This window comes from Mytilus galloprovincialis, chromosome 10, assembly GCF_965363235.1.
Source record: "Mytilus galloprovincialis chromosome 10, xbMytGall1.hap1.1, whole genome shotgun sequence".
NCBI lineage: Eukaryota > Metazoa > Mollusca > Bivalvia > Mytilida > Mytilidae > Mytilus > Mytilus galloprovincialis.
This window is the reverse complement of record NC_134847.1, coordinates 61,528,089-61,645,886: the sequence shown is the minus strand read 5'-3', so window position 1 is coordinate 61,645,886 and position 117,798 is coordinate 61,528,089. Positions and strand designations below refer to the sequence as shown.

At 31.5% G+C, this 117,798-nt stretch overlaps 1 long non-coding RNA gene across 2 annotated transcripts; it reads right to left on the bottom strand.

The window, feature by feature from the left end:
• Positions 1 to 13,551: 13,551 nt before the first annotated feature.
• LOC143048056 (uncharacterized) lies at positions 13,552 to 91,988 on the bottom strand. Of its 2 annotated transcripts, XR_012969729.1 has the most exons (6): positions 91,433 to 91,988; positions 75,984 to 76,048; positions 64,546 to 64,622; positions 37,362 to 37,490; positions 17,953 to 18,111; positions 13,552 to 13,872 (listed from the first exon to the last, which is right to left on the bottom strand). It is a non-coding gene; the product is annotated as an uncharacterized LOC143048056 (long non-coding RNA). The 2 variants fall into 2 exon arrangements; XR_012969728.1 differs by lacking the exon at positions 75,984 to 76,048 and having other exon boundaries at positions 91,433 to 91,983.
• Between the last annotated feature and the right edge of the window lie 25,810 nt (positions 91,989 to 117,798).

Genomic DNA, 117,798 nt, shown 5'->3' with positions numbered 1-117,798 from the left:
ACTAACTGTCCTTCTTATCGCTTATTTTCGTCTTAATTGTAATAAATCACATTTCATGACTAGCTTATATAAATGCATAATGAAAGCATTTAAAACTGCAGACAACTGCAGATATTCAGACAACACATCTGTTTTTCTATAAATAACTCAGATGTTTTCATTTGGTTTTTATATATATATAATGCACCTCGACTAACTATAACAAGGTCGTAAACCACATTGACAGGTGTCCGTTTTTTATCTCAACTTTAGAATAACTTTGGTGATTGAGATTATAACACAATGTTGACTGCTGTACCCCTATGTTTTACATATCTAAAACTGTTTGTTTTGTTCACGCATCGTTGTCAATATAATGGACTTTGATTCGATTGTCATACAAGTGAGAGGTTTAGCTAGCTATAAAACCAGGTTCAATCGACAATGTTCTACATAAGAAAATGCCTGTACCAAGTCAGGAATATGACAGTTGTAATCCATTTATTTGATGTCTTTAAGCTTTTGATTTTGTCATTTGATTAGTGACTTTCCGTTTTGAATTTTCCTCAGAGTTCAGTATTTTTGTGATTTTACTTTTTCTTTAATCTTCGTACTAAAAAGTAGTGGCGAACTTGAATATTGTGTATCTTTCCTTCTTGATACATGTGTTATATTTTCCCCTTGATAATGATCTTATAATAAGTCGTTTTGGTTGCAAATTGTTGAATTGCATTACATTCCTACTTTTACTGAGAGGTCAAATACTATTTCAATAGTTCTATAAATTTGTCGTTTGTTGGATACATGCTAAATTAATGACAAATTGTTAACAGTTCACAATACATTTGACGTAACTCACTTCTATAGTGCTAAAAAGTTAAAATAGTTTGTTTTTTCCTGTTATATATGTAATTGATCACACTGTGATAACACTGAATCAAAACAATTGTCGTCATAATCATGATCTATTTGTCTATGTTACGATAGATTTTGGCGTAAATTTCAAAACCCGAATTTCAGGTATTTTATCACATAAATGCTTTAAATGATAGCGTAAGTTTTTTTTATCAAAAAGTTTCAAAAAGTAAAATCACATAAATAATAAACTCCGAGGAAAATTAAAAAAAGAGAGTCCCTCGTCAAATTTGAATTTGAGAGAAAATAAATGCTTTTCTTTATAAACGTGTTGTATATCCGTCATATTAAAAATATCATGTCCATGATACTAATAAAGTGAAGGTTGGTACCTTTTAAAAAGTTTAAACCCGTTGAAGAGGTTTGTTTTTATAAATCTAATCAGTATTGGCAAATATGTACGACATTTAGAGAGGAGATATATATATGATTTTTGAGTTTCTACCACTGAAGTTTGCCAATTATTTATATGTGACCTTTTGGAATCACAGCGATGAGATGTGACCTTTTGGAATCACAGCGATGAGATTTGACCTTTTGGAATCACAGCAATGAGATGTGACCTTTTGGAATCACAGCGATGAGATGTGACTTTTTGGAATCACAGCGATGAGATGTGACCTATTGGAATCACAGCGATGAGATGTGACCTTTTGGAATCACAGCAATGAGATGTGACCTTTTGGAATCACAGCAATGAGATGTGACCTTTTGGAATCACAGCGATGAGATGGGACCTTTTGGAATCACAGCAATGAGATGTGACCTTTTGGAATCACAGCGATGAGATGGGACCTTTTGGAATCACAGCGATGAGATGTGACCTTTTGGAATCACAGCGATGAGATGTGACCTTTTGGAATAACAGCGATGAGATGAATCCTTTTTATGGAGTGAAAGCTAATACTCATGTTATCTTGATTTCCTTACAGAATTTCCTTAGCAATCCACCATATAAGTAACAGTAGTTTACCGATGTATAAATCTCAAAAATCGACTGAGAAATAAATCAAAATAAAAAAAAAAAAAAAAAAAACAACAACAAACTGAGGAAATCACATGAACTTTAAAAGAAGCGAAACTGATTTCGTTTCTTGATATGTAGAAATCACTTGCCATTCGAATCAACACTCAGCCAAAATGTCAAAAAACTGGAAATAAGATAATATCGATAAAAATTATATATCAGACAACTTTTCTGAAATCATAAGATGCCAATACATATCACTAGCCAGCTGCGATACATATTTATCGTGTTGTTCTCCCTCATAACTCTATTTAAGCAGTTTTGGTGTGAGGAGCATAAACATCTAATAAAGTCCGTTTAGCTTAAACATTGTTGAGCGCTACGTATCAATTGAAATATGAAAGCGCTATATGATGGATTAGAGGATAATGTACTGCTGAAAAATGGAAAGTTGACAATTAGAATGTGGAAATTATTACGCTTGTAAAAAGATTATAGTTTGAAATCGACCACCGTTGTCAACGTAGAGGACAAGATGCGAAACAGACGTTCTCCATAATACTGTATTCTTAATTAGTGCACAGGGATATATGAGATTCAGGCAATCTCTACAATTTGGATAATTGAGTAACCATTCCGAAATTACAAACCAAGATAAAGTTGGGAGTATCTCATTATCATGTACTCCATACGGAGAAAGTTACTGGTGATTTACTTACATTTGACGATACCTCTTTATTTTCTAAGCAGATATATTGATGAATTGTCCTTCTGATCTTTCCTTTTTTTTTTATCAAATTGACTTATTTCGTGATACTGATAATGCATATTGATTTGGCAGTCAGTTCACACGTTTGAATAGTTTTCCAGTTTTCATTTTTCAATTTGGAGCCTGTATATCTTGCTACGCGGTGTAGACCTGATACTCCGTACCACCAACACCAACGCAGTCGGAGTAAAATGAAGGATAAAAGACAAACAGACTCCGGTCTTTAAAATAGGTTTTTCCAGTCCGCAATATCCAGACAGGATAGCCGGACGTGAAACATCCACATATCATCATCAACGATGTTCATTGTTGAAGGTCGTACTGTGACCGATAATTTCTCACCGTCTACATCATTTGCACTCATATAATTACTTTTATAACCGTTTTTAAAGATATTGAGTGCTTTGTAGTTTCCTCTACAATATATCTCCCTTTTCCAGTTGTATTCCGAATTTCATCATATACCTGCTATTGCAAGATCTATCTATTGTGTTCATAGGTATATTGATTTAGTCCTGAACATGCATGAACTATTTGCCACTTGACGTATAACAAACATTCCAACACTGACTCAATCAATAAATCAATCAATCGATTTAAAAAAACAACTTTTAAAAAGTTTCTTTTCAAAAGATTAAATTCATTAACAACATCTATGCGTGTTTTTGACATACGAGACAAAACATTGGTTTGAGCTTTCTTCTATTCCAAGATTTCTGTATGTTGACTGCTTGGTTCATTTTGGTATGTTGTGTCGGCCGACTGCTGTCTCTTTGTCGTTTATTTGACGTCTTATCTATTCATATCCCTCTCATTAAATAGCAGTTTCCTGTTTCATTTTTGCATTTGTGTAGTACAGGGGAGATTTTCAAGTAGTCCTTTACGATGTCGTCGTCACCAATTTTTCAGCAACAATATGATTATGTTTTGTTTTTTCAAAACCTTATTCTATAAGCGTACTGTATGGTTGCATGGCTTCTTCAATTCATATCAACCCCTACATATTTCGAAAGAAGAAATACTGGTGATGCTTATACTGTTGAAAAACCAATGAACATTTTTGGAAAATAATTTCTTGTCCGGACCTCATGACCAACAGATGTCTGCCAGTTTTAATGCATATGCCAAGCAAGCATATAAAAATTTCGAATTTCAAACTACTTCTAAAAAATTTCGAACCAGTTATAATGTCATTTTGAACCAAGTTTGTAAATAAACTCCTCATTGACACTAGGATTAAATGTTATACGCCAGGCTCGTGTTACGTCTACATCGACTCATCGGTGACGCTCGAATCAAAACAGTTAAGTTTATTATATATTGTTAATTAATTTGCAATTTGACTTTAAAACTAGCCCAGTAGTCAACATTTCGGTGTTGAAATGAATATCAATAATGTGGTCATCTTTACAAATTTCCTGTTTACATAATTTTGATTTTTTCGAAATCTAAGGATTTTCATATCCAAACATAGATTAACTTAGCCGTATTTGGCACAACTTTTTGGAAATTTTGGACCCTCAATGCTCTTCAACTTTGAAATTGTTTGGCTTTATAAATATTTTGATATGAGCGTCACTGATGAGTCTTATGTAGACGAAACACGCGTCTGGCGTACTAAATTATAATCCTGGTACCTTTGATAACTATTATATCTTTTTTTCAGTTGTCCTTTCTATATATGGTTGCCATCTGAAAACGAAAAGATAAGATTTAACATAGACATAATCTTTGGATAGTTTGTGTGTGTATACCAGGGTCTCGTTTAACTTCATTTGATTTTAAAGATTTTTCTTTGGAACGGAGACACGTCTGATACATGTAAGGACAGATATGTTTACTTTGTAAGGATAAACTTTAAAATTGAGAATGGAAATAGGGAATGTGTCAAAGAGGCAACAACCCGACCATAGAGCAGACAACAGCCGAAGGCCACCAATGGGTCTTCAATGCAGCGAGAAACTATCGCACCGAGAGGAGTCCTTCAACTGGCCCTGAAACACAAGAAACTGAAATTAAAAATCTTACAAGACTAACAAAGGCCAGAGGCTCCTGACTTGGGACAGGCGCAAAGATGCGGCGGTGTTAAACATGTTTTTTTAGAACTCAACCCCCCTATACATCTAGCCAATGTAGAAAAAACAAACATACACCTATACGCACATTAAAGGTCAGTTCAAGTTATAGTTTGTCTCTATCATTGTTGTTTACGCGAACCAACAGTGTGTATTCCAATGTGTGTCATTATATTAATCAATGTGCTTATTCTAGAATATAAAAACACAAACATAATAAAAAGATATTTGATCTTTATCTTCACAAGACCACTTTTGGGAGAAGTTTCTTACATTTTTTTTTATATTCATTTCATATTGCTAATAAAATGTTCATACCATTCGTCTTTATATTATTAAATAATTCAATCAAAATTTCAATCGTTTTTTAGGACTTTTCAATCATGAGCATCAATACAGATATCCTTTTAAAAAGGAAAACAATCTCTTCAACGATATATTTCTTGTTAAAGATAATTTAAGATGTGCTACCATTCATTGTGAGAAGCATTGTTGTTTTGGTTCTCTACAGCCTCAGGGGAATTGCATTAGATGAGAATAATGAAAAGAAATAAACAATTCTCCTGACAGAGGGAATGTCTCCGGTCTCTCATTTTTTGTTCCTTTATTTGATCATTTCTAATAACGGGAAGACCAATCGATCAGTCGAACAAAACCCGGTGCTAAGAAATGGCGGTAAATAAAAGTAAAAGCAGACGTCTTGGCGTGGTTATGGCTAATTGTCCGATATGTTACATGTCTTTATTTGTAACTTATGATGAAACATGGCTTTCCCTTTTGTAATAATGGACAAAATCGTAATTAATTGAAACTATGTTAAATTATTGGTCTATACTATATAGCTAAGAGGTTAATGAACAATACATTGCTCACGTCTAGAAAGATCATAGCACTATTTGTTTGGAAATATGTGTCCTGTCCTTATTGCACGGACATGGAAAACTAAGTGTTAAAAAAATCTCATCTATTTACTACTTACTTTTGCAGCAGACAGTTAGAAAAAATAATTACAAAAAGTCGAACATTAACGTCTACTTGTCTTTAACATTAACAATTGAAAATTTATAAAGAATTTATTAAATTGATAAGTTTTCGTTTGCACAAACATTTTTTATTTTCTTGATTGTATACTTAGTGTCTGAAAGGATATAGCATTTCCCAGATGGTTTTTTATGATTATTAGAGAGAAAAACATTCATGGTTTTGTAACAAGGTCATAAAACAACCTTAGCGATGCAATGACTATCAGTATCACCATGTCTGTTTGTTTTTTTTTTTGTTTTGTTATGTGTATGTGTGTGTGTGTGTGAGGGGGGGGGGGGGCTATTAAAAACAACTTTGGCGAATATATATACATAATCTTATTTCGTGATTGAAATCCTGGAAAAAAGTTGATTTCAATCTTCCATGAAATGTATATTATTTGTTATTGTTTTAATTTTCTTCTATGAACATTTGGTGGATTTCATATTTTAAAGATATTGTAAGAGTTCTTCCACTTATTAAATTATCACAAAGACGCAATGATCTTTATGTTAAACTCTACCTTTCTTGACGAATTTGAGCTGAAAGAATTCGTATGCGTTAACAACTACTTATATAGCTAGAAAGGCAAAGAAGTATGCGTGCATTAGTTTCATAAAATGCATGATGTGGTTCTAGTCTGAAATACAAGGTGACCGCCAAATATAGTTTATCCCAGATACTTGTGAGGAATACTTTTACACATCTTAAAATAAAAAAAACTGCCCTAAAAATAATGTTGTAGAATGCATATATCTGACGTTGATGGAGGATTGATAAATGTGATTGACTGATTGTTTCTTTCCATTAGTTTCATATATGTCATGCATCTAGTTAAAGCAAAAAAAAATATACAAATTGGAATGTTCTGTAAAGTAGGTCGGATCGACCTGATTTATAATGGGATTTGCCATGTCAATTTAAAGTTTTTTTTTAATTTTTGAGAAACCTATGAAAAACAACTATAAAAAGATGATATTGTTACGCATAGATGATACCCTTATATTTTATTCGGTATTTTTATTTTGAATCGTGATGATGTTGGTACTAATCTGATACCCCAAGAGAAGCTTTTCCTTTCGTAGAATATTATATCAAATATTCATCATCAAATGTTTAAAATTTCATATATATTAATTTTGTCCAAATTGTCAATTAATTTCCTTATTAGACTGTCCCACGAGCTTCGACTTTTATATCATCACGACACCTTTCAATAAAAACCCGTGTATAAAAAAAGTTAACACTTAAATTATAAATAGTAGAAAAATCATGAAACCTGCGAAGTTTATAAGGTATGGCATAATTAATTGAGCTTATAGTTATATTTTCAGTAAACATATATTTTATGTATGACCTTCGAGAATTAGTATGCTATCTTAATAATGGCTAATGTGACCGTTGTAACTTAAGTGCCATCAAAATCTATAGTAAGCACAGTCACAAGGGGAAATTCTTAACTGTTAATTTGTCATAATGTTTCATATTATTTTTTGAATATTAGAGTATCCTTAATTTCCATATTGATCTATTAAATATTTATTCTATATAACATGTCTTGCAAGTTAGCTGCTTTATTATTATTCTATAATATGAAGATGGGGTAGTTTTTTTTAAATGTTGTCTGAACTTCAGTATATAATATTTATTTATTTATGCTTATTATCATATATATATATATATGGCTAATGTCATGCACCCATGCTTTACTTTCATGTGTATTGTTTTTATTGTGCTGTTGCTTGTCATTGGTCCTTTTCTCTGCGACCTTGGTGTGGTTTGTTTTCCTTCGGGATTTGATTGCTACCTACAACTTTCATATCCCTATCTTTACTGTTTAAAATCACATGAAATTATGTTTAATTTGACTATTTCTAAATAAAATGCAGTTTTGTATTAGATTTTATAATAATGTACTTTTTTCAATGAATTATCGATCATCTTTATTTTAAATTATTAATTTGAAATACTCACACACGAAGCATGAATTTCTAAAATCTGCGTTAAACTTGTGTTTTCCTTATCATGGTTGACTGAGTGATCATATTTAGTTTAATTTGAAGAATTGCTGCGTTCTAAAAAAAAAGGTCACACAAGGTCAAGAGACAGACACCTATTGTGATTCCATGTTTCTAGTAAGAAAAGAAATCTCTTTTGGAAGAAAAAAAAAACGTATTCCCACTAATTGTCTTAAATGTTTGTGTTAAAGGTGTCATACCACCAATTAAAAGTCCCTTTCTGTTCAACCAAATTTTGCAATTTTCACAGCTTTCTAAATATTTTACCTTAAGTTTAACTTCCTAGAAACTAGGTATATCCTGAATTGTACAGGTGTCACCTTTCTGCATGCCAATTTTCAACATACATTCAAAATCATATAAGAAAGAAAAGAGCTCCTGAAAGGAGATACCACTAAAAATAACCCCTGGTTTTCTGGAAATCTTAAATTAGTATACCATGGAGCGCATCAATCCTCAATTTTAAATGCAAACTCCTAGACAGGTAAAATTTGGCTCAAAATGGTCTTAATATATTTCTCTTTCAACAAAAGTTTCATTTCTGCAAATTTGTCGGTTAGTTTAGGTGAACAATGACATCAAATGCACTTTTTTTTGTCCGAGTAGGCCTTCTTTCACATACGTTCTAAATTTGAGGGAGTAATTGGTGGTATGACACCTAAAAAGACTAAAGTCTTCCTTTATGCTCATTCGTGGATACAGTTTCAATGTTTGCACCGTATATTGTTGTCTCCGTAGGATGCTTTATGCAAGCAAACTAAGATACATGCCGAAGCCATGTAATATAATTTCAATCTTATTATTATATTCAATAAGAAAGGCAGGCAAAGTCCTTTTTCTTCTGCTTGCCTATTATCTAGCAAATCCCAAATCTTAGCATATATCAGAATCGTTAAAATAAACCGTTATATAGAACATAAATTCAGTGTTTCTCAACATGATTCATTATCGTCAAACCACTGAACAATTTAAACATCAGTAAATAAATAAACATTTATTAAGTTCGTTTTCCCATAAAAAAGAAGGTCTGTTTAATTTGGCCTCAGTTTCGTTCGCTCTTAATAATACGAGTTGTCAACCGGAGTTGGACATGTATGACTAATTGAGGTAGAACTGCTATTCTCTCCGGTGTTTGTTATGTTGAATATTTATTTTAATGTGTTATATTTTACGTGTCTAGATGGGTTTTTCTTGGGTTGTTTTTTATTTTTGGGTTGCTCTCGCATTTACGTTTACCCTACAACTTGTTTCATTCATTATATGGCGATTCTATGTTTTTTTTTATCCAATTTTTTTTATAAAAGTGAATTTAGTTATTTTACAGTTTTACTTATTTCAGTTTTTGAATTCGATACTAATGATATCTGTTAGTTGATTCTGTCCCTATCATGTGACTATTTTCAAAAATGGATGCTAGTGATTCTGTTGAGTATTCCCGGACTTCAAAATGTTCATGAATCACGTGAATCGATGAACGCAAGGAAATGTGAAAGTATAAGTATGTGCGATGAAAAACTCATTTGCAAGCATGATACATCTCTTCATTTGTATCTGTGATATTGTAGATGATTTCATCAAAGGACGATGAAACTTTCAATACTATCTTTAAACGATCGTTTCCTGGTTTTGAATATTTCTTGCATTATATTTTTGAATATATAGTTGACAGATGTTCAAATAATGTATGGTGCACCACAATTGAAAATATTATGAGCAAGAATGTTTTCAGTCATAACTATTGCTCGCTATTTATACCCATATGCATATCTATATGTATAAGAATGGGAATTTTGTTACTTGCCCCTTGAATGAGAAAAACACACATCTGTATCTTCAGGTTTAGTACACAACGTAATTGATGTGACAAAAATGTCTGTACAAAGTCAGAAATATGACGTTGGTTTCCATTCGTTTCTCTGGTTGATAGTGTCTAACGTTTGACGTTGTCATTTTTATTTGGAAACCACATATTTGAACATACCTGGGAGTGCGGTATTTTTTTTGTATACTTCTTTCTCTGAATGAGTTTACATGCTGAAGTATATATGGTTTTTTTTAGTATCTAAAAAGTGTTTTTAGTAAGTGTAAACAGTAACGGGGGTTCAATTCAAATTGATAATTATAATACATTCTACAAGCCTCTGTGTCATGTTAAGGTGGTATGGGTGTCTAAATTAAAAATGATATAATTCGTTCATACTTTGCTAAAGTGTAGTTATTATTGATATATGTTCAAAAATATAATAAAATTGAAAGGTCACCGCGCATTTTCTCAAGCTACAGGTTGTGACAAAATGACACATTTTGTATGGATTATATAGGAAAAAAACATCATTATGTGAAAAAAGCTAAACTAAATGATAGAATTGTAAAATAAAATACGAGATGATAGTTTTTAGTCAATGCTTTGAGAATATAAAAAGATAAGATAGGTTCACCGTACGTTTTTGTCTGGCTAGAATACAAAATTGCAAAATTCCATGTAGATTCCTTCAGAAAATGCACTATTTCAGAGTTACCTCCCCTTAAAATGTCAATTTCAAAAAATTAAAACGCAAATAAAAATAAATAACACTCTTACCAATTTTAATATTAAAGAGTTATAATCATATACAATTGTCCTTTTAAACAAAAATTGATAATAGTTATCTGCATTCCTGCATCAAATTTTGCTAACTTAATTGAAAATCTGGACCTTAGGTTCTCTGTTTTTTACAATCCAAGATGGCGAAAGACACCCATACCACCTCAAATGTATAGATATTTGTCATTACTCTTTTTCTTCCTGGCGGTACTTTACAGATTTGTTGCTTATGGTGCCTATTTGGATATTTCTTCGTTTTATATATACCAGTTTTCCTCTGCCTTTCTTTTCAGATGATATTAAACATAGAGAACTTAAACACGCCCATTGATTCATATGTAATCAATTTTTAAAAAATCACTGAAAAAGAACAGCGTAAATTATAAAATGTCTAATTTAAACTTTATTTATTTGAATATTGAAATAATAACTTTATTTCAATTATAATCCAATACGACAGTTGGTTTTCAGAATAACAGATTCCCGAAGGATTTGTTTATTTATGGCTTCTTTTAATTTCTTTTAATTTTAATTAGAATTTATTGTTTTGATGCCTTCATTTTGCATAACATTGTACATACGGCATTTGACTTCTCCCATGACTGCCATAAAGGGCGATCAGTGATAGGAAATCTAATTATATCTGTCGATTCTACAGACTACAAACTATTTATGACATAGCCTATGATGGGAAAGAGCAAAACGTGATCCATTGCTTATAAATCTCGTTGTAGCATCGTGCAGTGTGTGATTAGAACGGTTAGTACTCCCATCAGGTTTAAGGCATTATAAAGCGTCAGATTTTAGATTGTTATTCATCAATAAAGCTATTGAAAAAGCATGAAACTTTATCATGTTGGGGATGTAATCCCCTCCGTTAGCGATTGTGATATGAAGAAAAAGTACACGAGAAAGATTAAATAGAATGAAGACTAAGCGAAGGATTCTTTTGTCGTACAACCAAATTAAACATTTAAGGAAATCACATTTCGAGCTCCATTTTGTAAGGAAGACTGATTTATTATTTCCAATATTGATGCTATCTTAGACTCAGTAAATCCAAAATTAAATGCCAAGTGTCCTTCCGATTTTATGAAACATACATTGTGTAAGCTCTTTTGCTAAAATAAGTTGATTTTTGTTACACTAAATAGATTAGATGTTGTACTCTTTAAGTAAATAAAATTAAACATTGAAATTAATCTAAAAAACAAGGATGAACGAGAAATTGTTTAGTTGTTACATGACCTCAGATATCTTTTGAATTTGTTTTTTATTCTGGAATCTTAAACTGCTGATTTTAACTCTGCCCGATGATGCAGCTGATGTGATTTATTTCACATAAAACTTTAGCAGTATTTGCTTTGTCAAGAAAAGTTGAATCATTGTCATTTGGAAATACAAGACGTTGTTCATTCTGCAAGTGTCTGTTAGAAGTTAGTATAATGTCGAACCTTCGGTTAAAAACGGAAAACAAGTACACTAAAGCTTGTTAGATTCCTGAACTAATGCAAAAGTTAATTGTACATAAGCAGTGACCAATATTAAGAAAGAATAGAGTATTAAACTCTCACACCGTAATAAATAACTTGGAATCGAATGACCAAAATAACAATAAAAATCACTACAAGACAAAAACAAATGTAAACATTTCAGACACATTCAATAGGACAAGTCGTGACAAAAAAATCTAGGCTTTCCAAATAAGAACTTTTGAATGTTTGGCATATTTTCCTGAAGAATCTTATTAATTATAGTTCTATAGAATAATAGCCCAAAACTCATAGAACTAATAACAAGTTATCATACTGGACTTATATTTTCCTAAAACTAAAAGTCGAATGTTCACACACATGCTACAATATTAAATTGCATTGAAAACTTCATTAGTTATTTTAAACAGTACTACTAGTATTACAATTCTAAAACAAAGCACACATGTACATAATATATTTTTGTTCCAGTTACAGATTCATAATCTCCACTGATAAACAACTAGATCAAGGCAAAGTCCAAATTTAGCAAGAAAAAATCAAGTGCAGCAGCATTCTCTTTATCCAGTATCATCCGTAAGTGATTATAGACAAAACATAGTTTTGATCAGAATGATGACCGATGTTAACAAATCGTTGATGTTTGTTTTATATCGCAACATGATGTACTTTTATTCTTGATTCCCCGTTCAAAAGACATCATAAAGCAGATATATCATATGAATTAAGGTTCAGGAAAACTAATATTCAAATCTTAGTCGTCCAAAGTGTAAATTTGAAACAGTGGAAACAGTAGTATACCGTTGTTCAAAAGTTATAAATCGATTGAGAGAAAAACAAATTCGGGTTATAAACTAAACCCGAAGGGAAACACATCAATTATAACAGAAAACAAAGGAACAACAGACACACTGAAAACAAAATAAACTCCAACATTTATAAAAATTTGATAACAACTGTTACATACCAGCTCCTTTGTTCTAACAGGGGTGATATGAGCCGCATCACCCCTACCAGATCACCCCAGTTTGAGTTTCTTTGTTATGCATGCCTTTGTTCTGTAACATTTTGGCGGGAATGTCAAATCCACTATAAAACATATTATTAATTATACGAACAAGACTATCTATCAAAATTCACGTAGAAAAAATCCAGTGTATATGCTGGGACTCGAACTCAAGACCTTTAGCATATCAAGCCACGACACATACCACTATACAAGGACGACTGGATACGAACTATCAGTAATTTAACATACTTAAAGGAAACAAGAAATTTTATAAGTGGAGCGAGTTGGCAGACCTTTATTCAGTGGGGTTAAACCATTTTCGTGAGTTGTCAGACTGATTGTTCAATTTGTTTTTTTCACTTTTTCAAAAGTGGGGCCATTTTTTTTTTTATAAAGTGGCGATATAATGTGGGCCGATTGGCCAGTAGGGCGAGTTGACATTGTTTGATATCTATTCATCGTGTTCGGGGGTCATAAAGGGTATACATCATATAGTAATATATAAAGTATATTATAATGGTTGTGTGGCGTTCTAAACTAGATTTTATGAATTGTAAATGGTTTTTCGTCTAATAAAAAAACAGCTGGGATCTACGGCCATCGGGGTGATCCTACACTGACACACCGCGTCCTCGTGGGATAACTGTTAACTATATTTCTGACTTGATACAGGGCTAAAGCTATACATGTTTTAAATCAACAAGTAAAAAAGAAAAAAATGTATAGCAATTTTTTTATTAATCATTCTGACATGGAATAAACAGGTGGTTATTATCTTCATGTTTTTGTAGATGTCCAAAAGATATTCTGCCAAAACTTATCTAAAACATTATCAGTCTTCTAAACATTTGATACAGTATTTGGTCACTTATGTCTGAACTAAGTAATCTTTTACCGGACTTGAAGATGATGTCCACATTTCATCATGTTTATATTTAGATTGTCATTCATCATTTGGTTCTGATGTACTCGAACATTGTGGTGCCAGTAACTTTGGAATGTTGTTGGAATGTTCTGTGTATCGTTCCCCTTTATACAGTCTATAAAGGAAAGGAAAACAACAACTGTACAAGAAAACATTTCATTGATAACAATTAGTACACTAATTTGAGTAATGTATAATGGTAAAACATTGGTGTTTTTTATTGTCGACAAAAGAGTCATTAAGAGCTCAAAGCAAGCCTGAAAGTAGCCACTATGGTATATAGATACAACATATAAGGACTAACATCTAAATTTTTGCAGCTGGTGAGTGGGATACGCACGAATATATATTTTTGATCAATGCGAGAAATCTATTTATTCTTCGAGATGGGGGCTGCTTGGATATTTATTTTTATGTAGCAATTATTTCTATCAATTTTTTAGATCAGCATATCTCCGGCTTTAAAAAAAAGTATTAGTTTTTTACGTAAATGCTTTGTGGAGTAACTTTGTTCTTCAAATTACTGTTCCATTCCCTCCTTTCTTAACTAAATAATCGTCCCCTAATGGTCATAGAAATATATACTGTGATATTATTCACAGTATGGAACTAGTAACGCATTATTGTGTTATGACGATAAACACTATATCCCCCAACTTACAGTTATGTCTGAGGAAACAATATATGAAGAAGGTGAGTAAACGTACTTATATTAATAATATGGCGTAGACAATGAGATATTTCTTGAATCAAAAGCATACTTTACATTATGACGCTCAGTATAACTATGGACTAGGAAATATGCCATTCACTATATGTAGTTCTTCTTACTCTAATACAGATTGTATGAAAGTCACATTTCAGTCGTGTTGAACATGTTCACCGAGTGTTTACCTTTTGTTTGCTTATCATCAGCAATATTTTTAAATTTATGTTGTTGGTTTTCTTTTAATTATTTACTGGAGAGAAAAAAATCTGTGAAACGCAACATTTGTATATGCAAAAGATAAAATCAAATATAATCTTCCATGACAATTAACTGCTAAAGAAGTGACAAAATATACACAAATTCTTAATTCAAGTGATAACAGAAAACAAAAAAAATATAGAAAAGACGAAGGCCGTACATTGACCTATAATGGTTTACTTTTTTTAAATTGTTACTTGGATGGAGAGTTGTCTCATTGGCACTCACACCACATCTTCCTATATCCAATTAAACGGAATGCATCATAATATTAAATCAATACGTTCGTTGGAGGTCTTACTTTTCGTTTTTCACATTGTAAATAAAACTTTTATAATCACAAATGTTCATATTATAAACATTGTTTTTTTCACTGACTCTAAAGAGAATAACAGAAACAGACTAATCCAATATAAGACTTTATATTCAGATGGATAAAGCTAAACAGACCAACAAGAACCGTCAGTACGGAAATCAATAACTAAATCTGGCCGTCATCTGAGAAGGATTATAGAGAACTGACAGATAGGGACACACAGTAATTGGTTATTTCCAAATCTGTCTTTATCAATCCACAAACCAATTGCCATGTCATGCCTTATATTTATCAAAACGCTACATTGAAGCCGTCACAGAAAATGTGAGGATAGACCATCACAAACTAACAGTTTTATACTAAATTGACAATGATATTCAAGTATTCAGAAATGTACATTAGAATAAAAATCTCTCAGAAATATTGCAGGAATAAAATAGGAGACATAAGGCAGACATATCATCCCTAACATCAATATTCTCCTATATATAAGTTAAGTAGATGCAAAAATTTAATAACGTAGCACAACAAAACCCGTCTTTCAATACATATACGATAACAGATCTCAACATGGGTTAAATAAGGTTGCTTTCAAGACTTGTCGTCGTTTTTCGTATTGTTTCTAATTGCCATACTTGTACTTGATTGTGATTTTGTCATTTATTCCTTCGATATTACGGCGTTAGTCGACTTTTTTGTACGATCTTTTAAGCGCCTTTTAATGTTGTTTTTTGTATCTGTGGGGTGTTGTTTCATTGGCGTTTACTATACATTTACTACTATCATGTTCGGTTCCTAACCACACAACTGAACATATTTTCGTTTTCAATATACATAGGATATATGTTAACAAGAATGAATAAAAGGGATGAACGTTGAAGACAGAAAATGAGACATAATTATACTTGTAGTAAGAATGATAATCCCTTTTTGCATGATTAAGTACGAGTGTTCTGTGCGGAATTACTGCAATATTTGTTTTTAATAACAAGCTAAAAAATCAGTACTTATTACATGTCGAGTTCTAATGCCGATCCCCGATTCTTAAATGAAACCAATTTTAATAAAAGATAATAATCTAAAGGATTTTATTTTCTTAAGAACATATTATGATTTTTACAATCACTCTCTTGCGTCTTCTGATGCGCAAGTAATCCTATATAAGCATGACCAAACCCTTACTCAAAGTTTCGTATTTGTTCTGTTGGCTATTTACCACACACATATTGCATGTCGTAGACTTCAAGCATGTTAGAAACATATCTGATTCCACGTGTTGTTAGAGATTCAATTTGATGCGCATCTGATATTTTGTTTGCCATCTTTTGTGGTAAAAATAATCAGCCAGAAGAAATAAATATTTTGGATTTGAAGAAGGTAAATAAATATCTTCACCTAATCAGATTTCTTTCTGTAATACAAAAAAAGGGCGCAGATGTTAGATAAACATTGATAAATATTTTTATAAAAATTATCCATTTCATTTTGTGAAACTGACCAGAAAGTATTTTTGTTTATTACATTGTAAGCAAGCAATACAAATCCGTGATCATAATTATTACAAATTTCATTTTTACACACGAAATGGTACGAAACCAATCAGATATTTAGCTTTTTTACAACATACACTATATTATCAAATTAAATATTGTGTATGCACGTGATAAATTGAATAACTTATCTGGTTAATCGCTACAAATAGTTTAAATAAAACGGAAAAGGGTTAAAATAAAAAAAAATCAAACACGAAAGTGTTTATAAAATATCCTGAAAATAAATGGAATAAAATATCCTACCGATTGCCACCCAAAAATGAGGACAAAACACATCTGGAGGCAATATACGATTATTAAAGATTTGAAACATATCTTTACAATTTGTCAAGCTCTTAATTATCTCATGTTTTAAAGAGATGTGAGACTAAATAATACTATAACTAGAGTGTTGTTTTTTATTTTCTAAAAAGCAAGTAACAAACATTGCATGAATAAAACACACAAATCTAACAGGTAAACTCTGCACAATAGGTCGAACAGATTGGAGTGGTTGAAGGCTTGACCGATAACTAAAATCAATGCAGTTGCCATATAGAGGCTTTAATGGCTGATCTATTGTTTATTTTGAAGTTGTTTTTAATTTAATGCAGGTAATTTGCCGCAGCCATTCTCTATATTTTGCAAATTTATTACCAAAAATATCATTGCAAAAAGTATACTGATTGTTTTATTTTTGACAAACTTCAAAAATCTTGTATTTTGATAACATATTGAACATGTTGAATTCTGAAGTTGTTTTCTCATTTATCAATTAGTTTGATCTTTTCTCTCACGAAACAAATCCGATCGGTGATTGGCGTTTCTTATTCCTTAAAACTTATAACGAAAAAATATGTCCAATTCTAAGATTTCAGAAGTACTGTTGTTTTATCACTTTTATTATTCTACAAACTTTTAATGAAATACAGAGCTTTCTGATACTGATAAACATTTTGTTTATTTTGTTTATTTGTCTTACTTATTTAGCAATACTGGGCTTTGTCAACAACTAGTGTTGCCTTTCCTAAATTATTTTGTGTTTTCACTGACAAATTTATACTGAATTAAAAGTTCTGAAGAGTTATTATTGATCTTTCTGTCAATTATCATCCGAGAAAATACGCTCACGGATCAACTGCTTTCATGATTTTATTTAAGAATTTCTGTTTGAATTTTCCAATCAATTTTGATTCCCATCGAAATTAACCTTTTGCGTACTAATTTTCTGTCGATACAAAGTCGTGCTGTGTTTCTTCACAGTGTCTTGAAGAAATTTACTTGGACAAGTGTAATGAAATGAACTGTTTGAAGATACATATTAATTTGTGAATTACAAATCTAGTAATGAAGTTTCACGCCTCATCATGTGTAATTTACCTCTAAGTGAGTCCTTCGTGTGACGATAAACTTAATTATTACTGTAATCATCTTTGTCGACGCCCCACTTACTAATATGGCCGCCGGAAACATAGAATCAACGTCAGTAGGGCTCTTCAATACAAATTGAGTTTACAAACATTGATTAGCCACAATGATCTGAAAAAGAAGTATCAAGAAAATAATAACATCCACTTAATTTGTTTTGTTAGTGTTCCTAACAGAAATATAAAAGAATAAACATACGATTCCGCTCTTAACTGCTTAAAAAATTGAGTTCAAAAGTCATTAATTGTTTCCAAAATTATAATTATCTTGTCAAGAGTTTTTTTTTTGCTATGTGATATTATCATGCCATAATTTGTTGAAAGAAAGTAATTTTCTCATGATAGTTATAGAATAAGAATAAAACTAGATCATGTTTTCCTTCTAATGTAATACAAAACAACATTGGTCACAGTTATCGTTTTGCATCAGTTTATGTTGTGGGAAATACACCCAATATATCAGCAAATAATTGGATAAAACGGTAACAAGCAATAAAAAAACTAGAATTAAAAAACCATGATAATATTTAAACGTGTCACAATCATAAGTAAAACATAAACAAGACAGTGCAACTGCAAATGACAACAACAGTTGACATCAGAATCTAAACGATTAATCACAACTTAAAAACGGGATGAATTCATGTGCTTCGGAAGGGTAAAATGGTATTCCATCATTAGTTACACTATCATGTTACTCCTGTCTTTAAATCTTTTAATAACTCACATCAGACATTGATACTTCAGACATTAAAGGAATGATCTCAACCTAAGGTATATTCAGAGAAGAAAGCATGGTAAGGTAGCTTTCTATATAGATATTAAAGGTGTGGTATGAGTGCCAATGAGATAACTCTCCATCCAAGTCGCAATTTGTAAAAGTAAATAAACTCATCATAGATATCAGGATTACATTTTGTATTTACGCCAGAAATGCGTTTCGTCTATAAAAGACTCATCAGTGACGCTCGAATCCCAAAAAGTAAAAAAGGCCAAATAAAGTACGAAGTTGAAGAGCATTGAGGACAAAAATTCCTAAAGTCTTTTTTCAAATACAGCTAAGGTAATCTATTTCTCAGGTAGAAAAGCCTTATTATTTCAAAAATTCAAAAGTTTTCAAAAGAGTTAATTTATAAATATGACCATATCAATGATAAACAAGTATAGGTCATAGTATGGTCGTCTTGAATTAAAAAAATATGAAGCATTATGAAATTTAATCATTAAAAAAATGTCCTTATAAATATTTAGTTTAACACTTATTTGAAACAAAGATGTTTGAATCTTCACGGGGTCAAATGATGGCTCTTATAAACATTAGAACTTATAAATAATTTAACTTTTCCCCATCACGTAAAACTGGAAAAGATTGAAAAACATATTTTGTCAAAACACACAATATACTAAAACAATGGATCACGGAACATACATGAATACCTCACACAAAACAACAACAACAACAGCAACACTGTAAACTACAAACCAAAAAAGGATCCCATATACCTTAGAAACATGGATAAATATAGGCAACAGTAGTATTCCAGTGTTCAAAAGTCACAAAACAAATCCGGGTTACAAACTAAAACCGAGGGAAGCAAATCAATTATAAAAGGAATACAAGGGGAAAAAATTACCACTGAAGTACAACAAAAACCAACGCCAACATACAAAGAAACGAATTATTCGATAACAACTGCCATATTCCTGACTTGGTACAGGACATTTTAAGAAAACAATGCTGTGTTGAACCTGGTTTTATGGGTAGCCAAAAATCCTGCTTTATGACAATGTTAAAAAATATTGCTATGATATATTCCTGTGCAAGCCATGTTATTTTTATGACTTATAAAAATCTTGCGATAAGATACTTTCGATGACGTCATAAATAACAAAGATGGCTATGACAAAAGGTACGTTTCGGTAGTAATATTTGTGATTAATTAACATTACATAATGGTCGATCAATTATGCATCAATCGTTTCTATATACGTATAGACATCCGTGGATTTCCAATGGTTTGATTTGAGAGTTCCTAATGGAAGGTAAATGCAGACATAAACTTCGGACACATGAGCTTAATAAAGTGTCAATAATTATAATGTAACCTTTCAAAATATGACTTTTATTTTTACTATCTAAACATTTGCTAAAATATCCTCCATATAAGCATTAATACCTCATAAAAAAAATCGCCATAGAAATGCAAGCCTGGAATATCGTTTCACCTTGGAGATAATTATCGTATATGCAGATGATGATATGGAAATTGAAAGTTTTTAAAAATGAGGAACTGGAGTCTTTCTGTCAAGGACATCGTCCAATTAGCGGAGGATGAAAGTGTAGGAGAATTCTAGCTTGTTTTCATTCTTCTTGAAAAGCTTCTATATGAAATCGGATTAACACGAATAAAGGAACAAATAGACAAACTTCGGTTGAATTAATCCGGAATGGCCTTCGACAATAAATATTATACCTAAACCCATGTGGCAATTAATGTGTAATATATCATTTCTCTACTAAAATATAGATTTGTAGAAATGGTTCTCTCAAGATGTATGGTACAAACATTTGAATCAATAACTCTTTCCTTTTTTTTGAATGGATACTGGTGAAATTAACCATGTAGACTAGATGAAATTACCTAATGCCCATGGGTGAAATGGAATGTTATAATGCATTACCATTTTTTTCTCATTTATTTTCATAGATGTTTAAAAAGGACTTTGCACTGGCAAAACTAACATCTTCGCAATAACCTTGTCGAAAGGATAGTATGTTGTCAACAAGTTATATGTTACTTTTAAAATCAGTTTTGTTGGAAGAAATGAAAATTTAATTTGTTACCCTATTTGTAGGTTTTCATGCTATTATTTTAAGCTGATCACCATCAAATTCATACAGTTACAGCTTATTTATTCAAACTATTTATAATGCTTACATCTGTGATATTTGTAAATATGATCTTAAATGAATTATTACATTAACCTGTATGTGTAGTAATTATCAAAATTTAAGGTTACTGCTATTTTTCGTCTTTGGTTAAGGAACAAATGGGTGCAGCATATCTTTCATTATAATTTATAGCTTTGTCTAATTTGTCTCGAACAATCCCATGACCTTTAGAAAACTATGGAAATTGTCGATCACCTTCCTCTACTAACATCAATCGAAATATTGATAAAGTGAAAGTATCAATTGTCACATTACTTCCTTCTACCTGTTTATTCCTGTATATTAATTGTTTTTTAGTTGTCATAACTAATTTTTAAAACATCAAATTTAAAAATTAAAAGACAAATTGGCGTCATTCATATGACACGTTGTCGTAGTGCATGTTCACATGCATCATACTATGCAGTTAGTTTTGTTAAGAAAGTTAATGTTCAGGTACTGCATCATTTACATTGTTTTGATAAATTCAAAATTAGAAGTATATTGAATTAAACATTGCCCGCCCATCAGTCTGAACTAAAATCCACATATGTTTCTACCTAGGAATGGATTACCTTGGTTGTATTTGACAAGACCCTTCTTGAATGTTTTATCCTCATTGCAAGTTAACTTCTAACTTGTTTTGGCCTTTTAATGTCTGTGCTTTGATTGTCAATGGGTCCTATGTGGTCGTAATGCGTTTGTAGCTTACACTATTATACAGTTTATATTTAAATTCTCAGATTCTTATTATTTTAAAAGTGGGAATTTATACTTGTGTTTGAATTATGATTTTTGTGAGTTGTAGTAGGTAAGTTATTATAAATATGTAACAGGAGGGTCGGGCGGCTATGCGTCACCAAACCCTGCTGACTACTAAAGTGTCTGATATTGCCACAACTACAGACTGACAGACTGACGACGGATGCGACAAGTGATGTACTTTTGTGTTATGTGCATTCAGACTGGTTCTTCCTTGTTGTACTGAGACGTATGATATTGGCAATGAGACTCTAATTTCAATCAGTTTTACATACTTTATTATCACAAATGTGAAACATAACAAGTGTAAAATCAAGTGCAACAGTTTACAGTATAAAAATAGATCTGAATAAATATTCAACAGTAATCTCAAAATGTAGTAGTAAACATAGGTAGTACTGGCAAGGACTACAACACTCACGACCCTAACGGATAATCAACCGCGAGAACACACTGTGGTAGTTAGCGAAAGTTAAATATTAAGCTACATTTTAAATGTTTCCTAAAGTTTTAAAGTGAAGTTAATAAACCTAAAATTGTTAGAAACTTGTTCTAAAGAGTGAACAGTCTACATTTTAGAGACTTATTATTGTAGAGACTTCATTTATTGGTCGGATTAATGATAAATCCAAGTGTAATAAACGAGTAGCGGATTAATGATAAATCCAAGTGGTCACATTACCTTTTAAACAGTAAAGTATTCGACAAATTACCAATGAGACACATTTACTATAAGAAGGAAAACATAATATTTCTCATATGCGGTCTAAAACTGTATTTCAGTCTCCAAAATATCATCAAATTCTATTCTAAAGATACAAATACTACTTAAATTTCTTACGTTAACAACTTATTTAACTAAATGACATACTTTATTTAGAAAATTATACACAACACACAAAATAATTCATCACCTTGTAAATCCGTCAAAATAAGGGGAAGTAATACTTGGTGTCATTCATAATAATTGAAAATCTACCCGTAACAAATAACCAATGAAAAACTTCGTATATTTAACTGCTAAAGTGAAAGGAAAATGTCAACAAAGAAGCATGGGAATTTTATCAAAAAGATCTAAAGAATTACTAGCGAACACAGGTAAAATTAAGCACCAAAATGTATGAAATTAAAAATCCAAATGTGTGCAATAACCACATCTGCCACATTCCTTCCCCCTCAGAACAAATTAGATTTTTGATTATAATTTGTTCTAAATGCATTAATTTAGAAATAAAAGCACTAGTAACACGTGTCAAAAATATAGTAATGCATGTAGACAAATAGTATCAAAGTATAACGATGTAATATATGTAAATTAAACAGTATCAAAATATTGCAATGTATGTAAAACAAAATAAATATATATAACAAAATAGTATAAACTTGCATAAATGCACCACCCCTTTTCACTGTCCTGAAAAGTTTATTAATGATCAAACTAAATTTCACCAACGTTTAACAACCTTAGCTTCTGTTAAGTTATTATTAAAATCCACATAGTGGCCTCTACACACTTGTAAATCTCCGGACGGTTGATCACGAACCGGTAAATTTTGTTCTCTAATAAAATCCTGTCTAGTGTGACGGGATTGCTTCCCTTAGAACATTTGGTAGATACTTAGTCAGCCGTAAGCGGTTGAGCTAAGGAAGTACTTCTTTAGCTCAGTCGGTATACGCGCTGCCTTGTAACACAGAGGTCCCGGGTTCGAGTCCCGGTGGAGACGAGCAATTTTGTAATGAAATTCGTGCTCTCCGGTTACATTGGCGCCCAACTAAATAACCCACGGTAGTTAGAGAGAATTCTAGCTAGGGTATGTTTGTGTGAGAGTCATAATGGTATGATGACTCTTGAGGTGGGGGAAGTGTGACGGGATTGCTTCCCTTAGAACATTTGGTAGATACTTAGTCAGCCGTAAGCGGTTGAGCTAAGGAAGTACTTCTTTAGCTCAGTCGGTATACGCGCTGCCTTGTAACACAGAGGTCCCGGGTTCGAGTCCCGGTGGAGACAAGCAATTTTGTAATGAAATTCGTGCTCTCCGGTTACAAATATACTGTGTTGACTTCGATAATTAGTAGTTATCTATTCCTCACAACAGTTTCAGTGTTCCTGATATTCTTCAAAATAATAATAGTTTTTGTATATTATTGATCATGATATGCTTAAGTTAGAAGCGTGTTTCCAACATTTCATATTTGAAGATTGTTTATTGAAAATGTTTAATATTTAGTCATTCAATGTTTACATACAAGTCTTGCTTTTAGTTGTTCTGAATAGCGTTACTGCTAACCAAACAGATACTTTGAAACAAAACCTGGAAAAAGATAGGGTAACAATAATAACTTTGAATGTATTTCACAATAACTGTATTTATTTTGATGGTGCAGTCAACCTTATCTAAAATGTAAACTGTCCTAGCTCGCCATGCTGGACTTTTAATCCGTTTTAAAGTCTTAAATTCTGTCTGGAAAATCTACTATTTAAAACAAAATAATTCTTCAAACAAAATCAACCTAATTAGATTTGCTCATAAAAAGCTATATATAAAGGCAACAGTAGTATACATCAATTGAGAGAAAAAAATCAGGATTACAAACTACAAACTATTTATACCTGTCAGTGGCATACGAGTTATATTTGTTTTCTAGGTTCGTGAGATCATTTTTTTTGTGTTTGATTTTGGCCTAAGTATTCATCTACGATTTAATACTTCTATCACTTGGTGTTCGAATAAGGCTCAATACGAGGGAAAGATTTTAAAAAAAATTAAAAAAAAAAACAAAACAAGACGACAACAGTTACAGAGGTTCAAGAGACAAGTTCATGTTACAATATAAAAACTGAGGGAACTCAAAAAGGAGCGAGCAATTTGCATCAAAAGATAGAACAAACTATTAACATAGTATAGAAGCTTTTTATCATTTTATCATTTCAAAAGTATGACAATGAAACGGATAGAAAAACATTTGAATGACGTCCTTCGACTACTGTGTGACAATGAAACTGGGAGCAAATCCGTTGGAATGACAGCTGTTTTCACTTTATGACAATGAAGCTAGGGGTAAAATCATGAGATGATTTCGTATCCGAGTTCATGTGATGTTACTTAGCTGATTATTCGTGTTGATGTCGGAAGAACACAAGTAGTTATTGTCAATATGTATGGACCATAAATCTCATAACTTTGAATTTTTATATTTCTAGTTGGAAATAAAATTCTCAAAATGTTTGCCACTGAACACTTTCTTCCAGCTTTTTTTTCAAATCGATCCAAATTTTCCTTTTTTCTTATTTCCTATATCGAACAGCAGTTCTATGAACATGTTATAGAAACAAAACTAAACCTCTTTAACAAATCGATTTTTTCTTATTGCAGTAAACGGCTAGTATGATCTACTAGGATGTCAAATTAAACAGTTTATCCAGCTTCATAAAGCATAGAAGAAACGAGGGAAATTTAATTATGATTGTCAGGTTTACTACAGAATTCCTAGGAAATTGTTTGTGAGTTGATTGTCCGTCATTTTAATTGCGATATCCTAAATTATAATTCACTTAGTGAATTGATTCGGAAGATGTCCAGAAGAAAATGGACACGTACAAAGATTAATGGTTATTTATACCTTTCAATGTTTGCATATTATTCTAACTAAAAGTTTTAACTATCATATATAATACATATATCGGTTATCGTACACTCACCTTTTTTTCATACATAAAACATGAAGAATTTGAATTTGTTAACGAACTGTTTACAAGATTTATAAACATTGATCATATAATTGTAACGTGTAGGAAGAGTCTTAAAATCTTTTCACTTAGTTTTCATTCATAATTAATCGCTCATTATTATTATTTTTGCGATAATTTTTTTAAAAATATAATATTTGGTTCATACGTTCTAAGAGTATATTCGACTTTCTTTTTACGAAGGTGGCCTTGCAATATAAACCAACGCTGTTCACATTGTTTTTACAAGCTTAAAAACAGAAAGATAAGCGAGTCTCGTCGAGCTTTTCGATTGTTTTGATACGAGAAAAATTTGTTTTACAGAATGGCATATTTTTTTTACGTTATACGAGCGAATAGCGTTCAGAAATTGATGGTGCTGTAATAGGTTTATACCCGAGGGATTAGTGTCCACCTCTGTGTCGGTTGACAGTTATTGTCAGTGAGATCAACTCCAACCTCTAGATTGATAGAGACAATTATTGACTGAGGTAGTAACATCCACCAATGTCATTGGTAATTGACGGTTAATTTTAGAGGTAGTAATGTCCACCAATGGATCAAATTCATTAAGGTAGATTCATGGTATGCCGCCATCTTGGATCGTACAATCACAGACTGTTTTTTATATGAATAAAAGTTGGTGACTCATAGTTAGAAAAATATGGTGCCCCATAGTTTTTATTACATTTTTGAAAAAAGCCTAGTAAAATCTTTATTTTGGAAAATTATAAGAATATTCTGTCTCAAAAAGTCTATACTTATGATCTACCTTAATAAAGGATGGCTGCTTTCAATGAGAGTAACGTCAGCCCCCTGATCGATGTCATAAAAGGATGGCGGCTGATATCCGGGTGTGTAGCGTTCACCAATATATTGATGTCATTGATGTCTAACAGGTAATGGAGTTGCGAAATTCACTCTCCGATGCCATTGATTGCGGATGGTTATATCCTAGGAAGTTATGTCATGAACTAGGTAAATTCAAGTGTTGCCAGTCAAATAATACCCGACGGAGTTTCGTCCATCACTGGATCTATGTTATTGATAACAGACGGTTGATAATCGATTTTGGACATAGTGTATAATAACAAAGAAACAGCTACATGTAAAATATAGTCTCGTAAATCAGTCAAACAACGGAATATAGGCTAAACTATTGAATAATTTTGCAATGGTTACTTAACCTTTTCCCGCTCTTAAAACCTGATTAATTTGACATATTAGATTTATATGAAATATCTGCAATTTCCAGCCAATATGTGCAGAAAATTGTGCACAGGAAAGCTTAAAGCATATGATCATAATATTTGTTGAGTATTATCCTTTAAAAATAAGTCCACACAGTTGGTCTACAGAACATATGTCTACAGCATTGAAAGACCATTAGTAAATTTAAGATTTAGGTAACATATCCGATTATTGCAGGTAAAAGTACAAATACTATGTTAAGATTTCAAAAAATGCTGATTTACAGTCTTTAAAAGGATATTAGTCTTTTAAGTCGTTGATTTGCCATGTTTCTAACTTTTAAATTGCATGTGTTGTCTATAATCTCGCTAAATAGAGCGGAATAAAACAAACTTGACCAAACGATTTCCTGTTCAAAATATTAAAAATAAAATAATTACATTCTCATTTATGGCTTCAATGATGTTTCGCATGTCGGCCGTGAAAATGTTATTTTCCTCCACTTCTCAAAATCATATTAAAAATAATGCATACATAACAGCCAATCCAGTTCTTGGATTTCTTGAGTCAAAATATGAATTCCCTTAATTCTTGAATACAATTATTATGTTAAATATTTGACTTTTAACATTGGGACTAATGATTATATACTGGTTTATTTATTCCATATTTTTAATTTTAGTTTACTACTGTACTTGTCAGTTATTCCAGACTATGTATATCCACGTGAATTTGCCAAAAAAAAAAAAAAAAAAAAACAAGCTCAGGATGCCTTGGATCGGGTTTACATTACATAAAATGAATAATTAAAAAATGAAAAAACATATTAGGATTCAAAAGTAAAAATGAAAACAAATAATGGGTAAAAAATGAAGAATTGAACTAACTGGCCTAAACAATTAATTATACAGAAATGACAAGTTAGTCCGAAACTCATTTATATGCTTTATTTTCGAAACAACATGAACTATTTGTGCTTTCGACATGTCTAAAAAGTAGTTTTAGAAGCAGTAACTGTACCAAGTCAGGAATACAATAGTTGTTATCCATTCGTTTGGTGTGTTTGAGCTTTTTGGTATTGCCATTTGATTAGGGACTTTCCTTTTTTGATTTTTCTCTGAGTTCAATATTTTTGTGATTTTACTTTTTCTCTACAATATGACAAATTTGATTAGTAGAGCAAACACATAAAAGATTGAAACATTACGAAATTAGGTCAAATTAGGTTAAACTTGTATCACGATGGAATGACAAGATGACACATTAAGTGCAGTCTGTGGCTTGGTCATTATTACACTTTGTAAAACCTCAATATCTTTATTTGAGGCAGAAGTGACAGCGAAGTAATATCTAAACGTATACTAGAAAACAAAACAAAGAACTCTATAGCAATTGTCATTACATGTAAAGACAACTTCCTACGACTTATGACATGACAAACACGTTTTATAATTTATGTGGCAATTAATTAAAAAATCTGTGTGAAATTTGACAATTTTATTTTTGATAAATAAAACTTTGCATTTATTACATTCTTTAAGTATGAAAACACATTTAGTCTGAGAATTTGAACAAACCAATCTGTTTTCAGTCAAATTTAATGTTTGAAAAGGAAAGGGCTATGTAAAAAATCATCAATGGTAGCAGGCTTTTCACCTACAAAAGTCTCATCAGTGACACGCAACTAACCAAAAAGTACTAGTATACAAAGAAAATGGTGTAAATTAAGGTACATAAAGATCAATTTTAGATAAATGGTAAAATAAAAATTATCATGCAATAATATGGGTTTGTAATAAAACTAAGCCACATATGCCAGTAAAGAAAGCCTTAGAATTGGAAAGGATTTATACCAAATATAAATTACACGAGCGTTATAAACTTGATTTAAATGGATTTTTCACTTCTTTTTATCGGTACATCATTGAGAAATGGACTGATAGTTATGGTTCTTGACAAAAGAACTATGGGTAATTATTACATATATGATATTAGATACTCTTGATTGCGTCCCTTTTTCTCCAATTACAAGTAAAGTGTTAAATGGTCTTGTAAAGCGCGGGTAAAGTTACATGATCTTATCGCGGCTTCATATTGTCATCATCACATCGTACAAGTTGTTTATAACCTTTGTTGGATTCGGGTTTCATATCTTTATGGAATGATTTTTTTCGACTTTAGATCTTATCACAATTTTACAATATGGAACTCTCATATGTCATGTCTAGAAAATTATATTATTTACTTGTTAACATATGTCCAAATTAGGAATTATTAATAAGGCTTTCATTACTTTTCAACAAGACAGCATACAATTTCTGACAAAACATTATAAATGAATACAATAAAATTGTTGAAATGGAAATAAAAGTATAATGTAATAAAAATTATATTACATACTTAATTTTGTACTATGTTCCCTGGGTCACTCTCCGCCTTCATACTAGGTCTGTCTAACCTTCACATAATATGTAACATTTATAAGAGTTGAATAAGTTTGAATCGCTCATGAAATTTCTTTGGTTTCAATAGTAAAAATCCCTATTTTTTTGTGTGAGTATTAATTTTATTTTTTATACCGGTCTCACTGTTTTTGAGGTTATTGCTATTCTCCAAGTCAATGTTTGTTATTGATCCTCAGTAAACAACTGTTTCCTATATCATTTGTTTCGTTGTCTTTCTGTTAAGTTGTGAGTCTTACAAAGAATTTCAGGTTGTAAATCATATTTGTCTTCGAATTTTTGAAGACTATGTGTGTCTGTTACCTATATCATTTGTTTCGCTGTCTTGCTGTTAAGTTGTGTGTCTTACAAAGAACTTCAGGTTATTACATCATATTTTTCTTGAATTTATATAAATAATGTCTAAAGACTATGTGTGTTTGCTTAACAAAGAATATTGCCATTCTTTACTATAGTATTAATGAATGGGTATTTTTATAATGGCCCTGTTATATGTCCAAGGTCTGTAATAATGGTCGAGGAAGTCTGTAATGGCCCGAGGCAACGCCGAGGGCCATTACAGACATCCGAGGCCATTATTACTGACCAAGGACATATAACAGGGCCATTATAAAAACACCCATTTCTTAATACATTTATTAACCAACTGAAAAAAGTGTATGTGTTGCTGCCAACTTGATGTACTCTCTGACTCTTTTAATGACAGTTAAGTTTGAAAAAAAAAAAAAAATTGTACTTCACCATGATCAAGCTTTAAATATACCAAATATCCAAAATATTAAGTTGAAAGAGGTTATGTGTTGAAAAAACAGGATGAACAGTGATCCCTTTATATGGTTCTTTAATGTTTGTTGCTGGTTACTAAATTAAATAAAATACAAAAAGGTATTATACTCTTTACAGCTTAATTTTATTAACTTTATTAAAAACCCTATCTGGGCTTAATACAGACAAGCTGGGCATTAATACAGGGCCATTACAGAAAAAACAGGGCCATTACAGAAATAACAGGGCCATTACAGAAAAACAGGGCCATTACAAAAAAACAGGGCCATTACAGAAAAAACAGGGCCATTACAGAAAATATGTTATTTTTAATAACCAGTCATTTTTGGCAATAATGTACTTAGTTGGTTAATAAAGTTTATTAATATATCGTTTTATATTTTTTTTATATATCATTGAAAAATATTAATAGGAGAGATTACATTATACCCATTCTAAGTTATTGCATTCTGAAAGGTATCTCGTTTTTTTTTCTGTAAATTAAAAGTTAAAATTTTCAAATCAATAAAGTTCTTCTAAACTCAGGCATAGATGGCATAAGTCAGATTTGGAACAACTATTTTGAGTTTTGGGTATTTAATGCTCTTGTTCTGAGTCGAGTGCCAATTATCAAGGAAAAAACTCGTCTGAATGGCATAATAAGTTATACGCTTGGTATCTTTAATGAGTTTACCCTATGAAAATTTATTGAAACAATTTTGGGAAATTAATTATACAATACGTATAGAATATTGCATTGGTGATTTCTATGTTTAACCCAAATAGCAGCTTCAATGTATTAGCATCCATCTTGCAATTAACGATAGACTTATTTAACGAAAATACTGTTCTTGAAATTTAAGTGAGAAATCAATTTATTATTAATTACTGTTTATGCCAAAGTACAGATTGTTTACATTTCCAGTTTGATATCATTGAAATTAATATATCTTTAGAGTCATTCATTTATCACATTAGTCATAAATTCATCTTTTTATACTTGGCAGTGTGATAATGGAAAATATTTGTCAGTATAGATGTGCAAAAGTTTTCTTTAATATAAAACAGTCGTATTTTTGTGCTAACGAGACAATTGTGGCTTCTGTACGGTCAATTTCTCTGGGATCACAGGGGACACGTTTTTATTAGGACCGAGCCGACAATGTATTAGACAATCCAATCAAAAGCCGAACGCCTAATTTACAAACAATGACTGGGAAATTAGATTCTATTTGCAGGTCCCAACGCAAATCTATTCAAGGGGAATTCGTGACTTGCCTGCAAAATTTGTTTTCTCTAAAGACCGTTATGGTTGTTAAAGCAATAAAGACGAATTAGTCAGCTTTTGTAGTACGGCTTACAATGACATTTGAACGAACAAGTGATTTAAAAGAAACGTTTCTTGTCTTGATGTAGTTCGATGTTGTTAGCTACGGTACACATTTATCTAGGAATTTTGTTCAGAAACTTTTACTGATCGTCTCATAAATTGGCCTGAAAACCATGGTATAGACTACAACACATCAATTAGATTACAGGCAAATACTGACAAATCTCCTAAAACACCCTTATACTGTTTAAATGAGCTCTGTTCAATAATTTCATTGTAACATAAATTTCAATCAGACAGGCCTCCTAAAGAATCCTCAAATTCCTTGGATAGCCGTAATTCATGTTGATAGCCAATAAAGGCAATTTTATTGCATTTTGTGCACGTGTTGGAAATAATTAAGATTTCGTTGTAATTATAAGTTTTAGATGCGGTTTGGTTCTGAAACGTATAATTTATCAATTTAGAAAACGAACAGTGTGCTTCTGTGCGGTAAATCCTCTGAATTTAACTAGCATGATCACACTAATTATCCCGACTCGTTAATTTACCGTATTTGGATTCTGTCATAAGAAATGAAAAATCACTTTTATTAGTTAGTTATATTGACTCATCAGATACTGACATGATAGAATGGCTGCTTTAACTTTATGGTTTTAGCAAAAAGAATGGGAAAAAAAGATTGAATTAAATAATCTTATTTAATAGTACATATTTTATGATGGCATCGTTACACACAATTCTATATTTCTTATGTGTACATTTTTCGTTTAATGTTATGTTGCATAAGGAAAAACAACACATCAATCTGATTTTACAACGATGATTAAACATGCAATTTTAAAAATGGAAATATGACTTCTCCAAGAAATAGTTGGTTCTCTCCCTTTTACCGAATGATACATGTACGGTTCTCTTCCTTTTACCGAATGATACATGTACAGTTCTCTCCCTTTTACCGAATGATACATGTACGGGAAATTTCGAATATATCTGTTGATGTGAAAAACACAAATATGATATTTTAAGTGAAACTGTTGTATCTTTCATGTTATATTATAGGCCTTAATTTTTGGATCAATGACATTTTATTATGTCAACAAATGTTTAACGTTCGGGAAATTATATATAATTTGACGATAACAATGGAAATATACGTTTAATCTATTTATTCGTAAAACTATTGCCTCTTTGTGACTAAGTATTCTATCCTTGATGACGTATTAAGATAAAATATCTGTCTGATATTCCAGGGTGATATACCTAATTACTTCCTATTTTATCAAACTACGATATAATTAGGAGGCCATGATCGAGACGGGTTAGCTGAGGACAGGCAATATGCTTGTGGATGTAGTTATGCAAAATACGAAGTTATAAAAACAATATAACCCAATTGATGACTTAAATGATTTGGGTAAGGTTTATATATATATATATATATCAATCCAATACGGTTTTATCATTTCAATTTGTATTCATTAAATACGTTTAGTAATATGAAAAGTCTTTAAAGACATCATGTCTAAAATTGAGAAAAAGTCACAAAAATACCGAAACTCCGAGGAAAATCAAAAACGAAAACTCTCGTATCAAATGGCCAAATCAAACTCTCTAACACATCAAACTAATGGATAACAGCGTCATATTTCTGACTTGATACAGGCATTTTCTATTGTAGAAAATGATGCATTAAACATGGTTTTATAGCTAGCTAAACCTCTCACTTGTATGACAGTCGTATAATATTCTTAGAAGTGAGTACCGTCACAGACGTCATTGTAACATTACTTTACATTGGCATTGGCTTCATATCTACCCTATCTTTATTCATTTAAAAAACTTTCTTCGCACAGATGACCTAGTCCGATTAAGAAACAATCCTTAAATTATCGATAAATGAAGCAGATCTTTTACAAATTACTTTACATATTGATGGCTGTCGGAACCATATGTTTATCATTTTTTTAACTAACTTATATGCATGACATATGCTGTTACAATATATGACAACATTTTCCGTTTATTATCATTTAAAGTGTAAACTTGTTTCATTTTTTATAATATGAGTTGCAAAAGTTGTCAATTTACATTGAACAAAAGATTTTAAGAATTAAAATAATTTAGGCAACAACCATTTTCTTATCGGGGGGGGGGGGGGGGCCTGGGATTTTTATTGTGTTCATATTTTTTTTTCAGAACATTCCTCCGACAAAATATTTTTTTTCTTATGAGAAGGAAAGCAAAATTTTTTTTAAGAATTAAAATAATTAAGGCAACAACCATTTTCTTATCGGGGGGGGGGGGGGGGGGGGCCTGGGATTTTTATTGTGTTCATATTTTTTTTTCAGAACATTCCTCCGACAAAATATTTTTTTTCTTATGAGAAGGAAAGCAAAATTTTTTTTCCTATAATGTGGAATAGAAATACAATTTTTTTTTTCACAAAACCATAAAATTAACATAAAATTCATTTTAATTTTTTAATTGATGTAAAATGGAAAGTGCATGGCTCTGTCTATATCCTGGCATTGGCTGTTGTCTCAGTTGGTTTTTTTTAGCCCACTTTCTACATTATGATATCCTCGGAGTCCGTCATACAGGTATCCTTAAATTTTAATACTGCAATTGAAGTGGCCACAATTGCCATATGTAATGGCAAATCGTGAGTAGCTCCAACTTATAAAAATCCACGGGTTCCAACTATGATAATTGACATTCCATTGAAAAAAGTGGTATAAAGAATGATACAAACGGAAACTACTACCAGTATACAAGTCTATGTCATACACAATCAGGGCTATCTTAAAAGACTGCTTATGATACCATATCTATTCCTGTTATAAAAGGACCATTTCATGTTTATAATAGTTGCAGTTTTAAGTATGGTCTTACAGTAGTAATTAACATATATATGCGGGAGATTTGGAATTCTTATAAATATTTCTGGATCAAACACTATTATAGGAACATACAAAAAGTGATAAGGTATAAAGATCTATAAATAGAAATCTTAGCTTAATCTGTATACTGGACAGATGTTTATAATCTGCTGTTTCACTGTCTCGTCTGTTGTTAGTTTCACCATTCTCAAATTCAGCAGTGCAAAAAAAAAAAAAAAATTGTCAAGCAGGTGACAGCATAAAATTTTTTTCAACTTCAGTGCAAAATATATATATTTTTTTTTCGGTCAGCTAGGCCATCAAAATATTTTTTTCAAAAAAATCCCAATTTTATTTGCAAAGACAGCACTTTCTCTTTACAAAAACTACAAAACACAACAAGGCCTTCAACAACAAGCAAAACCCATACCCTATAGTAAACTATAAAAGTTCGCAGCATAACAGAATGTGCAATCAAGTATATAGAAAACTAAAGGCTTATTTTATACTGAAACATTAAACGAAAATCGATTACAACCGACATCAATAATAAAACTTCAAAAAGGGTAAAGGTAACCTAAAAAAAAGAAGACAAAAAGTGCCGGTTGAAAGATTGGCACTTACATGTAATGAAAACTAGTCCATCTTTCATCTTTTACAGAAACCTAGACTTAAATAGCATTCAAAACACATCCATAAAATTTAGTATACTGACATCATTATCTGTCTAAAAAAAGGCCTTATCTTCTGCAATGTCATTATATATGTATTGACAAGATTGAAATCTTGATAGCAATACTATGATATGTCATGTATTAAAATATAAAAAATAAAACTAATGTAAGTATCGATAAAAACAAAATCAAAGATATTACTACATTGATATATTTATAACCGTTAAGAACATTTTTATTCAATGGAGCAACAATTTTACATAATAGTTTCTGAATTTGCGACCTTAAATCACAACATCACCGTTAAATACGATGTGATATCCTATTGGTGATAGAGTTTCTACAAACACAGCCAAAACTCCAAGTCAAATGGTTGTATCAATAAGAGAATTTAGCAAATGTTGTTTAACATGTCTTGGGGACGAAATCCCCGACTCAATAATTTACCAGTTACATATAACGATTGTCATTATTGAGATCTATAGATATAAAACTCTCCTGAAAAGAAGTGTATACAGTAAAAAGGGTTCCATTATACAATATGCAACGAATACTTCGTTTCTTTTGTCGTTAATTTAATATGCATTTTTTTCTTGTGATTTTGATGTATCCAAACATGAAGAAAAAGACACCTAGAATATTTTATTGCATTAATTCAAACTCAGTTTGAAGAAGTAACTTTTACAATGTCATTGATATATATTTTTTTCATTTAATATACCACAGGAAGGAATATTCCTGCACGTTAAAACTGTTATTCCCTGAAAGTATTGCATCTGTCATCAATGAAGAAAATAATTGTCAGAACTCGATAACTGCGTGGAACGAAAATACATGTCACGGCATTTTATATTTTTATGAGAAAAAAAAATGATCTAAAGATCTATCGAATTTCGTAACTAATATGTCTATGTAATTATTTGTGCGAATGTCATCCTATAGATGTGTTTGGTTTGTTTGAGCTTTTCATTTTGCCTTTTTCGTTGGATTTCAGTATTTTTGTGATTTCACTTTTCGAAAGTGTTGAAAGTGATTTGATAATGTTGTCAAAAATGAGAAAAATGTGTCTGGTTTTCAAATTCTAAATATTTGATTACTTTAAACACTACAGATACGTGTTTTTTTTCTAAAATAATAAAATTCCATGCATTGAATGCGACTTTTGGAAGAGAGACTTTCATATGATCGTGCAAGCGTCTATTATTTGATTGACCCGGACGTGAAAATCACTCGGAATATTGCAAATTTTCTGCTTTGTGTTAATGCCGCAATTACACAAACAGAATTTACGCACTAATGAACCGTTAATATAAAGTTACGGCTTCTCGTAATTCCGTCCTCTGGGAACTCTAATTTGGCGTATTCGACTTGTGGGTAGTGTAACAAAATTACGGACAATAATGACCGATGTTGGTCATCAGACGAAACTAGAACAGCTGTTATTCTTTGACAAATAACGGGTTATATCTTAATTCTTGTCAATTTTGATCTAAATCAATTAGAAGTTTATCTGCCTCTAAACCAAAAGATCAAATCCAAAGCTTTATATTGATTTATTTTAACACTAAGTTGTCATTTATATAATTGCATCGTTTACTGGGAAATTTGAGGGTTAATGGAACTGCTCTTGTGCTTAGAACGACCTATGAATGAAGATATATGTAAATATTCTACAAGATATGTAGTTTTCATTAGAATTTTCCAATATAGTTTCTTTTTGTTTAAAAGAAAGTTGTATATGATAAAAAGATAAAATAAAAAGTTGCGTTCGAATCTTGTAACTATATAGATAACAATCGCGCAATTGGTCTTACTTGTTTGTTCTCTACAAATTAAGCAAGATTAAAAAAAAATATATATTGCAAAGGTTTTCAAACAATGTAGCTTAGTACGGGATGCTTTCAAGGCAACATTTTTTTAAAACAACAAGTGTGACTTGTGTTCATACTTTGCTTACAATTGCATGGTTATTGTTGATCTCATATTTTATAGTTTTCTTTGTTTGATTGATCCCCAACTTGTTTAGGTTAGATATTATTATCAATTTAATTTGTCATGTACGTTAAGATTGCATTTGTTCAGCAATTTGGTTTGTTGGGTGATGTCTTATTTATGTTGTGTCAAGTTCATCTGAATATATGATGCACATTTTGGAAGAAGCAAGCCTCTGGGTGCTTGATTTTCTCGCTGTTTTGAAGTTCTTTTTGATGGCCGTTGACTGTCTATTTGTTGTTGACACATTCCCCATTTCCGTTCTCAATTGTATGGTACAATACGTTTGCAGCCTTACCAAGTCAAGATACGTCAGTTTCATTGGATAAATGTATTAAAACATTTACTGTTCAAAAACATCATGTTTCGGAAGACAGATTTGAACAATCGGCATTATTCTGTTGTTTCCCAAGATATCATGACTTTTGAGGTGTTTTTTTTTTGTAATTAATTTGACAAAATATCAAATTTAAAGTGATCAATAAAAATACAGATATAAAACATAAGTCAGATTTTGACATTAAAATGAAAATGTTTTGTAGTCCAGTCATGCTAGAGGAACCTGACAAAACATGAAAAAATATTGATAATTTATAAAAATGATGAATTAGGTGACACCTTTTTATAAATATATAAATTACTTACACATGTATTGATGACTATTCTGTCAACAGGTGCGCCTTGAAGTGACCGCTTCTCATCAGTATTCATACCAAATCGCCAGGAAAACACCATAATTCCACGTTTAAGTTGTCTTATAGTGAAGCATCATACCTGAAAATTTCAAATGGTTAAAAATTCAGATTTAATGACATATATATCGAATCTAAATGTAATTATTCAAATGAACCGTCAAACAAATGCACAAATCATTGCATGAAGATTGTAAACCTGTCAAATATATATTGATAATGATTTTTGTTGTAAATGCAACTTTAAATACACGTGTAAAAATCACTTCAATTTATTTTTATTTGGTTTAACTTTGCAACCGTAATTTATAGATAGACAGAAAGAGTTTCTTGCAATTGCAACGAGTAAAAACTTTGAAGGAAATTAGACTTTGGACAATGGTTTTTCATATAACCACATGTTTAACTAAAAAAAGGCCGATATTACTATTATGGTATAATCTTGTGTAATATGTCTTTAAAGGAATATTATTATTCCCCATTCGTTTTGAAAATGAATTGATTGTTTTATTTTTCATGCCATTTTCTGTACATTTATTCAGATTCATAGCAGTCACACTTCCGGTACCATATACAGAACTACAATGTACCACATGGATGATGATATTACACAAATTTGATAAATAAATACAAATTAAACAGCACTATCTTATAGATAAGGTATGGTAAAAAGAAAATCAGGTTCATAGGCTTTCCAAGACTGTGCATGTTTCAAACCATCAGATATCTGTATGATTTCCAAAACATTAATAGTTTAACCATCAACTTATGAAAAACTCTGATTTAAAGAATAGTTATCAAAGGTATCAGGATTATAATTTAGTATGCCAGACGTGCGTTTCGTCTACACAAGGTTCATCAATGACGCTCATAACTTGACGTCAGGGCCTTACATGCTTAGACAAGTCAGGGAAATATGTTTTTCATAATTTTGTTGATTTTTTTATAGTAATTTGGCATTTGTCTTTCGCCCTCAGAATCATTCCGCTTCAAGAACAAATGAAAGATATTACAATGACATTAACATTGTCTAATAGAATGTTCAAAGGACTTGTTTGTAAGGATATATCTGCATATTTTGAACTTGCAGTATAACAACAGGCAATGTAAGAAGAAATGCGAAGGTGTAACATAACTATCTAACTACTAGATAAAAAAAACCAAATATTGCTAAATGTAAATACATATATTTAAAATGTGTTTGATCCTAAGTATCTTTTTGATTTTAATTTTCGACAAATTAAATATGTAGTGGGAAAGCTGATTTAGTTTTCCCATCGTGTGAATAATAAATGGTTATAAAATGTTCAAAGCACCTTATGACATAAAACTGTCTGGTATAGATCATAGTTGGTGCAAAGAAGCTGAATTCTTTTAAATTGAGTTCAGACGGTAATAAAAATGATAAATTATACAATAGACAAAATAAAATACAAAATATGTTGCTTTAAAACAAAAGTCAAAAGATGAATAAATATTCTTTTTCAAAGCAAAGTAAATATTGAACAAACATGACACAATGAAACAATTGCAGCATATGTTAGAGTCACTATGGAAAGATTCGATCACGGTCCATTATACTCTTGTTAAATGCATACATTGTTCCTTGTCAATAAAAGTACAACTTTATCCTTGCAAGATGGATATAATAGAGAAATGTTACACACATGTTAGTGTTAGTATGGATATTATCGGCCCAGCATGATCCTAGTCAAAACTCAATCAACTGTTGTAATCTTCTTATTTTTTTAAATTATCGATACAGGTGTTAGGCCAAGAAACTTGCGGTAATGTATTCCGCCTTTAAGTTTCATTTCATTTATTTTCTAGCCTCTCGAGGAATAGAATTTACAATAAAATCTTTTTTTCATTTGAACTACAACAAGTAAATTGCGTGGTATTGTACAATATAGCAATGAAACTTTCAATTAAAGACGGAAATTTCATCGTTTTTTTCTTCAGTTTCACAAAAAATACGCACGCAACGAGTAAAAAATATAGATGGGAGAAATTCGTTTGCCACTCTGTGAACTATAAAATTTGGCAAGTATTTCTTAATTAAATCGAGCTTATGCAATATTACCCTAGTCTGGAAAAAATATGATATATTTTTGAGCACCAGTTTGTCATTACATTATTCAAGATTTGTAAAAGTAGTTAAATATTCTTTAAAATTATTATTTTTCTGTCTCTGTCTCTGCCGGAATTTAATGATGAAAATAATGATTAAACTCAAATGTATCTTGGTATGCACTTTTAGGCTTATAAATGCTGATAAATACCTCCAAAAAAATCCTCAACGATAATTAACATCATTGATAGTATAATAATACAAAAAAACAGAAATGAAAAAAATAATTCATTAATAAATTGTAACTTTTATGTAAAATAAGGACAAAAAGAGAAAATTAAGTATGCCTTTTCATCATAATATTTAGCAAATTATTTATATAAATACTTGATACAAATCAGCCATGCTTCTTCAATATTATTCAATTAATATGGTTACTGAAGCTGGAAAAGGTTTTAACACATGCAGTCTTTTGTTTTTATTTAAGCATTGGAAATCAAGAATCACGTTTTTTAAATTATTCATAATATGAAGATTTTATACATACACACTGTATTTAATCTCATTATGTTCAGTATGCCACTTCTTTTTCTAATACGCTGGGGTAAACATAGTGAATATATAATATAATGTTCTGCTGTGAAGGCAAGGTACTCAATTAAATATAATGTGTTTTAACAACACAGGTTAATGAGCAATAAATTAATACATTAATAACATGAATGAGTTAGAGATTTACCGTCCCTTGTGTACCAAAACAATCTATCAAGTCTTTGAATGTTTTCATGGTGTTGCTGGTGGTTTGTGAATGGTGTACAATATTTCATGACTTTGATTGCCGTACATTGGTACAGAGATAATAAATACAAACAATAAATATTTACAATATGTACAAAACAAGTGAGAGAGATTAGTACATTAGTTAAAGCCAGGAGTACAAACACGAGTATAAATATTTTTTATAAAAGAGCAAAGCTTCTTCAGATTTGGTTTTCTTGTACTTGACATAAGTTCAGAGAATTAAAAAAGACGCTGTTACATTGATACTTCTCCTAAAATTAATTACAGTATACATGTATATAGTATTAGACAAAGGTAATTTTTTGGAACAAAATAATAAGAGATTCAAAAGCTATCAGATTATAAACAGGTGATGGCAATGCAACATGCAATAAACAGATTGAAACAACGGTATACGCAATAGTCTAAATTACCTTTTCTCATTAGAACGGTGGACAGAATAGGGCTAGCTACCCTTTTCTTAATAGAACGGTAGACAAAACAGGGCTAGCAACCCTTTTCTTAACAGAACGGTGGACAGAATAGGGCTAGCTACCCTTTTCTTAATAGAACGGTGGACAGAATAGGGCTAGCTACCCTTTTCTTTATAGAACGGTGGACAGAATAGGGCTAGCTACCCTTTTCTTAATAGAACGGTGGACAAAATAGGGCTAGCTACCCTTTTCTTAATAGAACGGTGGACAGAACAGGGCTAGCAACCCTTTTCTTAACAGACCGGTGGACAGAATAGGGCTAGCTACCCTTTTCTTAATAGAACGGTGGACAGAATAGGGCTAGCTACCCTTTTCTTAATAGAACGGTGGACAGAATAGGGCTAGCTACCCTTTTCTTAAAAGAACGGTGGACAGAATAGGACTAGCTACCCTTTTCTTAATAGAACGGTGGACAGAATAGGGCTAGCTACCCTTTTCTTAATAGAACGGTGGACAGAATAGGGTTAGCTACCCTTTCCTTAAAAGAACGGTGGACAGAATAGGGCTAGCTACCCTTTTCTTAAAAGAACGGTGGACAGAATAGGGCTGGCTACCCTTTTCTTGAACACCGGTGTACATAATAGTGCAAACTTCCTTTCTTTAAAAACTTTACCCTATAAAAAGGACATTCATTGTCACTAGTTTTCAATTTCTTTTTATGCATTTGATGTAGACAGGGCTAGTTCAGATCAATACATATTTCATATTACCTCTTTTAGTATTTGTCTATACGTTTGTATTTCACGTTTGCAGTTCAACATAATAGAAAACCATTGAAATAACTCCACGGACAAATTTCAAAGTAATTTGAAAGAATTTATTTGAAAAGTTATTAAAAAACAACCATAAACAAATATTAAGATTTTAATCCAATTTACAGTTTCCTAAATAGTGCCCCTTGAGTACATTTCTTCTTAAGAAATTTTCCACTTGCTTTCACCTTAGTCTTCTGTGTCAATAGAGTATTCTTATCAGGCGTGCAATATGGGCGACATTAAAAGATTTCTATTCAACACTGGATGAAAAGATAAAATAGCTGTAGCACACGTGCGAGCTAGGACTAGATGATAAAACCGGATTTAAAAGGTCTGCAATAATACACCAGGACATAAAACGCAGTAGATTCGTACCTAGTTGGCTTATTAATTGTTTCATTATTTGTTCACTCAACAATAAAAAAGCAATTAATATTGATCTTTAAATGTGACTGTCCGTGTGAAAAGAAATATGTAACAATTTCATAACTATTTTGAAAATGGTCTGTAAACAAGAAAACCTGTGGTTAGTTTTATGTACTTCTAGATATATAACCTAAGACAATGATTGCCAAAAGTACAACAATATGTAGATATCTACTAATGACAAAAAGTTGTACAATTAAACATCAACAAGTCGCCGTTCAAAAGGAAGACGATCACATGGTTACAAGATCCCGCCTTAACTGGGTCAGACAAATGAAGTATGTATCAAGGATATTTAACGAGATTTCCACTGTCCCTATATACTATCTAGCAAAACCACAGCCAAGGAAACGGGCTTGGCAGAATCAGCGGGGAAAGAAGACCCTGTTCAGCTTGTATCTGGTGCCGATACCAGTCTTCCCTTAACACAAGACAGTGTAAACTCGTTTAATACCATCGAAGATATGTTGCTTTCCCTCATCCTTACTGCAATTGTCTGACGGTGGTTCAGGGATGTCGCCATAATAAGAACATGCCCTGATATATATTTAGAATTAACTAAGACATGTAAACACCATAGACTAAATAAAGAGGATCTCTGCGATAGGAAAACAGCAATAATACAGACAAAAAATATCAACAAAAATACCGAAGCCCCAAGTTTTTATTCAAAAAGGGGGAAGTCCATAAAATCTAATGCGACCGAATCATATCTCTGAAACCACCTGCAACGGAAACGCTTTAGTGTGAGAAGGTTGCTCACAAAACTCTCTGTATAATTCGAATTAGTTTTAAAACAAACGTTATACCAGATGGTTCTTAGTACAAACAAGTTATTTACTCAATCTGCTCCAATGAATCTTTATAAACAATGTCAGAATACTGTCATTGTTTGTAAGGGCAGTGACCACATGGTGCATTTTTATTTGTGAACGATTGTTTTTATTTGTTTATTTTGAATATGTATACAAGTTTTTCACCATTGCTATGTTTGTGACCATGATGTTGTTGTTCTCTCTTTGGTTTATAAATTTTGTTGTTCTCTCTTTGGTTTATAAATTTTGTTGTTCTCTCTTTGGTTTATAAATTTTGATACCCCCTTTTGGATCTTCAACTTTTTTCTATCGTCCTAGCCTAATTGCATTTCAAAACTAATTGTTGCTATTAGTTATCTTCTTTTCCTAGTTGAGTTTCGTTGATATCTTTTTCACAATTTCTTAAAGACATGCAAATATAAATGATTGCTACTGGGTTGATTATAAATTCGAAGCTAGGATTCATATACATAATAGTACAGACAGTTCAAGCTCGATTATTGAACTACAAAAAGTAATACTGTAATGTTTAGTAATTAACTTACTAAGGATATTCTCATAAATGTATTCCTATGCAGCTATTTTGGATCTAAATGAAAAACTACTACCCATATAAGGAGATATGTGGTATATATAGTTCAATGAAACAAAAGCTCTGTTACCCAATGTTACACACATCATCATGCAGTGGTTATATGGTTATCTATAATTGACATGCATTGATCTAATTCTACATATATGGAATGCCACGTTCGTATTTTTGTCCATGAGTTTTGACTTCTGAACGAAACGAAACATAGCCAATGCCCAACAATTTGCATTCTACACAGTGGTTAACAAGAGATTATGTAAGGACAACATTATTACTGGAATTTATCTAAAATTATGCCATCCTACACCATAATATCAACGGCTGCACTTTGAGTATTTTCTATACAGCAAAATAATAAACAGTGCCGAATGGTATGATCATGCGCTGCCAAAAGGTTAATAAGTACAAAGTTTCAATACAGGAAAATAAATCAGACTTTTTTCAGATTTGAATCAATTTGAACGCCATTGTCGACACCAGTACGATTATAATCATTATCAATTATTATTTTTTTTCAATAAGTAAATTTGATTATCAGTCTACAGTAAAGACATTAAAACATACATCCATTTTACGATGCTTACTTCAAATTTAAATTACTATGAACTCTTATAGGTTTACATATGTTATATGCAATACATATGTTCGACTAAGCATTCATCAACGAATTATTTGACATCTAGTAAACCAATACTATCATATACATGTACTCCCTCAAATTTCAAATACCGTACATAAAATTTCAGCAAATAGAAGAGAACACTCAAAGACTGTATAGCAAATGGGTCCCCAGATAAATAACTTAAAGGTAAAAACTTTTTTCTAGAAATAATTCAAATAAAATCTCTTCACAATTCTATAGTGATTTGATCAATAATTTTTGGCTGTATATACGTATGCCCAAAATACTGGCCAATGACCGATAAAATTGTCAGATTTGTTTTAGCTTTACATGTATCTGTATATTTAGCTACATATGAACTACATGTAGTTATACTGCATGACGAACATGACTACGTAAACATCACATTTAAAAGCCATCTTTTGTAGAATCATAATCTCTTGTGTACTCTTAATAAGTAATAATTATCTGTATACTCCCAGTTTAGTAACAGTTTATTAAAATAACACTAGGAAACTAATGTCTTTCCGCGATGCTCTGCTATATCCATATTTTTACCTATATTACGATTTATTTTCTAATAACCATGAAGGATTAAATTTTACAGATATATGGGAGGTATGCGTATTTTTATTACAAAAATGGCACTTTTTAACGCTAAGCATGATAAATAACGTGTGAAAAAGCTTATGTCTTCTGCAGTTAAATACCACATACGAAACGTTAATAGAAAATCCGCTGATATCATTTAGTGAATTTCGGTGGCACAAGAAGTTTAAGCAAGTGTATAACTGCTACAAAGATAAGAAGATCAAGAAAAGTGACACCATTCTAAATCGGTTACCGTTGGTCATTTTGCAAAGGGATTTTAAATGATATCTTCCTGAAATTAATTAAAAACAGCTTAATCCTACTGAGCATGGAATTGTTTGTCAAGACTGGCAAGAAATGCTGACGGATAGAAGAAAGATTCCGAACAAAAATTTGTTCATGCATATCAAAGATCCAGCTGTCTTCGAATAAAGGACCATGTGACAGCATGTCACAGAATTACGACACAAACGACAACGTACAGTTTTAATCAACTTCAGAAAGCAATACCTCGGTGGCATACCTTTTAAAACTATTATATGGAAAACCAGTGATATTCTTACTACATTGGTTTAGAATACTGAACAAGGGATAGATTCCTACGGAGATAAATTAAATTTATGTCTAATTGTGTGGAAAGTTCTAACAATATTGTGGGAAACAATCACTGGGATACCATAAGATCAAAACATTAAACATTTTAATGATTGATCCGATAATTTGTACTATTTTTAGTATTTTATACCAGTCTCAAGACATTTCTTTAGTTTTGCATTGTCAAAGGTTTATATCGTCATAACATGCATGAAATATTTGCCAATGAACGTGAAGCAATACACAATCAATCAATCATTCGAAAGTTTATACTTTTTCGTTGAGATCCTTTATTATATATATATATATATATATATATCAGTCTAAAGATTTGCACAACGGTACTGATATAAGATGTTATAATACGAAAATGTTGTTATTAAATCGTGCTGACAAATATTTCGGCTCAACAAATGGCCTTCTTCAAGTGTCACAAGTTTTAACAATACATATTTACATATAAACTTGAAAACTTGTGTGAATCAAACCAAGTACACGTTTTATAAGAAACCAGTTTAAGCATGTCAACAGCAACACCATATATTTGACCCGTACTCATCATTTTTCATACCATACAATTCTGTATTTTAATTATTGTTTTATAACCATATGGTACACAGCAAGATTAGAAGATGTTCAGGAGCATACTTTTTATTCAGGTGGTTGAAAAGTTATTTGGCTTTGTTCTAATGTTGGTTATTATAACTATACCATTTCATAGTTCAAAACAGCTTTTGTTGGTAAGTTTTCCTTCAAATAACGAAGTGACATTTCTTCTTTTTCACCTTTTCTGAGTCAAATTTTCACAACAATGTTTGTTTCCAACTAAACATATGGTTTAAATGAGAGGTACACAGAAGAAAACGTGTTAGCCTGTCAGCAACCGGTAATGTCTTGTTTGTTACAGTCCCGGAGATTTGTAAGGATTATTAGAAAACTCAGCTGTCATCTCTCTGAACGTTATTCGTTTTCTGTAGGGTTTGATAAATCGTGTGAAGGGCTTTGTTCTTTGGTGGATATTGATAACGTCGATTCTAGTTTGATGAATTGACACATTGTACCAAATGGTTATTTGATTGAAGCAATTTCAATTGCATGCCTTATTACCCGTTTAAACGGCGAAAAATATTGAAAATGAAAGATATATTAGTGAGAGATGACCATATACAGTAAATTAATTGAAATGTCGACCATAACAAAGGACAATGGCCGTTTTCAGTTTTTAGTGTCCGTTTCGGGTCATAGTCTCTAGTCTGGTCATTAGTTATCCATATCAAAGTTCAAGTTTTATCGTTAATTTCTCTATAAAATATATCTATCTAAAGCCAAAATGAATTAGTTGGCGAGCAGCGACGCGTTAACTCTTAATTTATAGATATTGGTTGTTCATATCGTGAAATTGTGCGGAAATATTAAACTGATATAGAATTGATAACGCGGTATTAAGTCCTATCATTAGAAAAAGGCCTTGTATTATTCACTATAATTGAACTCATTACATTTTGCCCTATAGTCATCATCAAATGTGTTCTTGTACTAATATGTCCTGCTTAGTCAAGTAGTAAAATTTGTTCTAAATAGAACATAATATTAAAGAAAGTTAAGTCTTTTTATAATAACTTAGGAAAAGTATTAAAATTTTCTACGTGAGAAAGTCGATATTTTTAATTCAGACATTATTAACATACAAAAGTAGCAATGCAGAACAGCGCAGCATATTAAAACATAATACATGTTGGTGATTAAATGTAACAAAAGAAAAAGCAGAATAAAAGAAGAAACTCCATTATCAAACCTAGGGAAAAGATAATTAAAAAAGTCAAGTGAAATTGATAAAACACTCCTTTTAAAGACAAAAATCAAAGGTATGTATCTGTTAGCTTACATGGATAATACCACATGACAAACAATATAAAAGCATACGCAACTGTTTAATATTCAACGACTTTATCTTTCCAACTTCACAAGAATGATATCAAAACTATTATAACTTAGTACACTAATCAGTAAAAGAAAATGCTAAATAAGCAAAAAGCAAATTACAAATTGTTTTACATTGTCATTTCGGGGCACTCAGTTTAAACATATTTTATTTGCTTAAATGTGCAAAAGGGATGAGATGCAACTTAATCAAACTTATATAGTCTTCTCCCATAACAATGTATAACAATATAATATTTACAAAGCATGCATACAAACAATAAATTATATATATATATATAAAATATTGGAACTGTGAAGAGATGGTGTGTGATGATGTGAATGGTTATACACAATATGCATGTATTTGCACTTTATAATATGCTATATTACACAATTAGATACCTCTTAGACTCTTTAATAAATTCATATACATGTACATTCTTTACAATTCTTTCATTTTCAACATTATTTGTAACAGAGTCATGAAAACCTGTAAACGGTCTATTCAAATTAAGAACATTTTCCAAATGATCGGTCACAGAAACGTCATATTTTCCTTAAATATTTTGGACTCTTGGTCACACAAATATCGTTAACAAAAAATATACATCAATTTTTTTTACAATATATGTATTTTAATTTTTATCTATGATATTATATGTATTGAAATGTAAGCGATGGTTATTTGTATATACAGATTTCGATAAATGCTCCCTATTTAAGATTAATATATCTTTTACTTCTTAGAGAATGCGCTTGCAATTCCTCTAGATACAATATATATCCACCTTGGACAAGTTATCTTAATTTGAGTTTTTGTAAGTACACAATATTCTATTCACAAACAAACAAAACACACACACATGAACACAAACTTACAACTAGAATATTAAACTAAATAAAAATACATAATAATCGGAAATAATAGAATGTTTTTTTTAATATATGTTATGTAAAACAAATGAACCACGTGAAATAAATCATGCATGTACTTTCTTATATTAACAATGAAGGAAAAATAATATTTACATTTTTTTTTATTTCGTATATCAATCTGTCTTACGTTACCGATACTAATTTATAAAAAAAATCAGAAATGTTCAAACATGTTTAATTGCACGTGGTACTTTAAAAAAAATAAAGTTTTAAGATTCCAATCTGTTTGACGCTCATTAAAAACATTCGTGTTACAGAATTTTTCAAAGTATTGATACCTGTTAACATCCAATCAGAAGCCGGAAAATAAGTAAGTGCTCTAGTTTCTTCATCTTCAAACATAATCTTATTTAAAAGTCTAAATATTCCACTTTAGTGTCAAATATAATACATTCCAAAATGGTTAAAAACTTTAGCTTCGAATACATGGAACGGCTCGTCAAATAAACCTCCTTATAATGTCATAATATATCCAAAATGGTTATAGAAAACGAAAAGAATGCATCCAAATATCTTTCTCTGTTGTGGGACATTTTGCCTAAATATATCCTTACAAGTAAAAGACGTTCTCGTCTCTACAATTGATTTTCAAATACTGATATAAGGTGAGAAATATTCATGAATTTATTCTGAGACGATTCGCATATCAGATTACCAAAATAAGACGTTAAAATTCAGCAGACATCTATTAAGGAGGTTTTGAGCGCCGCAAGTCCATTCCAATTTTCGGCTTTGGACAATATGAATTACCGTCTTCATGAATAATATGAATGTAAGATGAGCCCGTAACTCCCCAGAAATAGCTTAAAGGAATATAATCGACGGATTTAAAAATGACCAGAATGCACATTACCCTATTGTCGAGGAAGAAAATTAAATCTGAATTTTCATGAAGTCCCTAACTCGTTGCATATTTGCCTTGAATACTAAATAACTTCCGTGAAAATTCAGATCGATACAACAAACGTTTATCTGATAGGATTTTCGTTTTTATTGTTTACCCCTGTTGTGCATAAAAATAGTTTACCACTTACTGAATAAATCTCCATAAATTCAAGAAGGGATATTTTGCTTCATATGTCCATTCATAATTTCGTTATTTACCAAAAACCACGTGGTTATTTGATTGTGCCATCAGTCAACAACATTCAATATATTTTTTTCACTACATTTAGAAAACAACTTCTGATATGAAAAAAATAATAAGGTTTCAAAATTATCAAAGAAAAACTGGTTGTATGGAAAGCTCTTGTTTACAGTAGAAGTAGCTATTTAAAATGGAAACTGAAGGAAAGGCAAACCAACATGGTAGAATTAACAAATACTATATCTAAATACTTAGAATATTAATAAACCGAATAATTCAGTCGTTAAATGATTGATAGATGGTAGTTTGCTTAACGCCTTGTGGCAAATATTTCAGGAACATAGGGAAGAGTACAACCATATTGATTCAATAAATCACCGAAAAGCAGTATTTGACACACAAACAGATCAATTATAACTTAAAATCAGAGTATTTTTATGGTCATTTTTTTGTGTAGAGTTTTCTGGATTTTTTCCCCAATTCCACGAATCCTTAACTGTAGAACGGAAAGTGGGTCTGAATATCTTTTTCAAGTTGAGCAATTTCAGATAATTTTAAAAGGGGTTTCTAGTACTAATATATAAACATCATAATCACAGATATCAGGGGAAGATTAACAATACTACACAAAATAGTTAAGAACAAATTGGTCATCATCATTATGTAGAACAAAGGTTCAAAGAAAAACCACGAAGAAATGAAACAACATGAAATTATCAAATATTCTGAAACAATGATATGAAGGAATGAATTTCCCATATTATGTATGCTCTGATTTTTTTTGGAAAGGGCATATATGAATATTTTGCTAAATATAAGAATATTTATCTGTTATAATCGATATCTTTTCAAGTTTTATGCGTTTTTGTTCGCTAAAAATGCGGACTAAACAAAGAAAATTCGATATGAATTACTTTTAATTTGCAGTGTATGTATAATATATATTTCTTATTGCAAAAACCTAAAAACTTGCGTATAACCAAGTCTAGATTTTGTATATCGAATTGTTAAATCTTTAGTGACGTATGGTTTTAGCAAGGGCTAAAGACAGCTTATGTTTGATAATTAGACATTGCATTGTTTACATATTTGGAATATATATCTATTTTTGTTTTTTGAGAACTGAACTACTGGTAATGCTTTCCAAATACATTGGCAAATTATCTCCCCCTTTTTATGGATCTACCTAATCAAACGACCAAATTCTTTACTTCCTCCATTCATAACACTAGTAATGGATGGTAAAAACATGTTCCAGCTTCTAAAAGGTCAGCCAGGTTAGCGTGTGAAGTTCGATTTGCCGTATGAGATTGATTTCCTAGAATTATCAATAAGACCATTGGGAAATAAGATATCATTGGCCGTCAAATACCATTAGTTGAACAATAATCAGGCATAGTTCTCAATCGTATAAAATGTGTCCAGTTTGTCAAAATCATTAGTCAATAAGGTTCGAATAACTTCCAGATAAAAAACTTGATTCATGTCTTCCATCTCGTGTGAATTCCCCAACATAACAGCACACTGGCAAACACTAAACGTTAGCATTTTAGTAACAGAAAAACAAACACACAAAAACCCATTCTTGCTTGGTTGTCTTTAATCCGTACCACTGTTTTTACAATGATAAAATGTATAAGTAGGAGAGCGCTTTAATGTTAGTGGTGTGGTGCTAGTAGGAGTATACAATTACATGTGTTTATCTTGGTGAAAGTTCCCCCTCAATTTTTGCACACATATCAACATTTTTTTATCCATGCATGAAATGTCTTATTATTTTTTAGTTTCTCTTTTAATGTTTGATTTCTTTGTTGTTTCTAGTAATGTCGAGAAATAAAAAAGGGGGAATCTGATAGCGTTTGTCACAGAAGGAACAACTGTCAGAGAAACATGATGCATGTAGTCACAGAATGGAGAGATAACAGAACGAATCATCCACAGGAGAAATCTGATGCATGTTGTAAAACCATCCCAACTTATACTGATGAATTATGATGCCTGTTGTCAGGTGAGGAACATATCACTGTGAAATCTGATCCCTGTTGTCAGAGGAGTTTTCTCTTATTTTTGAGATATTGAGATCAGACGTGGCACGGTACTTGTCTATCCCAAATTCATGTATTTGGTTTTCATGTTATATTTGTTATTCTCGTGGTGTTTTGTCTGATGCTTAGTCCGTTTCTGTGTGTGTTACGTTTCGGTGTTATGTCGTTGTTCTCCTCTTATATTTAATGCGTTTCCCTCGGTTTTAGTTTGTTACCCCGATTTTGTTTTTTGTCCCTGGATTTATGAGTTTTGAACAGCGGTATACTACTGTTGCCTTTATATAATACTGAGAAAATGATGCATGATGCCTGTTGTTAGAGGAGGAACAGATACCGATGAACTATGATGCCAGTTGTCAGAAGAGGAACATATCACTGTGAAATCTGATGTCTGTCATCAGAAGAGGAACATGAAACTATGAAATATGATGCCTGTCGTCAGAGGAGTAACATATCACTGTGAAATATGATGCCTGTCATCAGAGGAGGAACATATCACTGTGAAAGCTGATGCGTTGTCAGAGAAGGAACATATCACTGTGAAAATGATGCATGATGCCTGTTGTTAGAGGAAGAACATATCACTGTGAAATATGATGCATGATGCCTGTTGTTAGAGGAAGAACATATCACTGTGAAATATGATGCATGATGCCTGTTGTTAGAGGAAGAACATATCACTGTGAAATATGATGTCTGTCATCAGAGGAGGAACATTTCACTGTGAAATCTGATGCCTGTTGTCAAAAAAGGAACAGATACCGGTGATTTTGATGCCTGTTGTCAAAGGATGAACAAATTACTGTGAAACATGAGGCCTGTTGTTGTAGTTAGAGGAGAAACATATTACTGTGAAATATGATGCCTGTTGTCACAGACGACGGATCTGATCACGGTGAAGTAGGATATGTGTTAATACATTGTCACAAAAGGAACATACACCGGTGAAATCTGATGTGTGTTGTCACAGAAGGAAAAGACGATAACGGTGAAATCTGATGTTTATTGGCAGAGAAATAAAATATTACAAAGAAATATGTTGTAACAGAATAACAGACCAGGTTGAAATCTGATCCCTGTTTTCACAGAAGTAACAAATCACGATAAAATAGGATGCAAAGTGTCTTAGAACTAACAGATCACGATGAACCATTATGTGTGTTTGCGCAGAAGTAACAGAACACGATAACTGTTGCCAAAGAAATTAAAAGATCACGGTAAAATCTATTGCATTTGTTACAGCAGAAAAAAAGATATCGATGAAACCTGATACTTGTTGGCACAGAGCTAAAAGATCCGAGGAAACCTGAAGTCTGTTGTAACAGAAATAGCAGATCACGGTAAAATCGGATGCTTGTTGCACAGAAGGAACATTAAATGAGAACAGTTATTATAGTGAAATTACAAATGTATGCATTTAACACAATACTGTAAATGTACTCATTTAGATTTTAGAATCAAATTATATAAAATAAATCATTCAGATCAACCATTTATTTATGAGATATAAAATTTACCATCGGCTTTGCTAAATTGTTTTAACTATTTTAATTGAGTCAATGACTTAATCATTAATATGAGCTTAAATATTTTATTCAACAGGGAAGTATTAAATAATATTTTCATAATTTAAACTATGAAATCTGAAAAATATTCTAAATAAATTAATTATGCAGTATATGGTATTTTATAACAGATGTAAACAACAGCTCTCCAACAGTATGTGCATGTGCATGTATTGAATGAATGGATGAATTTTGAATGAATGCGATATCCAACATAAAAAAAATATATATATAAACATTTGATAAAAAAATACAAAATATTTAAAATTTCTTACAGTGAAATGTAAGAGAGATATATCATCAAGGAAATAATTCTATAAAAAAGTTATTAAACTGGAGAACATCCACTATATATCTTTAGATGCATTAGTGTATCATGATATTTTATGAGAAGACCAACATGACTGAATTCATGCACGTGAAATATATGTATATGTATATATGTATAGTATAATTATTTCCATATCATGTATATGATGAAGTCACATTGTAAAGATCATTATGTGTTCAGATAATGGTTATTTTCTGTGTACCAACTCTTTCTTTTTATTGTGTTTGCTGCGTTGACGTGTTTATCCAAAGAAATATTAAATAATATCTGTATATGGGTGACAACTGTTCGTATATTCCAATGTAGCAGACATATGTTAGATGATTTTTCGAGATAAATTCAAAGAGACAGGCGTTTCGGTTTAAAATCACATTACTCCCTAAAGATTCTACCCTTTCACTGAAAAAATCAATGTTGGAGACTGTATTTGTCACACTTGAAACAAAGAATACCACACGTACCCATAGATCATTTTCATAATCATATTTTACGGTAAAAAAAAAATAATCAAATTTTCCGATTTAAAACTTTCCATTTTTATATAGCAACATTCCTAAAGTTCTTGTGTATGGACAGTTGCTACATTATACTTATATTCAGGAGCTCGAGTTTCTAGTCATGATTAACTTTAAAGATTGTTGTTATTCATAAAAAAGATACTATACAAATGTATGGTTAAGTTGGAAGATTCTGTTCGAAAGTTTTACGAAAGCTAATGATGAATATTAGTTGATTGGCAAGGAATATCTCTGTAGAAGGTTAAATTTTATATAAAGTATATTGTTTCAGACGTCATCTAATGGGACAATGAAGTGTTCGGTGTTACTTTTTTTTTTCTCTTTCAGTTATACTGTTCAAGATTTACACTGATTTTGTGAACAAACCACACTGATAATTTTATATTAATATCTTTTTATTTATTTGTTTATCTATTGATTTAGTAAGCATAAAAATCAAAATGATTAAAACAATCAAATTTAACTCTCACATTTTCATTTGAATAACAAAAATAAGACATTTTAAACAATGGCAAATAAGAATTTTTGACCAATAAAAATCTAGAATTAAAAATATATTAAAGTTTCAGATTTTAAAACTGCGATGACTGGTAATCTTAAATAGTTATTAAAAGTAGATGTATAAAAACAATCAATGATACAAAAAGTGTAATTGTACATTTAAAAGATATCCAGAATTTATAAGATTCCCGAAAATATTTGCAATTAAAATAATTTGTTTAAAAAATGAAATACACATTGACAATAAAAAAATCATCAAATAATTGTTATGGAATCTTTGATAATTCCAAATAATAAAGGCAACAGTAGTATACCGATTTTCAAAACTCATAAATCGATAGAAAAAACAAATCCGGGTCACAAATCAAAACCGAGATATCACATATTCACACGTTAATATGTATTAATTTTGTAGTGCATGCTTTGTATTAAAAACCTTAACCAAACTTAGGAGTTGTCCTGATGCATTTTTGAAATAAATATGTGGACACTATTTCTTCGGTAATATTATCCTTAAATCAGCATGAAGCGTTGCATTCCATATAGAATGGAAATTGTGCATAAAAATGCATCAATGAGTTTTCCGGACTGAAAAAATATTATACTTTAGGAATTATCAATATAAATGACATTTTGTTTATAAAATTTAAATTGCGCCTTGCTTGCTTTTTTTATTTATTCAGCACAAATGTTTTCTCCACATGACATTTTTCTCTCCTTTGTATAAAAAAAGACAAATGTTTGCTGATTCTTTCAATAACTACAGGAGCGTTTTTATCCAAAAAAAATTTTCATTGCAATATATAAATATATAAATATTAATATACATGTATTTTATATTTTTATATGTTATAACCATTTTATAAGTATATAAAATTGAGGTTAAAATTTATCAGGATTTATACTATTCGTTAAGATGTCTAAAATATAGACGGATTTTATATAAATATTAAACCGAATAAAACCACCAGCAATTTATTTAACAAATTAACCACATATGTTATTCAACGAGATAAGATATGAGTTATTGTTGTTAATTCGCGTTCTCTCCCCTTTATCACAGTTTTAATGATATAATTCAAAATTATCAAGCATCATTGTTAATACTTTGTTATTCAAATTAAACAAAAAACAAAAGATAATGTGTATAAATATACAATAATGTCACTTTATTCACAGTTGTGCATCATAATCGATTAATTATATCATGCAAGGCGATAGAAATTTAGACAACTGTGCATTAAAATATATCATTGACACGGGAAATAGAATTAAACAATATCAATAAATTAATATGATGCTAATCAATTTTTATACTTTTTCCAGATACCATGTATGCATGCATGGAGCTGGGTTTTACAATTCTTTTAAAAAATCAATGAAAGTAACAATTACTGATATCCGCCCCTCATTTTTGTTGTCATACTTTATACCAGCTGACATAAATCATCACCACGTGTAATCAGTTTGACCCATAACTATTGTCTGTTTTATTTTAGAAATAAATCGAAATTATTTGATCAATAATCCAGAAAATGTCTAAGGAATCGGCACGCAACCATGTATCTTAATCCTGCAGATCTGGACAGACAAAGTCGGCATAACTTGTGAAAATCCCCTATCCTCTTTCCCTTAGGACCTACAATTTACGCCTTAATGTGTTATAATTTAATATCCTCATCTAAATGATTCGAACCGTTATGCCAGTGGCACCAAGAGTTGTAATTTGTTGTTAATTGAGCCATTTGGTAGCTTATACATTACATGAATGATAAAATTGAATGTTTCATTTTCTCAGTGTGGTGCCTTAAGTATTGATTCAACCATTTGCTTGAAAAGTTGAAATTAATTGTAAAATTAGCTTCTATTATATGTTGAGCTTAGCGCAGAATCAAGCCTCTGTGAGTAAACAAGTGTTCAGGTGTTTGTGGGAAATTGTTAAAGCTTAATATATCATTTCCAATGAGTAAACATAAAAACAAATATATTTTACAATAATGATTATAAAATAATTGTATTGATAATAATGAAAGTGATGAAAATAAAATAAAAAATACAAAAACAAATAAATTACAATGTGTTCTGTCACTACTATTAATTTGGAATATATAAATTTTGCAATTGAAAAAAAAATGCATTCATTTCAAAGTACAATTTTCTTATTGGTAATTTACAGAAAATATTAATACACACCCCTTAATAATATTTTCAATATAATTTTCTATAACTGCACACGATGATACGAATACATCATGTATAACAAGTATAATCTGTTATTCTATAAAAACTGCCTACAACACAGCTATCGTCTGATATGGGTTTTTCAAAATCTTTGTCAAAATTATAAATTTAAATTAATCCGCATGATGGTAATTTTCTTGACATTAAATCGTGGTGTAAATCAATATATAATTGAATAATTGAGTACTTTTTTATTCGAAATTATATTATTTGAATATTTACAGTAATTTGTTTTATGTAAAATGTATTTTTTTTAATATCGATTCGTTATAAAATACAGAGTGATTGTTAAAAATTAGATGGCATATACCATGACGGTACGAATACTATTTTGTTTCGCTTTGAATTTTGCAAATTATATTGCGATGTTATATTAGACGGAATGATATCAACTTTGTAATTAGTTACAAGCAAAGCAAACATTGTAATGATATCTAATTGGAAGAAGACATGAATTGTAAACTACTTTAACAAATTCTATCAATGTTAAACGTACAATTGCAGGCTTTGTAAATATTTAATTAAAATGTAAAATCAAAACTTGTATATATGGAATATTTAAGGGATATTTTTGTTAAGTTGTAAAAGGAAAGAGGACAATTTTGATAAATGCTTAACCATTTTTAGTTGTCTGGCAATATAATATTTAAGAGCATATTAGGTACTATATTCCATTTGATTTATATGTGTTTTATTTGTATATATTCTTTACAAGAATACATTATACAAGCACACTTTCATTTAAAATCCATAACTTATATTAGAGAAATTTAAAAAAGAACACATTAAAAATGTGCTGCCTTGGAAGAGCTACATGTGCATTATGGTTTTACCTTCACAAGGAAGCCTCAAAACTGAATATTTGAAAGGATGCGGAAGAAACGAAACAGTTGCGGATCAATATGAACAAAAGGGTCATATAATTATCGTCAAATGCATTTAAGATCGACTTTGCCTGAGGGAGCTGAAACCTCAACTGAAAAATTCTACATTATTAAGCAACTAAATAGTGTTTCACCCAAAACAAGTTCTGTTCTTATGATGAAAAGAAAATGAATATTGTAAAAATTAAATTATGTCTTATAATGCACCATCATTATTTTATTGTAGAAATAAAATATTCAAACTCGTCAAACAAATAACGATCGTTTAGAATATAAATAAAGTACAAGTTTCTTAAATATATAAATACATATTTCTTAAATACATTACTAACGAAATTCAAAAATATATATCACTACAATATATTCAATAATCCTAGCATAAAAATCATCGCATATAAATAATGGCTGAATCGGAATAGAATGAGACGATTATAGGGTTAACAGAAAGGTTAACATAACTTTGGTAAATAAATTATTAAATACATCGATTATTTTTATAGAATTTGACTGTTTCTCTGGTATCTTTCGTCCCTCTTTTATAGGGTTAACATAAAGGTTAACATAGCTTTGGTAAATAAATTATTAAATACATTGGTTATTTTGATAGATTAATTACATTTGTTAATGACAGAGTGAGCTCCTACCTTTGAAACAGCAAGAAATCCCATAAATACATTGTAATCTTACAGTAACACAATACTAGTTCTTTTGTAATAAAGTCATAAACGAAGTCAAGTTGTTACTTTCAGAACACTTCAACTTTATTTAATTTGAATGAAATTACCATATATCACAAAAATTATACATGAATGAAATATTAATTATTCGTAAAATTGTTGTTATAGTTCAAACGATTTTCCTGCTTTAATTTTGATCGTATATTCAAATTTTATTCATATTGGTCCGATTATCTGTTTCCCGTCATTAGATTCTTTCAACTTAAAAGTGTAAATCAAACAACTATGGAAGAGTATATTGTACAGTTTGTAACATTAAATAAGTATTTAGTTAAATATTATTATTTATTATTAATTTAAAAATCGTAAAGACATTTTTTTCTTAACCTTGAAAATATTAATAGTTTTACAAAATATGAAAGTAGTTTTCATAATTTCATCCGAAGTAGGGATTTGTTACATTTTAGGAAGCAAAACATTAAATACTTTGTATCAAATTGAACCGAAATTCAATTGATACCTGTTGAAAACATCAACCATTGCGAATAGAATGTCCATTTGCTAATGACCTTAACCTCTGCATAGGTTTGGAAATGACAATAAAACAAATTTATCATCTCATAAAATAAAGAATTTTCGATGCTAGTAGAGAATCTATATTAATGGCTGGCACACACGTTTCAAAGGCTAAACACTTCAATGAAACACAATTATTGTAACGACAATTTAAAACTCAACCCTGCAGACAGTTTATTTGAAGGTCAGTGTATAAGCAATATGAAAGGTCAAAAATGTTTGGTACAACTACAGCATGTTTACCAAAAAAGAAAATAAAAATACTTCAAGACATGTGTCTCTTGAATATTTATATCGGTCTTTTTTTTAAGGGGGGGGCATTTTTTCTACCTTTTTTCATCATAATATCAAACAAAAAACTTAGCAGAAAGAGCCGGGGATATCAAACAGTGAACGACCACAACAACTGCTCAAAGAATGTTGAACAATAGTCAAATTTTCAAATAAATTTATATATGTGATACATATATAAAACCGTAAAGCAAAAATGCATACAAAAACATGACAAAACTAATAAATATATTTAACCATTACTCATTGATTTTATTTTCTTTTAAGAAATATATATATACTAAATTGACTTAAACTTAAAAAAGAAAAAATAGCAATATATATATATTTTAACAAAACGCATAGAGGAAAGATTGAATTTAAAAAAAAAATGTTTTTTTAAATGTTCGACAATTTAAAAAAAAACTCTTAATTGTAAGATGTTATTCCATAATCGTATTAAATGTTCCTTTATTGTCTTCTAGATAGAATAATGCATATCAAGACCTGTAAAATGTATAAAAGGCGTTTCAAATTTAATAGTATATAGAAAATAAAGAACTAATTATCTTTCTAGACAATAAGAAGCTAATAAATTTTTGTCAATATAAGTTCTTCACAAACGTGATTCGTAGACTAGTTTAATTTTGTTTCTATGATGTTTGTCCTAGTTGCAAAGATTTTTTAATGACGATTGATTAGATTAGATAGACAAATTATCAAAATTAAAAAATAGAAAATAGCAAATAGGAAAATATTTGACAATCATAAAAAGGAAAAAAAATCTCAAAGAATAAATACAAACATGTGAGGTTCATCACCCGATTATACTTTTAAAAGATCGGAACACAATACAATTTGTCGATCATTAAAAGCAGGATTCATTACATACTCAAATATGCACATGTCTATGTGCTGATTGTGGATTTTTCCTGTTGCAGTTCAACCCATATGTGTTTTGATTATGTTTACTCAATAATAAAATATTACAATATAGAAAGAACAAACAACAAAAATAAACCCAGAAAAACCTCTCAAAGATCATAACAGACTGAGAATGTTGAGGAGCAGATCATCTTCTTAGATATAACTTATTTTCTACATTTGAAATGCCTGTACCAAGTCAGGAATATGAAAAGGAAAAAAATTCTCAAAGAATAAATACAAACATGTGAGGTTCATCACCCAATTATATTTTTAAAAGATCGGAACACAATACAATTTGGCGATCATTAAAAGCAGGATTCATTACATACTCAAATATGCACATGTCTATGTTTTTGATGTGTTTTGTCATTTGATTTTGCCATGTGATTATGGACTTTCCGATTAGATTTTCCTCTGAGTTCAGTATTTTGTGATTTTACTTTTTATCATTATCTTGCGTATGTTTCGATCTTAAACCGTAAGTAATAAACTCATCAATCAAAAGAGTGAGAAAAAAATATATTAACAAAACTACCGAACTCCAAGGACAATTCTGAACGGAAAATCCCTTTACAAATTGTAAAATCAAAAGCTCAAACACATCAAACGAATGAATTTGTCATAAGTCAATCATAACTAAACTTTTCCAGAAAGACAGTTAACGAAATGATAGAAGGATCAACTTTGAATGGACAAACACAAGTCCACCAAACACAACACAGAAAGATTTGAAAGAGCAAAGAAACCAAAGTAGGGAGTACCGGAAAGGAAAGCAGTTCATATTCCTTCAGTAAGGTCTGCAATTTGCAAACAATGTTGTTATTCATTTTCATTCATTCATTATTTAGCTCGAAAATTCAGTGATCTTTGATTAATAAAAATGAATTTCTAGGCAATAACTCCCTGCGTTTTGAGGTAAAACGTATTTTGATTTATTTACGTACACTTTAAAAAGAAACATGCTAGATAACCACGGCCCTCAAATATATTTGTCATTTAACTCCATATTTCAACAAACACGTTATACTCTAAAATATTAACATGATAATAGAAAAGAAACAGGACAAAGATATTTCAATCATCAAGATGCGAGTAAGTATTTATCAAAAGTTCTCCCTGGTTACAATCAATGGCACATTCAAGAATATTTGTTTACATTCGGAGTCAATATCAAAGATTGCCGCTTATGTGGACCCCGAATATTCTTTCTGATTTTACGGAATGGTATCAGATTTTAAAACATGGAAGAAAGACCCTTCAGTGATGCCAGGATAAAGAATAGCAAAACAAGCGATGTTCATAGTAGGAAAAGTAATAGCAAGTCTTCTTCTTTTTTTTATATTAACTGGAATAAAGACTTACCATTGACCCCCAATTATCCCAAATTACAACCAGAAAAGGAACAACTGCAGATACTATCCAAAGAAAATCAAAACAAAGACATTTATTAAATATGGGCTGTTATATGTAATTACAAGTAGTTGTAGTTAGTTGTTATAAATGAAGGCATAGGTCTGGTCTGTCTTCCTTAAAGCCAGAAATTTCACAACTGCAGACACAAACAATACAATGAACAACAAAACAATAAAAGTAATCATCGGTGATACCATAATGTTCTCATAAGATAAAGCTATTTTCAGGGATGTTCTTTACATCTCATGTTACAAACACATATTTCCATTTACCAAGAATCATATTTAACAAAAATGCTATGTCAGCCTCAACCAATGTGAACTTAACTATGTAAACAACATAAATTTTTTTTTATTATTACTAGTTAGGTTTATTTTCGAAGAAAACATATATTTTACAAATCCCTTTGTATATGAAAGTCATTATACAAGACAAAACTTGCATACATTAGTAGTGTACAAGATGGTTTATGTATTATTCCACCCGTTAAAATATGATAAATAAATTACATTAAGTTTACATGTGTTTCCTTGTCATTTACTGCTATTAATGGTAATTGTTATCAATTCTGGCCATCAGTTATGGTTTTTAATGTTAACGATATCCAAACTGTGGTGTTTTATTTCTAGTCTCCCTCTTAGTATAATTTATTACTTTACGTGAAAAAGATATTTTTCTGTATAATGGTATCATATTTCAATACTGCTCAGTTCTAATTATCGTTCAATATCGCTATTCAATGAAAGCTATTAGGAATCAAGAACGGCAAATTAATCACCTAAAAACCGAGATAAATCACAGATTCAAATGATTGGCCTACACAAAATGGCTACCAGAGCGACTCTAAACGTAGTCACTTCACAATTAAAATTAATTGAATGTTTAGTTGAAAGAAAAACAAACAAAGATTTACTAACTTGATAAGGCTTGTTTCTTGTTTTTGTAGGTAACGTCTTGCTTCCGAATAGTACACCATTCGGAATCCTTAAACGGATGAAGTGAATGACGATAAAGGACCAATGTCAGACTAAGTGATTGATGACAATATGATTTGATTAATTCAACGAAAAGTGTGTTTCTTGTAGAACGTTGAACATTTGTTGACTTTTTGCTGTTAAAATCAGCATACCTCGCTGTTAACTGAGCAGGTGTGAGATTTTATTTTTGTGAAGTATTTTTCACATTTGACCTTATTCCGTTTACCAGTAAACTGGCTAAAGTGATTTCGATAACTTTTTTCTTCTGCTCGTGATGTTTAACGATAATTTAATGATTGAATTAAATGAGGCAGTTTTGAAACATGTGAGAAAGATAGATGACTTTATTATTGCTAATCAATAGGATTTTAGTGAGTTTTAAATGATAATATTAAACCAAATGATTGCAGAAAGAACACGTTCAATGGATGAAACCTATCTGTCTCAAATATGAATTTATATATATTTGATACCAATATCTAGGTTTTATTCCCAAACAAGTTTCGTACATTGTGGGATGAAACCTCATATTTTGATTCTGTTTTTGTTGTCCACAAGTCCTTTTCTGTGAGATTTGTATGCAAATATCGTCGAAATGACATTTAAGAATATGTTCAAAACATCCTAAATCTGTCAAAAAATAAAATAGGAGAACTATTCTTCATACCAAAATTTTTCATTGACAGGTCTATTTTGGTGTGATGCGATTTACGTTTGTAAAAATCCTGCATTTTGGTAATAATACTGATAACGTGAACACTATAGCAGCAAACCTATAAATTTTAGTCGGGGACAGGGGAAGTATTTGTTAACTAAAAAGTTGCATCTATATATGTACAATAACTAAAAAAAAAACGATCTCAAATTAAAATTCAAAACGGAAAATAAAAAAACTTAAACACATCAAAGGAATGGAAAACGATTGTCATATTCTGACTTGGTACCGGCATTTCATTAGAAAAAGGTAATTACTTATAAATTACAAGCGTCATATTTAAATCGGTACTTGTGCTTTCTTGTGATGGATTATACATTCACCACTTTTACAAAGTAACATACTTTAATATATTTGAAAATGCCTTAAGTTATCGCAGTAGAAGAACAACACTCTTTTTTATTTTCAACCATAAGACCTGACAGATATGAGATTCATTATCGAAAGCAGTTTTTTACATATTTATAATTGTACACAAACAAATAGAGTTTACTTTAAAAATATCAAAATCAGGACAGTAACAAGTGCAAAATGTCAATAAAATCCATTCATGTAAAAATTTGGTAAAGGTTTGAAACAAAGGCATCATATATAAATAATGTAAATATAATCCTTCAAACAAAACCCAAAACTAAACAATAAAATTCATCAATCTTTCCAGACAAAAATACTTCAACAACAGAAACACAAATTATTAGCAAGGACAAAAACAATCAAATATTATGAAATAACAAAACATGCAACCAAAAACAATAACAAATAAGAGAAATATACAAAAAGCCATATCACTCCCATCCAATATAAACCAACAGACAACAGAACAAAAAGTAAAACCATACGGTCATTGGAGAAAAAAATATCATTATAGGTACAGCTCTCTTTACACATCAGGTCAATAATTCATGAGAGTATAAAATGAGATCTGTGGTAAAGTTAATTAGGATGTTTGGTTGTATCCATCTAATGCCCTTTTTTATTGCCTTAATTGGCATGGCGATGTGTATGCAGGTGCTTGCTGGAACCTTATTTTGTGTAATAAAGATAACTAACTTTAGCCGAAATTTATGTAGTCCATGACAAATAAAACATATACAGCAGTATATCAATTTTGCAATTTTATTTCACTAGTAAACCAATTTTATCTCGAACGACAATTTTGTTCTCAACGGTTCTTGATAGGCTAAAAATTATCATTTCATTTTCAGCATATCAGTTAACTTTAAGAATTAAATTTAATAACCTACTGAATTGTCCAAAGAGCTACTGAACATTTCAGTTCTTAATTGACTGCCAAAGAATGGCATGAAAAAGGTATAACAAAACATTACTTCAAGGCAAATTCAGAAATGTGAAGTTCGACAAAATCAAACGCTATCAACCATCGGAACAATTGAAAAGGCAAAATCTAAAGGGGAATTAATTAGGTGTCTATGGTGTATTCCTTTAAACTCAGATAATAATTTTGTAATATTAAATTTTAGTGTATCAATGTATATAAACAAAGTAATATATCAAAGAGGTTTGGGTGAAACAATATCATATGTTATAACAGACAACACCAATGCCTTCAAGAAAAACGAATAAACACAAACAAATCAATAAAGGGAAGACAAACAATTGAGCAACAAGAACACCAACATAAACAAGGGATGCATACAGGACGAGTAAGCAAATCCTTATCCACATGTTTCATGCAATAGCAGTGTACATTTGTATGTGCAAGTTTAGATAACAGATCACATTTGATGTATGAATAGTATTACGTAAAATTGAAAGTATGTAAACAAAAAGTAAGTTAATATAAACTGTACCTTCCACTGAATGTGTTGTGTGTCCATATAGCTGTAGGTGTTTTTACTTCTTGCATATTTAGATTCCATTTCGAATTCTGTAAATAGTTAAAGAGTGCCATGAGTGATAGTGTAAATATTTTGAATTTTATTAGAATTAATGAATAACAATATTGTAAACATAAATACTCCAGCCAGTAGGCAAGCTGCTGTTTATGTATTGTTAACCACACTTTTATTTAGTTTCTCATAAAATTAGAATTGTAAATTTAACATTATACTCCTAGTAAAAGGTTGATTATTTCACTATCATGGATCTAGGTCATTTTCTTCATTCATAAAAATTATTCAAATTTATTCATTTATTTTCACTATTTTCCACTTGTATATTTATGTAAATTGTTATTACAATTGACTTCTTTCAAACATCATTATCATAATTCTAAAACGGAAAGCTAAATTGAAAACCGATACATAAAAGTTGAAGTTAAAAAAAGAACAGGGATTCTTTAACAAATGTGCAAAGGGTATGAACAAGTATATACTATTGATGTAAATTATAAAATAGGACGAAAATAGTCGTACATGATGCGAATTACGGATTATAATTTAATTACAAGCTTCATAAGTATAAATAGCTTTATTTAAATATTTTTTATTTGATTAATAAATCTGAATATGAACAATAATCAAAAGAACATGAAAGACACGATATAGCGTAAAGATTTGCTAGCCACATTTGAAAGTTCAGGGTACTTGATAAAATAACACAACTAATATCTCTATTCCAACTTAAAAATTGTCATGCAACATCACAAATATAGTTATCAGTGTATTGTTTGATATCTTCTTAAATAATATCTATAGTCAAACTTGACGATTGGACTGAATAAGGACAATTAAGATATGTGTTCATACAGGTTCCACTTAGGTTGTGCTTAGTTTGAAACAATGTAGTCATGTTTTAACATTACAAAAAAAATATTGCATTGATATATATCGACAAGTTAAAACATATTGTATTGTCAATGAGAGTTAGACAGGCTATTTTTAACAGGTAATTTATAAAGTAACATGCATTAAAAGTACTGATTTTTCTGTTATGTGTTAAATAGAAAGTTGTTTGTTCTTTTAGCGTTTTTCTTTTTATGTCATAGTATTGTCAGTTTGTTGCAGCCTCTCTTTGACATTTGTATGTCGGTGCATTAATCTGTGATCTTCGAGCTTTCCATTAGCTAACAATTACTTAAAAATAAAAAAAAAAATAATCAGCCAGCAAAATATATATAAAAATTTGGTACGAAATAACAGTGATGATTACTCATATTTTTGTTTTTGTTTTTGTACATGTACTTTTTGCACTACCGAAAAATAAATGATCACTACAGATTAAATCTTTTTATATTATTTATGATTAATGATGATTTTTAAGTTATTAGTTGATTTGTGTTTGAGATAAAAGTTCAAAGACAGTGGGTGACTACCCTATATAAACGACTGAAACTTGAGTATTAGGAAAGATAACGACTAAACAAATAAAAAATGAAAATTACAATAGATACATTTAAACCGTGACGAATTATGTGCAATATTAATTTTATGATCAACCTATTTTGATAATATAGACCCTTTTCTAGGATAAGGACGATTTTAACAAACATGATCTACCAACACCAGGTGCGAATCTGTGGAACCAATTACAAGAAACAGACACATTATGGCCTAAAACAGCTAAATATGACGTGATTATTGTGTCAAATTACGCATGAAATACGGCAAATTAAATGGTTATATGCGCAATCTTTGATGAGAGCACTTCAAAACTTACTGCATGGTTAATAGGCTTAATGACTCCATTTAGAACATTTAATGCATGTTTATTGCTCTGATGCGTGCTCTGCTGTTTTCGGCAATAATAATGATAAAAGCTTTTTATAAATTGTTGTCAATACTATGAAATAAAAATGATAAAAAGTACAATTAGATGGCGCCTTAAATTTTGAGTATAATTAGGTTAAGCCTGAAATTCTAAAATTTGCAATCTTTTATAAACGCATGTATATTCCGCATATACGTTAAAAGAACCGTGGTTTTAGCAGGGTTTGTTTTGGCTGGTTTTATAAATGGTCATTTAGATTATCTATAGGCATGAAATTTATCATTCGATTATTTTTAATGAATACCATTCCATTTCAATCTGAATTCACCGTGAATAGAACGCAGTATTTTTGGTACGCTTAAACTAAATTCTTTACCACTGGGAAAGTAATACTATGTAAGACCACACATTCAAACATGCACAAACCAGTATAACTTTTTTAAACATGCATACTGTTGTTACAGGAGATACTCGGTAGCTAATTAGTACAGTTTCTTTACTTCTACATGTTATTTGTTAATAATACCAGTAAAGAAAAGGCTTCTTGTCGAATTTTGATTCTTTGTACATTATACATATAGGAAAGAATTTCATTGATAATCTAGTTGATAGTATATTTGAATTGAAACATAGATACCACCAGCATGATTGGATCGTACAAATTGATAATGTGAAGTTTATTCCAAGAATCATACATAACTACCAAGTAATTCATATTGTATTGATATAAAACGTCATTGTATGTCAAATGAAAGCTTATTAAGAAGAAACGCGCGTCTTCCGTATCGAAATATAAGACTAGTGCCGTTGACAACTATTTACACCACTGGGTCGATGCCACTGCTGGTGTACATTTCGTCCGCGAGGGTATCACCAGACCAGTAGTCAGCACTTCAGTGTTGACATGAATATCAATTATATGGCCACATTTATCAATTAACTGTGCGCAAAAGTATGAATTATTTGAAATACTAAGGATACCAGGCATAGATTACCTTTGCCGTATTTGGTACAACTTTTTTGGTTGTTGGTTTTTCAGGACTTTGTACTTGTTTGGTTTTCAAACTATTTTGATCTTACCATCACTGATGTCTACATAGTCTTATGTAGACGACAAAACGCCAGACGTGCGTTTCGTCTGGCGTTTCGAAATATAAGCCTGGTACCTTTGATAACTATTATGAGACATGCTTAAAAACTGTTGGTAATAGAAGAAGAAAACGATGAACCTTGAATGTTCAGCTTGCCGTTGGTGTGCTTTTAAGTAGCTTGGTAATGATATTGGTAATGATATATTCATAATAGATCATATTTAACGAGGGATTTAACACATCTAATAATTAAAGCCTTTAATCAGGAATTCACTAGAGTAATACCGTACTGACGATTCATTTTCCTTCTAACCATGTTCCTTACAAGGGTAGTATGTTTCTTACTACGTTTTTCGTATGAAATATTTCATCAATTGATTTTTATATCTTTCTCACAGTAGTGCTATTTCATTGCGATTAAAGTGCTTTAATGCCGTTAAAGTGGCTTCTCTGTTTTGTTTTAACATCAGTTCCCTGTTATTAATTTTGTGTTTAACAATTGCCTCGACATTATCCATTATCAAACAATGGTGGATCAGTCTGAGGTTACATATGATTTATCGAAGATGTCTGAGAGCACACAAATGTCCATAACAAACCATTAACAGGGGAAGACGTGATATTATTTTACACAACCCAATTTTGAAGACTTCGCTTTAAAGTTGAACTAATTTTAAGAAAGGACAATATCACTGTCAAAGTGTCGAATGTTTGCACAATGAGAAACGTTAGGGAAGGCCCATTAACAAATGTCATCCATTTTGAACTGTAAAAAAATGAAAAACAAACTTCAGGAGAACGATATCCAGGAAGACATTCTAATCAATCTTTTCGAAATGACAAAGTCAAGAAAGATGTTTTCCGATGTTCTTCATGCGCGATACCAGAAACCAGAAAAATACCTTCAATAGTTCGAAATTTGTTATTCGATTACATACATTCAAAACTTTAATTTAAAGGAGCAAAATTTACCACTTTACGTGTTCTTAGCACAAAAGTGATAAAATGATGCTTTATTCTTGACGTCTAATGACTTTTTCATGTTTAGAATAAGCGCGTATATTTCATACAAAGCATGATTGCAAGCATATACAATACGTATAGGTCGTTGCAAATGCTTAAATGATGATTTTGGTTAATGTATATGTGAAACAGACTAATCTAAGAAATAGAATGTATCTGTTTAAACGTATCACTGAGGAGAGTAATATACCTGTAATGAAGAATAAATAGGGAAGATACAAATGAAGCAACCAATACACAAAAGAAGAAGAAAAGAGACAAAAATATCTACGGAATATTCAAAGAAAGAAGAAGATTGAGCATCACAGTCATCCGACTTCTTATCATTTCATCTTTATAGTTTTATATTCACCTTTAGAGGTCAAACAATGGTAATTTTCAATCATAAAGACTACTAGGATAAAAGAAAGAAGCTATCAAGGGGTATATTTACTTAAAAATAACTCGAATTCTGTATTTGATATTTGCTATACAGGTGCAAAAACTAAAATACAAAATTGCCTATATCTTGGTTTTTGGCGCATATTTTCTTAGCATGTGATATAGTTTTAATATCTAACATCTGCGTACTACAAAAAGTAAAAAGGCCAAGGAGCAAACATGTTGAAACTATTTTCCACATCCGATCATAAAACTGATGTGATATCTTGCAATGATCTGGACCAAAACATCACGCTGATCTTCAGAGTATGGTAACCTTTCCTGAAGCTTGAAATAAGTGTCTGGAATCGACAAAAGACCCGAAGCCTGAACCATATCAGTATTTAATATCAGTATTTAATAGCCCGACGTTACATGATACCTATGTAATAATACTGGTTCATATCACCATCACCCAAAGCAAAATCACAAAATACCTTGGTTATCTAAATTTATCTAATACACTATTAATCTCAATAGTACTGATGAAAATGTTGATACTGTCATAATACTAATATTAAGATTTACTGATTAGAGTTCTAAACTTTAAAACATACTGCACCAAGACGCCTTATAATGATTAAGTTTCTAAAAGGAAATAAATTATAACGATAAAATAATGAAACAAGACACAAATAAGTACCGTCCTTTAATAAATGTTTGTGTATAGGTGTCTGTAATATGTTTTAATGGTTCACGTATTTTATCTTCCTGATACCTATGTTCCTGCTTATACGTGGTTTTCAATATTAAATTTGATTTAAAATTCTATGAAAAATATACTATTAAAGCCTACTATTAGTTTATTTATATGTTTTGGAGTTTAGTGTGACGTCCATTTTCACTGAACTAGTACACGAAGGGCAAGCTGATGAACACTTCAGGGTGCAGGATTATCTCGCTACGTTGACAACCAATTGGTGTCTTCTCTTCGGTCGTGTTGTGTTGTCTCTTTGACCTTTTCCCTTTTTCCATTCTCAATTGTACTATTATGTTGCTGCGTTTCTGAATCAATTACCGACCCGATACTAAATTTGTTATAAACGAGAAAAGACTGGATTGCGAATAGTTTATACGATACAGTTCCTTGGTTATTTATCAAAAAGGTCGAGGTAGTATGTTGTGCTTGCAAATATGAAATTACCAAATTCTCAATAAATATGAAAATTGCCAAACTCTCAATAAATATGAAAATTACCATAGCTATCATTTTTGTGAACGTAATGACACTCGTGAACCCTGAATGGATAACTAGATCCTGTTCCATATGATATTGAGCACAATTTATGCTTTTCATAATAAAATTATGTAGCTCGTAAAAATAATGATATGTCAGAAATAAGTTTCACAAGGCAGGAACCTTGTTTTTGATAAAACGGCTGGTATCTTTGTTGCGTTTAAAAAAACAGCTTTAATTCACCATTTTTTGCATAAAGAAATGCCTGTACCGTGTCAGAAATATAACCGTTGTTTTCCATTTGTTTTTGTATTTAAACTTTTGATTCAACTATTTGATGAAAAATTATCCCTTTTGTATTTGAAGTGGAGTGTGGTATTTTTGTTATTTTACTTTTATAATAATGAAAAAAGTTACATGTATACAGTCGTATGTGATAAATATGATCATAATTAAATTTATCAGATTATATTCGTGTGTATGCACTCATTTCTATGACACTCTTAATAAAGTTGCAGACATAATAATTGCAAAGCAATGCAAAAATATTGACGAGCATCCATACACAAACCAATACAGTCCAACATATGACAATGGAAACCTTTGTTATGTATGCACTTGAACTTTTATCAGAACATCAGTCCCACAAAAAGTCCAAATGTTCTTAGGCAAAAATTGCCTGTTGAATTGCAAAAGCTACATAACATATCGTGTAACTCCCGCCAGCCCAATGCCACTGGTTATACTGTGGGGATTAAATCATAACTGATAGTCCGCCAGGAGCAGCATCGAACCATTTGGTATTCTTTTTTTTCAATCTGAAAGGGGATATATGAAAATAGATACAATCTTAGATTTGTTTTTACAGCGGATGATAAAAAATCCATCTGTTTTTTTCTTTTATGTGCATAGACGATTGAATTCCTTGCAATACCGCCTTTTTAAAACGGACACATACAGATAAGCTGAGATATTCCTAATGAAAATAGACGCCTATCACTTGAAAAGCACATTTATCAAGAACCGTACATTGCATATGGCGACATCGTTTTAACACTAGTTATTCATGTTATATGGGGTTAGCGAATGCATGATCATGAAGAGCACTTTAACCTGTTATAGCACCCTACATCAACCATGTGCTAGTGCATGAGAATCCATCAGGTTTAGTTTTACTTTGATCTATAGGTTCTGAATGAATTTATGAGAAGTTAATTTCGAAAAACTACTGATGGTCTTTAATTAACCATTTTCTGTTATTATATAATTTTTTGTCATCGTATCGTTGTACTTGGTATTGTACCTATGTCATTTGATGTTTTATTGTACTCCTAAGAATCTTTTGGGTTCTTGTTATGAATCTTTAACCTATTTAACAAGAAGCTCCCTTTCCTCACTACGACCTACTTAATTGTTGAAAGAAGGGGGTATATTGCAAATGAGGTCAACTAAAAAAATATACATATAAGCAACGAAAAGTCATAGTTCTGCCACCAATTAAGCGAAAAACAATACCATATAGGAAGTTATGAAAACAATTCAAACGATAATTTCAATGGTTTGATTTACGTAAGACAATAAACGAAACACAAATGAACAGTGTATGTGTCAATCTTCGAATTCTCTAATTGGTTTTAAATATATACTGAACTGTTTATCAAAATTTCTCGTTTATATATATCCTAAATAAATATAAAGTATCTAATAGTCTATTCAAATTTTTAATTGCTCATGAATTACAACATATGTTTGCAATTTTCAAAAGTTTGCAAGAACTCATAACAATTTTACCAAATAAAATGTGCAAAAATACCAGTGTTATAAATACGTACGACAGACGCAACTTTTATCTACATAGATTCATCAGAGACACTCGAATCAAAATAGATGCACAGTTATTAACGTTGTAGAGCAAATAATAAACGCAACAGTAGTACACCAATGTTCAATAGTAATAAATCGATTGAGAGAAAACAAATCCGGGTAACAACTATAAGAGAAAAACAACGAAATAACAGAACAGAGACGCTCGGACTAAATAAGCTCAAAAGGCCCAACCAATTACGAAGCCGAAGATCACGTAGGACGCACAATTCCAAAATTGAACTATGCGAAATAATGTTGACTCGGTTATGCAAACACCCTTTGTATTGATTAGTAAAACAACACAACCTGTAAGAATTGGTATAAGAAGGTTACAATCATAAAATGGCCAACGACGAAAGTTTATGTAAGGTGACAAATGATATCCATCATTTCTATTGTCCAGTTAATAATTTGCAATCGCTAGTTTTCAAAAGTATGACCAAAACATATATCATAGTTTGTCACAAAAGTGTCAATATGTATGAAAAATGTCCATCAAAAGCCATGAAATGATGATAAATATATAGGTAATTATTTCGACAGAAGCATTAGCCCTCACGTCTTGTCCTTAAACATGAGGGGTACACAGAAGTGTCATTGACTTATCAGAGGATACAGACTTGGCGAGTCTACTTAATACAGTACTAAGTATTTGGTTTAGACCTTTATCAAGTTATTTATTTTATTTGTAAAAACAAAGGTAAAAACATAAACTTGGTAACAAGTAAAGGACCGTATAAAAACACAGTATATAAGGCATAAATAAAGAGCTAGGACTGATGAAAATGCTCCAAAATGTGTTCTCTTTTGTTTCAATTAAACTCAATGAGTAAACAGGTATATCACGTCAATGTGCAATATATTAATCAACAATTTGAAATTTATATATTCGCTGAAACTGTTTTGATCAGTCTGTTTTATCAAATTACATGCGACAATGATATATACACTCAACAAATAAAAATAAGAAACACAAGAAAAAAATTAATTTCATTTTAGAGCACCTGAGTTGCTAATGGGTTTTGTTCTAAAATATAATAGTTTGTGGTTTAATATTTGTCTTTTGATTTTCAGATAGTTTTGGTCATCAGTTTCTTCAACTAAAGCTTGAGAGTTTGAAAGAAATATTCTCTCGCACATAGTTTGCATTTCATGTGCAAGATAGACACAGTATACCTAATTTGAGGACAAACTAACAACGCCATGATGGCACAAAAAGAAGAAAGACCAAAAGACAACCAACAGACTACAAAACACAACAAGAAAGCTGAAAACCCCGCAAAATCAGGAAGCCATCTTAGGTGCGCCGAAAATTGTAAGTAGATCCAGCTCCACAGGTTGCATCAATGGTAAAGTTGATGTTCTGTCGGAGAAATTGCATTTAGTCATGCATTAGCTGTTTCTACAAAATTTACTATCATCGCAGCTACGTAACGGGACACTATCGTAATTTTTGTCGAGCCTGCAACTTTTGTTGCAGAAAGCTCGACATAGGGATAGTGATCCGGCGGCGGCGGCGGCGGTGTTAGCTCACTTCTTAAAAGCTTTATATTTTAGAAGGTGGAAGACCTGGATGCTTCATACTTTGTATATAGATGCTTCATGTTACGAAGTTTCCGTCAGTCACATGTCCAATGTCCTTGACCTCATTTTCATGGTTCAATGACCACTTGAAAAAAAAGTTCAAATATTTTGTAATGTTGAATTCTCTTTTATTATAAGTAATAGGATAACTATATTTGATATGTGTGTACCTTGCAAGGTCCTCATGTCTGTCAGACAGTTTTCACTTGACCTCAACCTCATTTCATGGATCAGTGAACAAGGTTAAGTTTTGGTGGTCAAGTCCATATTTCAGATACTATAAGCAATGGGGCTAGTATATTCGGTGTATGGAAGGACTGTAAGGTGTACATGTCCAACTGGCAGGTGTCGTCTGACCTTGACCTCATTTTCATGGTTCAGTGGTTATAGTTAAATTTTTGTGTTTTGATCTGTTTTTCTAGCACTATATGCAATAGGTCTACTATATTTGGTGTATGGAATGATTGTAAAGTGTACATGTCTAGCGGGCAGATGTCATGTGACCTTGACCTCATTTTTAGGTTCAGTGGTCAAAGTTAAGTTTTTGAGTTTTGGTCTTTTTATCTAATACTATATGCCATAGGTCAACTATATTTGGTGTATGGAAATATTTTATGATCTTTATGACAGTCGCGCAGGTTTTATTTGACCGTGACCTCATTTTCACGGTTCATTGCATAGTGTTTAGTGTTTGTGTTTGGTCTATTTTTCTTAAACTATAAGTAATGGGTCAACTATATATGTTGTATAGAAGCATTGTTAGCTGTACATGTCTGCCTGGCATGGTTCATCTGACCTTGACCTCATTTTCAAGGTTCATTGGTCTTTGTTTAGTTATCTTGGTTAATGTTAAGTTTATGTGACAGTTGTAATAAAGCTTAGCTTTATACTTAGGACTATCAACATAATATCAATAATTAGTATTGAAGGCGAGACATTTCAGCGTGTGCACTCTTGTTTAGACAAGTGTTGTTTTTTTTTTTTTTGATTCGCATTGCGGGTGATGCTTTCATATAATTTGACATTTATTTGTCGCCAGTCTTTTCGATTTCGTGAGATTCCATAGGTTTGTTATTTACCTGGATTTTTCTCTTTTCTCTTCTAAATCGGTATACTAGATTTACATCGGTAAACTACTATCGACTTAATCTAACAATTTAGTCATCTATATTATCGGGTATATAATAAAGTAAAACAACAAGTTATAATTAAAAACCAATTGTTCAGAGAACAATTGAAGGTCTTTCCATCAAAACAATGTATTTTGATATGAAAAGTTGTGAAACTAAGTTTAAAATGTCATTTCAATCGACAAATGATAGCTCCTAGTAAGCTGATTCCAAAAATTTATTGTTTCCATACATTTTTTTTAAATAAGGGAGATAATTTGTTACTTCCGGTTTGAAAAATGTTACTTCCGATTATATTTGAATATTTACTTGACACTGATTCCAAAAATATCTGGTTCTATATACTTTTATATTAATAAAGTACAAAAAATAGCTACTTCCGGTTTACAAAAGGTCACTTCCGGTTGTTTTTTTCAAGGTTAAATGGTTTGATACCTTTTTCTAAAAGTTGTATATCTTTATCATGTATACATATAGAATAAAAGCAAAGGTCAAAATCTAGAACGTCAAATTAAGCTATGACCTTGAGATCAATTTCAAGGTCATAAACCAAGGACCTCAAATCAAAAGACCATAGGTCTTAATTATATTTAGTTAATGAGTTAAATCACCAAACGCGTATTTTTAAATACAAGAGGGGATAAAACTCCCTTTTACATTCAACGTACGCTTGCAATCAAAATTTACATCTTACGACATGTCGCAACTAACAATTTAGTAAAAATAATTTGTTGATATCTTATACAGTCTTTGGATATAAGTTAAAATAAGCCAAATTCAAATATAAGAATATGACCTTGACCTTTGACCTTGACCTAATTTTCATTTTTTGGGACCAAGGACCTCAAATCAAAAGAGCCTAGGTCTCTATCACTTATGGTTTATAAGATAGAAATTCATATCACTTATATCAGATGCATAAGGGGACATAACTCTCATATGGAGCGGTCATATCGCTTCGGTCAAAATAGGACAAATCATGCGAAGGATATAACGAGGAATTTTGTAAAATAAATTTGTCATAATCTTTTACGGTTGCGAAGGAGATGCGCTAACAAGGAAAACAGTGTTTGGGGAGATAACTCCTACAAAGAAAAGTATTCGTTTACGCAGGGTAAATTTCAAAAGCGCATAAACTGTTCGATATCATATACAAAATATCTAAGCGACATATTGCGAAACAAATGTTTATCGCAAGAACAAAATTAGGCGGAAGAAAAAAAAAAAAAAAAAATAATCAGAAGAAAAACAATAGGTCTTTCCACAGAAAAGTGGAAAGACCTAATTACCTGCGTCTGAAGCGTGTTCTATATTAACATTCTTCAGGAACCCTCAACGCTGATTATTTTAAAGCCTAGAATGTAAAAGAACACAAACAGTCGAAGACTTGTAAAACCATAAAGACAAAAAAGTATAGAATTGAAACTTTAGTTTCTACCAATTTCGCAATTTCGTAATGGACAAGTTGAGAAAGGTTTGTTATAAATCATGTAAGAATTGAAGTACTCACTTTTGAGCTAATGATAGCCTCAAGGGCTGATAGTCGACCAGCAGAAGTATCAATCTAGTGCTGTGAAAAATGAAAACAACACGCTATAATGTAGTGCGTCAGAAGCTCTTTTCTGGATTTACCTTCATCAAGAACGCCCAAAGCAGAATATTCGAAAGCCAATACAAACCTGAAATATGATTCAGGACAAGCAAAATCGACCGACAAAACCTGATCAACAACATTGTCCTTGTAGTCTTCAAACATGTCATTTTGTCAAACTTATACAATTCATTTGTTGTATTAAGGTGTATCATTTTAATAAATTGATTGGAAGCTTGGTATAAATGTGACATATACTTGCAATATCTGTATTGACTCAATTTGGCTTACTAGCCAGTCAAAGAGAAACAGTAAGAAAAATATCTAATATGCAAAATTTTAGTTTTTACCCGGATTTGTTTTTTTTTTTTCTCAATCGATTGATGAATTTCGAACAGCGATATACTACTGTTGCCTTTATTTACCGCCAAAATTAATATACTGACATGTTTTAATTCCGCCTATGGTATCTTACAGCTTCCATAGAAACCGCACAAAATGACAAATAGTCGTGCAGCATTTTGTCACCTATAGTGACAAGTAATCGACGTCTCATATTTATAATGCCCTGGGACAGACTGTACGCAACCAAAATGTATGACCTTCATACAATCGAACAAAAACTTAATGTTTGTCATAAATAGTTGTGGTTTCGCCATCTTCATGCATTTTGCAGTTTAACCAATGTGTTGCTTTTTAAAGACGGAGATTTAATAAGGTGCAAGCGATAAAGGTTTTGGTGCGTTTATCAAAGTTGTGTTGACCTTTTCATTATCTACTAAAATCTCACATGAGCAGTCATTCTATTTGAATGCTTTGACAAAAAGAAACAAAAAAGAATTAAAAACAGGAAACTGAAGAAGGAAAATATTTAATGTGCAGACGAAGGTCTTGATAAATACTACCGGTATCATGGCAAGTTTTCAAAAATTGCTCATTAAAATCTCATTACCAAAATTTAAGAAAGATTAACATTATTTCTGTCAAAATAAACCTCGACAAACAAGGTAGTGATTTTGAAATTAAGCTTTCCAGATGTTTGATGGTCTGCCCTCTGCAGCAATTTGTTATGATAAATGTTAAAGCAGTTTTTGCATCTATCAACTGTTGTTTTTTCTTTCTTCATGCAATATCATTAAAAATAAAGCATAAAATTTCAAATAAAATGTAAATGACGGAGAATAATAAAACCTTCAAAATGTAATCCTGGAAGTAAAGTATAGTTACCATTCACCATTACAGAATAAATTTCCTTATTTACGATACCACGAATAAAACATACTAACGTAGTAGTCTTTTTAATTGATTTTTAACCAATTTCGCATTTGTACTCTTTAAATGTATTCGTTCAGGTATGGAATTATTATGGTCTTGAAAACAAATATGTCGTAAAATTTTTAATATTTTATTTTAGTTGGTAAAGTAGTAATGCCCGTTTACACACAATATTCTGTGCAATTCACAATGTCCTGTAACAAGATAAATGCCCATTAACAACGTCGTAAACCATTGTTCTTATATTATTCCGTTTAATAATATTCACGAATTTAGGTTTCAGTTTGTTTCAAATATCGACTCAAAGTGAAATACAAAAATTGGGATAAAATTAATCATTCAATAACGTTATCAAATTGAAAATATAATAAAGTGATCGATAAATCAGTGCGCAAAGGGAACTGTTATGTACAGGTGTTTTTTTTACATGAGTCTGAAGAATGTGCAATCCGAAAACGTAAATCAAGGGAGAGACTACACTATGAAGCAAAGGAAGAAAAAGGGAATAGCATACCCCATCGCACAGACAAGATAAATAATAAGTAGTTCCTTTCGTGTTAGAAAACTCTGAATCAAGGTGTGTTTGTTATAGACGAAATATAAGTGTCATTTCAAAAGAGACCACCTATTTTTGCAGGTGCTGCTAGAATATTGCTACACAGAGGTAGTGAAATTAAAAGCAATTTCTATCATAAGCAGTTATTTGTAGAAAAAGGAAAAAAGGGAATCGCAATGATGCAACCAAACACTATTTCAAGTTTTGGAGGGGAATTGCAAAAAAAAAAATACCTACCAAGCTTTAGATTCTTTATTGAATGAAAGGAAATGTGTCAATATGTGGAATCAAACGATCAAGTTGGTGTCTTGCTTTTTTTATTTCAAGCCGTCATATGCAGTTTCCCTCGTGCGACTAATTGAGGCTGCCATCGGCAACAAACAGCTAGATGGTGATTATAAGGTCGTAGCGAAACGAGCGTTTATTTTTGATACGATCAACGATAGGTCAGTATAATAATAAGAAAATGTGGTGGGTTTTTGCAAAAAAATATAATAAAAATACCGAACTCAAGGACAAATTAAAAAAGAGGTCCATAAAAACTGACAATATAGAATAAAAAAAGGAACGAATGGAAAACAACTGTTATATTCCATACTTAATAATGACATTTCCCCAAGAAAATTGTGGGTTAAACCTGGTTTTATAGCTAGCTACACTTCTCTCAGCTATGAAACAACTGCCCACTAGAAACAAATGGAATGGTTGGTTTACAATAAAAGATTAACGCGAGACCCTCAACAACGGGTGAAACCGTGTCATAAGCCACAAAAATCCTTATGGGTAATACAATAGTAGAAAACACATTTTTTTAAATATTAAGAAGTTAATTCTTGGTTAAGATGTGAAGTTTGAATCATTTGTCTTGTAACATCAAACATCGCGACTGACGCCAATGACGTCATTTCTTGTACACGACATATGCATCTATGAGAAGGTAAACACATTTTTAAAGTGTACGACACCAGACTTCTTAATTGTCATGTGACATTAATACCAAAGAACTGTTATAACTCACTGTTTGTTTTATTAATTTAAATAAATCATTTTAAGCGGTCATAATTTCCTTACATCATCTCAATTTTCCTTTACAGAATTATACGCAACTGTCTAATAAAATAGTACAACACTTCACATTGACTGACAAGGAAAAAATGCAATACATAAAACTGTCCACGACCTTACCGCCTCGGGACAAGACATTCTCCAGAGAATCAGATTTGTTTTTTAGTTGTTCTGGGGTCACAATCAAAGTCCAGGACGCCGACACTTGTTATTGTTGTAAGGTTATCTGAGGCAAACTGGAGGTAATGGTGCGGTTAAATATCCAACATGGCTGCCATCTCAGCTGGATATTAGTGACCACAGAACTGAAAGTTAATGGGTCAAGATCGAAGTCAAATGTCAAAAGAGGTCACGCCACGGTTTAATGATCATACAACATCGTCTCACGAATGCCTAAATAAACGTCAACAATAAATGCTGGCTTTGAACCCCAAGGTACTTTGTCTTTTTTAGCGTTGGATATACTGAACAATTACATACTGTAAACGTATTTCATTTACAAAATCAAGTTCAACACTTTGGTATTGAAAATATTTTCATTTACAATAAAGTTTACCATATTAGTAAATTATCTGTCAAATTGTGTGATAGAATTCCTTCTAAAAGTTCATAATATGACAATTTAAGAAAGCTTACAATAAATACATAGAAGATGTGGATTTTAGCAAGTATGGCATATGCCATTGTTGTGGCCATGATTTTAATACAAACAAGGAGACCAACTCTATCTCTCTATTTCTCTCTATCTCTCTATCTCTCTATTTTTCTCTCTTTCTCTCTATCTCTCTATTTTTCTCTCTTTCTCGGTCTCAAACAGGCTTAAGTTTCTTTCACAAAAACGGACGAAACCAACAAACTGATACTTTTTAATCTTCTAGAGTTAAAAATATCGCCATGACCTGATCTGACTTTAAAACTCTTCTTCTGTTCACGTCTATTGTTTAATAGTGACATTCAACACTTATCATAATAATCTCAGACCGCCAGAAACACCCCTTATACTTTATCAATTTGTTTAATCGAAAATCTGTCACTGAATTAAACTCAAGTTATCCATTAACTTGCTTCCCATGCAGGGAACAGTGTAAGGAGTCCAATTAATACCAATTCTATTTAGATCAATTTGTTCTCATTTTGTTAAGTTTGGTACAGTCCGTTTTGAATTTCATACCCCTTTTCTATCATCAAGGTATAGTTTTTCACTAATTCACAGAAAACAGCTCGACTGACATTAAACTACTATTTAGGCCGGGAGCTATAGAGGTGATGATTTTATCGTCATTACATACCACCCGGCAGCTGCCAATTGTAGAACGCATGCGTAGTAATGGAGTAGTTTAAATACCTTCATAATGGTATAAAGTTGGTTGCCTGAGAGATATCTAACCCCGATAAACAATTTTATTTTATAACTTTTTAATGTGTTCTTAGTCGTAAATGACGGGCGAGCCTTTTTTTAACTTGTTCTGCTTCAACTAGGGTAAACTAAAGAATACAATACAAGTTATTGAAGCTAGATATTTGTGTGTTAGGTGTTAAAATGATATTATTGTCATTAGCTACGGACGAAAGTCGTCCTAATGTAATAAACAGTGTTATGACTGTGTTGTGTAATTAGCATTAGGGCTACCAAATCAATTGTTACATTCGGGTATTAAAATCACATATTTCTCTTCAGCTGAAGTTATTGACCTATTCTCGAATAAAGTGTCATGTAAAAAGAGTATAGTAATATATAGTAACACATCTTTGTAAAAAATAATGTTTACATGTTATTCCCCCAATGCACTGTTTGCATGAACATTAGAAAACTTTGCCTCCAGTAAAGGTCTACAAAGACAGGATAAACATACTTTTTTTAATGTGAGAAACATACTTTTTTTTAATGTGAGAAAATATTAAATCATTGACACATTTTTTTTAATACATTTATTTAAAAACCGTGAAATGAAAAATATCACGCAATGAATTGTGCTTCCACTGTGTTGACATTTTAATTCTTCTATCGTTAAGGGTGCTAAGGAAAGTCTGTTTCAAGGTCATATGTAGCCATCAGTACTTGCATCACACCAAATAAGTAAGAGCTCAGTCCATACACTGATCTTCGTTTAACTACCATATGAAAGGGTAGTAAGATATTTCAGTCACATCTCCGGTCTGAGACAAACAATACGTATTGACACAAACATACCATGGTGCTCAATAGCAGAACAACAATGTCAGAGGAAACTATACCATGCGCACAATACGTTTTTTTCTGGACTAATCCCCATATATGTGCTCGAGAGTCAGACTAGCAGTTTGAAAAAGCCAAATATATTGAACTTTTGGGAACATTGAAACAAAAGGCAAATTTTCAATACTAATTGATAAGAACTCGAATGGAGCACTTACTCCATACCATATTGCAATTTGATCGCCGTTTGTGATACTCAATCTTTGGTTTTCTGTGTAGTGTTTTTGTGGATTGCTGTATGCCTTTCGGGTTTTTCTTTAACTCGTGATAGTTTAAACATAGCTTAGTGTTTGAAAGATCAAATGGAGCAGACACAAGACCTAGTAATGACACTAATGTCATCTAAAAACATGGCCATGATATTATCGGTTTCTTTACTTTTTCGCACTAAGATTTTCCACCTTTCAAAACCTTTTCTTAATCCTAGTCAATGCACATTTAATTTTAAAAGTCTGGTTGTAGTATTAGAAAATATAACTTTGGTTTTTAGTCATAAAAATGTTATCAATTTTATATTATCCTGAGAATCGTTTACTCGTTTGGGAGATTTGTTTCCATTTTTTCAAAGAATAATGTCTTATGTTTTAGATCTTAGCTGATATTGCACGATGTTGATAAGTACCAATGTCAACCTGTCGCAGGAACGACCATATCCGTCTCCGATTTTCAACAGGATAATAGAATCTTTTCTCGAATTTTTGTATCAGCATACAATACCTGTATAAGACGGATTAGTTCAGTCATCAGCCTTTGTATACATTCCTTTTGACAAGAGCAAATTTCAATGTAAATTCCCTCTTTGTATTTCATTTTATGGAACTTTCAATTGTAGTTGGTATTGATTAGAGCAACACTAGTTTTAATCTGATCATAATTAGAATAGTAGCAAGGTTTGAAATAGAGAGGAAATTCTATTGTTATTACACGTTCTGCTGTTTAATTTAGCTGTTTCTAGAAGATCAAAAAGTTTGTCTTTGGATAATTAAGGTGACTAACTCTACACTGTTGATACAAAGATCCATATATAAGCCTAATTCTGCGTATGTATTGGCTCTACAAAGCAAAGCTACGTTCCAAGGCAGGTAGATTACACGGGGGAATAACAAATCTAATAACAGCCTCTAGCTTACGATGTCAGTAATGATAGGTACATATGTGTGAAATGAATTAAATCAGGATCAATCAAAACTATTTCTAAACATCAGAAGTCGGAAGAAAATGAACGATAATCAGCAAAACATTTTTTGTTTATGAAGATTAATAAGAAAAAATGACAAGAGGCGTACCGAACTGATTTGTGACAGATCTTAACTGTTGAAAGTCTATCCAAAAGTACAATAGAATTGAGAATGGAAATGGGGAATTTGTCAAAAAGACAACAACCCGAACAAAGAGCAGAAAACAGTCGAAGGCCACCAATGGGTCTTCAATGTAGCGAGAAAATCCCGCACCCGGAGGCGTGCTTCGGCTGGCCCTAAACAAAAATATGTACTAGTTCAGTGATAATGGTTGCATACTAAACTCCGAAATATATAAAAGAAACTAAAATTAAAAATTAAAGACTCAAACAACCATATTTGTTTACATCCTCGTCCTTTGTTCTCGGTGCATATTTGTTTCATTGGCCATCATATCACACCTCCATATCTTTATATGTAACAATATAACAACACACATGTGTACACATAAAGAATGAAAAGACATTAAAAACGTTATTGTGCACAATTATCGAAAGGCAATAGCGAGTCAATGGTGTCCAGTAGTCAGATGGAGTAGTTTGTTATATACTGTAAAATTACAGTGTTATAACAGGACATATTTGGGGTATATGGTTTCGTACAAATAGCGACTGAAAAACTTGTATGGTGATAATAAAAGCTTCTGAACAGCACTTTTCGTTCAATCGAAGAAGCCAAGATCGAGATAGATAACACAAGATTTTACAAAATAGCTGTGAAATATAAAAAGTTTGACTTGTATCATTATTGAGAAAAGGAAAATTCAAAATTTATAATTGAAAATGCTATAATTATCCTTTTGCTATCATGTTTGTGTGTTACGTTCTGTTATGAAGCTGGTGTGTTTGTTTAAGTGTGATTTTTAAGTTAATACATAGTTTTGTCAGACAATAATCTTTCGTTTTATATTTAGTAAAACTGTAACCTATATATGTTCAACTTGTTTACCACAATTAATGTTATAATATATAGAATGTTCCAGACAATACTTCCAATCAAATTTCTCATACCACATCATCTTACATCTAAATAACATATATTCATGAAATAAAACAAAATACGCTGAACTAGTTAACAAATAATATACATAAATAGCTCAAGATTGGTATCGGGGAAACAACTCATTTATATCTTCCAGAAACTTCATGTCCTGGTAAATGTCGACATAATGACGTCTACTCTTTACAAAGGAGAAGAAAGATATCCGCAGAACTTTTCTTCCTCGACACCTACAAATTGGGGCGTCATCAATGTTTGCAGTAATACACTTGAACTCTTTAGACTTTTCAACACGACACATACAGTTTTCTTTGCTTATTTGAAAAGAAAACCATTTTAACGTAATAATTGGTGTTCCTAAGTTTATATGAGACTTCAACTGCAGCCAGTGAAGTGAATAGGATTTTATTCAGCATGATAAATTGTCTCGCAACGGGTTATCATTATTACTATGATGTGTTTTTCTCCGGGCAAACTTCCTGACAAATACCCATTCACACGATTATTCTTTTTAAAGAGTTGATGCATTTGACATAGTCATAGTTGAAAGGCAGGGGCTTTTCACTCAGATAATTAATAACAAAACACCAATGTTTTTCGTAAACGTGGAACTTCGAAACCACTGTAACTATTCAGATTATCTTGTCAAACGGTTCTAATTTCTTTTCGGTTTATAGGATTGACGAAATACACTTTCTTAATATTTATCTAACTTTCCAGTAGAGAAAGAAAATCAATAAAAACTACACACACAGTAAATGTCAGTCAGCGGGTTTTAAAATTTTTATTATTAAAAAAAATTAAAAAATCAAAAAATAAATTCACCCATCCGAAAATGAGCACCCGAAACAGTGACTTGATAGTTTTTAAAAAAGTGTAGTGATATGGTCTGTAGAATCCATCATTATGTACGGTAAATCTATTTTATGGCCTATTGTACGTGTTGATCAGTCGTGAAATTGGAGAAAGACAGTCTCGAAAAGAGTATTGTCAACTCAACACCTTTTATTTTAATAGCCAGCTTGACCTAAAAAGCATATCATCCGAAAATCATCTTTTTAACGTAATGGTCTCCGAAGTCAAAGAAAAAACCGTGAAATGGGTGTTTTGCCGCATGTTCGATAAAAGATTTAAAACTTTGTTTAGTATATTAGTGATAAGAATCGTAAATAAAAACGTACATTCAAGGTCTATAGAAATCTATATAAAAGTTGATGAAAACACATAAAGCAGACTACACATTAGTAAACGATATTGGGAGATTTTTGTAATATTAATTTTGCACTAAAGTAAATAAACATAAGCATACAGTACTACGACTTTCATTATTAATTCTTTACTACGAATTTCATTATTAATTCTTTACTACGAATTTCATTATTGTCAAATAAGAAGAAGGTATAACAACAAGTTCTTACAAATACCAAACTAATTCGACAAGACAAAGGCAAACGAACAATTTGATGTGTCTGCATTTTTGCACACAAATATTAAACTAAGGATGTATAGCCTAGTGATTCCTATAATCTATGACAAATGATGAATGATTTTAAAACTGTTAGAATAAATTTTCTCCATCTTATCAGCAACAACTTCACCTGTATATTGAACATAGAGTGAAACTGAGGCATAATTTATCAATCGTCTTCAAAGTTTAAGTATAAATGATTAAGCAACCCAATGCTATGTGAGAGAAACGTATTTTTATATTTTTTCAAGACGTTCTTAAAGGGTAAAAATCTTAACTCTTAAGTAGTTTACATCCTAATCTGATGGTCTTGGGTATATTACATCTACTTATTTCATAAGATAAAATTTATCATTTAAGTAAAATGCACAAAAGGAGATACGGGATTAAATGCCAATGGAACAGAAAGACACAAATAACAAAAAGACGTTCTGATAACAACATACAATCCCTAACATAAGATAGATGTATGAAGAATATACAAATGACTTTGATGATCGTCCCTATAGTTTAAAAAATGAGTAAATTTAACATTTCAACTTTAAACAATCTGTCTTCAACAAGAACTTTGCCAAATAACGACAAAACGAAACAACCAGAAGATATGACATGAAACACCTATTAACAAGGTTCCTGACTTAGGAAAGACACATGAATATGCTGAGAAATATTGTTTCTTGATATATCAATTGCTCGCTGTTGTTTTATCCGCTACCAGTAATACCAATAACAAGTGATCAAAGGCAGCCACCTAGCCACCACTAAAAGACTGAACGTATCTTCGAAATTAGACGATTATATTTTTTGTGCATCATATAGGTTAGAAGCTTGGTGCTCAAAAAATTGTTAACCATTACTTGGAGACTTACAGCCGCTATACATGATTAACCATTAGTTGGAGACTTGTAGCTCTATACATGATTAACCATTAGTTGGAGACTTACAGCCACAACACATGATTTACCATGAGTTGGAGACTTGCAGCCGCTATACATGATTAACCATTAGTTGGAGACTTGCAGTCGTTATACATGATTAACCATTAGTTGGAGACTTGTAGCTCTATACATGATTAACCGTTAGTTGGAGACTTACAGCCGCAACACATGATTAACCATTAGTTGCAGACTTGCAGCCGCTATACATGATTAACCGTTAGTTGGAGACTTACAGCCGCAACACATGATTAACCATTAGTTGGAGACTTGTAGTCGCTATACATGATTAACCGTTAGTTGGAGACTTCTAGCCGCTATACATGATTAACCATTAGTTGGAGACTTACAGCTGCAAAATATGATTAACCATTAGTTGGAAAGTTACAGCCGCAACTCATTATTGACTGTTAGTTTTAGATTTTCAGCCGCAACACGTGAATAACTGTCATATGAGTTGTGGTTTAGTGTCGCAGCACAAGGACAAGTAAGGACTATAATTGACGATTATGTAAATTTGTGGTTTGGTCATGTAAACACACACTCACACACAAACAGACAGACATACAATACATCCATAAAAATGCCTCAATAAAGCCTATAGTATATAACAGTTGGTTAGTGGTTCGCATGTCTGTGATCTTTCAAACCCTGTTATAAATGTCAATCTAGTTTTAGATTTACCAAGGTCCACTTTACATGTGGTTAAAACGATATTTTTCATATAAGATAATTGATTGAATATGTTGTTGATTACATCTTTGGATGTGGTAAAATTATTTGCTTACTAATTCAATTAATATGCATATAAGGTGTCGATGACAACTAAAATTCTCTGCATAATTACTACGGTTTCCAAAAAAAAAAAAAAAAAAAAAAAAAAAACTAGGAACATAATTGCAACGATATCCCATCAAACACTAATGACTGGAACAACTATGAAAAATATTTGGACGAAGCGCACACTTCATAAATCAGCCAGTTAAGAAAACATTGATCAATAATATCAGAACATAGTTGCCAAATTCTACGCCCTTCAGTCTATGGTGGAGTGTTGCTTCTTTGACAGTCATTCCACGACAACAATTGGTATTTACATTTTAAACAAAGACAACAATGAATGATTCAGACAATGCTTCAGGTTGTTGTATGTAAACCATTGAATCGCGTGCTTTATGTTTGATGCATGTTAAGCACACTCCAGAGATTTTTCTATCTAGTTAAAGTTTTTAAAATCAAAGGTAATAAAATAATCTTAAATGTTATTACCCATGTATTTTTAAAACCTATAATTACCGGCTGTAAATCACACGTCTGTAATAAGAAGATCGGTTATATCAGTTTCGGCCCATTTGATGCGATACGCTTCAGCAGCTATGGTAATTATAGACATTAGAACATCTTGACTGTTTAAATTTGAGATTAAGTATTTAGAATTATCTTGTGTGACTACCTTCTAAAAATAACATTACATAATCACTGTAACCTTAAACCTTGGGTAATTTTCTTCGTTTACATTTTCGATTATAGATAGAAAAGTCAAACAGGACCAGACAAGCAAACATATCACGGAATTGATAAACTAACTTGACATTGGAATTCTGTTATCTGAACCAAATAGGTGTTTCACATGCAGTCTATGCTTCAATGAGCAACAGGTTAAGGTAAAATACAATTCAAGGAAGGTTATGAAATCAACAATCAATATACAGGTATAGAATCCATTATGAAAATACCATGAACAGACTTGATCACAACTTCACGAGAATATTGACTTTAGGAGTCACTATCCAATACAAAGAAAAAGGGCCAATTCTCATTTATTTGTTTCTTTCAAAGGGTCAAAATCTTAAAGATGTCATATCCTCTGGAAATTTCATACTTAAAAAAAGAGTTTATATCAACATTTTATATAATTACATAAAATCATATTAATATTATTCAGCGCTACATTTTGCTGGCGAGGGAGGTTACTATTGCCAAATACAATAAAATAATGATTTTGAGTTAACATATAACGTGAACTTATTAAATACTGTAAAGTATGCTACCAGGAAAAAGAAAAGGTAAAAAGCAGCAACCAAAGCTAATCCCATTAGCCTTTTTGTTTTTATACATAATATTGTTTAGAATTTCAATTAGAAACAGGGTTTAAAACTGTGTAATCTTATTTCATTTGAGTCAAGCTATTGTAAGAACACACATGGAGCTACGATACTGTGGGTTTAAGTAAAATTGGTAGACCTTCTTAAAGATGGTACTCCGGATGTGAAATAAATCAAGGGGTAAATCGGCCATACCTCTTTCAATATTACAGAAATAATGATTAACAAAATAAGAGGAAGGAAAGAAGTTTTCATTTGGGACCTGCAATACATGCTTAACACAGAAACAAATTAAAAAAGAATGCAATTAGACGGTCAATCTAAAAGCAAAATTGGGCAAGGTAATTAATAGTATCTAAAAGTATTATTATTTCAAGTATTTCTTAAAATGCGGCTTATATAAAGAGAGTTGTTAAAAGAAAATTATGGAGTTTCTTTACATAAATAATTCACCGCATATCCATCAGACCTAACCGATGTTATGTTTCTAAGCTCATACCGGAAAGTCGTTAAAAAGGACACGACAAATAATTTCACGAAAGAACTAACAAATCTTCTAGAAAGAAAGGATTTTTACAATTGGGAGAAAGGGAAAATACAAACACCTTCAGGAGTGAGACGGTCCTATCGCATGAAAGCAAATTAAAGACACAGGATAGCACTAAGTACGACAAAAGAGCGAAAAGAAACATATCAATGGAAAGAACATATGATTAATCTCCATTAACAGCTTAAAAAAGATATACTTCTAAAACGAAAAAAAATGAAAATAAAAAAATATAAAACCGAGAAAAACAAAGAAAAACAAAGAAAAACGCAGCAAACCCAAATATTAAAGTAATGCATTAATTTTCAATATCAATTAAGCAAAAGCTATATATAATTGTGTAATGAGCGTTTATCATGCTAAAGTTTCCTTTGCTATCTTGGTGAGTCTTATGTTTCTAAATGAGAGATTGCATCGATTATGGGATAACAAACTGAATCGTCTGTTACCGGATAAAACAAACTAGAAATTACACTATAGTGGCAAAAAAGTCATAAGCAGCAAAACCTTGCTAATCCCATAAGCTGGTGTTTGTCTGCACACAATATCGTTTTGAAATTCAATTAGAAACATATTTTACAAACTAATTAATTCCCACACAAGACTAAAATAAAATTAACTAATAAATTAGTGACATTTATGGAAAGGAAATTGAAAAAACTACGACTTTACCAAAACGCCCGTCCTGTTTGCTTTTAAGCGTGACCTTAAAAGTTAAACAACATTTATCATAAGAAACACAGTTTAATTTCATTTTGAAGTGACATATAATGTACATGTCATTTATAATGTCTACAAAATTATTTCCTCATTCGCATTACTGGAAGATATAGTTCAAAACAGTTAACTCAGTAGACCTCTGTTCTAAATATGTTTGTGTTCTCAGTGCAGATCGGTTTAATTTTACATCCGGGGTATAATGACAAGAGGTTGTATCAACACCACTCTAAAACAAAATAACAATTGTAGTTAAAATTCCAATGCAAGGGAAATTTAAACAATTGTTTCAACCATTAAGATTCAAACTATAGTTTCCCAATAGTGATGTTTCCATTTCAGAGTAGCATCACATCTACATGTACACTACCTGAGTGGTTACAGATGCATGTGAGGAGAAAAAATAACATCGTATTGAAAAATAAAATTTGAGGCAATATTTGTCAACATCAATGTCAAATAATTAATTAAGTACAGGCAAACAACAAACCACAAAACACTACACAGAATACTAAAGCATAAACAACACTAACCCCACCAAAACAGGGCTGAGTGCAGGTGCCCCAAATGAGCCAGCAGATCCTGTTCCACTAATGAAACCCGCTGTTTACTGCTATCTAGATATATTGATGACCGTCTGTAAACCTTGTAGCATTTATTGGCCTTTTATGTCCATCGATTCTCCCCTTTTGTTCGATATTTTCCTCATAATCAAACTTTAGTCGCATATGTATATTTGTCTGATACTATATATACTAGTCGAGTCACTTTATAGTGAGTGGTCTGATGACTAAGGAAGATTTTGAAGGTCACGGTTTCCCAGTAATTACAACCTTTACTTATATATTATATCGTTGAGTTACTACAATCTTTAAAATTAAAGTTGGTGTATAAGATTCTTAGACGGGTCAGAACATAACAAATTATAAATATGCAAATTATAACATAAAAGTATTTAGAGTGTAGGATTAAATAGGGACATAAATTTACTTAATTGGAAAAAAAATGGACTACCTTAAAGAAATGAATGAATCAATAATTAGCGAACAAAGGACTAAGATGCAGATGACATCAGCACTTTGGGAGGAAACAAACAAATATTGACAAATAATAGAAAGTTCCCTATGCAAATGAAAACAACAACGGTTGGGTAGAAAGCTGCCTTGAGAAGGAACAATATGCCCGTAGACTGTGAAAAAGAGGATACAAAGGGGCCATTTGACTTTTGTTAACATTCATTTGTCTTGTTTTAGTCTTTAGCTAACGAATTATTCAAAAGAATGTTCCACATTTTCCTATATTCTAGCCTACGATATGCTGGTACTATACACACGTAACGACATAAAAAAAATATTGGTTAATACTTGTATTGTAAGCTGTAACCCCGGTTAAAAATTTAGCATCTTAATAATATAATTGATGTCTTAATATAGACTGGGATGATATACAATTATTTTTATTTCTAATGAATGTGAAAAAAATCAGATATTCTGGTGTTATGTAATAAGACTTTATCAAGCATACCTATATTTTCGTCGACTAAGAATAGATTATAAATCTCAAACGTATTTATAAATTAACCAAAAGAAAAATCAACTGACAAGTTACTTCATTTTCAACTGTTACGAATATGTTCAATTTAGTTGAATACTATTCTATGTTTAGAGGAGGATAACTAATTAAATTAACATGATGCAAATATTAATTTTGAAAACAAGCACTTGTTTGAGAAACAAGGTAGCATATGTTTTACTTCTTCGATTTTATTTTAATGATATTACAGACCAAAACAAAAAACATTACACGCATGCGCATATACCGAACGAAAAGAGTGAAAAACACAGTATTAGGCAAGTCGGTCTTCATTTACAATATTTAAAATTATAGTAAAAATAAAATGTTACGTGACTGTGTGTACTATTATAAACTGCTATTGAATATGATAAAACCTTAAAACGTGTGTTTTATTGACTGTGGTGTAGAACTGAGAAGGTGAGATCACTTACCTTGATAAATTGATGTAATGTAGCAGAACGGGTAGAAGACAGGTACTGGGTCATCTTATCCGTGTAAACGCATCTTAAAACTTTGACCAACTGGACACAACATTTAAATCATGTCCGAAGTGTTGTGTGAATCCTGATTGTTCATTTGAGAGACGTGATACCACATAGTAATGAGCTGAATAACAAATAACATTCCGTTCTATGTAAATGTATAACTAGGAAAAGTAAAATTATGTAAATATCCATTTAGAGAAATAAAATCTTTATAATGTTCAACTGTCGACGGCCGATCGCCTACTGGAAAAAGATAGTTTGTGGCGCTAGCTTTCAGTATTATGCAAAATTTGTCAGTGCAATTCAGATTTCGCATTAGCAATTGTAATGAAGTATGAGAAAAACCGGTGTCATGCAATTGTATTAATATTTTATACAGGATGAAAATGATCAATGCCCGTTTCCTGAAGAGGTGCCGTCTGAAAAAGGAAACCACTTCGTGACTTGTGTATACTTTAATTTACAATGCCAATGTAAATATGCTAAGAAAAACACTCATTTGCAAACCATATCAGTACGACCAGTATTAACTTTGTGTTAAAAGCGAAGGCTGAGCCTCGAATGAATTAGCCGGCAATTAGATCCCGAATAATTTACATTAAATATCATTCGGAGGAAAATAAAATTTACATATCTCTATTACAGTTAGTTTTATTAAATAATGTTTGTAAAGAAATATAACACGTCTGTTCATTTGATATTCAGTTTCGATTACAAGACTAAACGAACATTCGATTTTTGCTCGACTAGCCGACATTTTATACGCTGACACTTAGATATGTTAAGTTTTAGTATTATTCAATACACAATGATTGTCATATCAAATTTGTCTGGTTATTGTTGGAAGAAAAAAGAAAGTGATTTTCAGACACAGATGAAAACAACACCGCAAATACGATATATAATACACTTAAGTGAAAAATGTTAAATGTCAATACATGGAAAGAAAAAAGTATGATACTTCAAGAAAACAGAAAGCTTAAGGGGAGTGTTTACAAGTTTGGTTAAGGATTCACTACAAAATAAGGAAACTTTCAAAGATATTCTTAATAAACATTTCATAGATCCAGCATTATTTACAAAGATCATTAATATAATTATAACTCTCCATACTTTATTTTTGAGCGTTCAGTATGACGGTTTATCCATTTATTCGTCTGAACGCAGTATAATCGATATTATTCAGTATAGGTCGATACCCCTATCGATAGATTATGAGTTAACAGTATATGTCGACATAAATATCGATATGATTGTTGGTAGACTGTATGTAACCAGTTTATGTCGATAACTTTGTATACTGTCAATTAAGTTAGTAACCAGTTTGTGTAGATAACTTTGTACACTGTTAAGTAAGTTAGTAATCAGTTTATGTCGATAACTTTGTACACTGTTAAGTAAGTTAGTAATCAGTTTATGTCGATAAATTTGTACACTGTTAAATAAGTTAGTAATCAGTTTATGTCGATAACTTTGTACACTGTTAAGTAAGTTAGTAATCAGTTTATGTCGATAACTTTGTACACTGTTAAGTAAGTTAGTAATCAGTTTATGTCGATAACTTTGTACACTGTTAAGTAAGTTAGTAATCAGTTTATGTCGATAACTTTGTACACTGTTAAGTAAGTTAGTAATCAGTTTATGTCGATAACTTTGTACACTGTTAAGTAAGTTAGTAATCAGTTTATGTCGATAACTTTGTATACTGTTAGTAAGTCAGTAATCAGTTTATGTCGATACCTTTGTATACTGGTTGTAAGTTAGTAATTAGTTTATGTCGATACCTTTGTACACTATTAAGTAAGTTAGTAATCAGTTTATGTCGATAACTTTGTATACTGTTAATTAAGTTAGTAACCAGTTTATGTCGATATCTTTGTATACTGTTAGAAAGTCAGTAATCAGTTTATGTCGATACCTTTGTATACGTTTAGTAATATACGTACAAATGTATATGTCGATACCCTGTTGGGTGACTGTAAGTATGCAGTATATGTCGATAACTTTGTATACTGTATGTAGTAATCAGTATAGGTCGTAAACTATGTAGTAGTCAGTATAAATGTATTGTGATGGCTCTGTTTGTTTACTATAAGTAATCAATATAGGTCGATAACTTTATAAACTATAAGTATAAAGTATAAATGTACAATGTATGTCGATAGCAATGTTTGAAGACTGGTGGTAATCAGTATAGATCGATAACTTTGTAAACTGTTAGTAATTAGTATACATGTAGGTTGATAGCTCTGTTTATAGACTGTTAATGATTAGTATGTATACATGTATGTTAATAGCGCTGTTTGTACACAGTTGGTAATCAATATAGGTCGATAAAGCCTCGGTCACACCTTACCGGATAGCACGAACGGACGCCTAACGGATGAAAATAACGGTTGTCTGTTGACAAATTGTTATCCGTTGGGAGTCCGTTGATGTACTGACCGAATAAAACGGACGTGTAACGGATGTATAACGGACATACGCCGGATATGCAACGTATGAGAACACATACCGGACAGAACGGATGTCGAACGTACATCCAACGGACGAGTAACGCATAACACGGACACCTAACGGAAGCGTACCGGATAAAACGGATGAATAAGATATGCGGAAAAATCAAAGGCGACAATAATTATACATGTAAATCGCATAAATATTCAAAATGTTTCTGTGTAACTGGTTTTGGTTTGTTCTTCAAAATTCCGTCAAAGGGCAGTGTCTGGCCTGAATAAGAACTGCTTGATTGTGATGACGTGCCTATACTCTAAGATGGATTAAGAATAATAAGAATTCATGAACCTTAAGAAATCTGACATACCAATAATTGGCATTTCTGACGCGAAATTTTCAATTGGCATTTATCCGTTTCAGATCCGTTCATCATCCGTTTTATCCGTTATACGTCCGGTAGAAGTCCGTTTCTCATCCGTTCAACATCCGTTTCTCATCCGTTCAACATCCGTTTTATCCGTTAAACATCCGATAGAAGTCCGTTGGTGAATTTATCTTCAAGACCTCCAACGGATGTATAACGGACATATAACGGATACAAAACGGAAACGAAACGGACGAGTACCGTACAAAACGGACGCCTAACGGACGTTCAACGGACATTTTATCCGTTGGACTTCCGTTCAAAGTTTTGAACATGCTCAAAATTTTCCACCGGACAGAACGGACGTCGACGGATAAAACGTACGCTTAACGGACATGCAACGGATATGGACGGACGTCTAACGGATAAGAACGGACGTCTAACGGACATGATCGGATTGAAAATAAGTCCGTTCGAGCTATCCGGTAAGGTGTGACCGAGGCTTAACATTGTAAATTGTTAGTAATCAGTATGCATGTATGTTACTAGCACTGTTTGTAGACAGTTGGTAGTCGTGTGGAGTAAGGTAAGTTACAGTAGGTCAGCCAATTACATATTAAAGTCCTTACTTTTAAGTATTTAACATCTTGAAACCTGTTCTAAGTAAATCTGCTTAAACTTTATACACTTTTTTGACATTGTCATTACATTAGTTAACATTTAATGAAGTTGTTATGAATAGCAAATTCAAATATGTTTTCAAGTGTTCATTCCTTTTTAGAGTTATGTAAGTTTCCATCCCTGGATAAGTGGATTAATAAAACCTACAGAAAAAGGAGCAAATATAGAAACAAGCAAAATATTCTTCGTATTGAAGAATGCTTGCATTTATTGAAAGAAAGGATAAACTACTTTATTTGGATTAGAAATCATGTTTCTGTGCATAGCAAAAATCATGTTTTAATTTCTAATGACTTGGTTTAGGCAATTATTGAAGATAGTCAAATGGTTGTTCTTCATTTCAATAAAATTATTTACCTACAAGGTCAACAACTAGTTGTTCAGTAAATGTTTATATTAGTGGTTGCTTTTTATTTCACCCATTTCTTTGGGAAATCCCTGTACCAAGCCAGAAATATGACAGTTGTTTTCACTCGTTCCATTGGTTGGCAACGTTTGATTACATCAGATATTATGGAATTCCCCTCTTTTCTACTTTATATATTGGTATTTTCTTTTTACTTTTTTCTTTACTTTTCGAATTTTTCAAAGAATTAATTCACTGCTGTATGCTTCCAAATAGATAAAACTACGATTACACTCTTAATCATTGACATCAAAGTAACAACAAATCAAAATTATTGAATGGGGTCGAGGTGAGTTTTTCCGAAGATAATGTTAATATATACGCCTCCTTAAGACTTAATGAAACTTTTTTTTTACTTTCTTCAATACAAGTTCCGTCTTTTCATGGTGGCGAATTCATTTATACCTAATTGTACAGTCAAATGAACTTTAGATCCATACCACTGTGGATTCTAGGATCATTAACAACTACTCATTTCCGATACAAAAACAAAAGACGCTATTTATACTTTCTATCTATGTGTGATATAGGAAGGATCTTTCCTTTATCCACACCGCAGCATCTTAGCAACACAATGGCTGTCAAAGATTTAAACAATAACCAACAGCTCGCTTTGTAATACGGCTGTATGTGAGAAGAAACAAAGCGGAGGTGTCATAGTGCTGAGTTTTAGTCGTAAGTGTATCAGATGGGATCAAATTTACATGTACTACCTCCTTAATACGGGTAATTATATGCATTACGTGAAAGGGGATTTTATCTATTTTTTGAATTACCGTGTTAAACGTGAAAATTCATTTAAATAGAAGATTTACAAACATATGTCTTAGTGGATGCAATGGTGTAGATCCTGACATCTGTGGTCGATCTCCAGTAGGGGGCATACAAACCCATCACTTAGACCATTGATCCCCATCGAAGATTTTCTTCGCCTCGTTTATTTACCATTTTCTTAAAGAAAAGCAAGTCTTACGTTGATTTTCTTTGATTGTTTTTGCCACGTTGAGGTCATTCAAACAGTAGGAATATACCAGTACCTGGTATTGGTGATAATATAGAATCGCATTTATGTGGGAAAAATTACAACAGCTTTCTTCCATAGTTTTAATTCTCATAATAAAATCGTGCAATGCATATAGAACGAATGCGTGTTTATGCACTTTCATTTTCCGGTTGTGGTATATCTACTACAAAACACCATGGCGAGATTAATAACTTGGCTTTCCAGACAAAGAATATTACAAGTAATCACATTTGAAAAAAATGAAGAGAAAATATCAACGGGACATCATTTCATCAACACAAGAAAGCAAAAAGACACCTTTTTAAAGTTCAACATGCGGTCTTCAGTAAGGTCAGGGGTTTAGAGTGTAAGAATTCAGAACAGACTTACAAAGTCTTAAACAAAAAACTTCTGCTATAAAAACAGATAAAAAGAAAAAAGAAACAAGTAAAATATAGATAAATAAATAATAACTTTAATGTTGTATAAGCCATTGCTATAAACTATACGTGATGGTCAATTATTTGATTTTACCATCTTCATAACTGGGTGGCATACATGTACATGGTGTGAATGGTTTGCTGTCTCTTATATTATTTAGAGGTAGTCAATGGAAAGGAATTATATATATTACAATAAGATTGTTTAAACAACAACAGTAGACGTGTAAAATGTTAATTTGACAATGCATATGTTTGTACACTTGTCTTTGAGGAAGCATGTGTATGGTATCCTTCCACATGTCACTTAAACTTCCGTCCAGAGTTAGATTATAGCGTCTTAATATACAAAAATATAAAAGTACAAACATTCAACAGTTACCCGTCATGTACCGATGTGCATACACAATTGAAATTTGGCGTCGACTACGGCAGGTACAAGCTGTTACAACTCCTTTATTCTACCCCTATTCATTAATTATGCTTCAATTTTAATGAGATTATCCCACACGCATAAAAACATATATATATCTGTATACTGTCACTTATAAAAAGCTTTATGATTATGCTCTCTTTTTGAAAGCATCGTTTAAAAAAAAAATGAACATACAATTATATAAACCAATAGTTTGGTAAAATATCTAGTCTATAGAAACATACTTTTACATATATTATTTTGGATCTTAAGAACGGATATTGGCTCATACCCTATAGATGTTTTATATACCTTGTTCCGTCTTCGCTAAAGCAAGTTATTGACAATCAATCTAAACGGGTTCAAAGGATTTCTATTTTCTTTGTGCAGGCTTAGGTCACTTCTTATGAGACAACTGTACAATATTAAACAGAACACCCGAAAAGGTGTTGCAAATGTCATGCATATGTATATAAAAGTATAACAATTTGTTCAACGATACTAATAAAAGATGTAAAAAAAATATATATGATATACCAACAATATAAAATGTCAACAGATGGAAAATATTTCAGCACAATAAACATATATATACATTATGTCTTGAACTCAGTCAAGCGATTTTAGAGCTTATTTTCAAATTAAGATTGTCTCTTCCGCGGGATTAAAATTCAAAGTGCGCCGACATCAACGGTAACACCGCTGATAACTAGGCATATACAAAACGGCATGTACTGTGTTCAGGTTCCTGATTGATTCGACCTTCTATCTACATCTTTTTCCGACGTAGTCGGTATAGTTTCGGTTTGTGCCCTTTGAACTTAAGGACGCTTAACTATGGCAACAGAATACGCATGCTCGAAAATCCTTTCTGTGATTGGACAAAATGCTGTCATGGTGGGTGATTTGGTTGTGTTTGAAAAAAAAACGTCTCGTTAATTATATCGTGATGGAAAGCAAGTGAAAAACTATAAATATTTGAACTAGATCTTACAAAAATTTATATTTTTATTAAAATAATTGTTTCTCCAATAGCTCTTTGCATCCGTGACAGCTGTTTATTCGGGACAATTATATAATTTTTAATGTAAACTTTGTTGTACGAACGTATATGACTTTTAGAACGCATCTACGCATGTGAGATTTCCGCGGGGTTTTGGTGAATGTAAACAGAAAGATACGAGGACCGAGAATGCTGATCACAAACAGAGAAAACGTTATTTAAATGGTATCTTTGTGCTTCTGAAGGTTATCGAAATGATAGTTTTAAACATATACTCAAATTTAAATACGTCGGATATCTTTTTTAAAGATAGTTCTTTTTTGTAAATGTGTTATGTTTATTTATTATAGCCAACCTTATAGTGTTCCTTGCTATCGATCTTGTTTTGTCCAATGCATAACATATGCATGTGCCTGTTCATAGTCAGTGTTGACTTTTTAAAAATATATAGTTAATGTTTGTGCTTTTTGTTTTGTTATGTGGAGACATCGATTTATATATGAGATCATTGATAGGTTCTGTTCGATTCACTTAAAACTCTTTGGCTCTGAATAAATTGGTTTAGAGCTTCACATATTGTGTAGACACAAGCACGTTTGTTGTTAAGGACCGTATGTTGTCTTTTCGTATTTTGTGTAATGGGGTTGCTGTGCCTACAGCTTCATTTATGAAAATAAAAAAAGACGTCTTACTTAATTATAGATATTCTAATAAAAAGGAAACTGCACTGTCTCTTGGAAGCTCTTCGTCTGCTCACTCAAAACCATGATCAAAAGTGAACATCTACAAAAGAGTATACCATAAAGACATGTTTAAATTGTGTCGATGGAACTTGATTACTGGAAAATATAATTAAAACAATGAAATATCCTCGCCTTTTATAGAAATTTTAAAATTTTATTGAATGGCATATCTTTAAAACCGACATTCATTTGACCACCTATGATGCTAAATACACGAATATGGAATCACCGCGCAATACAAACTCATATACACATCGGAAGTAACTATTCCAGTAGAATACGTATTAATGAAGGCAACCATAAAATGTCTTAATAGTTATCAAATGTACAAGGCTTATAATTTAATACGCCAGACGCGCGTTTGGCTTAAGTCTTTTAAAAGTGGTGACACTAGTACTAAACTATACTCTACGTAATCTAGAGTAAATAGCATGCACCACTGACGCCATGCAATTGTCCCAAGAAAGATGCACTAAGAAATAAAGTATGAACATACCATCAACACCAAATAACAAGCAGTAAATAAATTGCGACAGAGGAGACCAAATTTTCATGCATTGAATTTATCAGCAAGACCATTTTACACAAAATCACAGCATCATACCTTGATATGTGTTACCTTTCAGTTTAATAACTATTTGATATATTCTTATATTTTATTTCAAAAAGGGGAGTTGATACCAAGGTGGCAATCCAAAACCTTGTACAAAGAAAAAGAGACAATTCCATTGTAAACAAAAAATGGTAAACAAACACTACACAGAAAACTGAAGATTGTGCAAAATATAAAACAAACAAAAAACACCTAGGTAAACTCAGGTGCCCCGGACGGGTGTTTCTTTAGATAATCAAAATGCATATTGTATAGACTTTGGTTAAATCTAATGAATCTATATATAAAAAAAAATAAGTAGGACATTCCTAACCAGAACAGTAGATTGTGATCCGAAAAAAAAAAATGTTGTATTGGTTATATGATATTTTGGTTGGGATGTCCTGAAATGTGTTCAAAACACTTAAAATTGCAAAATATCTTATGATAATAAACTTAAACGGCACAGTGTAGGTTTTATAAACGTCCCGCACTGCCCCATGAGTAAATATATGAGAATTTTCATCTCTTGTTGGCATTGAAATGCAGTCATCATAGGCGGATCCAGGGGGGGCCTGGGGGGCCCGGGCCCCCCTTTTGTGGGAAAAATTTGGTTGATTAAATAGGGAATCATTGAAGCATGACTGGAGCGGGCCCCCATTAGGTCAGTCAGCGGGCCCCCCTTAGGAAAAGTTTTGGATCCGCCACTGGTCATACACATTTTTAATTTCAAAATCGTAAAGGATTCGCGAATGCAATGCACACAATACTATCGAGATTTTAACATTCTTTAACATTACACAGGATGTGTCTACAAACAAGCACAATATTTTAAGTAATACATTATTTTCATGAAAATTTACTGCGAGTCAAACACAATCATTTACATAATATATTATTTTTAATAAAAAATTACTGCAAGACTGAAATTTTATGCTGATATCGGGGAATCCAAAATATGAATACCTGACAGTTTTAGCATAAATAATATTACATTCTTTTTATGGAGTTGTGCATTTGATAAAACATACAATTAGTTTGTAAAGTTTTGTTAATAAATAAGGAAATGTGCAATTTACATTTGCAATTCTTCAAAAAATAACAAACTGTCAAAAATATAAAAATAACGTTGATTAACAGACCTTTCAGAATGTGTTATAATTTCTAGCATGACATATATTCCAACTGTATCTTTTTGCAGATTTATGTGATGTGTATAAATAACAACGTTATTCCATTGTTCTTCTAGCATGTTCACTTCATTAATACGTGCCACTACTTTACATCATGAGGTAGGCGAGGACATTATAGTACAATGATATAGATGTATGTAATAAAGAAAAACATTATACGTGTATGACAAAACTTCAACAGCAAAGCATCATGAGGTAGGCGAGGAGATTATAGTTGTATGTAATAAACTGTAAGTGTATGACAAAACCTCAACAGCAAAGCATCATGAGGTAGGCGAGGACAGTATAGTACAATGATATAGATGTATGTAATAAAGAAAAACATTATACGTGTATGACAAAACAGTAAAGCATCATGAGGTAGGCGAGGACATTACATGTATAGTACAATGATATAGATGTATGTTATAAACAGTAAGTGTATGACAACACTCCAATAGCAAAACAGATGTATAGTTGATAATATTATTATAAAATAAAGAATGGAAAAGGGAAATGTGTAAAAGAGACAACACCCCAACTTAGAAAACAGAAATCTGCCAAGGGACATCAATGGGTCTTTGACGCTGCGAGAAAATTCCGCAACCGGAGGCCGGGTTCACCTTGCCACTACACTTCAGGAAACTTGCGACTGTCTGTAGCAATCGTCGTATGTATCTTTGCATTGACGGACCTAGAAATGTTCATAAGTGGGGGCTCATTGACTGCCAAAGAGGGCGCTCAAGTCATCAGTCAGTGATTCCCTATATAATCAACCTAATTTTTCCAAAAAATGAGGGTGAGGTCTAAATCCGCCTTTGTTTTGTGTTTATGGAGGAGGGCTATTGGTTTATGTGTAAATATTTTGGTGGTTAGTGTGGTTTTCATTGTATATTTCTTTGTGTTGGTGAAAGAGGTGTTTTGTGTTCTTGTAGCGACGTGTTTGTTGAATTCAGTTAGATCTTAACATTTCATATAAACACTTGGTAATTGCTTGATACCATGTGTTTAACTTTGATGTGCATGCTGATTAAGTGTGTTGTTGGATTTCTGTCTCATTTAGAAACAAATGCATTTGTTTGTATTTCATCAGATTATAATATTTTGCACGTTCTTTGTAAGCGAATAAGAATTTTCCAGTTTTGGTAATACTATATATTGTTGCTTTTGTATCATTGCCTATCAACCATATGCAAAACTTGTTTCCAGTTTATTGCTTGGTATATAATCTTAACCAATTGTGTCTGCTGTACATGCTTAATGATTATTTACTTTGCTGTAGATTATCTAAATGAACACCTATGTAAACCAACAACACAAATAACTTTTCTAATGTATAACATAGAACGATGATAACGGTACACGTATACCTGAGACGCTCAAGTATAATCTTTGTTTCGCTGTAAATCATAAAAATAAATAATCATGTTTTAAACTGCATTTAATATGGCAAGTCGTTAAAGTTACATCTAACATTAGGCGTGAAATAAAATGTGAAGTAGATGAAACCCTATATGGATGTGCGACACATAAAAACAATGATGGAAAGTTGAGATAAAAACGTTGTCTGACAAAAATCTGTTTTATATTGCAATTGTAGTCACATTACTTCAAAAAATGTACATTTTATAAGATGAACATGATCTGATGTAGTACCTCGTGTAGTTGAATGAACCATTTGCTCCTGTGATAGCAGCAATTTATCTAGTAAATCTTTGTAAATTAAAGTGCGCTTAGTTTTACCATTACTCGTAAAAGCTGCAATTTATCTTTAAATACCTGTGAAATGCACAGCAACAAATTCGTTAAGTTGCAATTTATGATGGTTACTATTTATCTCATAAAAGATCCGCAAAATATAATTTTCAAGGTTCGTGTCTGAATTTGGAAGACATACTACATGCTGTCATAATGATGATGTACTAATGATTATACAAATAGTCTTTGTTTAACTGTATGCTCTGTACTATTTATCATCTCTGTTTTATTTCCCTGTAGCCTTGCTGTAGATATGCCTACCGATGGCTTGTCAGACAGCTTTTTGTCGTGAAAACATTTGTTATAATGCGATTTATAAATCTTTTTCCATGTTATATGTCATAGATAATGTAGTTTGGACACTCAAGATGCAAAAACAGTTTCTGTGTAGACCGCAAAGTCTGTCTCAACATTAACAAATGGATTAGTCGTTTTCCTTAACGTTTCTTGGTATATCCACAATAAGCAATAGAATATGTATGCTGAGTAGCGAATAGTACAATTTTCTACATCAATTTAATGCTTACGGTTAGGTTATTTAACTGAAAAGCTCAAAATCCCCAAAAATTGCATTTTCAAGCCAACTTTAAGTAGCTTTATATATTCGTTACATGTGCAGTAAGACACCATTGCAGTGTTGCAATTTATAAGTACAAACAGAAAACTGTTATATATCAATGATTGATAGACTTCTCAAAAGCACCCAATACATATACACCTATAGATCCATATGCCACTTCTCTCTTCATTCGTTGACATATATATGTCCGACGATTGTAGAAGTCTTTTTATAGGGTTTGCACGGTCACATCAAATTAAGATATATTTTACTTTTGTAAACTGAATAATGCACTTTTTTCTATCTCTTCCCAAATTTTTACTTATGCATTATAATCTCGTATAAAAGAAATGTTGTTATTTACTTCAAACCTCTCCCTTGTTACCGGTAGAGTCATCGTTTTATTTATTAAGAGTCTATTAAAGGAAGGAGGCGCTGTGTCAGTGTTTAATTTCTTTTATTTTGTATTAAGTTTGTAATTTAAAAGGACAATCCCATTCACAGATGCGACCTATAGCTAAAAACCCAATTTTCTCACTGTGATTTGCAATATACAAAATGTAAAGACTCATAAATGATAGCATGCTGTTTGAAAGTTAACTTTTCTTTTTAAGTTAAAACATAAAACTTAATTAAGATGTTGAAAAGCGTCGTGAAGGTGCATTAGTCGTAAAGACACTGACATCTCGCAAACTTGTACATAGAAATAGATTGAATTTACTTTTACTATTTGACAGATAAGTATGGCAGAAATTTACTCACCAGGTGTCGTAACCTATAGCCACTTCATGTTACCATTGAGTGGTCTGTCAAGTCTTGTCAAACATTGCACGTTATTGTTGGTTGTACATGTCATTTTAGTCCGTCGTGTTGTTGGTTTGTATGTATGTCTTTTCAATAAATAAAACGATATATTACGAGAACTTTATTATAGTCAGGCCAAGGAGTTTAGATGAGGTAATTATCGTCTGGCGTCCTCTCTCCTTCTCATAATAATCTCTTTAGAGGAATTGCAGCCAATTTGCAGGCATGGTGTGTATATCATATATACGTTCGTTTACTGAAAATTAACTGTTTATAATATTATTCGAACTACTGGTTGCCTTTGTCGTGTTTTGCACAACCTTTTCGGAATTTTCGGTTTTTATTACTTGTCATCTTTGCGGATGATTAGGCCTAACTGTTTTGAATAGAGCAACTCTGCTGAGTCTTGTGTAGATGAAACGCGCGTCTGTTGTACCAAATAATAAGCCTGATGTGTTTTTACTTGTAGCTGTTCAATTGCAATCATGATGCATTATAATTGATATGCTTTTTATCTGTAATACCTCTAATATGGGTTAAAAAAAGAAGGATGTTATGTACTGAAAATGCTTGTGTTGTTACCCACCAAATCAAAGTGACTATCCCAGAAGACTTCTGTGGTTTTCGTTCTTATATCAGAATGTTAAACGTTGCTTGTTGTTGATCTTTTGCGAATTAAGATACATATCCATTATCATTTATGTATGAAAGAAACGAATAAGAATTTATCATACAGAATGGGCTATAAATAGGTACAGATAGGGGACGTTTTAGTGATTCACTAGGACATCCAGAAAACGGGAAAAACGGAGGTATCAACATAGGAAATAGACAGATACCATTTTTCAAAACATGGTTTAATTTTTGTCGCATTCAAAATATGCCAAGATACCAAACAAGTGTTGTTGTTTTGTTTTATATATATATATATCAGAACTATTTAATGTGTTGCTAAGAATACAGAGAGCTGCTACCTGGACAGTGCAAAATATTTTCCTCTAAGAAAAGGGATCGATTGATCGAAATAAAGATGCTGATCGGGACAACAATACTTAACGTAATCAACCCTTTTAGAAGAAATAAATCCGTACTAAAATTGGTTGCTTATGGAGTGAAGTAACTCCTCAAATTTACAATTCTACGCTAATCTGTATGGGTTTGTTTAATGACCAAACATAAACAGTTCATGTACTCTTGGAATTCAATTTGTGCAAATGATTAGCACACAAATAAATCAAACATTAAAAAATAGAAATGAGATTTGTCAATTAATAATTAAGTAAGGTACGTATAATTTTCCCGGTCAAGGCACCCAGTTTTACTGTTCATTTGATAAAGTAATCAACCATGTAGTTAGATGCAAAAGACATTTGGTTCGAGTCAAAATGGTTGTATACGGCACACCGAAAATGATGTTTAATCAGTGAAAATCGCTTTGAAACCAAGTCTTCGGTCACGTTCTTAAGGATGGACAAATTAATGTTATCGATCCCGTTACGAACGAAATTCTACATTATAGAGGACAATTATTAGCGAGGCGGTACGTGGTGGGGAATGAAGTGATCTAATCTAGAAAATTTAGCACGCAGATGTGAAGTACAACCCCTGAAACACTGTGATCTTATTCAGTAAATTAATTGAATTATATTACCAATTGTCACAATTGTGCGGTGTAGCAATGAAAGCTTTGAGATTGTCGAGTACCTCAGAATCGTCTTAAAAATCAAGCGAACGGTTTTAACTTAACGCTTTTCTTTTGGTAATCTCTATTGGGAAATAAACCCACGACTTGTTCAATGTCTTCATGTAGCTAGTTAGTACGGTAATGATTTAATTTGTAGATCTTATTTTATTGGACATGAATTGCGCGGAAAATTGCTTCAGATGGCAATAGTTCGGAAGCTTTACTATGACAAAAGGTTGAAAACAAGTCGGGTGAAGAGATTAACTAACAAGAATCACTTTAATTTTCTCGAGATTTTACTGCTTAAGAAACTGATCAGTTATAACCGTACAGTCAGTGGGTTTGTAAACACTTAATTGTGATTTTAATTGCCTACTGGTTTTAATCTAATGCTTCTCTAAAGGATATTACATGCCGTATATATTTGGTAGGAAGAGAGTTACCCAGCTCAAGTATTACCGACTGTCTCCCTAAGTAAATCGCCAATGTTGACAATTGCAACTGACTGGTGATTATCCTAAATAGTTAAGTGTTTTAAACATCAAACATAAAAGGATTTTAATTCTTGGGTGGGATTTAACTTTCTTGTTCAAATTTTTATGTGAAAATCAATGAAAATTGGTCTTTATTGCTTTATGTCTTTATGCGTTTTTATCGAATGATTTATTACGCTGCAATGTAAAATTACCCACAAATTTGAAACAAGAATTTCCGTATAATTTTGATTACATTGATTTATATGGAGTATAAAAATAAAGTTACTTGACATTATGACTTAAGATAGATGGTCTGGAACACATTGAACATATATGACCTTTTGAATTATTAAATTATCCTCAAAATTAATAACAAATTATGTTTTTAATGTAATGTTTAAAAATCTGACTACTCATTCATATTTTTTCCAGGTAGTTTTATACAATACATACATTAAACTTACTAACCCCACTGCATTTAATTGTGCCTGACCAAAGACAGGAACTTGACATTTAGCAATTGTTTTTGTTGTAATTGTTTCATTGTATTTTACTTTTTAATAGATTTTATTCCTGTCAGTTATTTGCTCCTTTGCACTACAATTAATACATTTTGCTGAACCAAAAACACATAAATGTAAGGCTAAAGAAGAAAACAAAGTTAGCAAGGAAAAGACTGCAACCGAAGAAAAACAGAGGCGGATGTAGGGGGCCCGGCCCCCCCTTTTTGGGAAAAAAATTGGTTGCTTATATAGGGAATCACTGAAGCGTGACTGGAGCGGGCCCCAGTCAGGTCAGTCAGTGGGCCCACACTTATGAAAATTCCTGGATCCGCCACTGAAACACTACAGCAAGGTAACCCATGACATGTGCTTACAAGAATATGTATGTTAAGGGTAACGTTAATTCCTAGAATGTGCATAATAAATCTTCTTTATATATAATTTAAGTGTGAACACCCTATTTTAATTCTTGACAATTTTCAATTCAATTGTAAGGCACGAATTTGTACATAGTACTTGTGTTTATAATATAAGGTAAAACTAGCTATTTATGGTCAAATTTGGCTTTGAATTAAAGTTATTCGGTAGATTGAAGGCTGAAAATAAGACAATGCCTATAGGGGTCACAATGCTATATATCTGTATGTTTATATCACAACAATCATTTAAGACAGTTTTCCAGTTGTCGTTAATTTGGTGCATTTGAAGTGCTTTTTGGGATTTACCTTCGTCAGGAATACTCAAACCCAAGACATTGAAAGTCAAGGATGTTTTAATACTATAACAATACGTCAGGCGCAATATTATCAACAAAAATATGCAAGAATACGACAACGAGAGTGACTTTTCAGTGAACGACCTTGAATACTAATGAGGGTCTTGCACGGTCGGTATGAAAGAATATCTAAATCCACCTGAGGTTAACTTTAGCTCAGGACGTTTTAATACTAGTAGCAGTTTCTTAATAACTACTAAAAATCAATGCACGAGTGAATACTTACATAGTTTTGCCTTGCGTAGTCCGCTTATCTATAAGCAAAAAAAAAGTAAAAGCATTAGCAGCAAAGCCAGGGGTTTAAGAAGAACAAGCCTTCAAGGAAATCGCTTTCTATAGTCAACGCATATGTTTACAAATTTTATGATCCATCTTTAAATGTTTCAATATAACGTGAATTTTCAGATCATTAATAAACTTCCTTGTCACAATAAAAATAACATTCCTAGGTATCCCATAGATACAACCGATCATCACTGAAACATTTTGTCAGATAAGTAAGGAGAACCAATGTTATAAAAAGGTTACTTCTTTTGATATCCGTATAATCTACTTAGGCATAGCTGCTTTAACTGCTGACCTTGTCTAAATCTAACATAATGTTGAACACCAGTCATGTTTTATATGCTGACTTCGGAATTTAGATGCATTTATAGGTTTCAAAGTACCGTGTAATCTACTAGTGTCGCGTCCTTCAAGTGAAACTCGTCCTTGACAATGTCCATGCTTCTGTGCTTGAAATATTGCCAAATAAAGACATTTCCAGTTTTTTTTTAGACCTGTCGTTTTTAGTTCACAACTTATGAATCTGGACGTCTATTTTGGTATCCTTGGTATCTTTTTGACTGGACTTCTAATGTCTAATATTTGCGATCTATTTTGTCGGATGTTATTAAAAATTTTGTTCTTCATTGGAAATTTATCAAACAGCTCTTTAACCAGCTTCCCTATACAATTTGAAAATTTGGCTTGGTTTTATATTCTACAGCAGCATATTAACAGTGCTTTACATTGCCCTTAATGTAAAAACAAATTAAAGATGTATCTCTATCAGAATCTCAAAACATCTTTCACTTACAACTGCTAACTTGGGTCGTAACCAACAAATTAAAAAATACATGCAAGAATGTATCATATTAGGTCAAACACATTGATTTACTCACATTCAAAAAACGGAAAGGGTCAAACTGAGTCGTTTCAACGTGAAAAGATCTATCCCTCTAACTCGACATAATGATTGATCAGCAAAAATTGATACAATAAACGATCTATCAATAGACAATAACCGGAAATCGATTATCTGCCAACCAAATTACCTAACCATCTGCCTAACCGAAACAGTTGCACTGCCGAGAAGTTAAGTGGTGAAGAAACAATCAATTGGCCCACTTGAAACTTTTTGGAATGACGATGATTAATAGTCTTATAGATTCATCTCTAGCAGTCAAAAGGTTTTCTTAATGTTTACATTTGAAGCACGAAGCTGCAGGGACAACGCTATAAAGACAATGATAACAGTGATGTGTGTAATAATAGAAGCACAGTGTCCTTTCTTAAACTTTAACTATTATTGTATGATATAATCACTTATAAGATGTGTCGACAGTCACATGATCAATCGATACGGAACTCTCATTTTTGAGACTTAAATCATAACAAAAAGACAAAACAAAATACTGCTTATCTATCTCAGGAATAGATTACCTTGGCTGTATTTGGCAAAACTTTTAGGAATTTTTTTCAATGCTCTTCAACTTCGTTCTTTGTTTGGCTTTTTTTTTTTTACCTATTTTTGATTCGAGAGTCACTGATGAGTGCGTCTGGCGCAAATATAAAATTTAAATCTTTGACGAGTTTATTTAGTAAGAAAACCGTGGATTTTTATTAAAAACAATATATATATTTCTTTTTTTGAAATAGCAACATTTCTTGTCCAGGTATAACATCTGTTTTCTCAATAATCAAATCACAAAACAACTTCATGGTACTTTTGTTACTAAAATGGACATGTGATGGAATAAAGATCTATTTTAGTGTCAAGTACTATGTAAATTTGTCTTTCCCATCGTCTGGGTGGCGCATCGTACAGTGTTAAAAGTATAGAGAACCTGATATATATTTTCAGTACTATACTTGAGTTCGTCGACAAGTACCATATCAACAACAATACCCATATTCGTCTTATAGCAAAATGATCTCTCGCCCTTTATACCGAGACAGGGTGAAGAAGGCTTTGATTTCTTATATCAATTTAAACAACAATTACTTTAACGTTTGGCAAACATATCCAAAGCAAACAAGACTGTCTTCCACAAATTATTTTATAAGTTTGACAAACATAAAGATAGAGACACGTATAATGACGATCTTGTTCACGGTACACTGGATTATCAAAATAGTCAAAGTGATTTGCTTACAATAAGAAGATGAAATCCTGTTTGTCGACCGCAGGTGGTTGTTTGACGAGCACATACCAAGTTTTCATCTCATCCCTGACTTTTAAAGTCAAGGTGTAATGAAAAGAAAGCAGTTTGTGTGAACATGGGTCGAAATACCTGGCAAACGTTATTGATGACCAGAAAGCAGTGTGATACTGCAATTAAAGACTGGAAACATTACCGTATATTACAATGAACTCTGTACTAACACTTTATATGACATGTAGGGTGATATCATTGATGTCATATATAGTTGATATCAAACTAATGACATTAAGCAATACTACGCGACTTAATGTTCCCATGCACGTGTGTATACAAATTTATCAAATAACGGAGTATAAATTGAAAGTTTTGTCATCTATGTTAACATTTTTATATATTGATGATTTTCACCACATATGACATATCTAATATAGCCTTTCAGGAATAGAGGCTCTTCAATTTCTGCTAAAGAATATGTATAGATCTATCTTAGATTTCTATGTTCTGTTAATCTTTCTTTCTTCAAATTGATACAAGGGATGTTCATGTCCTGTCAGTATTTTAAATACCAAAAAAACAACAGGACGTACAAGATGTGAGTTTAAGCGTTCACGTGTATTGTAGTGGTTTGGTATCAACACATACTCGGATCTCGTATATATTGATTGTCTTATTAATCATATTCAAAACCAACTCTTGTTGTATTTGCAGAAATATGGTGATGATGACATATCTTTATTGTTAATAGTGTGTGTTTGTGTTAAATTAAGTCCTAATTCTGTTTTCGACTCTTCACGATTTGTAACTTGGTATATTGCTATTTCAGACACTGTCTATCTTGACCTCTGTAATATTTTGGTTAGTTATTTTTGTTGTTACGTTCCTGTATCATTGATAATATTCCCCTTATCTCAATTTTCTCATGTCTCATACATGTATATATTTGTTCCTGCTTCTCTTTAACTATTTTTCTATTTATTGAATTTCATTCATGCCACGTTCTAATGCATTTTTTTTTCCAAACATGAACATAAAATCAGTTTCAGTTTCGTTATCATCATGAACTCAAATATAACTTCAATAATGTACAAAAGAATAACTTAATAGCCGTATTGTGATATTATCATTGTGGCCGTAGATTGACCACTGATCGTAGACGACTGTTGACCTAAAACTAAGGTCAAATGTCCAGCCTCAGGCTTACCAGATAATAACAGGCTAACAACTGGAAACTTCCTGAATGCAATTAAAACCTTTAAATATAGAAGTTGACAATTGTATGTAATAAAACCCTCAACAGGTGACTAATTACACATCACATGTATTTATATATTGTAGGGTTCTGAAAGGAAACTATAGACCTCTGTGTCACGAAAAAAGTGGGATTCGCAGGGGCAATACAAAATCAAAAGTCACAAATCACAAATCACAACACATTGACCAATGAAAAAGCCAAAGACACACACAAATCTTTTTTTTAAGATTGAAAAACAGAAATTCAGTGACAGAGCTTGAAAGGTTGTGATTATTCGATTTTAATCGCGGGACAATATAATAAAAATTCCAATAAAATCAAGTCTTCTTCTGTTAAAAAAAAACAAAGATGCCTTCATATATTGAAATGAACGTCGAATACGCTATTCCTTATAATCATAGATATAAAAGGCTCTGAAAACGATTAGTTTTAAACTGTTTATATTTTTGATAATTTTAATGCATTGATGCAGAAAAGACAATATGTAGAATTCTTAGGTGAAAAGTAGTTCACCATTTCTATCTGTTACGTACATAACGCCTTTTCATACCTGATGCAAGTTGGAGCAAGATAAATCATCCTCATTGTTCTTGCATGGACTTAGTCTGGTATGTTATGACCATATTTCAGATAATTAAACACGATCCGGAACCTTATATTCATAGTCTTGTATTATAATATTGTACAGATAGTGCTAAATTCTAATACAGTTACCCCAGCTTGGTGGTTTTTCAATTATTTTCATCATTCAACCTAACAATAACTTTAATATGAATCCTTTTGAGGTGGTTTATGTAATGGTATATCTTGTTAAAATGAGGAACAATTAAAGGGTGTAAACTGCAACATAAAACTCTATTGAATTTCAAAGTTATCTCCGATATCAACTGTCTGATTTTTTATGCATTTATTACATACGTTTGAAAGAAATGTTTTCAACTAAGATTAAAATTATTTTTCCATTTGTAACTATTATATTAATGAGTTTTTGTATAGTTGGTAAACGCAGTTATACAGTAAATATTGCATGGCCTTCAACTATACAATTATTAGAAAGTTCGACATTAATTCTAACCTTAGTTTTCGAGAAATCAGAGATAATCATAATCAAAAGGAAATTGAGAACTGATAAGAAGATGACCTCATGGTAGAAATTAAATTGTATTCCTTTTTAGACGATCAACAAAGAAAAAGATAAATAAACGTGATGAAAGTAATAAGAATGATGAAAATATCAAATGTTTACTGTCAATTATGGAAAACATTAAAACAATTCATCGAGTCCTGTTGCATCACCTGTTAAATGTCTTCTTGACGTGTTGTGCAGCGATCCATCTCATATTTCGTTTCGCTTTTTTCTAATCTGTATTTTCATCAAACAAATTTTCACGCTCTCAGCTCAAGGCAAATAACTTTTAAAAAGTTCAGTATTAGCAAGTTTTTCGTCTCCCATGAGGGAACCGGGTCAATTTTGATGAATTTCATGCACAGCTGATCACAAAAATTTATTGTTTTCTCCTAATTATTTTAAGTGTTTCACAGCGTTGAGTTCTACTAATTATATCATTAATTTGGTATTAATTTGTTTTCCCATAAAACGATATTACACATTGCGATACAGATACGGACTGAATAAATACAATATCGTGATTGGCGGTGATAACTTCACGCTGCTAAAACACGGCACGGAAACACGCATGGATTTAGATACCTGGAATCATTTAATTTGATACAAAATGTGATATTTCGTCAAATTAGTTGACAGTATTGAGACAAGATCGTCAATATCGGTATAATCATCTTCTATAAAATGTACTTAATTAAGAAAAATCGAAAAGTGATATAGCCTGGGCACGATTCTTATTTTGTTGGCATACGCTTTCATAACAGATATCAATCGCATATTTTTCTTGCTAAACAAATCAAATTTTGATTGAAATCATGATAATGATTGTACTTCTACTCATAATTTTGAGTGCTTTCAACAAGCCAAAGTTTAAAAAGGCTGGTAGCGGGACCCGATCTTTGTTAATATATTTTATGAATGATGATTATCGTTGCAAATTTGCAGAGAAAATAAACATGACACGAAGATAATGTTAAAATTTGTTTGTTTTTGCATACTATTAGTGCAAACGTAATTTACACTTAACATACATGAAAGAACAAATGAAATCACAACTGAACCATCAAATATCTAACTGTCATATGTTAAACAGAATGATAAAAAATACGTTTATTTTACAAGGCAATTTGAATGTTCGATATAAACAAATGAGGATATTTTTGAGACCCATTCGTCAGTTATCTTAACTAAGTATACATATATGCTAACCTCCTAACTTATATATTGTTTAAAAGGATAAATAAGTTCGTGCTATCCACATGCTGGTTTAAGAGTGTATCTTTGGTTGCTTGTCTTGCAGTGACAGCTGATAATGGTTGATGTTAGTATCTGTTCATTCCTAGCACATATGGACATCAAGGATTCGATTCCAAGACTACTTGTCCCCCCAAAAAGCTTGAATTTTAACTTGGCTCTTTCTAAACCCAGTCTGCATATAGACTGCTACCTTGTGTGGTAGCTTAGGATGTTTCATAAAAATCTGGTACACTGACGGTTGGTCTGATCAGAGTTTATTGTATGACATTCAAGTGTTTTCGTCGAGGGATATCTATACATGAGCCCTCAGCATATTGCATGCTTTCTTATTGGTTTTTTTTACAAAACGAAATACAAAATTATATTCTCTATATTGGCGCTATTACTTTTCTGTTGGACATAAGACAGCAAGATATTTCATTTAGAATGCCTGTGGGACCTTTCTATTGGACATAAGACAGGAAGACGATATCACTATACAATTACTGTATGACCTCTTCATTCGGACCGTAAACAGCACGATATACCACTTATACAGACGCTATGTCCTTCTATTTGACACTGAAAAGTAAAATAACAACAATACCGAACTATAGGGAAAATTCAAAACGGATGGTCCCTTATCAAATGGGAAAATCAAAACATAAAACACATCAAACGAATGGAATCCAACGGTCATATTCCTGAATTGGTATAGGCATTTACGTAAAACTATGTAGAAAATGAACTTGACCTATTTCTGCTGACCACTAGACAGCAGGACATACAACTAATACTGATGACAGGTCCTTCTATTGGACACTTAACAACAAAACACAACACTAATATTGACTCTAAATCTTTTTCTTTTTTTTTGCTGGACCCTAAACAGCTCTACTAAACTTCTCATATTGACGTACGGACCTTCCTGTTGGACACTGTAGTCAGCATTCTCATGACGCATACACCATGCTTATTTCACGATAGAAAAAATGCTCTTTTAATACTTTTAATGACGTAATCCATTTAAATTTAAATATTACATTGATAGTACTTGCTCTTAAAAATGATGTCAAATTGTTTTTTTAAACTGAAACGACCACTCCCTTCTGTGTAAACTTTAATTACAACTATAGATGATCTGAAGAATTATCTTTTCTTGTTAAATGCATAACTTTACAATCGTACTTGACTTTCCTTCATCAAGAATGTGGCACTGAAGCATTCGAGTGTATATGCATGTGAATAATACATATTGCTCATTGTTGAAGGCTGTACGTTGACCAATAGTTGTTAATTTTGGTGTAATTTTGGTCATTGGCAACAATACTAAATCTTCTTATTTTTTATTATTCAGGATTCTTCAGAATACTTGACAGTCCGAAAATTCAATAACTATATGCACGAGGAACAAAGGTAAAATGCTGGGCGACCTTAGCACCACAGGTCATAGACAGACTTGTACTAATGAGCAGTTACATCCGACAGTTTTAATATCACGTCAAAATAAATCATAATTCGACAGTTTTGTTTTTTAAGCTATAAAAGGCAGAATATTTCCCCGGAGGACATTATTGTTACATCTGTTCATTCAATACATATGCTACAGTATCCGCAGGTAGACCTGATAAATTATGTTGGAAAAATCATTCAAGTACATCAAAATATGTTACTGGTGAATAAGTTCAAATTTTCATAAAAACTAGTAGATACGTACTTGGTATATAAAAACTAAACCTGAGTCAATTGCCCTTGTAATTGTGACATAATCAGGGAGAGTTAATTCAAAATATAGAAAGTGCCCGTATCAGTATGGTTAATTGATCTAGTGTACTTTGTAGAACATCTGTGTATGTTTGTATTTATTAACAATTTATAATTTCAGATTGAATTACTGTAAGACCCAATCTTTAAGAAATATATTGTCTGAATGAAAAGAGATGTGGAGTACACTAGTATCTTGACGACACAGCAACCCAACAACACAAGTAACCAAAGGCTATCGTCTGACAGTATTCAATTATTGATATATTGAATGAAAATAACACTTATTAAACTGTGGGCGGCTGAAGTGGTTTTCTGGATTTACCTTTACCGTTAACACTCAAATCAGAAGTTTGGTAGTCAAGGATGAATAGATAACAAAATAAAAAGGGCTATATGAAATAGGGAAATATAGGGTTTAGTCAAAGACATACATTTAGGTCACCTTTAATATTTTTAATAATTTTAAATGGTTTCTGTATATTATGTCGTAAAAAGTTATGGATATTTGTAATGAAGACTATGTTAAAGATTTGCCATAAACTCCTATAGATGTCTTGAAAATGTAACGTTATACATTGCATAAGGCAACCGTGTAATAGGGTAGTCAAAATCAAAATCAATCAATCAAAAAGGAATTTTTAATTTGAAATCAGGTTTTCACCATCCCAATTTTAACAACTTGTTTGATTCGGATAAGGCAGTAGTTGTCTTAAATAATTCTTTTCTGTTTTTATTTTCTTTTCTGTCCTTTTTAGATTTTGGTAGAGATTTCTGATCTGTGATAGATTCATTTTTGTTTCGTTTTATTTAAAAGTGCGATTTGTGTATTGACTTATATATGTGTTGTGTTACTTGTGTAGTTGGGTTGCTGCTTCATGACGTACATAAAACCATTTCTTTTAGCTTCAGTTAACAACAGGATATTTTAATGATTTAAAAATATTTATTTAAACAAAGCATAAAGGTTATGTAAAAAAAGAACAGAGACAAGTTTGAAGATATAAATAAAAAATCATTACAATTTGCAGAAAATACTAGTCTTGGGAAGTTATGTAGATATGTAAAATGTATATTTTAAGCGCAACAAATTATAAATAGAAGACAAATACGTATTCGGTTTCTTTATGCATTCGTGATTCATGCCAACCTCCTTTTCACTGTAACATTACATTTGAAGTATATTAAAAATTTATGTGCGTGTAAAACTGAGTGGGCTGGATCAGAAACATTACTTGTATTGCATAAGTATAGTTATTCCTGAAATAATGTAAAATGTTCCCTTATATCAAGGATGACTTCACTATTAATACCAACATTTAAAAAAGTTAAGACATTGCAAATAAAATGTTTAATTAAATAGTATATTTTCGGTCCTTTGCTTCAGAACATATATTGAAGAACTTATTAAATATTCGGCAATCTATTGCTTCGTTGTAAATTGAAAGATTAGGAATGTTTTCTCTGTTTTATTATTCAATTTCGTTTGATCAAGAAATTAAATCTAAACCAAATTACAATAATGTAACATCAATTTCCACACATACTGAAGAGTCAAATTTATTTTATTATCTAAAAAAAAAAAAACTTTTATTTTTTCAATCAACAGAGAACTCATCATTCACGATGTGATCATCAGTGGAAAAGAACACCTATTTATTGATTAGGACCAAGGCGATAAAACAACAACTTTATGGCTTGTCAATTTCTGATAGATATATTTCTCCGATTGGTGTGAAATCTTCACTTTTTTCTATTACGATGATTGGTCACATTGTTTTATTTTTAGATAATAATTTTTTGATAACTTTTTTCATTACTTAATGAAAATTTATATTTTACAATCAAATACCGTAGACAAAATAAATAAAATCGTTTATTGAAAGATCACTCTTAGAAATTGATTGGTCTGTTATTTAAATTGGTTTGAAAGCAAAAAAGCAGGCAAAAATAATTAAAGCATTTATTTTACTTGACTGTGTGTAACAAGTGACAATTAACGCATAAAAGAAAAGTAAAAAAATGCAGTTGTAAACGAGATTTAATTGTTTTAAACCAAACATCGGTAAAACCATTTCTAAATGAACAAATACTAGAAATACGGAAAACTCACATCAATAATTTTGCACCCGTTTTCCTTTCTAAAATTATTACACAATTTTGTGTGGAAGAGTTTATTAGTTCTGTTATATTGGTTCCCCATATAAAACACTAAACCGTTCACAAATTGGATGATAAATCGCTTAAACTTTCTCCCAGTTTTTGATCTTTCATTTTAATTGTTCTACAAAACGGATATATAGGAAGTTAAGTGGGGGTACCTGAGAGTATTTTTATTTTATTTCTTGATAAAGGGAGTATGTCTACATACAAACAATCTGATACTGTGTAGTTATTGTCAGAACTTCTCTATTTCATATTTGTCAACACTATTAAAATCTTCTTCAATTCGTCATCTTACCTTTGATACAGGTGTAGGGAAGTCACTTACGATTGTGTGGTATTTAGATCAGTGTCCAACATGAAATTAGATTCTTTTCAATAAAAAGTATAAAAAATGAAAGACGACAAGTAATTATTATTTTTGTTGTTGTTTGCGCTCCCGAATTTATGATTTTATACACTAGTTTGTGACATATTTTAAGACTTTGTGAAATAGGCACTTACATAAAT